Raw genomic sequence first — 123,974 nt, forward strand, 5'->3', positions numbered from 1 at the left:
AATAATATACAGAGATCCAACAGCAGACTAGAGGATCCCAAGAATCAAATCAAAGATTTGAAATAAGAAGAAGCAAAAACATCCATCTGGAAAAGCAAAAAGAAAAAAAGAATCCAAAAATATGAAGATAATATAAGGAGCCTCTGGGACAACTTCAAGCATACCAACATCCGAATTATGGGGGTGCCAGAAGAAGAAAGAGAGCAAGATATTGAAAATGTACTTGAAGAAATAATGACAGAAAACTTCCCCTACCTGGTGAAAGGAATAGACTTACAAGTCCAGGAAGCACAGAGAACCCCAAACAAGAGGAACCCAAAGAGGGCCACACCAAAACACATCATAATTAAAATGCCAAGAGCAAAAGACAAAGAGAGAATCTTAAAAGCAGCAAGAGAAAAGCAGTTATTTACCTACAAGGGAGTACCCATACGACTGTCAGCTGATTTCTCAACAGAAACTATGCAGGCCAGAAGGGAGTGGCAAGAAATATACAAAGTTATGAATAGCAAGAACCTACAACCAAGATTACTCTACCTAGCAAAGCTATCATTTAGAATTGAAGGTCAGATAAAGAACTTTACAGACAAGAAAAACTAAGGGAGTTCACCACCACCAAACCAGTATTATATGAAATGCTGATGGGTATTCTCTAAGAAGAGGAAGAAGAAGAAAAAGGTAAAGATAAAAAATTATGAACAACAAAGTGACAACAAATACATATCTATCAACAAGTGAACCCAAAAATCAAATGAATAAACAACCTGATGAACAGAACAGACTGATGAATGTAATAGAATCAGGGGCATGTAAAGGGAGCAAACTGACAATTCTCAGGAGGAAGGGGTTGTGGGGGGTGTGGGAAGAGACTGGACAAAGAGCTTATACCTATGGACAAGGTCAGTAGGGGGGGAAGGCCTGGAGTTGGGGTGGGAACCGGGTGGAGGGGAGCTATGAGGGGAAAAAAGAGGAACATCTGTAATAATCTGAACAATAAAGATTAAAAAAAAAAGCAGGCAGAAAGAAGATAAAAAAAAAACACTCTATATGGTTTGATTGCACATGTAATACCATGACTACATTCTACTTGCATTCAGATAGGAGGATAGAAAATGGGGCAGGATTAAATCTAGATGTTTCTAGTGGATTTGCAATATACTAGAGAAAAATAGCCTCCTGCTCAAAACAATTTTTTTCATAAATCATTACAAAAGAACCTTAAATTCCACCTTCCTTATGAAGAATGTAATGCTTAATGAAAAAGAGTTGGTTAATTTCTCCTAGACCCCAATTTGTTAAAATTTAATTCCCATGGTTATCTCTTTACTTGATATTTAAAAGAATATGTAACTTGCCTATGATTAATATAAATGATTTATATACAAGGTGTTTACTCTTATGCTATCCCTTATATTTTTAATATCACAGCCTGGATTCTTAAAGAAGAAAATCATTGGAAAATAATTCTCCCATAATTTACCATATTCCAGCTTTGACAGAAATAATGCTGCTATCATAGGATTCACTAATGCAAAGTTAGAAAAAAAACATGGGATTAAATAAAAGATCTTTATTCTAGTGAGATGCATGTCAGACATCTAAACTGCAGAACTGTAAGATAAGAATTTATTTTAAGCTACTATGTTTGTGGTAATCTGTTACAACAGCAGTGAAAATGAATATAAGTATCTTCCAGAAACAAGACTCCTTAGTCACAAGGCTGAACACCACCCCTACCATCCCACCCCCAGGAATCAGAGAAGGTGAAGAAGGACCCAGAGGGACCCAGTTGTAGGCCAGCCTGGCTGCTGAGTTATGTCAAGGTGAGTTAGCAGATCAGTGAACCTGTGTGCACTGCAAAATAACTGCTGCTTCCCTTCCTATTCCACATCTTCCCAGAATCTCCTTTGTGGTCCATGCTATACAAGAAAGAGGATTCTGGGAAACTTAGATCAGCCCAGCCAATCGACACATACAAAGCATTACAAAGGCTTTCCTTGCCATCCACGTCACCTCTGACCTCTGATTTTCCTTCCTTTCTTTTGAGGAAATTAATATCAAACTGATTGATTTAGAAATCTAATCTAAAAATGTTAAATGCATGTGGGTATTTTCTTTAGAAATGGTAAAGTAGCAAAGGAAAAATATTCCCTATGACTCTAGGGTATTACACATAAATATAAATATGTGTTTTTATATACAGATTTACTTGTTTAATAACTTACAAAAAGTCATCTTTGCCTAAATTAACATCAGGTTAGTTTAGGCAAACATGGACCCCCTAATGGAGATGCAGTTCCATAATGAGCATTTTATGAAAATTCATGCTCCCTTGCAAATTATCCAGGCCTGGACAATGTGGCTCAGTGGTTGAATGTCCACCTACAAACCAGGAGATCACAGTTCAATTCCAGTCAGGGCCCATGCCTACATTGTGGGCTTGATCCCCAGTAAGGGGTGTGCAGGAGGAAGCCAATCAATAATTCTCATCATTCCCTCTCCCTTCTTCTCTGAAATCAGTAAAATATTTTATTCAAAGATGCAATACATCTGTATTACATGGGAAGATGAGTAAAGTTATAAAGGGTAAAAAGTATATTTAGGTTCTAGCCCCCTTTTCACTCTGTCTGAGCTTGATGGGCTTTTTAAAATTACCTTAATCCTCTGAGCCAAGTCACAGAAAATGCACACACAAATTATTTTCCTCATCTGTAATACAGGAATGATTTCTTTAGCTACCTTCTAAGTTTGAATTGCCTCTGATTTTCTGAAGCCCAAGGGAAGGTAATGGATTATTACTATGAGGAGGTTCTTCTGAACAGGCCTCTTAACTGCTTGATATATAATCAATCTTTTTATCCACGACGAAAGCCATAAGAGTGACTGGATAGACAGTAGCCATCAAACCCTGATATTTGTTTGTCTTTTGTTTTTGTATTTTTGGAGAACTTAACTGGGGGGAAAAAAAACACAATAAAATCCCTAGACATGCTAAGGTGTAGTCGCTCTATTTGCAGCAGTCATAAACCTTTGAAACACATGGAAAGGAAACCGACTTTATCTTACCCTGAGAAATAGCTTACCCTAAAAATGAACCTAGCAGTATTAAAACTAACCTTGCAGTATTAAAACGAACCTAGCAGTATTAAAACTAACCTAGCAGTATTAAAAATAACCTAGCAGTATTAAAACTAACCTAGCAGTATTAAAAATAACCTAGCAGTATTAAAAATAACCTAGCAGTATTAAAAATAACCTAGCAGTATTAAAATGAACCTAGCAGTATTAAAAGAACCATAGGTATGTCGTAGATCAAGAGAGTAAACCCTCTGAATTTCCATTGTTTTACAATGAGTCACAGTGACCTCAATCAGGTATATGCTTTTTTGATTCACAACTTGAAAAAGCAAATTTTGGCTGTAAAATATATTAAGAATTTAACTTATTCGCCATATGTGTTATCTGAAAGAGAGAAGGGGGAAAAAAACCCTGCTGTGAAAACATTAAAACAAAGTCTGACCACATTAAAAGAGTAAGGCACCAAAGGACAAAAGCATAATGATTTTGTTCCTAAACTCCTGGCCTGAACATAAGTCCTCCCAAAGTCCCCCTTACCAGATGGCTAACCCAGAAAGGGAAGACAGCCAAGTTGATTTCAAATGTGAGAGTGATTTTTTATTTAAATGAAAGATAGAAACTGTCTCATTATATCTAAGAGGAGGGAGCTCAAATGTTCAGCATGTGGGTCTGGTTTGAGTAAAAGTTTGTCTTTTTTGAAGAGAAATCATATGTAATCCCAGGCAGTGGCCCGAACCATTTGCTAATACTAATTGTTGTTGGTTGAAAGCAGAGTAGGAGATTGTTAAAGTCTTCCCTGGCAGAAACCTGATCTGTGGAAATGTACTTCACAGGAACTGTGATGAGGTTTGCAGCTGGCAGCAGCATATGACAGTGTGGTCACATGCGTCTCCATCTTCACTTTGGCAACAGAATGGAGACTTTCATGAAACAGCTCTGGGAGTTAGCTGATGGCCCACAATGCAGCGTTGGCATGCTTTTCCTCCCCACCCTCTCCTCTGCCCATGGTCCTACAACAAAAACTTAAGTGGGACAGGTATCATTCTTAAGAACATATACCTTTAAAAAATTGTTATTTAGTGATGTGACTATTTTGAACTATAATTAATATGAGTAATTAAGATATAGCATTGGAAAGATAGAAAACCACCAAGTAAGGCCAGATGTATGAACTGACTTGATATTTTAATTTAAAACATCAGCATCAAGTTGAAAGGTCTTGTATTATATGAGCCAAGTCACAGAGAATTCACACATAAATGATGCTTACCTGTTATTCCCGGCAGCTAGAAACAATTGCCTTAAAATTATTAACTAATGTGTATACCATCAAGATAAGTGGGTTTCATCTAATAGAATAATAGCAGAATATGCAAATTAGCCAGGACGCCATAATGTCATGACCAATCTACAAGGGGTGGAGAGCTACAGGAGGGCAGGGCAGTGAGCTACGAGCAGCGGAGGCTACCTGCAGCGGTGGGCAGGGTGGCCATCCGAGGCAAGCGGCAGCGAACTACTTGTACACAGATTCATGTGCAGGGCTACTAGTTGAATTATAAAAATGACCTTTTGAGTTTATGTTAGTCATGACAGTATTTGAGAGCTCAAATGTTCAGCATGTTCTATAAGTTATTATATAAATTATCTTATGTTTTAAGTTGTGTTAAATTTTTGTCAAATTGTCACATTCTTTTATAATTCCGTTTTTGGTCATTAATCCTAGAAAGGTCTATCTTCCCCTGGCTACCACCCCCATGAGCCCTATGGGAACGCTATGAATCTGTCCTTTCACTCTCATTGGACAACGCCATGGCTTCTGGTAATGGAGAAAGGGACCTGAGCAAAACTAGTTAGGGAGAGCCAACACGTAATAGCAAATAAATATTCTAAGCCACTGTGCAGAGCGAAGAGTGACGCGTGTCCCCACTCACAGGGTTACTAGTATTTACTTAATAAGTATAAGAGTCTGCATATGGCTCTTTGACATTTGTTAGAGCTAATACTGTAGCTTTTCAAGCAAACATTTACACTCCAGGAAACACAGTCCCAGGGATACTGAGCAGAACTGGGGCTCAGTGCCCATGCTTTTCCCAGGACATCAACTCATCTAAGAAAGAGAACAGAAAGCACAATTACAGATCCTAGCTTGGGAAAGGTCTAAAGTAGTCCAACCCATGAAGGAAATGTACAATAAAGAAATCAGAATCAGTATGGTTTATCACTCATCCATCAGATATTGGGCAAATGTATCTTCGTATCTTTGTCATACTACAGATCACAAGCCTATGAGAATGTTGCCAGGGCTTATAAAGTAAAAAATCTTGTCCTACTGCCTGGCAAGAGCTCTTTAGTTCTAAACATTTAAGAGAAAATGATTGTCTTTCCAAGTTAGCATTCTTCTTTTCAGTATATTTTAAAGAAATTACATTGTGTAAATTTTACCCAGAAATGTATTGTTGTTTTTAAGCATTTTTATTAAAAAGGCTCCTTGATTGTTTTGTTTTTGAATCCTTAGCTGAATCTGGAGTAGATAGGCAAAGATAATGGTCAACTATATACCAGAATGGAAGCCAGTTTCTTTGGCTTCTAATCCCCATCTAATATAAAATTTTTGCTGCAGTGAGTCCATCTAGATTTATACTCCAATTTCTCCAGCTACAAAACACAACTATCAGCAAATATTTACCATGATGTTCAATGAAGCACATCAGAGCCAGTGTTCCACACCCAGGTTATCACTCCTCTCTGTCTCCCCTCCTCCAGCCCCTAGGCTCAGGCTCTGTCCTAGAGCAGGACGCTTTTGAAGGCAGGGCTTGTGTCTTAGCCCTCAGTACCAAGAAGAGTGTCTAGTCCAGCACATGACTTAAATGACTTGATTAACTGAAACTTGCTGTTTCCACAGAACAGGTAACCCTAGCTAATAGACCATTGTTTCTGAAACTGTGCTGTTTGGAATCACTTGGGGAGCTTTGAGAAATGCTGGTGCCTGGGTACCATATCCTGAGATTCTGATTTAATTGGTCTGGGATGTGACCTGATCATCAGAATGTTGTAAGGCTCCCAGGTGATTCGAATGAGGAGACAAGGGAAAGAATCTCTCTAGTAGCCAGAAGCTACACAAATTGAGAAACGCTGAGTCTAGATAATCCCATGCCACAGGGTGACTGCAATGTCTTGGGTTATAATGTACAGATATTTATTTTCCTTCTATGGTCCATTCCCTACTCTTTTGGAATAAAAGCAAAATGACCGTTTCTTAGTTATTGGTTTCGAAACCAGTAGTTAAATCAATGCAATGTGCAAGGCACCCAGATTTTCAATGGGATGCCTTTATATTGCATTTTAAGTTGGTTTGGGGCAACCTTTATTTTAGAAAAAATTGTAAGTCAAGGCCCAGGAGACACAGGGGACATAATTTGCAACTCTCACTTACTGCCTTTGATAGGAGACCTCCATGCCTATAATCTGAAGAATGTTTGTATGCCCTAGAAAACATACACATGCACCTGTGCTAATACAATTTAGTAGAGGAAGACCACACCAAGATGTTTTGTGAAGCCATTTTTATAAATGATTCTTGAATCAATCGATTACATTTCTCTGAACTCACCAGGGCTTGTGCACCAGCGTGAAATTAGCCCCTACTCAGCTACAGGATAAGAGTCCAGCCCTTGAGCTTGTCTTACAAGAGCCTTTGTGTTCTGGCTGCTCCTGCCTACTCTCATCTCTGTTCCTAACCACCACCCTCACTGTCCCTTTCTCCCCCACCCTCCCTCTCAGCACTCCTTCCTCCGCCATTACCCAGGACTGCCCTGGTCCCTTTTTGCTGATGCCACTGTTCACACTCTTCTGTCACTGAACTGTAAGCTTCTAGTGGGGTGATCCCACATCTTAGGGGTCGTTTTATGTCTAACACCTGGAAACCTTTTGATGACTCCAAAATCCGTGCTCTTTCTAAGACCTTTAACAAGGCCAGTCAGAGGAGGTTTCACTGTAGATAATGCTCCTAATCAACCACAGCGCTGGGTGTGACTTGAATATCCAGACATTGAGTCAGCTTGTTACATAATTCAAAGAAAGAAAAGAACACGAACAGTGATTATTTGTGTCTGCAGACAGCACCCTTATAGTAAAATAGCTGAAGTTAATTAACATTATTAAATTTGGCATTGTTTTAAACAATTTCTTGCTGGAGGCATTTTTAAGAGTCATTATCTTTATGTTTTAATATACTTTAGAGCTATTTAATATTGATCTATTTTATCTCTTTCATTTCTTCCAGAGAAAGAAAAGTAGCATACATGTCAAGATTTACTCCCTAAGTACTCCGGGCATCCTCTTACCGTGAATTCTCTGGTATTCTTTCAGCTTGACTTACTTATCTTGAATTGCAGTCAGGTGTGCTTTTACTGAGAGTTACTTGTAAGCAATTTGTACCGTTGAGTAGCTATTTACCATTCTTGCCCCCATCTATGGCAGAGACGCTAGCTGACCACCAAAGTTGGTTTTCTTTGCTTCTTGGCAAGCAGCAAGACTCCACTTTCCAATCCTTTGCAGCCGATGGGCTCATGTGATGCTAGCCAGTGTTACATGTGAATGGCGTGTTGTAGGATGTGCATTGAAATTTTTTACGGGCCTGGCCCACGATGGCACTTTTTCTTCCCTCTGCTGCCAGGTTGATAGTGAAGACGGCAGAACCACAAGATGGAAAGAACATGCATCAGAGGAACACCACCCAGAGGAAAGCCACCTGCAGGGCGTCCTGTAAGCGTAAGTACTTAAAGGTCTACAGCACTGAGTGACTGAGATTTGGGGTATACCAGCTACAGCAAATGCACAACCTGACCCTGCTTCCCCTTCGGATAGAGCTGTGCACAGCATTGATGCAGAAACTTTCACCACAGCTGCCACTGGTGTCTGGGAGAATCCGCACTCTGGGGCCCTCACTGCTCCTGGTCTGGGAACCTACCCACCAGGCACACCTCCACTAGAGCCTCCCACAAGCTCCTGACCCCTTGCCCTGCCCAATGAGCAGAGCTGATTGTTGCAGGACCTTCTCATTACCCATTCCATTTCAGAGTTCGGTGGAGGTGGGCGGGTGGGAAGAGTATAAGGAGAACATTTTTTGAGCATATACTATGTACCAGGCACCATGCTGTGTGTTCCTTCATACATTATCTCATCTGAAACATCACAAAACCCCATGAGGTAGGCATCATGATCTCCACTTCACATAAGGGAGCACACACAAGGTTACCAGCTGGTCGTGGCAGAATCAAGATGGGGACTAACTCTTTGAACTCCAAAACCAGGATGGTGCCCCTCACCACAGAGCTCTCCTGCACCAACACCCACCCACCTCCACTTCCCTGTCTCTGGGTCTCCCTCGGATCCAGCGCCTCTGGGAAGGGCAGTGTGGGAGCCTCTATGTGGAAGCCAAGTCATTTCATAGAGGTCAGAGTGGGTGGAGGATGTGTTACTGGCCTCCTCGTTTAAAACTTGGAACACATTTTCCCATGGAAAAAATATTATGCAGAGACAGTCCATTTTGTAAATGTAATGCAAAAGCACTTTGCAAACCATCAAGATGCATATAATATGCCTATAAGGAATTACTGCTCTACAGTACATTAGCACTATAATTCCGACCCTTTGTGGATTAAATAGCCTTTTGTGAAGTAGTTGGAGAATTTAACCACTGACTGTTAGATTGTCTCAAAGGAAAAATACATTCCAATAGCCAAACAACTGACTTACAACAGACATTTGGAATCTAACCCATTCACAGACTGAGAGCTGCCTGGATTAACATGAAGAGGACACATCATCACCATCTTCATCAAGTATTATTTATTAAGAGCAGTGCATGGGGTTAAGGCTTCAGGGTAAAGGAAAAAAAGAAGGGAGGTGTTAATCTAATTTTTAATGGCTACAGTTTCACATCCCTGGTTGTGAATGAACTCAAGCTGTTCCAAAACAACCTTCTTATCTTTCTCTTGACTTCCTTCCCCTTGTTTTCATACTTATCTTCCACTTTCTTTTATTTTCCTCTTGCTATCCCATTTTTTGTCTATCTTCCACATGTATTCAACATTCATTCTTGTGCTGAACAAATTCTTTTCAAGGGCTGACTGTATTCTCCGACTCTGTGATAGAGTCTAGAAATACCAAGATGAGTAATACACAAAATACAGTTCTCAGAAAACTCAGCAGGGAGGCACGCCTGTAAACAACATTCTGTCCAGTGTGATAAATACAAAGAGACAAGTAGGGAATAAAGAGAGTGTTATTCAGGCAGAAGTTAAAGGAGCCATCCCAGGTCCCACTTGTTCATCTCATACCTGCATGCCTTTGTCCAGCCACCACCAATGAAACCTTCATTACTTCTCTTCTGAACTACTCTACAATGGTCCTAACCCATCTCCTGGCCTCTGCCTCTTCCCACTGTAATCCAATGGACATATGCTGCCAGAGTAATGTTCCTTTGGGACTCCAATTATATAGTGCCCCCTCTATCCATGTCACTGATACTTTTTGCTCTCAGAATTTTATAATCTCTCACGTTGCATTTGGAGGACCTTCATGGTTATATCTGTAGCCCAAATCTACACGGAGCTCCCTTACTAGTCAAACTGATTGCATGTTATTCCCCAAAAATGTTGCCTTTCTTATGAAGAATGTTGTCTTGCCGTACGGTGCTCTCTATAAATCGCTAGTATGAAATTCTACCTGTGCTTCAATTCTCTGTTCAAAGGTAGTAGAGCATTTCCTAATCCCCTCAGCTGTGGGTCCTTTATTGCTTGTTTGGAGGAAGGAACCCAGGGCTTGCTGAGCATTTCTTATGTATCAAGCATAGTGCTGAGCAGTTTTCAGGGACTAGCCTATTTAGCATTCACAACGGCCCTGTGACGTAATGTCAGTTTCTCCACTTCTCAGATAAGGAAGCTAAGGTTCTGGGAGGTAAAGGATGATGCTCTGGCTAAGGAAGTAGCTGAGCCAAAATGTGAACTTTAAAGCCCATGTGGACTTCAAAATCCATTTTGTCTCTTTCCATCAAGCCTCACTGTCCCCTTCATTATTTGTCTTAGAGCAACAGACTCACAAAGTGGTAACTGTACTCATCAATGTCTCTAGACAGTGGTTCTCAACCTTCCTAATGCCGCGACCGTTTAATACAGTTCCTCATGTGGTGGTGACCCCCAACCATAAAATTATTTTCGTTGCTTCTTCATAACTGTAATTTTGCTACTGCTATGAATTGTAATGTAAATATCTGATATGCAGGATGTATTTTCATTGTTCGTGACCCACAGGTTGAGAACCGCTGCTCTGTAGTATTTGGATACTATACTATTCAGGTCAGAAACTTGGTCTTACACATCTTTGCATACCAGAGTGCCTCCTTCTGTGCATGGAGCAGTAGGAACTTAAATAATGTGACAGTGACACAAAAGTGTGCCACTGGCATGACACCGAGGGGGTTAGATCAACAAGCCCCTACCTTGTTGCCATGTGCAACTTAACTCATCAGTAAGCAGCCATGGAATCACGTGATCACAGCCACATTAATACCAAGAATCAGATATGGAGATCTCACCAGTGCACTTCCCTAAGAGATTCTGAAGAGAACGTAAACTAGAGAAACTGGCCCTTCGTGTTTGCATCTGGCAGAGTTTGAGAAGGAAAGGATAATGAGTGTCAGCAAATACTGAAAATGCTTTGTTTATTTGCTTAGATATTCAAAGTGAGCCATTTGCCAAATTTGCAGTCCCAAGTACAAGACTGGGACACAAACAAGTGTTTCTTCTCAGCCAATAATAGCTTCTAATACCATCTGGAAACCTACACCAGTTAAGAAAAAAACAAATAAGCCTTTTTATTTTCCTTCTAAGGCCTCAAAGCTTATAAATCTGGGATATGTAGGCTAGAAAAGAGAGTTTCAAAAATGGGGGCCCTTCATAACACTCGAGCCCCCTGGCAGCCGAAACTTCAGATCGTAGAGGCAGTCAGAGATCATGTTTGTTCTGACCCCAGTGGCTCAGGAACAAAATCGAGGTTTTCTATCTCGGTTCACACTGAAAGAGATTCATTGTGGCCCAGCTTAGAGTTCAGTCCAACCCTGTAAATTACTCTGATATTTTTATTGATACCATGAAAATGTACCCTCATTTCTCTATTGTCACAAAAGCATGTTGTTAAAACACTAAAAACATCTTGGCACACTTTAAAAGTGCTTTTTTTACAGAAGAGACATGAAATTAATGGTGCATTTCAGTCAACACATCCCTCACAGCGCTTTCTTTCCCCTTCCTCAAAGCCACAGAATAAAACAAAGTGGGTCCAAACAAGACCTCGGAACATCTCTCTGAGGGTAGGAACATCTGGGTCGTCAGGAGTGGAAGTCAGTGTCACCGGCTCCTCTCAGACCCTAATGTACACAGGAACAGCATTAGGCCAGTGTTATCATCAGGTTTCACTTTTCAGTGAAGTTTTAATTACCCACCCTCATCGTCATTTCTGTGAGGGCACTCTGTAGCTCACCTCCCGTTTTCTTGCTCCCCAGATCTTTGTCCTGGCGGGCTCCAGCCCACTCCCTTTCATGCCCCCATTCAGAATGCTCCAGATCCCTGCGGGCTGCTCACCACTCCATCAGCATCATTTTTTTTTTCCAACCCTATATAATCCTAACCACACAACAGTTTCCAGCCATCAGGCACATAATCTTAGTTGCACATTAGCCTGGAAATGGGCTTCCTACGCCCCCCGCTTTGGTTATCTTATCCACAACATGTGCAGCTATTACCTCATTCAGCCTTGTGCTGGTTCCAGAGATTAACCCCCAAACTGTCATGATAAATGTACAATTTAAAAAATAGTCAGTTTCCTCAAATTTTATTTTGTCGGTCTTGTTTTAAATTTCATCCCCTGTTATGACGTGGCTACTAGAACTTGTCATCTTTTATACTGTTTCATTTCCAAATGTTAGAGCCAAATATGATGTCATATGTTCTAGTAACCTAGCACTTATCTACAGGAAAAAGCATACCCAGCACTTTTTCTGTTTTTATTTGTTATAATAACACACACACAGTGCACGTTAGAAAACGTACTTTTAAGGGAAACCAATAAGACAGATTTAGTCATTAATGAAAAGGAGTCCTTAAAAATTTCCAAGGAAAGGCACATTTATTCTTTAGATAGACTAGATGTTGGCAGGCAGAGGTTTTATTAACATTTAATGCTAGCAAAATCACTCCATTTATTGGTCAAGCAGCAATGTTTTTCATAAGCACCAGACAGGTGTTATGGAAGATTGTGTTCATGCCCAACGGAATTTAATATTTTATCTTTTTTTAAAAAGGAAAATAGACAACACTATGGCTCTACCATTTTCTAATTAGCACCAGTGGCGTCATACTTAAAGGGCATAAATGGAAGGTGGTGTCATGAGAAACAGAAGACCAGGGCATGGACTCAGTGACATGATTCTGACCAAGTCTATAACTCTTTCTCATTTATTGGAGATGATCTGTTTGATCTCAAAGTGTTTGAGAAAGATCAAACAAATAGTTCATACAATAGTGCTTTGAAACTATAAATACTCTACAAATACATAGTATCATCTCTGCCCATATATAATATCATCTCTGCCCAGTTATATCATGGATATTTTGAATGGAAATCCCTGATATAACTGAATTTATTACAGGACATGGACCCAGTAACATGATCCTGACCAAGTCTCATACTTTTTCTCATTTGTTGGAGATGATCTGTTCGATCTCAGAGTGTTTGAGGAAGATCAGACAAATAATTCATACAAAAGTGCTTTAAAACTATAAAGTACTCTCTGCAAATATATAGTATCATCTCTGCACATTTTTAGGCCCCACTCTTAATTTACAAATTAAGGCCCCACATTATGCCTCCTTGACCACGGGGTAGAGCTGTAATTGTATCTGTGATGGTTCCTCCCACTAGCCTGCAAACTCCTTCAATTCGCCTTTCCAGCTCCAGTATCTAGGACAGTCTTGATACATGTCTGTTGAATGATTTACTTGCTAAGTGAATACTTACATAGGGCCTCCCATTTCTCATTAAATCAGTTCTCATTTTTCTTTTTTTGCATTAAAGCCTAAAACTCTTGTCCTTGCCTTATTACACAGAATAATGTTAATTTTTGTTCTGTCTCCTAAACCTTCCCCTACTATTACTTTTCTGGGGAATTTTCTCTTTGGTCAAGAAGAATCAGTACTATAACTGAAGCCATCACAAGCAAGACATTTCTACGAAGTCCTAGGAATTGTTATTTTAGATTCATGGGTATTTTGAGTGGGAATTCATGACATAACTAAATTTATTTTACTAAAAATAAAAAATTTCTCCTAAATATTTGAGTAAAATTGATACTCCTAAAAAATGGGCCTGTGCATTCAACGACCCAGTAATTCTCATTCTTAGCTGTACAAAGGCACAGGAATAATCTATATTAAACATATTAAGGAGAAGGTTTGACCTCACAAGGAAAGGTAACTTAAGTTTATATTCTGAGCATACCATTCCACCAAATTAACTGAAATATCCAGAGAATGTAAGGAAACTGATTTTTTTAAAATATATTTTATTGATTTTTTACAGAGAGGAAGGGAGAGGGACAGAGAGTTAGAAATATCAATGAGTGAGAAACATTGAACAGCTGCCTCCTGCACACCCCCCACTGGGGATGTGCCCGCAACCAAGGTACATGCCCTTGACCGGAATCGAACCTGGGACCCTTCAGTCCACAGGCCGACGCTCTATCCACTGAGCCAAACCAGTTAGGGCAGGAAACTGATTTTTTAAAATCACATAGGTAGGTGTTGAATAGAATATATCATCTTACTCTTGCATTCTCATTTAGTTGGTCATTAAGCCTCACAAAAGGAACTTTTTTAAGCTTCCATAATGCTTCTACTGGACAGCCAGGGAGAAGAATTTCTGAAATACACTCAGAACCAAGAATCACAAGCAGAGTACAGCTTAAGAACCTAAGAATAAGGGACAAACATCTTTTAGAAGTTAAAGTCCAAAATAGGAATCGGAAGTTGCAAAGTACAGATAGATCCTCAAGTTTCTCACTAGTAAAATAAGGATAACAAAGAAGGGTTTGGGGTGGATTAAATAAAGCCATAAATAGAAAATACTTTCTAAACTGCAAAGCAGTGTTAGGTGTTGTTTATTCAATGAATTTGAAATGTTTATTGGGTGTTTTGTACGTCAGTCACTGCTCTAGGCATTGAGCAGTAAATGAAGCAGAGCCCTTGCCCTCACTCTGATGGGAAGAGAAAAATAATAAAGATATAAATAGCTCATTGCAGTGTGATGATAAAAGTGCTGTGAAGAAAAATGAAGCAAGTTAAGGGGGATATAGAGTGATGGATCCAGAAGGCCCACTCATGAGATCATCTGATCAGACCTGGAAGGAGTGAGAGAGGGAGCCAAGCAGATAACAGACAGATAAAAGGGGCAAGGGAAAGACAAGTGCAAATGCCCTGGGGCGGCAGGAGTGTGTGGGGGTGTCAGCATTCCTGTTAACTAAGGATCTTTCTACAAGAAGACTTAAGCAAGCTTCACCTATATTCCAGAGAAAAAATGTCATCTTGAGAGCAGGAAAAGGACTGAGATGCTGGTAAGGGCACTCATGGGCTGAGGCTTTGACTGACTACACCACGCACTGCTTCCTGGGAAGCAGCCATAGTTGGGAGAGAGATGTACATGGGGCAAAGGAATAAGGTTTTCCTAATGCCTCTTCCCCTTTACATCAGTGCCTCCCTGTCTCGGAGACCATGGATGCTAGTCCTGAGAAGTAAAATCGGAGTGTCAGGAGAGAGGTGACAGTGATCTCAAGCAAAAGGGGGAGTGCAAAAGGAAGGAAATGCCAGCTGACTGTCTCAGAGAAAAAAGGGATTCTTGGCCAGTGAGCTGCAGGGTTGCTGCTCCTGAGTGGAGAGGGGAATGTCTTACAAATTAATATTTTATTCTGTCTTGGTATATGTGTGTGTTTTTTATCTCTGAAGATAACAAACAGCATGTTCTTATTCCAATATGGAAGATCACTCACAAAATTTTATTTCATTTTGTGACCTTCAATGGCTATTTATGAATAATGTATTGATCATTCAAAATATTTTTTCTAAAAATGTAATTGCATATGATTCATTTCAGTTAAGAAACAGATGAAGCATTCTACACATATAACATACTAATTTTATGTTTACTCACAGAATTTTATGTTAACCTTCAGACATCAAAAGGAAGTGCACATCTCCATGTTGATCCATAACACCCCCTGCATGCAAAAAGAATGATAACATTATCCATGAAGAAACATTGTTTTAAAAAGGAAGTTGCCTATATGTGTGTGTTTTTTATTGTTGTTTTGATCATGTTTGATCTGGCTGAGAGAAAGAAGGTACTGCTAATGGAATTCCCATGTATCTCTCAGTCATCCCTTTTGTGGGTCATAGGCCCTTTACAGATTCCAATGAATGCTACGGCTTCTTTGTCCAACAATTAAGAGACACAAAATTCTGCATTCAGTGTCAGGGGTTTATGGACCCCCTACAGTCTATCTATGTCCTACAGACCCAAGGGCAATCACTTCTGCTCTAAAAGATTTCACAATCTGGCCATGGTGGGCTCATGGTCTCTACCATAGAGGAGCCAGATTCGTATGACTTAACTGATTTGCTGGATTCAATTCGTAGATGAAATTACATTAATCTCTCCTTTGTAGAAGAGTTTAGGCTACGCACTTCATACATGAGCTGAGAAAGACAGTTGGAAGCACAAACTTTCTGGTGCTCATGAATTTGGAAGATACTATAAATAAGAAGGAACCACATTGACATTTGTAGTCACAAAAAAATATGAAGAGTAGTTCTAATGTGTATATTTTATTATATTTTATTATTGTAATCCTGAAAATTGATAGGAAGCACCATAATATAAAAATAGTACGTTATACGGGCAGTTGTTGAAATTTTATTTCTACTGGACTTGAACATGCAGAGCCCAGAATATGCTGCCTTTCCCCTTTAACGCAGTTCCATGGGAACACTGGGATGCTTTCTGCATTGGTCTCTGCTTACAACTTCTTATAAGTAGCTGGATCTGAACAGATATAGTTAGAACTAAAGAAAAGAATATTCCTGAGAGTATGGATTTTTACTTCCTGCCAAGCATTCTATTCTCATACACCCTGTGACCCTATGGAAATGGGAACCATGAAAATATTTTCTGGCTTGGAGGTTAATCTATAGTTCACTTTCTGCAATGTGCTCCACCAAAGACCAGATGGGATACTAAAATGAACTAGGTTCTAACTACAAAGCACCCTTGTAGCCTGAGGCAGGGGAAGGCATTACAAATATGTGTGCTATGTGGAAGTCCCAGCGGGATTTCCTCAAAGAGCCCCTCTGAAGGCGCATGTCCACTCTGGGAAGCACACCACCCTGAAATTCCCAACTCACTCTGAGCACTGACCCTGCAGCATGGGTAAGGAGGCCAATTGGAACCATGTGTATGGGCTGCAGCTCTGGGCAAACGGCAGTGCCCTTGCCACACTGCCCATAGTCGCGATCCCGGAGCCCTCCCAGATACAACCTGGTAGAACAAGCTCTCTGAAAACATTGACTTGGTCTTCTTGAAAAAGCATACTTCTTGTGACAGTGAAACACATACTTGGGCCTCACTCAGTCCTGGGTTGAATTCTGGCTCTACTACTTTCTAGCTATATGATTTAGACAAGTGATTCAATCTTTGCGCTTCTAGTATATATATATGATAATTATACATACATATGTGTAATAACCTGATAATTATGCCTTTTCCAGGCTATTTCACATACTGGCTAAGAGAATAGAGGAGTACGGAGAAGCAAGCTAGAAAAATGGTCAAGAGCTCTGGCAGCTTCTGTTTCCTTATCTGCAAAGTGCAAATAGCAAATACCCAGCAGGATTCATAGTAAGGATTCGTGAGTTAATATACTTAGAGGGCTTCAGCTAGAGTTTGACAGATATTAAATGCTCAGTAAATGTTCATGTTATTGGATAAGGCGCATAAAATATTTAGCAGAATGCTATGGTAAAGTGGGAGCTCAAATGGCATAAGTATTATCCTCGTATTTTCTCCCTAAACATAGTCTGAAGGGAAACTGTAATGTGTATGTCTGTTGTCCTACAGACAAATTTAGTATGTTCAGTGTCCTCAAAACCAGCTCTTTTAAAACACCTTAAAACTTTGTATGCCATATCCAGAATGTCTCTACTGAACTCAGTCTGTGTCAATTCCCAAAATTTTCTGAGACTATAAAGCATAAGCTGAATCAGATAGAGTCCATGAAAACTAAAGGAAAATGCACAAAGAAAATAATGTTGGTCTGGGATCAAATATGTGTGACAGAAGAATTTGTTAATCTCTACCAAGAATGCTCTGGTACTTCTTGAAAATCTCAACAAGAAAAAAAAAAATGTTTAAAAAAATATTTTTCTAGTGGCCAAATGAAAGATTTGTATAGCATTTTACTCAAAACAGCAATTTTCATTCTGCAGCCAGGATACTTTAAAGAGGAGAAAGCCCAATTGTGTGCACTGCCACGAAAATGATTCCAGGTGCAACGAGCCCTTAAGATTTATATAACTCAGCTCTTAATTTATTTCCTTTAATCCACACGATATTTCCCGGCTTCTCAATTGTCAGCCACATGTTTCTCAATAAAGACCAAGGTGGCACCAAACGTTTAGGTTAGATGCTATGTGTGTTCCTGAATGCCCGATATTAAAAGCAGTTAATATTTTTTAATAAACATTTCTCATGTTATTTTCATAGGAAAAAGTTTGTACTTAATGCTGAACCAGTCAGTGTGTGCATAGTTACTAGAAGGATGGATTTTCAAACTCTGATGTTAAGGTCACTCCCTGTGTTTCAGACCCCAGCAAGGAGCAGCACTGAGTTGATAAGCAGCCATTTCCTGGGTGTAGTGCAGGAAGCATGGAGAGAAGGTAACTACTTGAAATCAAAATCCATTGCAATCTCAACATAGAAGCATTCTTTGAAAAAATTATAGAACTGTTCCCCAATGAGCAATACGGTCTTATTATCTGTGTAACAAGGAAAAACAGTATACATCTGTATAGATAACCTCAAAGAGAAGGTCTATAATATAAAAGAGTTGTAGTGAACAAAAGTTCAAACTCAGTTATTAAAAATCAATGTTTTGGCAGATGGAAATAAGCTTTTATCTATCAGAAGGTCTATTTTTACACCTGCCTGCTTGTACTTCTTTGCATGCATGAACAATTTCTTGCAGCCAATTAGGTAAGATGATTAAGATAATTACTCAAACTGATAGAAAAAAATGTCTATTACATTTGTTTTTAATTGTATCCATGAAAGATAAACTGTGAAAAATTAAAATTTCGATCAGATTGACACTATGAATGCTTTCCTCTAAGAGGCCTGAGTAAGAATTCTTTTGATTGGAAAGGTAATTTGTGAAGGTTTTAGGTGAAAAACGACATAAAGTCCTCCCCCTTTTAAACTTAAACATGAATTTATAACATCCTCTCTTCAAATAGGGAAATCTATTCTGTGCCATCAGTTACCATTAAAAATTCCAGAGGAGGCCACGTTGTTACCTTTGTGATATTTCAGAGTCTCTGGAAATATAAGCCACAATCATTTCTCATTGTGCAACTTATGATGATAATTTATTTTTGAGGATGAAGCAGCCATCTGAGCAACTTTTCACACGCTGTGTATGCAGTGTCCGTGTCAACATCAGGCAGAACAAACACGGCTGATGAGCAGAGGTTAAATGATAGATAAATCATTTCATGAGCAACATACGTAAAACTTTCTACTCCCCATGTATATTAGTGCCTCGGTGCCGTCTTTATCTTTGCTGCAGCCTGCATTCTTTCCTTTTTTCTTTTTAATACGATTCCCAGCATTTTGATGTCATATGTTTTGCCTTATTCCAGCATTTGGAGTACAGGTGTGCCACTGTGTTTTTGATGGAGTGTTGCTATTCCAGAAAGCTCCATCCAAAACACAGCCCCACACATGTAACCCAAACCCGAAGATGAGTCAGCCATTGTGCTTTCACTCCAGTGCTTAAGAGAACGCCTCACACAGCTCAACAGAATTCAGAATTAGTAACACACACCACTGTTAAGGAATGGTCCAGTACTTCAAAAGACCTCCATCTTCCTCTATGAGTTTCCAAGGAAAAAAAATTGTTTTTAAATCCTGTGTGCGCCCTATTAGAAATACAGTCGATGTTTTGAGGTTGCTGAAGTCTTTCCTTAGTGAGTAAGCCCCCATGCTTGCTCTATACCACCTCAAAAATGGGAGCAGTCCACAACACTGATGCAATTATTTTCCGAATTAGAACGAGAAGCTTGAGAGAATTTCGTGCCATGGCGATATTCCCTCAAGTGCTGGTTAAGGCTCCATTGATCCTGGCAAACACGTAACCAAATTCTTATTTCTTTGAAAATGTTTCACTTTCTTATCACATTAAGGAAATGACCACTTTCAAAAAGCTTGCAACAACAAAGAGGCTTAATCCGGGTATTATTTTCAAGACACACTTTGGAGAGAGACTGGGTGCCCCGCTGGAGGCTTGTCTCTGCCAGTGTTTATTTCTCGCTCTGATGCAGTTCAGAGGTGATTAGTGAGAGAAATGCTGAGATGGGAGGACAGGTGCCGTATCCTTTGTGCCCTCATTCAGAGCCTGGGCAGCGATGCCAGGGTGGCAAGTTTGGCGCTCTGTGGGTGGCTGCCCAGCTTCAAATGCTCAGCTGCTGTGGCTCCCAGGGCACTGACAGACTGTCTCCCCACGTCAGAACCCCCGGATGATGAGTCTCTGGCCCGTTAGACAAAAAGCCTGGGCACCAGATGGTGATTTTTGAAGTGCCCTCCAAAGATACAAGAACTTTATGAAGAGCATGCAGAACCCCTCCACTGCATGGGGCCTGCTCATCCTACTGTTTTGTTGTTAGAAACCAGGCTGTATCCTTTCGTAGGAGTATAGCCACAGACTAATAGAAATTTAGAGCCAGAGGAGACTTATGCACCATCTAGCCCAGACCCTTAGAGGATCAAAAAGGCAACATGAGCAAAAACACCTTGTAAACTGAAAAATTCTCCCTCAGAGCAAGGTACTTTATTTTGAAGGTTGGGAAACCAATGGCTAGAAAATGATGACCTATCTACTACATATGCCTGAGACTGATAGGTAACTGCAGAATCAATTTTAACATTTTCATACAAATTCTTCCTTATGAAGTTTAAAATTAGATCACGAGTTCCATGACTTCTTTGTGGAATGTATATTTTGAAGGAGGAATTCAGGACTTTTTAGTACAAATCGTCTACCTGGCAAGCAATACATAAAACATCAAACAAAGAAGACGCCAACTACAGCCGTAGAGGTGACCTCAGGCTGGCCTCATGCAAGTGCAAGTGAGGAGCAACATCCTCTATTTCAGAGGATAAATCGACACACCTTGTCAAGGTCTCTTCTTCGGCTAAAAATGAGAGTCTGATAGAAAATGTTGTGTGGTCATTTAACACCAGAAGTCTCCCAATGCCTTTGTCTAGGAGTATTTGCAATCCAAAGGCAGAAAGGTGTAGGTGGCTGCCCAGAGTGGGGTCATCAGATTTCCAAGTCGGACTCCAAGGAGCCCTGAGCTAACAGAGAAGCAAGTGGAACTGAGAAGCGCGTTCCAGGTCCCCTCCACAGTGGCATTGTACAAGGAGGCACAGGAAAGAGACAGAACTGCCAAATGGGCTCAGACCAGCCAAGCCAGGGACCAAACGGGTGATCTCAGACCAAGCGCACGGCGCCACAATGGCAGTGGGCCAGGAGCTCCAGGACCCCTACACTTCGGGCCTCTCAGTGGTGCTGTCAGGTTTGAAGGACTGGAGGTGAATAATTGTTTGTTTACTTGTGGATACCCCGTAGCACCTACAGCTGTCACAGAACTGGGACTGTACAGGAAAACCCTGTGTGTGTGCAGGGAAGAGCTCAGAGGCTAATCTGGAATCTTGCTGACCCACCACCCTGTTAGCTCGTTCTCCTAAAGGCCCTGAATGCCTCCCAGCCTCTGCACAGACTGTGGGATTCCCTGGCCCGAGCATGCTCCGGTTCCTCCACTAAACCCCTCTCCCACATCTGCCAGGGTGCCTCTCCGGCCGCTCCTGTGAGTTAAAGAACCACGGCATTGACACGTGAGGACAGAAATTGAGAAACTTGGAGAGAAAAAAGGAAGTGTTGCAGGGTTGACTTTACGCATACCTAAGAAACAAATTAAATGCCTCATTGTAATTGGACTGCTTTTAGCTTCCCCACAGCTTTAACCGTGGACATCAGCAATGTATGAAGAAATAGGTACAGATTTGCAGAGATTTTCAGGCTATGAGATGAATGTGACATGTAAGACAGTCATACCTTCTTAAACAGTGAGGCTGAAACACAGGGCACTTCAGTGCCTTCCCGAGCCCAGCACATGCCAGATGTCCCCTCGCTTGTATTTCAGTACCCGGCCCCCTGGTGTTTGCTTTCTTTTACCAAGTGGGGATGCTGGGGACGGGCGCACACAACGTTGCTTATTCAGTAGGCCTGTCAAAGCTACTGATGACAACTGTCAGCACATCAGCCACCCCCTCCTCCCTGGTTGGACTCTGCCTCCTACTCGCCAGGCTGAAATATGGCAAAGCCAGGAATCTAGTGTCAGAACGGGAGGGGGGGGGGGGGGGGGGGGACTTCTAGCTACCCTGATTCCCATGATTCTCTCCCATCTTAATAACCGAGGGAAAGAGCCTCATCAAATTACTTCAATATTATATCAGGGAGTTTAAAATAAAGTTCCACTTTTATAACGTAAAGTGGGCCCTGATTTAGCTCCTAAGCTAATGAGAGGGTTGAAAAACAGTTAATAGAGAGCATACACATTACTGCAGAGCGACTGTCTCTCTCTCAGTGGGGTGCTTAGGATAAACATACATTCACATACTGTTTATTATACTTCAAAAATTAAATAAAAAAAAACGTTCAGTGTGGGGAAAATTTTTCTAGCTGTATTTAGAGAGTGACCTGAGATGTGGGAAAGTTGTCTGTTGCTTATGTTATTTTTTTCACCCACTTTTGAATTCTTTGAGGCTACATTTCCCCCGAGTTAAGCAGAGATTGCCACCCACCTTGGCTCTTCCTGCCTCTGCCCCGACAGAACCTCTTTGTTGTTTTATCTAATCAGATTCAGAGGCCCTGCTATGGTTGGCTCGCTTGGATTTTTCAAGGAGGTTATATTTCTTATTTCCCAGGCTTCAGAAGGACTAAAAATAACTGGGTGCAAATCTGAAAGGCAAAGCTGCTCTATCTGCCAGCATTTTATAAGGAGATAGGATCAGGCTTAACCAAAAGACAGCGTATCTTTGTCCTTCTGTGACGATTAAAGCAAATTTGTATCTGATGGCAGTTGTGTGGCTAGAGCCGCTGGTTTGTTTTATGTCTGAACTTAATAAGCTTGTTTTTCCTTATTTGTTCATTCAAAACATCCTTTTGAGCACCTATGCTTCCATGATCATCTTAAAAATGAAACTGCCCTTAAGTCATGCTTGGCTTTCCACTTTGTGCATCTACTATTTGAAACAAAGCAAAACAGGAAAGTAACTTTAAAATGGCACCGATAGAATGCGTTCTCTCTGAATGGCTACTGTGACACCGGTTTGTATACTTATGGCCACTTTCTAGATTTTAGTGTCATGCTAATTCTTTTCCCATTCAATGTAGACTCTCATCCAGAAACCTGAAGAGTGTGGGCCCTAAGACTCCTTCTGAAGGGTTTGTTAATCAAGACAAGCAGGCTTCTTTTCATGAGGCTTTGCAGGCAGAAACATCCATCTCTATGTTTTCTAAAGACGGATTATGCCCATGAAACATGGGTGAGGGAACATCTGTCATACATGAAAGATAAAATATATCTGGCCTTGCCTTTTCATGTTTTATTTTTTAGAGCCATAAAAAATTAAGAGGACTAAGTCAGGGGAAAAAGTTCAAAAAAGGAATTTGTGCCATTAACTCTGCTAGGGCGTCAGAGGAGATATAGGATTTCAGTTCTGAACTTACAAATATGTGAAACTAGAGATTATGAAAATAAATATTTAGCCATATTCCTCGTCTTTTTGTAAAGGTTAATAGTTTCATACTGAATTAAAAGCAAACAAACAGTGGTGAGTTAAGAACTTCGTTCAAACTGCTTTCTTTGTTGTGTTCACAGTGATAATCTCTCCTTACGGAAACTAAGCAATAAAGATAAAGACTCTTCAAGATAACACTAAGAAATAGCACTGTTATCAGAAAGCATTTACATGCAACATGGAAATTTTAATAAGTAATTCATCATAAGCATAATATATGATTACATATAACACTTATGAATAGCTGAGTTCAATCATCAGGTTTGCAGACAAATTATTTCACATTATCAGAGCTAAGTCCCAATTGATACGTCAGAATAATAAAACTGACTTAAGTGGCAGAGAGGCGAGTGATGAGTAAGACTGTCAGCTTATGAGAACAGGAAGTATATTGTTCCCACTGTCTTGAGTTTTCCATCCTAGATCATGAAAATGATTGATGGAGATTCTAGGTTCTCTGTGACTTTTGCCAAAATCTTTCCAATTCTGACTATTTTTAAGCCCTGTTCAAAGCAAGGACCATCTCTATCCACAGCCTATCAGTCACGGGTACTCACAAAATATTTGTTGAATAGATGAATGAAGGAATAAATGTATGAACAGCTTGAATATAGACAGTCTCAATTCCAGTAATAATATTTTAAATGGAAAAATATGAGAAACACACAAAACTTTTTGTTAACTTTGATGGTAACATTTTACTTTCCTTCTCACTCTAACGTATTTTTCCAATCTAAAACTTTGCAAACAATGCAATAGAAAAGTTAAGCCATTATCTGTAAAACCGAGGCCTTGGTTACTAAATAGTTATTCCATGTGATGTAAGAGGGGGAAAAGGATGACTAGATTAATAAGGAGTAGGAAATCTCTATGAGCAACATTCTGTGTCTGATATATAGGGGGACAAAGGAAGAGTATATGGTACAAAAAAGACCATAAGCAACTGACAAAATACTATTTTACCAAAGTGAAAATGGTCAACATCTGCTTTATTTTGCCTTGTCCAATATCCCTTGTGTTTATTTTCATTCCAAAAGCTATTTTTGCTGAAAAATGCTTTTAAAGCATACAAGTTTGTTCCAGCCATGCTAGGTGTTTGGAAGCAAAAGGCACAAATGCTTTTGCACAATATTTCCGTAGGTCCCACTCGCTCACAGATTTCTAGTTAGGAATATCTTTAAAATATGTATACAGTTCAAGTCATTTTGAAATGGGATCTTGCTCACACACAGTTTTTAAAAATACTATTCCATACATATTAAATTATTTCATATATTCAATATCTCTCTCATCTGTGTATAAGTACATATCTCTTCTGTAATACATATGTGCACACATACAGGAGAAGTCAATTTTGAATGAAAAACACACGAAACAAAGTGGAAGCCCACTTCAAAGGACATGTGCTAAGCATATCCATTGTTAGTGTCTAGGAAAATAGATTAGACCCATTTTCTTAATTATTTGCCCAGCACCTACCAGTGCCAAGTACATTACCAACACTATCTTGTACCTTAACAATCTTGAGAGAGAAATATTATTATTATTCCCATCTTACTTGTAAAGAAATTAATACCCAAAGAGGTGAAATAACTTAAAACCCAAGCCACACAGCACTAAATAGCATAAATAAGATTTTGGCCGTGTTCTGGTGAAAAAGCCATTATTCTTTCCAAAACAGTCCAGTGAGTTTTAAGCTGTATTCCATGTGTAGCAGGGCATTTTTGACTGGATGTTGATGGTTTAGACACACCCCACACTTTCCCTGCACAGATACACTCACACATATGCATATATCCACAAGCACTCCTTTACAAACCTTTCTATTTGACTTCACTTACTAGCTTTTGTTTTTTTAATCAAGGCGAGGGACAGTGAAACAGATATGGATGGAAAGATGGGTTGGGATTTTTTCCCATCTGGACCAGTGGATGGGATTGACTGGATTTATTTAAAAGGCAATGGCTAATGGCAGATGAAAATGTTGATAATTACTTTGGGCTGCCAAGAAAGGTACTCTTATGTTAGAGCATGGGAGAAAAGGCCCTTATGCCCACCTGTGTTGGGTACCCAGCATTGCTCTGGCATCTGGTTAGGTAGCTTTGAGAGTAGCCTGAGACAGTACCCTTGTTGTGGGCACTGGTATTTCCATGGTAGCAGTGGCAGCGGGGAGCTCCTCCACATGGCACTGCAAACACCTACCAGAGACAAACAAGAGCCAGGGCAGCACAGGTAAGGAATTAAGGGACACTGCAGAAGGAGAGGCTGATCTACTGTTAGAGACCCACACGTGTATATGTATGGACCAACACACATTACCCCTGGAGCCTGAGGAGTCTGAGGAGGTGCCTCAAAGGTCATGTTAGAAATTGGGGAGGCGACCCAGCAGATGGGACTCCTGGCCTCTGTGCCTGCGTCAGCCACAGCTTCTCTATTTTCAAATATCTCATGCATTGGGGTTCCATGCCATAGCTTTTTAAAAATTCGACTGCTTTAAAAACAAAGTACAAAACTGAACAATAATACCATTTCCCAATTAAAATTGAATTTAAATACCCTTTTACAAATTATGCAACACAATAACTGGTAATGGATGAAAGCTCTTTAAAGTAGCACTGAGAGTGGTTGCTTTTGATATTCCTGAGGGGTTTCCTTTAGCCAGCTGTCTATAACTCTCAAAGGTGCTTCATGTACTCTGGACCACCTACAAGGTCGTTCATATTTTTCATCCCTCACTTCCCTGCTCAAATTCAGTTCTACATACGTACCTGCCTACTGGATATTTCCAACTGCATCTTAAATTCAACATATTCAAGACTTCTTTAGCTTACTTAGTCAATGCAATGGCCCCATTACCCATGTGTCCATCAGTTAATCTAAGCTAAAAGCCTCAAAATTATCATCAACACTTCTTCCTCTAACCCACTTCATAAGTCACTCAAACCATTATATTTAGTTTCTGGAAAAAGATTTCAAATCCTCTTTCTCTCTTCTTCACTGCCCCTTTCTGTTAAAGCCATTGTTACTCTTGCCTGACCATCACAATAGTCTCCAATCTGGACTCTTTGTCTTCATTCTCCTCCTTACCAATCTCAAAATAGACTACAGAAATATCTTTTTAAAACACAAATATGAACATATCATTTCCCTATTTTAAGACTTCACTGTGAAAAAAAACCAAAAAAAACCAACCACTTACCATGGCATAGGAGACCGTTAACACTCCACCCTCGCCTTTCTAACTCAGATGTGAACACTTTTAACCTAAAAGGATCGTTAGTTGCAAGAATTATGGCTGATAAAACAGGAAAGGAATTTATGTCAGCATATATTGAGTAGCTCACAGACATCTTAGGAAGGTTGAAGAACCAGATGCAGAAAAGGCAGGAAGAAAGAGAGGCCACGCAGAAAGACCGCAGCCACAAGCAGATTGTAGAACCGAGACAGTTGAGACCACCACTACGGCCCCCACAACATCGGTCCTGTGCTTTGTACCACCAATACCACCCTCTCTGGACACTGCTTCTGGATGCTGAGTGTGGCTCGGGCCCCACGGCCAGGCCCCTGGAAACTGCAACCCCACTGATGCTGTTAAGACCAGAAAGACTCGCCACTCAATGTGTTTTTCTGTTTCCCTTGCTCCAGCCGACTGGCAGAGCCTGTTAGACATCCATTCCTTGCCAAGAAAGAGGGAGGTGGTATGGGTTACAAAAATAGCGGGCAGACCTTTTAGCTTCATAGGGAGAGTCTGGCAATAAAAAAAAAAAATGGAATCAGATGCTGGACAACAAAAAATCAACACAGGTGCAATCTATGCTTCAGCTACTCAGGCTATACAGCATTCTCCAAAGGAGACCTGCTCCATTTGCCTCTTTAAAAATGCCTTTCTCAAGACTGACTGACTCCTTCCTTCCTTCCTTCCTTCCTTCCTTCCTTCCTTCCTTCCTTCCTTCCTTCCTTCCTTCCTTCCTTCCTTCCTTCCTTCCTTCCTTCTGTTAATCTTTTCCATTGATTTTTAGAGAGAGTGGAAGGGAGGGGAAGAGACAGAGAGAGAGAAACATTGATGTGAGAGAGACACATAGATTGGTTGCCTCCCACATGCATCCTGACCAGGGGTGGGGATTGAGCCTCCATCCAAGGTATGTGCTCTTGACTGGAATCGAACCTGGGACCCTTCCCGCCCCAGGCCGATGCTCTATGGCTGAGCCAAGGGCAAGACTTCTTATTTTCTAATAAAGGAGCATCTATCTACCCCTGGTCTAAAGTCACCTCCTCTGGGAAGCACTGGCTGGTGCTTCTTTTGTTTGTGGTCACCACACTTTATTGTAGCGCTTCTCACAGGGTGTTGTAATTATGAGGTCATTTCACAGTTCATTTCCTATTTCAACAGTGAGTTCCTCTAGGCAGGGACTCTCTTTTATCTTTGTGCCGTCAGAGCCAGGCATTGTGCCTGGGACAAAATATGTCCTCAGTAAAGTTTGTTGAATAAATTTGTGGTTCCCCAAGGGGGAATGTTTTGGAGTCTGTGAGTGACCCCTAGAAGACACTGGCCCCTACTGTCAGCAGTAGAAGCACCATCTTCCTCTTGCCCAGGGGCAGGAGCTGTCTGTTCCCAGAACTTCACAAGACAATTGGAAGCTGCAAGGCACTCCTGGCCTCAACACTGACCATCAGCCTTGTAGTTGGCACCTCTCAATGCCATTCTGGATTCTAACATGTTGTGGTCTTTGGCATTCTGCTAAAGTTACACCTATAGCAAAGCTTCCGTGTGGTTGTTTTATTGCCTAAACTAGTGATAAGCTGGGAAGTATAGCAATCTTTTGAAAACTTTTTCATCATTTTTTAGTAAAAGCTAACGAAATTTCAAAATTATTCAAATCCTCATGGGTAATACTCATACACACTAAGATTTAGATGGGCCTCTCTGTGCTGGGAAGACAGTTGAGAGCCCACTGTCTCTAACTAGATTTCAAATTACAAATGAGATAAAATTCTTGACACTTTTTAATATTGCACAGAATGTCAGTATAACAATAACACATTTGACAATTTTTATCATTTATTATAGTTATTCAATTTATAAAGACAATTCCATGCTAAATATTAAAATTTTGATCAATAACACAATAGAAGATAACATATTCTTTATACTATTAACTGAAAAGTAACAGAAAGCATTGGTGAATAATGTTTATTTGTTTTAGGGGTGAGACTTCTTTTACTTGGTATTCACTTAAATTCTGGCAAAAAAGAAAAACACACACAATATGCTTCTTCAACAAACACCATTGTCAGTTGTCAGCTGGGTGCCTATTGGAGGCACTGAAAACTATCATTCTCCAGGCATTTGAGAGAAAGTGATAAAAACAAAACAAAACATGGTAATCATTCCAACATGAACCAAATCAAACTGAAATAGCTAACTTTGGAAAGAGAAATGATACAATAGTTGAAATGGAAAATTGTGTGAGGGATAAATATGCATCAATTCGGGGGGAGTGTAATTATTGTAAGAGGCAGGGATAGATTGTTTTTACACGTATGGAAACTTACTATTTCATTGCACAAGTTACGGCTTTCATCAGAGCTCTGGGAGGCTTTGGCACTCCAGCAGTCCTCAGAAATTTATGTTGATAAAGTTTTTATTCTGGGTTTTGGGGAACCTTTCAATTCCATATAGTCCTGCTTGGGTTTGTCATTACATGTTTGTCATTACAAATTGTAGGTGTGTACAGTATTTTTATGAAACTATTAAAGTGTATCATCTGTTCTTTCCCTACTTCCGTTTCTAAATTGCATTATCGTCTTCACCCCGGGCCCCTGCATTTGGTGCAGTCTGCCAAGAAATAAAATAAGACGAGTTTCCAGCCTCGGGACACAATATTTTGACTCACCATGACCTCGATAAAGAAACAACAATGGAAAAAGAGGATTTTGTTGCAAGTTTCAACTTGCATATCTTAATCCTACTCTGACTTCTATTTGTTTTATTATTAGAGCATTATTAGACTTTATTTTATTATTGGAACATTTTTACTTTGGGCCCCTTCCACAATATAAAATTTTTACTACAAATATACAATAACTTCCTTTATTTCCATTTAAGCTGTAAGTATCCTTAAACATTTTCTGATGGTTCTGTATTCTATGGATTTCTTTTTATTATTATTATTTTATTTATTAAATAGATTGGGGCGACATTGGTCAGCATGAACACGTAGGTTTCAGGTGTGGGTTTCTATGTTACAAGATCCGTATATTGCACCCAGAGTCGAATCTTCTCTTGCCACCTTATATTAGGACCCCTTTCTCCCTCCACCCCTTTCCCTCTGTTTGTGTTCATGAGTTTTAGTTTTATCTCCTACATGTGAGTGAAATCACATGGTTCTTAGCTTTTTCTGATGGATTTATTTCACTTAGCAGGCTCTTGGGGCTCCTAGAGGCCTCCTCCAGTGTCTACAGCCATACCACCCTGAATGAACGCACCCAATCTCCTCTGGATTTCTTAAAATGCAAAGCTCTCACATTAGGAATTGCCCGTGGAATAGGCCTAAACATGTGAAATGCAATCATTTTAACAAAGCTTTATTGCTTTTTTCTTATTATAAATGTATTTGTAAATTGAAATGAAACAGATAACTTTAATTTTACCTCTAATTTATTTCAGAGTAGATGAACAGCCTAAATGTATTTCTTGTTATGAGAAGAAGGAAATGAAACTGCCGAAGAAAGTTCCTTTAAGTTACGTTAACTTAGGAGATAAATGTGGTAAAAATAGCAAGGCTTCTTCATGCTCCTCCAAGACTTTAGGACAGGTACCTTATCCCGACGGTCATCAGCAGTGGTCATCCCAATTCCGATGACTCTGAGGAACCCTGTTCTGGAACAGTAAGCAATTAGTGAAGATTTTTTATTTGTTGTGAGCCCTTTGGAATGAAAACACAAAGTGAAAGAATTTTCTCAATGATGCAGTATTTATCCAGATTAAAGAAAGCAACTTATTCATCCATTGACTAGGCACTGGAAGGGTAGAGGGTTAGTCTGAGCAATGGCTGAGCTGATAAGAGGAGATTCTACAACTCCCACATCTCTCATTGTACTATCCCTAGTCATGCTTGTCATTGCTATCATTAAAATTAGAGAAACAAATCATGGCTCACCACATTCCTATTGTAATTGTAATTAGCTCTGCTAGAAATAATGTGCTGATCTGTGCTCAGACCAAAGGGTAATGTGTCAATGCACAGAGGAGGGCTAGAAGGTTGGGGGGGAGGTTGGAGGGTGGTAAGCTTTACTCCCATACATATGACAACCATTTAGGAAGTATTAACACTAAGAAAAGTGCTATTATAACTTAAACCATCTACTATATATATCCCACGTTCAAAGGCTGTTAAATTGCATTGTTTACCCATATCTTCAGAAAAAAATCACTTCTGTCGTGGTAAACAACCTGCTTCCCTATTTATAATGGTCTGGCCCTCTAGCAACTTCAGCGTGAAATTATAGCTAATTTGCCTACAAACGTCAGGTGGTCATAATAATCTGGCCACTCAGTGTATACTAATAAAAGCCTAGGGGGTCCTCGCACCATCTCGCGATGCCCTCACATCATCACAAGATTGCCACCACAAGATGGCTGGCAGGGGAGAGCAGTTGTGAGCAGAGGAGGGCAGTTAGGCATAAACAGGCCAGCAGGGGAGGGCAGTTGTGAGCGATCAGGCTGGCAGGGGAAGGCAGTTGGAGGCAATCAGGCCAGCAGGGGAGCAGTTAGGGGGCAATCAGGGTGGCAGGTAGAAGCAGTTAGGAGCAATCAGGCAGGCAGGCAGGCAGGCGGGCAGTTAGGAGCCAGTGGTCCCTGATCGTAAAAGGGATGTCGACTGCCGGTTTAGACCCTATCCCTGCAGGGTCCGGCTTAAACCAGCGGTCGTACATCCCCCGAGGGGTCCCAGGTTGGAAGGGGGTGGGGGTGGTGTCTCCGTGCACAAATTTTGTGCACCGGGCCTCTAGTTAGGTAATAAAATGGGACCAAGGGAAAATGAAGCCAATAATTTCAACAACTATTTATTGAACACCTACTTTGTGCAAAACATTGATATAATATAAATATTAATAACACAACAAATCCTCAAAAAGTTTATGATATGGTAGGAGAAAAGAGGGAAAGAACAAGCATCCAATCGATTAATATTTTAAAACAAAAGTAACTTTTCTACTAGAGATATAAGCAAAGAACTGTCTTGTCCAATTGAAGTATCAGGAAGACACTGAAGGCTTGGGTGTGAGCATGAAATAAATCTGAATTCGACATGCACTTTTCTCTAAGATAAATGGATTCCATTAATAATGCAGTGGTGCTAGAGAACTAATGCTACTCTCAATATCCATGATTGTTGAATGTGGAATAATGCAGATGGTGGATTACTCAGGATTTTTCTTCCTTTGTCTTTCTCCATGAGAACCAGTTCATTGCTCGTTAAAACCTCCTGCAGAGGTCAAACAAGTGAGGGGATGGAGATGAAATTCATTTTGGAACTTGTTAGACGCATTGGTGAAAGGTTTGGTGGAATTGTAGAAAGAGCCTCTTTATATTTTCTTTTTCTTTCAAAGAAAGCTTGTTTTCCATCAATGAGATTTATATGGTGACTAGAAAATGCTTTGACTTTCTAAATAAAATTTAAAAAGTTCTTCAAAGAAGGACTTCAAGAAAAATAAAATATTTTCCCATTTCATAACAAATATTAATTTATATTTTTCCTTTTGAAATTGATTAACCAAAACAAACAAAAAATGAGTAAAATTTTTAACTAACAAAGAACACATCAGTATTTGCACAGGTAGTAGGTCTGTTTTCATGTCTAAATGCCATGTTTTCCTATTAAAATTGATGAACCCTAAATTTACCAATTTACTAAGCAGGTGTGAGCAACTAAAAGTTCAAAAATAATTTCTGAAAAACCCAAAGAATGACTTTAGAAGAGCTATTATTACCAAGAAAGGAGTATGATTAAGATAATAAAGCCTGTAGTGAAGCTCCAGAATTGGACCTGTGCTTATCAGTCCCCTGCCAACAACCACATATGGGCATTGCATGTAAAGAGAGGGATTTCAGATAGGAGCAGGCTGCACACATGAACAGTGTGGAGGCTTCCAGAACTTGAGAGCCACTGGAAGATTAGAGAGTAAACCCATTAAGATAGAACTGACTTCACCCCCAGGGGTGGGCAAACTTTTTGACTCCAGGGCCACAATGGGTTCTTAAACTGGACCGGAGGGCCAGAACAAAAGCATGGATGGAGTGTTTGTGTGAACTAATATAAATTCAAAGTAAACATCATTACATAAAAGGGTACGGTCTTTTTTTTTTTTTTTTTTTTTTTTTTTTTTTTTTAGTTTTATTCATTTCAAACGGGCAGGATCCGGCCCACGGGCGTAGTTTGCCCACGGCTGTGGCCTAACCTGTTTGGCTCCATGGATAGAGGGTTGGCCTGCGGACTCAAGAGTACCAGGTTTGATTCCGGTCAAGGGCATGTACCTTGGTTGTGGGCATATACCCAGCAGGGGGTGTGCAGGAGGCAGCTGATCGATGTTTCTAACTCTCTATCCCTCTCCCTTCCTCTCTGTAAAAAAATCAATAAAATATATTTTTTAAAAAAGATAGAACTGACTCCAAAAAGAGGATAGAAGTGAGGGGAGAAACAATTGTATGGATATTAGTGAAGATTAAAGTTTGGCTGTTTAAATAGCCCACAAGAATGGATACCTCTACTCAGCCACAGGGTGTGCTTTTATTGTTTTTAACGCTTTTTGGTAGCTGGATGCCTCTGGGGCTCAAAAGAGACAAACAAAAAAAAAAATGTCTTTTTATACACAAGATTGGAAAAATGGAACAAAAACTAATGATAATAATTGGTATCAAACCGTTTAACCACGTACACTATATGACAAGCTTCACAAGTAACAATGCAATAGGTAACACCTCTTGAGCACTATGATGTACAAGTCCCCATTCAAAATGTGTACATATTTTAACTCATTCATTTCTTGAAACACTGTGGTGTAGATGCCATTGTTGTACCTCTTGAATCAATGAGGAATCTGGAGTGCGCGGTGGCACATTCTCATCTAAACTTATTGTGTAAGTCAACTATGGCTTCTCTCAGGCAGCCCTCACCCTGCAGGGGTTCCTTTGCCCACTGGCGGCTCCTTGGCTAGCCAGACCCAGAGCTGCGGAGAGGCCCCACAGGTGATTAGACTCCAGCTTCAGTGGAAAGGATTTGGATTGTCCAACGTCAACTATGTACCACAGTATTTTCTAAATCCCCATTGAATTTTTAAATTGTGGTAAAATATATATCTAATATATACCATCTTAACCATACAGTTGAATACTGTTAAGTTCATTCACATTGTTGTGCAGCCAATCTGCAAACTCCTTTCAAGTCTTGTAAAACTGAAACTCTATATAACCCTTTAAGAACCCACAGAATCACATTTTTTTTCTATCTCTAGGAATTTGACTATTCTAGATACCTTATACATTGGGAATCACATAGTATTTATCTTTTTGTGACTCACTTATTTCATGTAGTACAGAATTTCTGAAAACATAAAAAACTATGCTAATGCAAAAATATTAACAATCAGTTTTATAAGGAGATTTTATATTATTATTCCTAAAAAGGGCAATGACAACTAATAACTTGTGTGTTTTAAAACCCAAATGCAAATTATTTTAACTTCTTAGTTTTTTGCATTTATAATAATTTACCTAAAGCAAAAAAAGTTTTAAAACAACATAGGTTACCTATAACAATCAAAATATGTATCAATAGTAGATATTTCTATTGAAATGTATTCCTATCATTATGATACTTGACACATTTTTCATTGTCAGTTTTTTCAGATGCAAAGTTTATGAGACACACTTTACTATGCTTTATGAAGTATATGCTATGTTTACTAAGAAATGTATTCCTAAACACTTTTAAGTTTAATTCTATTTATTTCCTTTCTTTATTTTTGCCAATTATAGACCTCACAAACCCAGCTGAAATTAAACATTATCTATTTCCAAGACAAGCAGTCATTGGTACTTTGCATTTTAAATGTTATTCTTAAACTAAGAATTGACAGCACCAAAGTCAAATACTAGCCTGATGTTTTTGTAACCCACCAGATAATTTTATTCTTAAAAATTATTTTTATTTCATTACAAGTGACATTAAGTAGACTATGATTTTTCTTTTTCAAAACACCTTCTCAGAAAGTGACAGTTCGAATTTCAAACTTCATTTTTAACAAAGCTCAAATTTTCGGTTCTAAATTGTCCTTTCATGACCTCTGATGGTGAAAGTGTAAACTGACATTACAAATACCAACAGAACTAAAGCCTCAAATTACATTGACCTCTTATTGAAGAACCTTTCCCTTATTTTTATATTTATTTACCATGAGAACGTAATAGTACCAATTTGTCAACAATATAGAAAAATTGTTGGACAATTTCATTCCACTTTACAGCACAAAAAAGCCCTTTTACTCACAATCTGCAACTCTTTAAATATGTGCATTTTATATAGCAGAATGAACATTTTAATTAGATAGCAACTTACTACTGCGACTACTAGCTCTCAAATGTTAATTGAATAAAAATAAAGTTTGACAAAGTTGAAATAATTATTTTAATTTTAAAAATCATCACTTCCTAAATTTCTGTACATATGAATAATGGAGCATAATTGTACATTAAGACCTGATTATCTGTGTTTATTATTTCAACTTAGCTGATGAGATTCTGTCTCAGCCTGGGTTCCTCCAATAAAGGCTTCTTCACAGGTAATTTAACTGGGAATATGACCCCAGAGAGCAGGAATAATGAACAGAGGAGTAAAAACGGGGAAGAAAAGTTGAAAATAAGGATGCATTATCAAAATGACCATGGCTATGGCCAACTTGTGCTGGTGCCATAGGTCTTCTGAGAAGCCTTAATGAAATCCATGAAATAGAAAGGAGAAGAAATTTCCATGGCCTTCCATCCCCTGTGGTTGAAGGTGGCCCCTTGGACTATGACTACTGCATAACCACTTGTAGGTTGCACGTGTGTGGCAATTCGATGGGCATTTCACATTTCTATGTCAGAAAAGCTGCAGGGAAGGAAGCAAGAAGCTCACACCCTGGCCAGAGGTGAGGCACTCTCCACCTGCACTTGCAAGAAGCTGGTCAAAGTCTATCAAAGCTGGCTGTAGCCCTAACCGGTTTGGCTCAGTGTCTAGAGCGTCGGTCTGCGGACTCCAGGCTCCCAGGTTTGATTCCGGCCAAGGGCATGTACCTTGGTTGCGGGCACATACCCAGTAGGGAGTGTGCAGGAGGCAGCTGATGGATGTTTCTCTCTCATCGATGTTTCTAACTCTTTATCCCTCTCCCTCTCTGTAAAAAATCAATAAAATATATTATTTTAAAAAACTGGCTGTAGAAACAGTAACTTCAGTAAGATGTGGATGAGGGGATTTAAAGTGATGTGCAAGTAGTATCTGATACTGCAGAACTTTGCACTACTCAGGTTCATCCTTTCTCTTCATTAACTCCAGTCTGTCACCAAGTCTCCTTCAAGGTGCTAGCCAGCCACAACCTCTGCAAGTGGGCTTATGGAATAGCTGCAGCCCCTGCTACTGCAGCTGGTCCCAAAGCTTTATTGATAGTCATCATCTTTCTCCTCCACTATCCATTCCAAATTTCTCTCAGCCTTGCCAGCATCTCAGCTGGTCTAAGGCTGCTTGCCTAAGGGTTATCCAGACCTTCTTTCCTTAGGTTTCACCATTATCACCTGGCACAAAATACCAGGAGATGCACCAATCAAGTTCCGGAACATTCTCCCTGCCTCTATTATATAGCAGCTACTCAGGACCTTTATGTTAATAAGGGTAGATTAATCTTTCAAATACATTATTCCCCTTTGCTTTATGTCCTAGGAATGAGGAGTCCGAAGTGATCAGGTGACAGTCATGCTCCGTGGGACTCTTTTACTTTGTCTTCTGGTGGAGGTGTTCTTCCTGGGACCCAGGACCTCTAATCCATCAGAGCTTAAGGTTTCAGGAACAGGAAGCATACACTTTGAAAATGGGTTATTAGGAGTAATGGTGAAAGCAACTGGTTGCATTTACACCCTTTGGTTCCTGTAGGGACATAGCACCATATTTCAGCAATCAATACAGCACATATAGCTCATCTTTTCTCTAATCCAGAACTTTAGCTGAGCTTTCAACAGGTCGTCTGCTTCTGGGTGACGAGATATACTGGAATCTCAGTGGAATGGTCATGCACCCATTCTTACACCACCTTTGTGGTAAATTAATCCCTTGAGCAAAAGCAATGTGTGGGGGATGTCATGCCAATGGATAAGGCACTCAGTAAGCCCTCAATTAGTGGTGTTGGTTTGGTGGAGACTCTGTTGCCAGAGAATGCAAATTCATTGCCATAGTAGGTTTTTATTTCAGTACAGATGAATTGTTACCATCTCCAGGGCGGAAGGGCCACAGACCCATTGTACCTTCTGTGAAACTCTCAAGCTAGAACTTTAAATTTCACCTGGCCTCCATTTGCCCCTACTCTAACCGGATAACCACGATGTCATTTCAGGTCCCCTGGCTCATCCCCTTCATCCAACAGTCCTTGACAAGTCTAAGTACCATTTGTCCCCATTTCCACCTGGCCTCCATATGCCCCCATTGTAACTAGAGGACCATGGTGGCTCTTCTGGTCCTCTGGCATTAGTGTTAGTTCATACCCCTTATCCAAAGTCCCCCAAAACACTAACTATTCTTCTTTTTTAATGTAGTGTTACTCTGGTAAATGGCCATAGGGCCCATTGTGAAAGGACAGGGAGAATGTTTATAATCATTCTTGTGATAGATAGGGTCTTTCCTCAAGGGCACTCAGCCTCCCTTTTATTTTTATTTTACTTTTTTTAATATATTTTTATTGATTTTTTACAGAGAGGAAGGGAAAGAGATAGAGAGTTAGAAACATTGATGAGAGAGAAACATCGATCAGCTGCCTCCTGCACATCCCCCACTGGGGATGTGCCCGCAACCCAGGTTCATGCCCTTGACCGGAATCAAACCAGGGGCCCTTCAGTCCGCAGGCTGACGCCCTATCCACTGAGCCAAACCGGTTTGGGCAGCTTCCCTTTTAACCAATAAGATCTGGGTCTGTGAAGTTAAATAAATCTACAAATGTGGTAAAGGACCCAGATTTTCCACTGGGATAACTGATAGGATTTTGCTCTCCAGATCTCTTTGTCTGTTACACACACAAACAGGTAATCACCCGGTCAGCTGTTCATTAGTCTCATCTCTAAAAACACTATGATTAGCCCTTGCCGCGGATTCCTGCAGATCAAGGCAACCTGCTGGCTACTACAGACTTCCGCCTGTGTCAGTATTTACACCAGCTTGCCTCTGAGCAAGTATTGTTACATGGGTTCTTCCCATCCAGAAATCCTCTAATCCCACTGATATCAGGGGGGCTGGTTCCATAGCAGCATCTCCTCTTAATAACGCTCACCTGCGGAGGACAGGCATCACCAAATTTGTTAAAAAATGTTGATGTCCCTCTCACCAGTGAATTCCTCCTTGCCTTGCTGAAGGGAATGTGCTAGGTTCTAGATATCACGTAACAAATTCAGTCTGACATGAGCCTTTGGATGTCATCCTTTATATTAAGCCAAAGCAATTTCAGCATCTCTGCCTCATTTTCCTGTTGGCCATCATCACATCCAGTCTTCAAGGAAACATCCCCGCAACATATTAGGACCACCTCCACATGTTATTAGGATATTGAACAACACGTCATGAGTGAGTATTCCCATGTCATAAATTCCCTATGCAGCCAGCCTTGTTTTATTCCTCCTACTAGTTCAACTCCTGCATGATTTTCCCTGGTTCCTTTTAGTATCTAATGTGGGACCTGCAATTACTGTAAATCATTTCCTCCTGAAGTAAGGCTATTTCCCTGCTCAGGTGTCTGAGATCTGATCCCAGGTACTGGCATACAGAGGATTTGTGGCATCCTGTATCCTTTTGTGAGTTATGTTCTTCACACGAGGGCTCCAAATCTTCACCGGGTCTCAAGGCAATAGGAGGATGCTCTCTTTTAGCAAGGAGAATTAGACTGCTCCTACCAATGTGGGGAGTTCAGGGAAATCTGAGAGTGATTCCCAGTGATCTATTCAAATGCCTGTATTCCAGGTTTCAGCATTACATTGTTTTCTACCAGGGCCTGAACTCAGTACACCCGAAGAGGCTGTGCCTTCCGTCTCCTTTGCAGCTATGTTGTCCTGATTATTTGATCCTGGGCCTGATTTTCAACACAGACTTTCCTGCAGGTGCAGGAAATGATGATTTCCTATAATAGTGAGTGTGGGTCAACCCTTCACCTTCCACCTGTATCTCTGCCCAACCAACCTCATATAAGCTTCTGAGTAGCTGCATGTCACTGGCTATCACCACCTCATATCCCATTACCAGTGGGGTCTTCATTGCCATTTGACTGGTGGGTTACACAGTTCCCAAATCCCATTCTAATTATCTGCTTTCCAGGGCTAATCCTCATACTGGCCACCTTTCCCACAGTACCCCTGAAAGCAGAATGTGAGACATCAAGCTGCATGAGAGTAATTTATTCGAGAATGTGTTGCAAGTAGCAGAAGTGATTAACAGGAGAATGACATAGAGAAGGATGAAAAGGCAATATAAGAATGTATTATCAAATGGGCCATTGCTGTGAACTGGTTCTGATCACATAGGACATTCTGGGAAATCTTATGAAATGTGTATCAATACTGTCCATCCTGGGATTGAAGGGGAGAGTCATTTATTCACCAGTTCCTTTGATCAATGATGGGCCCACAAAGGTTAAGACCCCACACTTCCAAGTTTAAGTGTTGGGTGCTGAATGGATTCCCTCAAGGATCAGAGAAGCCTCAGGGATCAGAATGTAAGAGGTCTCCATTGCAGGTTCAGGGCCAGCACACAGTTGAGTTACACCTGAGTGAAGCTAGTGAAAGCCTGAGTGCAACGGTCCTAAGCAGCAGAGGCTGGAGTCAAAGATGAGGCTGAGAAGATCTGCATAATATAAATTAATGTGAAAGAGGCCTGATTTGCAAGAGGCTTACTAGTAGGTATGGGTGGGCCATAGAATTGGTACCTACCATCATCATGTATCTACACCGAACAAAATATAAAGGGAATTGAAATGATTTGTAGATTGCGAGGATTGAGTGAAATAATGCAGGTGAAGCTCCTATCAACTTCAGTGTGCAATAAATAGCAGCTTTTAAAAAATCTGTATTATTCAAATTTTGATCATAGGGCACAGCTCTTGGCAGGATACATTTGTATCACAATAAACACATGCTGAATCAGGCTGAAGATGTTGAGGTCCATAACTTGTGTCTGCCAGCAGCACCCCTTGTCGATTTTACTTTCACTACCATAAATGCTGTCCTCTGAAACTCCAAATTGTTGGTTTGGGAGTTTATTTTTAGAGAAATAGCAAAACAAACAAACAACACACACACACACACACACACACAAATAAATAATTATAGATGCCGCTACAATGGGGAAAAGGAGGTGTAGCAGGTGGGTGTGTTAGGGTGTACTTTAAATTTCTTGCCCACTAGATGGTGGAACAGAGTCCCTATCCTGACAACAGGATGCTTTCTCACAGGTTTGAGTCTCTCTCACAACGCCACAGAAGACTTTGCACGTAGAAGAAACCCAATCCATTAAATGTTTTCAAAAACTTTCGCTTGTTAAGCAGCGAGCTGAAACGACAAAGGTGGGGAAGGTTAGAAAGAGATGAGAAGCAAGGCAATACAAGGACTAGGGGAGCTAAACTACATTTCCCAGAAGCCCACGGGTTGGACCTACAACACCCATCATGCACGTGTTCCCGCTCTCGTAACCGGTCGGTGCCTCCACGTTTCCGACGAGCGCAGAGAGAGACGCGGGGTCCCTACGGTGCGGCAGCGACGGCTCTTACCGCCACAGGATCCTAAGCCGGGGCTATTCCCGCCTTCACTCTGAGGCAAAAAGACGCTAACCGCCGTCCGGGCGGACCCACGAGCCACGTGACGAGCCCGGGTCATGTGACTCCGAGCCAGGAGGCTGACGTCTGTTACCCAGACAACTGCTGGGCCCCCAGCAGACTTCCCGGCAAAGCGCGGAATTCGGAGGCGAAGGTGGGTGAGGCGGCGACACTGCTTCCCCGGGGCCGAGAGTGTCCTCGGAGCTTTCGTTTTGGGTCCCTCCCCACCTCCGCCCGGACTCCAGCTGCAAGTGCGCCTTTGTCTTCCCGCCGCCACCGGAACCCGCGCTTTCTGGAGCTGGGACCCCTGCCGAGTGGGGTCCCTGTGGGTGGGATCCCCTGCGCGCCTCCCCTCTCCCGCCTCCGGGAGAGGAGGCTGCCGTGCGGGGCGCGCCGGGGAGGTGAGCTCCTAGGGTGCGGGGAGAGCTCTATGCTGCAAGGCACTGCTGCATCGTTTTTGTTGACTTTCCCTCGCGACAAAAGGAACAACTTGATTCTGGTTGATGTGTATATTTCATTAATTTTATTTTAGGTAGATTTTGAGACTTAATCGGCTCCATTTGATTCCATTTGTCTGTAGTATTTGGAATCATCCCCGTGCCTGGAAAGTCTGTTTTGCAAAGCTCTTAATAATGGATTGATAATGAGCTGAGTGATGAGTCAGCCCAAATTGTCCTGTGCTTTGCCAAAAAGAAACGGTGTTTTTGGATTTCCTAATTTTTAATTTTTAAAAGATTCCTTGAGAGGACCAGGTTTGTTTAAGGGATGTTAAATTTTAACACACGCGCGCGCATACACACATGATAGAATTAGGAAATATTGTGGAGGCCTTGAACAATAGGATGTTAACAATAAAAATGTATTTCTGGACTCTAAGTAAAAGGCAGACTGTGACAGCTGCTTTTCCAAATCAGTTTTGTGAATGAATTAGGACTCTTGCCCAGCTTACTGGTCCATAAGTGTGCATATATACTAAAATCAGAAAAAAAATGAGGTTTAAGTCTGGTTGTTTTCATGATGTGATATAAATTTCCTCAAAAGATGTTTATTGTTTCTTGTTACTTAGTGTTCCAATGTTGAAATACTTTGGAATGTTTATCTTGGCAAGTGAAAATTATTGATTATGGCTCACTATTCCAAAGAAGAACTGGATAAAGAGTTTGAACAGTTCATGAAAGAGGTAAGTGTTTATTTTTAAAAGGTGTATTGTAAATTGGTCTCGTAAGAAATTCACCCTTCAGTTTTCTCTTTCACCTCTAAGATCCAGTCCATCGTCAAGCTTTGTCTCCAGATTATACCTATTATCCTTCTATTCCCTTCCTTTTCACTACCACTATCCTAGTCCAGGACACCAACAGCTCAGCTGGGCTACTGCAGCAGCTCCCAAGTACTGTCCCAGCATTCCTTCACCATTCTGCAGCCTGCATGATGTGTTATATAAATCAGACTCTGTTGGCCTGCTGTTATCTATACTAATAAAAGGGTAATATGCTAGACAGGACGTCTTCAAGGCGTCCTTCCAGACGTCCTCCTGGACAAAGCCACGGTGGCGGGGGCTGAGGCAGAGGTGGTTAGGGGTGATCAGGCTGGTAGGGGAGAGCGGTTAGGGGCGATCAGGCAGGCAGACAAGTGAGCAGTTAGGAGCCAGCAGTCCTGAATTGCGAGAGGGATGTCCCACTGCCGGACATCCCCCGAAGGGTCTGGGCTTGGAGAGGGTGCAAGCTCGGCTGAGGGACACTCCCTCCCTCAAACCCCCATGCACAAATTTCTTGCACTGGGCCTCTAGTATAGAATAAAAGTCCAAACTCATTCCCAGGGTTTATAAAGCCCTGGATGATTTTACTCATGCCTATTTCACTGACTTTATATCACTCTTACTTATTACCCACTTATGTTACAGTGGCCTTTTCCACTCTAGACATGTCAAGCTCAACTCATAGTAGGAGCTTTGCACTGGCTGTTCCCTCTGCCAATAATGTTGTTCCCCTATTCTTCACTGGGCTGGCGAAAATCTCATCTTAAATATTACTACCTCAGAAAAGGTTTTTTCTGTTCATCCAGTAAGAAAGGAACCACCAAGTCACTTAGTATACCATGTATTTATACTATACAAAAGCATAATAATACTATGCAAGTATTATTTTACTTATATAGGTCTATTTTCTGTTTCCCATCATAAGAATGCTCAATCTATGACAAGTTGTAGCATATGTCAATGTCTCATTCTTTTTTATAGCTTAATAATATTTTATTGTATGGGTTTACCACATGTTTACCCACTTACTAGTTTATAGACATTTGAGTTCTTTCCACTTTTTGGCAATTATGAATAATTATGGTATGAACAGTCATGCACATGTTTTTGAGTGGATGTACGTTTTCATTTCTCTTGTGTATATACCTAGTAGTAGGAATGCTGGGTCATATGGTAACTCTGTTTAACCTTTTGGGGAACTGCCAGACTGTTTTCTAAGTGGCTGTGCCGTTTTCCATTCCCAGCAACAGTGTATTAGTGTATTAGGGTTCCAATTTCTTCATATCCTTGCAGCACGGTTAATTACTTGGGGACCAGCTTTTTTTCTTTTGTTTTTTGTTGTTTTTGTCACCGTTTTTGTTAATCCTAACCTGAGGATATTTTTCCCATTGATTTTTGGAAAGAGTGGAAAGGAAGGGGAGAGACAAAGAGAGAGAAACATTGATGTGGGAGAGAGACACATTGATTGGTTGCCTTCCACATGCACCCCGATGGGCACTGGGAAATCGAATCTACAACCAAAGTACATGCCCTTGACTGGAATCAAACCTGGGACCCTTCAGTCCATGGGCCGATGTTTTAACCACTGAGTCAAACCAACTAGAGCTTTTGTTTTGTTTTAAATATGTTTTTATTGATTTGAGAGAGAGAGACATCAATTGGGGATCAAGCCTGCAATCCAGGCATGTGCCCTGACCAGAATCGAACCAGCGACCTTTTGGTGCATGGGCTAAGACTCCAACCAGCTGAGCCATACCAGTCAGGGCTGTTTTGTTTTTAATTATTGTAATCTGGAAAGCAGTGCAATATTGTCAAAAGTGGAAATACCTACTATGTATTAGACAATAGGGTGGGCATTCTGCATTTTTATTTGTTTTTTGATTTTTTGCCCCAAGCATGCAAGGTCAGTGCTATTATGACTATTTTTAACAGATGAATTAAGTAAAAAGAGGTGGAATATTCCCTAAGCAATAGAGCTAGCATATTTTGAAGTTGAAGTTTCAACTCAGATCTGTCAGGCCCCCATACCTTTATACTCCTTCCACACTCTTATGTGGCCATGGAGTTTAGAAGGAGTAGACTGAGTCTGAGACAGATTCTCAGAATTTGGTAAACAGGAGGATGTAGGGAGGAGAGAGAAATGGGGCATTTTGAGGTGATAGTGAAGTTTAGAGACTGAGTGGAAGGTGATGCAACTAAAATTCAGGTGGGATAAATAACATATTTTCTTCCCTCCTCTCTTCCTGCCTGGCTGTCAGGGAAGACAATTAGTTGTTTTGAACGTTTAAAAATTGACAGTCTTACTTATCATTGAGCTAGAGTTGCTTGGTTGGCAGGTGGAAATGTGTGTTGTCATCTTGGAAGTTCAAAAGGTCACTCTGGTAGCAATGTCCTTGTTGGGAGACTAAACAGTGTCGTAGAAAGTGGAAAGGTTTTAGTCACAAAGATCTCAGTTTGAAACCCAGCTCTGTAACACCAGCAGTAGCCTCTTTAAGCCTCGTTTAACCTCTTTAAACTGTTTCCCTGTCTGTAAATCTCTTCTAGATTACTTCAAGATTGAGATAATTTGAGAATAGATCCTGACATAGAACAGGTATAGGATCAATGTTGATTGCTTCTTTGGGAAGAGTGCGTAGAATGAGAATAAAAGGAACCAAGAGCAGAGTCCTGGGGAAGTCTAGTGTTAAAGAAACAGACATTGCCAAGAGCTATTAAAGTAGGTGGGTGAGGAAGGTTACTGAGCTTTTCCCACCAGATCACCAAGTTTTCCACAGAGCTTGAAGGGCATGAATGCTGTGAAGTCAGAGGTAGGGAGTTTCACGAAGTGTCAGAGTTGGTCACCGGTATCAAGTTCCATGACGTGATCAGGGAAGGGGGCTGACCGTGGTCCTTTGTTGGTGGTATTAGGAGGTCTTTGGTACCTGGAGGAGAGCTGTTTTGGATGAGAACCAGGTTTTAAGGATTGTTTGGCTTGGTTTAGTGTTGTTGGTTTTTAAACAGAGTAGCCCAGAGTGTTCATTCTTCCAGTCCACAATTGTGCCTGGGGATGCAGTGATGAGCAGGTTTTTCATCTGAAGGAAGGGTGAGAGGAGGGGGAGGAGGGATTAAGATACAAAGATAAAATGGGGTAACCAAGGAAGTAACAACTTGGAGAGGTGGGAAGTGACCCCTCTGCAGGTTCTCCAGAAAGTGGAAGAAACAATTTCTCTTCCGAGAGAGAAAAGCAATGTTTTAACAGGTGAGTTTAGTGATGGAGTGAGCGGGAAGGGGGTGGGTTTTGATTGAAGGTCTTCTATTTTCTCAGTGCGGAGAGAGGCCAAGTTACTGGCTAAGTCAGGGGGCTAGGTTGGGGTTAGAGTACGGAGTTTAGGGTTGTAGTAAAATTTGGGTCTGAAGAGTTGAAAAGGACAAATAAATATTTGTTAAATCCTATCAATTACTGTGACAAAATGCTAATTTCTCTGGTAAACACCTAAAACTCAGCTCTCCCTGGTCTTAGAATTCTGCGTTCTAGAGTGATGTTAGGTAATTTTGCTCAATCATTATTTATTCTTAGACCCTCAAAAATGTCTAAAAGAGGATTGTATTTTTCTTTTTTTCCTTTCCTGATTTTCTTGATCAAATTTTCTTTATTTCTTTGTTGTTATTGTTCTCCCTAGTTAGTTTACGTGTTTAATTCTGTGTATGAAATTGGTGTTCAGAGATATGTGCTTGATTTTTAACTTATTTTGGTCATATATGTTTAGAAATATGAATTCATACATTAATGCTGAGAATATTGCTTATGTATGGAATAGTTGAACTGTGAGAGAAGGAAGAAACATTTTAGTGATGAATCTGGAATTCTCAAATTTAAAATTTAGTAGCTTATATCTGATTCAGCTTTCAGATGATTCTTTTGAAAATTCAAACAAAACACCTAGACAACCTAAAAGAGAAGTGAAAAAGAAAGACACACTGCCATGGTGGATAACAGAAGGTGATTTCGAAGATGGTGGTAAATATTGCTGATTTTTCATTTCACATTATTTGACCACAAGGGGTCAGTCAAAACTTTTAATTCTGGATTTTGTTACTGTACTATAAATATATAAAGACAGTAATTTGAATTTACTTTCTTCACTTTATTATATACAGTATTATATACTTGAGAGTCTATGTTTCTGCATTATTAGGTTATTTTACATTGAGGTCATTTTTATTTACTCAAATTAAGATGATGAATAATATCAGTATGTTTATATATAATTATATTTAATGGTAAATTGATTTAAGGTGATTTAATAAAATATCCTGACAACATATTAATGTCATTGCATGGGCAGAATTTAACAAATCTATAGATTTTTGGTATCACAGTTTCTTATAACATTAGTAAAATAAATTATCACAGAACTATTCCTCATTGCATTGTTACAAATAGAAAATTACTCTCTGGAGCAGCAGTCGCCAACCTTTCGGACCTCACGGACCACCAGTGGTCCGTGGACCACCACTTGGCGACCGCTGTTCTGGAGTGTTTTCTTCAGTGTACTGTGTATGGTGATCGTTGTATCTCTAAGGAACTGAGACTACCATGAAATACCTATGTTCACACTGCTTGCGGGTCATTAAGCACCATTTTATAAACTGATAAGATTTAGTATCTCTTCTCTTGGGGGAAAATTTACCCATGGCTTTTTTCCCCATACAACAGCCCAAATGCCCTAATGTGATAGTTACGGCTCTATCTAATCTGACTGGAACCCTCCTTTCTAGCCTTATGCACTCCAGCCATATTCAGTTTTTCCTTCTCTGCTGGAAGCATCATTGGCTCCATGCCTGTGTGCGTTAGCTCATGCTTTCTTGCTCTAGAATGCCTTTCCTCTCATCCTTCTTGTCCAGTCAAGTTTGGTATCACCTCTTTTGTAATCCTTCCCTAACTCTTCTAACTCCCTTACCAACACAATTATTTCCTCCTTTGTTTCAGTGTCAAAACACCATAATAGCATTTATGCATTGTGGTTATACTTGTAACCTACTGCTGAGATCGGCAGCTTTGTGAGGGCAGGAAACACTTATTTTCCTTGTATCCCCTGACCCTTAATGTGTTTAACAAATGAATGTAAGAGTGAATTTGATAGTCATTTATCTGTTCTTAATAATGTAAATAAGGAATTGATTAATTGAAAAATTCAGTGCATTTTTTTTTTCATAAATCCCCAAACTATACAACAGCGTTAAAGTTTGCATGTGAAGAATTCTTTTTTAGAATCTTTCCGTCCGTTGTAAAGGATATAATATGATGAAGTGCTATTGGAATTGTTGACAAAGATTTGAGAGTTAATTAGCATTAAAGTCTCTTTTTTAGAAAATAATCAGATGGAATGATGTGTAAATTCACTTCAAAGGGAAAGAATAGGTCCTGGACCAACACTCGAAGGTAGTCTGACTAAAGGTATTACTAATTTTTAAAAGGATTTATCAATCAGTGATGGATTTGACTAGTAAAGGATGCAAGGAAGGATACTTAAGAAATAAACTTTGCCCAGCTGGTGTGGCTCAGTGGTTGAGCATTGACTCTTGAACCATGAGGTTAAGGTTCAATTCTGGTCAGGGCACATGCCCAGGTTTTGGGCTCAATCCCCAGTAGGGGGCATGAGGCAGCCAGTCAATGTTTCTCAGCATTGATATTTCTAACACTCTCTCCCTCTTCTTTCCTCTTTCTGAAATAAATAAAATCATATTTAATAAATAAACACATAAATAGAAACAAACTTTGACATTGTCCTTTTACACACAAGGGAGAGAGTTTCTCCACCCAAGGGCATAACCTGATCCCTGTTCAGTCACAAACTGTAATAGAGTTTATGGTATGTTCTGAGTACCAGGTGACTCTTAGTACTAGATGATTCCTCTCATCCAGGTGTAGAAGCTTCTGAGGGAGATGGCAACACCCTCTTGAGGAGAGGAACCCATTACCCACCCTAGATAGATGCCATTAAACGTCAGCATTGAGAACTCCAGCCTTATAATTTTGCTTTCTCTTTGAGTTACCAGAAGGACAAAATGTTCTGCCTAGAGCAGCGTTCTCAACCTGTGGGTCGCGACCCCTTTGGCGGTCGAACGACCCTTTCACAGGGGTCGCCTAAGACCATCCTGCAGATCAGATATTTACATTATGATTCATAACAGTAGCAACATTACAGTTATGAAGTAGCAACGAAAATAATTTTATGGTTGGGTCACAACATGAGGAACTGTATTTAAAGGGCCAGAAGGTTGAGAACCACTGGCCTAGAGGGTAAAACCATCTAATCCTCCTGCTGGGTGTCCTCTTCATTACCAGTAACTCAGTTGCACCTTGGTTTCGGTTATAGTAGTCTCTTGTGAGCTCGGTTAGCATGGGTCACATCCCTGCGTCAGCATTGGAACCAGGTGAAACCCAGACAGACAGCACCCCAGCCTTGGCATGCACTTTCTCCTTTGACGTGTCTCTTGATTTTCTGCAGCTGTGGAAGTTATTTGAGTTATGGAACCATTATGCACACCTAAAGCCATAAAATAAATAGATTCTAAACCCTTTCCAAGAGGACACTAATTAGGAAATTGCATACAAAATTTGTGACTTCTTAAGGCTTCCTGCAAAGCAAAAGTTATATTTTCCTAATCTTAATACGTATTTCTATCATGTAATATAATCTATTTTCTCTATCAGTTTTTTACAACAAACGTGTAGCATTGGGATAAAGAAATTTTGATGTTACATAACTTTTTCATTGTTTTCTGTTGCTTTTGGAATAAAGAGAAAATTTCACTCCTGGCCTTTGAGGATGAGAATGGTCTAACCATCAGCTCCTGCTCTGGGCTTATTTCTCCCCTGACTTACCTTTACTCTCTAGTCTAGACCCACCTTCACTGGCTTTTTTGCATCCTCTGATATGGCTGTTCCCTCACATTGTTGACCCTTTGTACCTCTTCCCTCTACCTGCAATTGTCTCCTTTTCCATTTCAGCTGGTTATTTACTACTCTTCCTTCACATAGGGCAGACACTGTTCTTTAAAATAGCATGGTGCACTGTATAAAAGTGCTGTGCTCTTTTCACCCTCATAATGCAAAATTTTAAAATATTCTTAAGATACACTGCAAACAAATGTAATTTTTCTTTTGTGAATTTTAGGTTTGATGGATTTTTATTTAATAGCATAGATTTATTTTATAGCTACTGTCCACAAAATTAGTATAATAGTATGGTGTTGGCATAGTTGTCAAAACAATGTCCTGAATATAAATATCCAGTTATATTAAATCCCATCCCTAGGACGGCTTGGAACAAATGTAAGCTATCTGAAAACAAAGGTGACTTCTCAGCCTATTATGGAAATAGAAGAGGAGTCTGCTGAGAGGATTCAGTTTCTCAAGAGCAGTGGGACCTCTATCCTAAGTATTGACAGCTTAGAAACAAATGGTAAGAAATGTGAGACGTATGAGTTGATAGGTTAGTTACTATGCTTATAATCAGAATTTTTACAAAAATTACAATCTTGAAGCACTTAGATTTAATATCTTTCTAAAAAGTTTACAATTACACTTATAGAGAAGCCTTATAATCTTGCTTATTGATTATGAATATACATCTGCTTATTGATTATGAATATACTATATTGGGTGAAAGATTAAGTAAAGTATGTTTTATATTTTTTAAAATTTTACTATATAATGTTAAATGCATCACTAAAATTAATTTTATCAAAATTCTGTATGTTAATAAAATGTATTTGTGCCTTCACTTAGAAAGAGTAGTTTCTGAGCTCAATCATAGTGTTCTCGGATTGGGACTGGACACATTCGAAGAAAAAGAAGAAAAAGAGCAATTTTTTGCCAGACTTGAGAAAGGGTTAACATCTTCCATTGATTATTCAAGATTAAATAAGGAATTGGATTCTAATGACTCCACACATTTTAAAGCTTTACATAGGTAATGTAACTATATTATAAACTAATCGTTAGATGATTTTTTTGTGTGTGTTTTTCTAACTTTTTGGAAGACTGGTATATACTTGGACTAAAATGGGTAAGTATTATAACAGGCAAAAGTAGAATCTTATTTTTAACTCTATTCTCTGTTTATTATGTTGGTCAGAGTTTTTCTTTTATGTGAACAGAATACATTGATTTGTATTCGAGAGCCCACTCTCCCTCCAGATATCTGAATGTCATGCCTGAGATATTACTCAGACTAACAGCACATTGCCAGAAAGACCTTACTAGGAAGATAACTTACCAAGTGATTTTCCACAGATAAGGTAAATAACTGAGTTCAGGTAGCTGTTAGATACTCAGAGGGGAAAGGAACAGAAACGGGTTGGGGAACCAGGGAGCAAAGACACAAACCAGGGTTTGTGTCCTACCTTTGTGTATATTTGACCCTAATGATTATTTGAACACCTCGTTTATTCTGGAAATCCTGCTAGTTGACTGAGCTTGTCCTCTGTAAGTAAGGTAGACTTTTGACATTTTCAAGATCTTTGTGAAACCTGAATCTTTCATTTCCTCAGTTTTATATATCATTTAATATTTTAATTTTAAGTGAAAGATTATAATTCTAAGATTTTGAAGAACATCAAACTATAATTATTAGTACCTGCTTTCCTCACGGGGCTTAGTTTCTTACAGATGGTGGACAAAGCAGTGACTACCATGGACTGTGTGGGCTCTGAGATTGTTACCCTACTTGGACGTTAACAAGTTAGCCTGCCAGTTTTATGAATGCTGACAAGATTCCTGGGTCAGAAACAAAGGGCTTTATTTCTCAAAAATAAAGGCTTTATTTCAACAGAATCAGTTCAGTACCTGAGTGCCAAATTCATTTGCCTCAGTTCCCTATGCCCCACACGGCCCACAGGGCAACACAAAGAGTCCATGATGGCTGTCGGCACACATGGTGGGTTACTTTACAGGAGAGGACCTGTCACTGAGCATAGAGAATCTACTGCTTTATAGTAAAGTGCAAACAAGCCTTCTCTTTGGGCAGAAACATTGCTTCATCTCTCAAGGTTGCTCACGGCCAACACAACCCTGAGAAATGACTAGGAAAGGGGGGGTTCATTCCTTGCATTCTTGGCATACCCATCAGGAACATGCAGACCCATGGTGATTGCCTTAGTGACAACATAGATTAAGCCTGTATAGGTTTATTAGTCACAGGATTTTGCCCCTTTGCAATATTTAACTTTTTTTCTGATTTCTTAACAAAATTCTTAACTACTGATATTTTTGCTCTAAAACAGACTAGTCAGAGTGCAGCACAGTATTGAAATGCAAAATTATTTTTCGCTATTACTAATATCTCTAATAATAAAAGAGTTAAATGCTAATTAGACCAGATGTCCTTTGAGACAAAGCCACAGCAGGCGGGGCCACCGCAGTAGAGGCCCTTGCAGAATTTTATGCATTGGGCCTCTAGTAGTTTTACAATTTTTTGGACCTTTTAATCTCACTGGCAACAGGATTGATGGACTGAAAAAGGTGGAACTGATTCCTGGGTTTGAAAAAAAGCATATCTGAACTAATATATCCAGTGCAATTCAGACTTGCTCCAGCTTCTCTGTTACCTTGCTGAGTTTTTCTTGCAAGCATGTCAAACTCGTGGCTGGCGGGTTTAAATGAGGCATGAGGCCCACTGGCCATGGGTTTGACTGGCCATGAGCTTGGTAAGACTCCTGTTTAGCTCCTATTTCAGGAGTAAGTTGCTTGTTAGCATGTAAATGACTGTGGTATTTTTTTCCTGGCCTCCTTGTAGACTTCAGTGGTTCTCATAACTTGTCAAGTCCTAATCTTTAGTGTAAAAAGGACATCTGGAGTCTGAGACATGTAAATGCACAAATTTATGTATAGAGTTAAAAATTATGGCATGTTTTCCTTTGTATTATTTTGTCAGCTACAATTAAGCTGTAAGGAAATGTTATTTTCAAAATGTTTTGCTTATAGCTCCCAAGTTTTTTGCTTTTGATAGAACTTGAGAAGAAATACATAATATTAGAGGTTTTAAAAAATATACACGAAGGATTTCATGGAAATGTATTATTAACATGTAATACTAAATTAAATAAATATTTTTTTCTAGTAATCAAGCTAATATAGAACTAACTGAAGATAAACATGAGAATGAGTCAAAACTTGAACTGGCAGGTAATTTCATTGGTTTAAAATTTACAGTATTTGAAAAGATAATATAGCTTTTAATAAAGATATTGGTAAGAAAAAAATAATTAAAGAGAAATCATATTGTCTTGGAAAGAGCTTCAAACAGGTAGAGCGAATTGCTTGTGTTGTAACCTGAGCCACCAGGAAGTTGTTAAAAGTCCACCACTGCCTTATTTGTTGGGAGTGGGCTGTGGACCAGTTGGGAAGACAGAAAAAAGGAGTTTTGTGCTAGTAGCAGGGAAACCTGTGGAGCCAAGACAAATACCTTTAAAGCTTGATTGTGGCAGTACATCTTTTTCCATCTACTGACTTTTAATGTATCTGTGTTTTAAAATGATTTTCTTATAGATACCATATAGCTGGGTTTTGCTTTTTTTATCCAATCTGACAATCTCTGACTTTTAATTCAAGTGTTTTTACACTTTATAAAAATATATTTCTTGGATTGATTATTTACTGTATTGCTATTTGTTTTTGTATCTTTCCATCTTTTTTTTTATTTGGTTTATTTGTGTTTTTTTTGTCTTGCATTTTGTTGGATTGAGTATTTATAGTATTCCATTATCCCTTCTTTTGGCTGGTTATACCTCTTTTTGCTGTATTTTTTGTCTTAATTGCCCTAAGATTCACAATATGCAGCTTTATCTTATTAGAGTCTACTTTCAAACAATATTTTACAATTGCTGACAGTTCTATAGCTGATAGTAGTAGAACTAGGTAGTGAGTCCAAGACTACTGGCTCCTGGTTGCGCTCTTAAGTGTTATATTACTTGCACTGTTTCTTATACTACCTGTTTGTAATCCCATAAATACTACATTCCCTTCCATTGATTGGAAGTAGTTCCCAAATCCCAAGTAGTTGTCTAAGTTCATTGTCTCCCCCCTCCTTGTACATCATCTCTTTTTAAACAAGTTTAATCTCTTAGGCTACTTAAAATTTAGTGCTTCCTACCTAGAATATTAGAATCTTCATCATTTTCATATTGGTCCTAGAACCTAGAACAATGTCTAATACAAAGTAATTTCTCAATAACTGAATTTAATTGTGTCTACTGATATTTAAAAATCCCACTGTTTTTTCTCAAATGGTGGAGAAACAAAGGTGAGCTTCTCAACTTCGAAATATAGATGCTAACCAGGTAACCTAGCTTATCTGTCTAGGTTATAATACCATGCTGTTCCAACCTCATATTCCTTATGAACTAAAGTAGAAATGTTTCTGTAGGCAGATCTCAGTGGAAGCATCTCTATTTAATTTCCAAGCCCTCTCAAGTTTATTCCCACACTTCTATTTATAGCTACATTTAAGTTGTCTCCTCCTTTCTAAAAGAAGACTGAAGGACAGTCTTTCCAAAAGCAGATTCTAGTACCTCATGCAGTCTTTCTCCCATCAGGCCATCCTGTTTCTGAATGTGATCTATCTTTTGAACTACAAGTAAGATTGCATTTTCTTCTAGAATGGTTGATTCTACCCTGTAAAGGTTATTACGCTTTACAGCCTGTAGGTCTCAGTCAATTCTTCATAAGAGCTATAAACAAGTTACAAATTGTTGAATAGATCCTGGCCAAATCATCCCTGCCTTGTCTTCTCAATAAATAGTCTGATGGAATCATGTTAACATGGACACACCCTTCCCATCTGCTGCAAAGTCATTGAGATATAATTTGGACTTTTAGCTGAGAAGTGCCCAGTCTTGGGAAACAGTGAAGGTCATATAGGCCAATATTTCCTCAGGGAAGTATCAGAGATAGACCTCTCATGAGTAGCATTTAAAGCTTATAGTAGAGATACCTACAGATACCAAAAAAATCAATCAACTTAAAAAATGAATAGCCCTAGCCTGTGTGGCTTAGTTGGTTGCACATAGTCCCATGCACCAATCCAAGCAGGGCACATGCCTGGGTTGTGGGTTCGATCCCTGGTAGGGGGCACATAGTTGCCAGCTGATCGATGTTTCTCATATCGATGTTTCGCTTTCTCCCCCTTCCTCTCTCGAAAATCAATTTAAAAGACACTTTTTTTAAAAAAAAGCAAAAGCCATGCTTTTATGAGTCAACATTTTACAAAAGTGCTGGCTTTTATAAGTAAGCAATTTGAGATTTTTGTCTTTAAAAAACAAATATTAAAATTTGTTTTAAAGATGATATAAAATCTTGGGTAGCTCTACATACTTTTAGTCAGTTAACACTATCAAAGATTAAAAATTAAAGTACTTGAAAGGACAAAAAATGGAATAAAATTAAGACAGTCTTAAAAATTGAATTATTAAATCTTTGCAAAAAAAATCTGTTAATTTATATTTATGTCAATATTTCAATAAATTATTCTTATGTGGAATTCTTCCTTTTGAAATCAGTCATTTCCTGGAAATTGATTTTTTTTATGTGATCCTTATATTTTTTAAAATTTTTTTCTTCAGAAAATTACAGTGATGATTTTGAAGATGAGGAGGATATTGATGGACCTTTGACTACTAAAGATGAAGAGACAAATTCCAAAGAAAATTCCAAATCAGAAAAAATAAGTGCACCCAAACAGGTACATATCAATTATCTATTTGACAATTTTGAAACTTCAAAATTTATAACTTCATAATTTATCACTTTAGCTGTTATTATTTGGAGAGTTCGAAATATGGAGTTCTTTATAGTCTTTTTTGTTTGTTTGTTTTTTGTTTCTTTGTTATTACATGATTCTACCAGTTAAATCTTTAATAAAATTCCATCAAAGATTATGTCATATTATATGCCATGATTAGCTTTCTACAAACAACTTTGCTTTCTGTGTATGAATCAGTGTCAATGAAATAAAAAATAAAACTATACTAGGCAAAGAACTTTATTAACCTGTTTCAAACTTTATTCCCAAGCTTCTTCAGCTTAATTAGCTGCAAAGAATGATTTATGTATAAGCAAAAACTGAAAAGAGCTGCAATATCCAGGGGCGTTGGGCTAAAAAATATTAGAGATCTAGATTTTATCAGATCCATAAACAAAATTTGAAAAAGCAGTCATAATAGAAAATACCAGCTCCCAGAAACTTCTTTAAGTTTATCTTCTTCAGAAGTTGACTCAATTCAGTTTGCTTCATTCTTGGAAGCCTCGTCAAAATTCTCCACAAGATCTGGAACTTCATCATCCTCATCCTCTCCAGTAGCAATGGCGCGTTTCCATCCACAGATTGTTTGGGCAGAGCTTCAGCCAGTCTCCTTAAACTAGTCAGACTGCCTGCACCGAGCTGGTTTGAGAGGCTAATAGCACTTCTGTCAGCGGCTTTGTCTCAGCACGGCCTGTAATGGTGAGAGTGTTCGCTGCCGGAGATGCCTGAACTTTCGGGTTGTTAAAGTGGATCACTGTTCCTTGGTTTGTAAACATATTTACCTCTTCAGTATCAGAGATACTGCTTACCCCTAACTTCTTTAAGGAGAACTGGAGTTTTTTTTTTATCATCTGCTGTATCGTGTGCTGTGAACCACCTTCTTTCTACGAGCAGTTCCTTTCCCACCAATGTGCACTTGTGCCTGCAGTTTGGCAAGTTTCTCTTGGTTCATGATAGTTTCTTTCATCTTGTTGGAGAGGAAACGGGCTGAGTGGGGGACTAAGGCTGAGTGGGGGCTTTAGGGCAGACCAGCTGAGAAGAAGCACACACACGCAGGGATGCAAGATCAGTTCTTTATAGTCTTTGCTTATTGTTGTAAAGTTATAGGTCTCTTAACATACAGACATTTCCTTAACTCAGGATGTCAGTGTGGTGTAAATCTTAATGAAATATCATGGCAGTTGGTAATATTCTTAAGGGTATCTTTTGGAAAGTAATTTCCTTAACTTAAGCTTTAGAAGTTGAAAACTTAATTAAAATCTCAAGTCAAATTTTAAGCAGACATAATAAATTACACTTTTCTTTGGTAGGTCTTGTCCTTGTGAATACAATAAATACCCCTCCTTAGGATTTATGCTAGTAGTAACATTAGTGTCTGCGATCATAAATTATTCTCTTCACATTCAACATTGCTGTACTCTGTCTCATTTTTCAGTTTTTAACCTAGTTAAGGGTACTGCAGCATATTGCCTATCTGATACAACTTATCCTTGAACTATCTAATAGTAACCAGTAGGACAATTATTATTATGTTGGTCTTACACAGTCTCTTTTGGGACTACGTGTTAGGACTAGATGTTTTGAACATGTGTGAAGCCATAAACTATCTAAAAAGAAGTAAGGAACACTTTTAGGTATTAATAAATATTATTTTCTTAAGAAAATTATCTTACTCTAACCTAGTAATTTGCCTTTGAGTGTCTGTATCATGTAACTTGGGTGGAAAAACCCAGGTGACCTTAGAAATACCCCCAAATTAAAGAGATCTGATGAGTATCCTTAGAAATGTAATGGGGTTTATACTTGGAATATGGCAATTATAATATTTTATGAAAAATAAATAGATCAGTAGAAGGCACATCAGTAGTGGTGTGCTATATTAAGGAAGGATAGCCTGCATTAAAATGTGTTAACCTAAATGTGGAAACCTAGGAGAGAGTTGCCTGGGTAAGGATCAAAATAGGAAGGTGCCCTAACCAGTTTGGCTCAGTGGATAGAGCGTCGTCGGCCTGCGGACTCAAGGGTCCCAGGTTCAATTCCGGTCAGGGACATGTACCTTGGTTGTGGGCACATACCCAGTGGGGAGTGTACAGGAGGCAGCTGATCAATGTTTCTCTTATCGATGTTTTGAACACTCTGTCCCTCTCCCTTCATCTCTGTAAAAAATCAATAAAATGTATTTTAAAAAAATAGGAAGGTAATAAAGCTCTGTTATAATAAGACTAGAGGCCCAGTGCACAAATTCATACACTGGTGGGGTTTGGCCAGCCCGCCCTGAGGGGGGCTGATTGGGGCGGGCCTGTGGGGGGTAGAGGCTGTGAGCGGTTGGCTGGCAGGCCCTGTCCACAATGGGGGTGGGGGGGGCGGAGCAGGCCAGGGGGAGGGGCTGTGAGAGGTTAGGGGGGCCCATAAGGCCCCAATGGGGCTGGTTGGTTGCTGCAGTGCCCATCATAGTGACTGGTTGTTCTGGTTGTTCCATCATTGCAGTTGCTTGGCTTTTATCTATACTAATAAAAGCGTAATATGCTAATAAGACCAGACGTCCTTCTGGACAGCCTTCTGGATGAAGCCGGGGCTGCAAGGGAAGCCCCAGTCCTGGGTGCCTGTCGGCTGCCAGAGGAAAGCCTGGATCCCGGGTTTCTGCTGGTGGCTGGAAGGAAGCCTGGGTTCTAGGTGCCAGAGAGAAGCCGGTGCCGGCAGCCCGGGGGAAGGACGGCCTACTCTTGCATGAATTTTGTGCATCAGGCCTCTAGTATATATAGATAATCCTACATACTGCCTATCTAAGTGGAGAATATAGGTGACACTAATTAGAAAACTTATTCTAAGGGATCCTATAATATTGATGAATTTCAATTATGTTACCATTTGGTGGCCTACCTTTTTGAAAATTTTCTCTCAAAATGTAGATGAAACCATGAGTACAAGTTATATTTAATCATTAATTCTTAACAATAAGGGGGAAATGCTGATGTTATATTAGAAAGAATCTTATATGAGGTATTCATGTTATCCTGGAGTTAAAAAAAGAATTTCTGAGCAAAGTGGATGAGCAGAGGGCATCTCGATACTTTAAACAAGGCTTTTATAAATTAACTAGAGGCCCGGTGCACAAAAATTTGTGCACTGGCGGGGGAGGGGGAGTGGGGGGGGTGACCCTCAGCTCCACTTGTGCTCTCTCACAGTCTGGGAAACCTCAGGAGATAACCACCTGCTGGCTTAGGCCCACTCCCCAGGTGGCAGATGGCAGTCCCAATCCCTCGGTGCCTGCCCCGCCTCCCCAGGTCGCGCACATGGAAGGGCCGATCCAGGGCTTGGGGCGCCACCCCGGGTCGGGTCGCGCACGGGACGCCCCGGGCAGGTCGTACACGGGATGTCCAGGTGGGCTGGCTGATCGCTACTGCCCTGCCCCGCCGCCCTGGGTCGGGTCGCACACAGGATGCCTGGGCGGGCCGGCCAATTGCTGCTGCCCTGCCCGGCTGCCCCGGGATGGTGCTGTCCCGCCCTGCCTGCAGTATGCAAATTAGCTGCCGTTTTTGTTGGTGGTTAATTTGCATATTGTGCTGATTAGCCAATGGGAGGCGTAGTGAAGGTACAGTCAATTACCATGTTTATCTATTAGATAGGATTACTGGTAATTGCCAAGATTCTGAAGAAACTTCTGTAAGTTCTCGAATAGCTACACTCCCTAGAATTATCATTTGACTGAAGGTGATAAACCTAGAAAGAATATTTCCTGATCTTTTCATAATGGAGTAGAGCGCTGGCTTTCAAATTTTGTTACTATTTCCATTATCATTTTACATAACGCTGGTTTTAAATGATACAATTCTTTTCTACCTTTAATTTAGGAAGAAGAGAAAACTGGCATGCTGGCCAATGGTAAATATTGTGTATACTTACATTTTAGTCGGCAAAAAATTGTTCAGCATTTCATCTAAATAATTCTGAATAAACCACTATTTGTACTTATGTTTTTTTTAAATATATTTTATTGATTTTTTACAGAGAGGAAGGGAGAGGGATAGAGAGTTAGAAATATCGATAAGAGAGAAACATCGATCAGCTGCCTCCTGCACACTCCCCAATGGGGATGTGCCCGCAACCAAGGTACATGCCCTTCACTGGAATTGAACCCGGGACCCTTGAGTCCACAGGCCGTCGCTCTATCCACTGAGCCAAACCAGTCATGGCTGTACTTGTTTTTTAATATCTCCAATGAATTAACGTTCACAGATTGTCTCAATAATATGTCTCTTCTCCCTATCTTGAATCCTTGTTATATTTAAGAAAATTTCTTTTTTATAAAAGCCCAGGACTGGATAGCTTCATTGCTATATTCTACCAAATGTTCAAAGAATCAATACCAATTTTTTTAAAATCTTTCAAAGAACAGGAAGGAATACGTTGAAATTCATTTTATGACACCGAGATCACCTTGATACCAAAATCAGAGAAACATCATGAAAAGAAAATATTTCCATTTAAAATTACATTCAAAAGAATAAAACACTTAAGAATAAATTTAACCAAGGAAGTAACAAATATGTACACTGAAAACTACAAAATATCGAAGAACTTGAAGCAGACACAGTAAATGGAAATTTATTACATGTACATGATTAGAAGAATTCGTATTGTTTTAATGTCCACACTACCCAAAATAAACTACAAATAGAGTACATTCCCTATCAAAATTCCAATGACATTTTTCAAAAACAATCTTAAAATTCATATGGGACCACAAAAGATCCAAATAGCCAACTCAGTCTTGCGAAAGAACAAAAGTGGAGGAATCACATGTCCTTCTATTTAACATTTCAGACTGTTAAAGAGCTGTAGTAATCAGAACAGCATGCTATTAGTATTAAAAACACACATAAGTCAATTGAACAGGATAGAGTGTCCAGAAATAGACCTAAGTATAAATGGTCAATTTTTGACCAAGAATACACAGGAAAGAATAGTCGCTCCAATAAATGGCATTTGGAAAACGGCCACATACAGAAGATAAAACTGGACCCCTATCCACAACATGTACAAAAATCAATGTGAAATGGATTAAATACTTAAATAATAATACATATTTAGCCTTGTAAAAAAAAAGTAAATTCTGCCATTTGAATAACATGGATGAACATGGAGGACATTTAGTTAAGTGAAGTAAGGCAGACACAGAAACACAAATACTACATGATCTCATATGTGGAATCTAAAAATGCCAAAATCATAGGGAGGATAGAATAATGGTTACCAGGTGCTGGAAGAGCAGGATATAGGAAGATGTTGGATAAGGGGTGCAAAGTTTTAGTTAATGCAAGATAAAAAGTTCAAGAGATTAGTGTGTAACTGTAGTTAACAGTAGTGTATTATGTACTTGAAATTTGCTAAGAGGGGAGATCTCAAGTGTTCTCACCACATATAACAGCTAAATAGCTATTCAAGGTGGTGGATGTTAATTTGCTTCCTTGCGGTAAATATTTCATAAAGTATAAATATATCACATTGTCAAGTGTCAGGTATACCTCAACAAAGTTGGGGTATTTTATTTTTCTCAGGCCCTTTACCTTCCTCATATAAATGTACATTAGGCCTGTATGTAAGCATAGGTATGTATGTTAATGTAAACTTACTCTTTTATACATAAGGAGAAAACCATGCTTGCTTATAATAGATACCTGATTATATATATTCTTTATGTGTAAATATCTTTGTTTTTATATGGACTGCCTATGATTAAAATACTTTCTTAAAGGCACCATGCAAATTTCTTTATTTTCCTAATAACTTTTTTTGTATATTGTTCCAGTGGTGCTGCTTGATTCATTCGATTCTGTTGCAGAGGTCAACCTTGATGAACAAGATAAAGCAACTACTATGCCAAAGGTTCTGCCCGAAATAACTGACAATGAAATGACAGGAACAGGTAAAAATGTTTGAAAACTCAGTATTTTCTAAATGTGTAATATTTTATGACTAATTGACTTCATTTATACATAATACATAATAACTATATAATAACTGTCTATATATATAAAAGCATAAGTGACCATTACGACCGAATGACCAGAACGACCAGTCGACCAGTCGCTATAACGTGCACGACCACCAGGGGACAGACGCTCAATGCAGGAGCGGCCCCCTGGTGGTCAGGGCACTCCCACAGCCAACCTTCCCTGGCCCCTCACCCCCCAACTGGACAACTTCCCAGGGTCTGTCTACCTCTCCCCTGGCTGGCTGGCCTGCTGATAGGCCTCTATCACCAGCCAGTTCGAGGGACCCCTACCCATGCATGAATTCGTGCACCAAGCCTCTACTATTGACAATAAAATTTTAAATCTCATATTTTCTACCATATTTAACAACTTCAGTAATCTGAACTTGTTAATGGTGACACCTAATGCTAGACAGCCAAATAAAATATGTTTTTAAGTAAATGCTTATTAATAAGTGAGTGCTGTTCATACAATGTGTAGCACAGTGAGTAAATACTAACTTTTTTGTCCCTGTCCAGGGTATTCAGTTAAATTTGCCATGTATAGGAGAAATAAAACTTCAGTGTTATTGTGATTTTCTATAGTTGCCTTTGTGTAGGAAAAAGCTGGATCACATCCCAAAATTTTGAGATGCCTAGGACCATCTAGACTTAAGTTTGGAAAGATCTTTAGGACATTGTCTTTGTAAACTTGTTTAAAGCAGTGGAATCCTATCTATCTCCAAATGAAATCTTATGTATACTCTATGTAGATAAAAATGGTATTTTGTCAGTATAAACATAAATGTTTACATTTATAACATTTACAAGTAAAGATAAAACAAAATGCTCCTTTGAAACTTTTGAAATCGTAAGTTTATAGATATTTGTTATATTTTCATATCACCATCAGACTTAATATGTTAGTATATTTTGTTTTTGTTGTATAATGCAAAAATATTCTTGACTTACTATATAAATAGTTACAAATGGGAACTTTTTAATCAGCTTGCTTTTCAAGACTCAGTTGACCAGTATGGTCAAGTAAACCAATCTAAACACTTGGAAAACAAGAGCAATAGAATTGATAAATCACTAACCCAACTCCAAATATCTACTTGAATTTTATTTTTAATTCTTTTCTTCCTTAATAGAAATATAGTACATCTATAAGAAAGTATAATATACCTACTAGTATAACATCCTATATAATAAAAGCCTAATATGCTAAGTGTCCTGTTGACTGGTTGGCCATTCAACCAATCAAAGCGTAATACGCTAATGATATGCTAAGGCTGCTCAACCGCTCGCTATGATGTACACTGACCACCAGGGAGCAGACACTCCGTCCAGTAGGTTAGCTTGCTGCTGGGGTCTAGCCAATTGGGACTGAGTGAGATGGGCCAGACATGCCGTGGAGCCCTCCCACGGTCCCTCCCCGGCCCCAGTCATGCGTCAGTGGGGTCCCGCGGCCTGGCCTGCATTCCCTCGCAATCCGGCACCCCTCAGGGGAATGTTAGAGAGCCAGTTTTGGCCCGATCCCACAGGGCAGGCTGAGGGACCCCACTGGTGCATGAATTCGTGCACTGGGCCTCTAGTGTGTCATAATAGTGCAACTTAATGAATTTTCAAATACTGAAACACCCATGTAATCAGCAACCAGATCATGACCCAAACTACAAAGTCTACTCAGACTTCTTTTTTTCTAGTCACTGTTAAGAGTCACCACTATTTTACTTGTTTCAACCATTTCCATTTTAAAATATATAAAAGTCAAAAACTACAATAGAATTTTCCCATCAAGACAAGTTACTCATTTACTTGTTAATACCTGAGTATTCTGCTATGACAAAAGCATGTTCCTCAGTCTTACTGCTGTTTATTTAAGTTCATTTCACTTATGTGTTGTGATAGTAGATCCACTTGCAGAGTTTTCAGTAAGAAGACATGAATTCTTTTAAAAGACCAGTGTAGAGCTATAGTTTTTCTAATCAGTGATACATTATAGGGCAGTGATGGCGAAACTTTTGAGCTCGGCATGTCAGCATTTTGAAAAACCCTAACTTAACTCTGGTGCCATGTCACATATAGAAATTTTTTTGATATTTGCAACCATAGTAAAACAAAGATTTATATTTTTGATATTTATTTTATATATTTAAATGCCATTTAACAAAAATCAACCAAAAAAATGAGTTCGCGCGTCACCTCTGACACGCGTGTCATAGGTTCGCCATCACTGTTATAGGGTCATGTATGTACAGTATGGCCAGAAAAACTTTGTTCTAAGATATGCATGAAAACAAAGCAAGAGGCAAAGTTCTGACTCTGATGGTCTTCAAAGTACTACAGTTACATAAGTGGCACATTTGAGTGTTTAGATTAGCTTCCTGTACAATTTTTTAAGTTTTAAAGCACATTTAAAAATGAAATTTCAACCAAACATCTGTGGAACATATGATTTTCCCTGAAATACCATGATTTTATAAAATACAGTATGAAAACCACTGCTGTAGGTTATTAAAAAAAAAACCTCAAAAATAAAAAAAATGTATTGCTAAAAGTAAAAATTCTTTTGAGATGATCCAAGCAGTTATATAAAGCTGTAGTTTTTTGGTATTATTTCTCTTTTTTAAAAATATATTTTATTGATATTTTACAGTAAGAAAGGGAGAGGGATAGAGAGTTAGAAACATCGATGAGAGAGAAACATCGATCAGCTGCCTCCTGCACACCCCCTGTGGGGGATGTGCCTGCAACCAAGGTGCATGCCCTTGACTGGAATCAAACCTGGGACCCTTCAGTCCGCAGGCTGACACTCTATCCACTGAGCCAAACCAGTTAGGGCTTTGGTATTATTTCTTAAGTATTCTAGTCTCTGAAATATTTTGATGAGTCAGTTTCTGAAATATAGTAGAGTATGACTTTATTGTCATGTACCCTTTGATTCTTATTCTCATCCTTGCCAATTATCTCCTGGTTGACACTGGACAATTAATGCTTCTAAGCCTGTTTTTCTTTAAAATTAGGCCTTGTGATGGTCAGCTGTAATAACGTATGTTGCATAGTACATTGTTAAGATTCAACAAGTAATAGCAACTCAGTGGTTGTTATCATTATTATAATTTATATCCACTGTTGGTTAATAGTACAAGTTATAATAAAGAACCTGAAAGCATTATAGTATAAATCGGATTAGCTGTGAGATATTGAATTTACCTGGTACTTCAGAAATACACTTGAAATCTTCAAATCAGTATCTGAACTTGGGTTAAGAACTGAAAAGATCAGTGGAGTTTCTGTTTTTGTTTGTTTGTTTTTACCATGATTCTTTTAGGATTAAGCAGGCTCAGATTAGGTGCAGCATTGTCAAAGATCATCTTTTTAAAATAACATTGATGTAATTCTTGTGCTTTATTGAAAAAAATGTTGATATCTATAAAAATGAGTTTTTCCTAACACCAGGCCAGTTCTAGCCTTCCATTTGTTTTCATTTGTCCCTCAGGCAGTACCGTTTTGTGCTATGGCTGCATGACCGGAGCAGTCACAAGGTGACAGTATTGCTCCACAATCTGACGCTTGCCTCTGTAACTCAGCGTTTAACCTGTCTCAACTTTCTTAAGTGGAAAAATACAAGCTTTTTGTGTAAAAATATATAATAATAATAATATTTAAAATAAGCGACATAGAATACTCTCTTTTTAATGTAAAAGGCAGACTGGTCATGCCTTTTTTCATAAAGGGCATGAAAAAAGTTAACTTGTATGACTCAGATATTTTAATATCACTTGGGTAAAGTTAGAGGAGAAAAGTATCCCTCCCTGCTGTTTCCTGAGCAGCACCTTATACCTCTCTATCCTCTACTTTTAATTTGTAACTTTTAGGTCATTTGTTTTTCTGCATGTTTGCTCTACTGTTGCTTTAAAGCCTTGAACTTCTTTCTGACACCTCCCACCTGATAAATTAGGTATAAGCATTCAGTACTGCCGTGCTACTTACCATTGGGGTCATTTCTTTTACATATATCAGCAGATACTTAACTACTCAGGATATTTTTGTAGAGGAGAAAAGAAGCACCTGTGCCTTTTTTCCTTTCTTCATAAAGATTAATTTTCTCCTTCAGTCATGCTACTCAGTGTAACATGGTTAGGGGAAGAGTTAGGTTTACTTAACAGGCAAGATCTTTTTCCTCAAGTCCTATTTAAAAATCTCTGCCTCTTGCCACTTAACTGTTCACAGTTCTGCTCTAAGTATCTCTCCTTTTTGTTTTTAATTTTTAAAAATATATTTTTATTGATTTCAGAGAGGAAGGGTGAGGGAGAGAGAGAGAGAGAGAAATATCAATGATGAGAGAGAATCATTGATCGGCTGCCTCCTGCACGTCCCCTACTGGGGATGAAGCCTGCAACCCAGGCATGTGCCCTAGATTGGAATCGAACCCAGGACTCTTTAGTTCGCAGGATTCACTGAGCCAAGCCAGCTAGGGCTGTTTTTAATTTCTTAAAGCAAATCTATTACTTATTGGGGGCATGCTTCATCCGAACAGCAGTTGTGACCTGAAGCATTAGAAAGATACCCACAGTAAGGCATTCTTACAGTCTTTTGTGTGGCATTTGGATGCCTCTTACATTTAAAGTTAAAAATAGCCCCTTAGAGTTGTATACTATGCAAATTAAAGTTTATATTGAGGAAGATGAGGTTGCATATACCGTTGTATTTTTTTTTTTAAGCACTAATTAATTAATCACGGGTATCAAAAGAAAAGGAGGTGGGTCATCCCATGTCTCTCCTCTTTTTCCACTTTTCTATGATTCTTATTCTTTTCTCTAATTTTTAAAATTCCACTGTTAATAATGAAAGTTACAAAATGTAAGAGAATACTCATAGAAATATTAGACCATTGTTCTCATTAGGTTCTTGGAATTCTTTTTTTCAGAATTTATCAGTTGGGAGAAGGAGGAGAATGGTAACAAGGAAGGAAGAGTGAACAATGACATCATGTTCTATTTCAGATGACTAGGTGATTAGTGATGCCCTTAGCTAAAATAGGAAATACTGGTAGCAAAACAAATTTTACTTGGGAATATATTAAATTCAGTTGGGGATATGTTAGATGTGACTTACTTACAGAACAATCTAAATGTCTTTATTCAGTAAAAAAAATAGGGACAGCACTGGCTGGTGTGGCTCAGTTGGTTGGGTGTCATCCTGTGCACCAAAAGGTTGCCAGTTGGATTACAAGTCAGATTACATGCCTGTGTTGCAGGCTCAATCCCCAGTCAGGGAATGCAGGAGGCAGCTGATCAGTGTTTCACTCTCACATTGATGTTTCTCTCTCCCTCTCCTTTTCTCTCTTTCTGAAAATCAAAAAAACCTTTTTTAAAAAAGGATAACACAGATATGAGCATCATGAGCGTATATGTAATAGATGAAGCTAAGGGTTTTGATGAAAGTTAGGCATAAAGGAAGGAGAGAAGGAAGGTAGTTTGAAAAAGAAGGCTAAAGATAGAGCCCTGAGATGAGCCATCTATAATCTAATCTAATAAAAGACAAACATGCAAATTGACTGTACCTTAAGCCATGCCCATCAGCCAATCAGAGCGACTATATGCAAATTAACCCAACCAAGATGGCGGCCAGCAGCCATGGAGTTGGAGCAAGCAGGAGGCTTGGTTGCTCCAGTGATGGAGGAAGCTAAGCTTCCCGCCTGCCGCAGCCGGCTCTGAGCTCCACTGAAGGCAGCAAAGTTTCAATTATAGAAGGTAAACAAATCCCAGAATAAAAAAAAAAAAGGAGAGGCTGGGAGCTTCCATTGCCAGGGGACTTGGCCATCCTGAAAACAGCACTCAGCCCCTCGCCCAGACTGGCCAGGCACCCCAGTGGGGACCCCCCACCCTAAAGGGGGTATGACCAGCCTGCAAACAGCCATCAGCCCCTCACCCAGACTGGCCAGGCACCCCAGTGGGGACCCCCAACCTGAAGGGGGTGTGACCAGCCTGCAAACAGCCATCAGCCCCTCACCAGGCTGGCCAGGCACCCCAGCAGGACCACCACCCTGATCCAGGACACCCTTCAGGGCAAACCAGCTGGCCCCCACCTGTGCACCAGGCCTCTTTCCTATATAATAAAAGGGTAATATGCAAACTGACCCTAACAGCAGAAAGACTGGGAATGACTGGTCACTATGACACACACTGACCACCAGGGGGCAGACACTCAATGCAGGAGCTGCCCCCTGGTGGTCAGTGTGCTCCCACAGGGGGAGCTCTGCTCAGCCACAAGCCAGGCTGATGGCTGCCAGCACAGCAGTGGTGGTGGGAACCTCTCCCGCCTCCTCAGCAGCACTAAGGATGTCAGACTGCAGCTTAGGCCTGGTCCCTGCTGGCAAGTGGACATCCCCCAAGGGCTCCCGGGCTGCCAGAGGGATGTCTGATTGCCAGCTTAGGCCCAGTCCCCCCAGGGAGCGAGCCTAAGCCAGCAGGTGGTCATCCCCCAAGTGGTCCCAGACTGCAAGAGGGCACAGCCTGGGCTGAGGGACCCCCCACCCCCGAGTGCACAAATTTTTGTGCACCAGGCCTCTAGTAATCTATAATAATAAAAGGGGTTATTTGCTAATTCGACCGGATTTCATTCCGGACATCCTTCTGGACGAAGCCAGGGCCGAGGGAAGCTGCCCAGGTTCCGGGTGCCTGCTGGCGGGGCTGGAGCAAAGCCACCTGGGTCGCGGTGCCTGCCGGCGGCTGGAGGAGGGAATCCCGGGTCCCAGGTGCTGGAGGGAACCTGGTGCCTGCAGTTGGGGGAGAAGGAAGGCCTACTCTTACATGAATTTTTGTGTATCGGGCCTCTAATTTTACCTTAAAAGATGGAAAAGTAGCCATTAAAGTGATGGGATGAACAAGGAGAAGGGATGCAGGACAGATCCCAGGAAAAGGACAGTGTCAGATGTCTCACGGAGTTGAGAACTAAAGATGACCGGATTTGGCCATTAGGAAATTGTTTTTCATTATAGCAGCTTTTGCAGGAAGTTGGCACACACTGAATTGCAAACACCCATGTAATTGCAAAGTTAGAAGAGTGAATTTCAGTTGAAGAAATGCAGACTACTGCTTGGTGACACAGGAAAGCTAAAAGAGTGGTATTGATAAGGGAGAGACAAAATCCTGAGATGATTGGACCACTTTAGGAAATTTAGGAATAGTTTTATTCAACTATTTTGAATTAAGGGTAGTGGGAAGAGAGGGCAGTTAACTAGTGGAGTCAGATTTTATAGTTACCATGTCAGGACACATCTCAACTTTCTGAAGAGTTATTGAGCCTGCTGTGATTTATACTGGTAGGCCATTACCTATATATTACCTAATTTTGTACTTACTAGTAACTCTGTAATGTCATTGTTGTCCTATGCCTTGTTCACCATTCTTCACAGATTAAGGGATGACATTAGTATTACATATTTCTCATGTTTTGTGGATTATACTGGAGATTACATTCATTTTAACAGGTGTTTCTTATGGACAAAGCAATAGTGATATTGAAGCTCTTCATCAGGCTTATTGTCATATAGCCCATTCCTTGGGAAATTCTGATGAACAAAGAATTGAGATTGCCGCCATGGAAAATGTCAAGAACTCAGAGAAAGGTCATCCTCAAGAAAGTGAAGAGTCCTCCAAAAACATTTCTACTACGGAATCTGGTAAAAGCTTATTTAAGATCCTCTCTGAACAGTTTCCAATTTAGTGTAATTTAGACACAATTTGCTGTAATGATTATTTCTCAATCTCTGGATTTATTTAAAGGGTTTGTTCAAATGAAATCTGGAAATCAGTGATTTAACTGTAAAGTTAGAGCTGAACATGGGATAAAATTTCAGTTTCCTTTCTAATCTGCTTTGACCAAATTACAAAATTACTGAATTGTTTTCACATTTTTTAATCTTTTCCATGAACATATACTAAAGTTATTTTTTAAATAGAGAACAGTAGGGGTCAACTAAATACATATTTAGCAAATAAAAGTGTTTGTGGCTCTACCCAGATACATATATTTGAGACTTGTATGCCTATGCATTAAATATATAGTTATATATATTTCAAATAATAACTATCAACGGAAGTTGTCTTGGTACAAGGAAGTTTACAATGGGTTTCTTGTATGAGTCATTTTGTTAACTATATCAATCAGAGAAAAAGTAATTTTGTTGGTATGATACATAAAATGAAGCAAATGACCTAACATTTTTGGTTGCTATTTTAACTTTTTTCCCCTCTTAGATCTGCCCACAGTAGAGGAGCTGATGAAAACTATCAAAATAGATTCCTTTGGGATCAGTGGTTTGGATTTACAACCTATAAGGTATGTGTTTTTTTCATTGGATTGTGCAAGTTATTTGATTGGTTATTGTTTTGTCCCTGGAAAATTGTGGAATCATTTGTTCTACATTATCATTCCTAGTGAATGATTAAAGTGTAACTTGGATGTATCTACCTATGAGCCACTACTCTCTTCTTTTTACTCAATTAGGTCATCAAAATTCTCCTAGTGCTAAAATAAGAAAATAATAGATAAATGCCATTATGTAGTCTTAAAGCTTTTTACTGAAAAATATAATCTCTTCAGCTTTAAATAGCTCAGGGACAGTTGATTTTGAATGAAGGGATGGAAAATGAATGTTATTCTGTATACTAGAGGCCCGGTGCACGAAATTCGTGCAGGGTGGGGGTTCCCCTCAGCCCAGTCTGCACCCTCTCCAGTCCGATACTGCTGGCTCCTAACTGCTCACTTGCCTACCTGGTTGCCCCTAACTGCCCCTCCCTGCCAGCTTGATCACCCCTCACTGCCTCTGTGTGCCGGCCTGATTGCCCCTAACTGCCCCCCCTGCCGGCCTGGTCATCCCCAAATGCACCCCCTCACACTGGCCTGGTCGTCTCTTACTGCCCCCACTGCTGGCCTCGTCACCCCCAACTGCGCCCCTCTGCTGTCCTGGTCGCCCCTAACTGCCCCCCCACCCCTGCTGGCCTAGTTGCCCCATGCAGCCTACTTGTTTAGTCGTTTGTTTGTCCCTCACTAACCCCCCTGCCAGCCTGGTCACCCCACGCAGCCTGCTTGTGAGGGCATGAGGGTCAATTTGCATATTACCTCTTTATTATATAGGATGAGTTATAGATTTTTCTTGTTTATAAGCCAGTTAGTTTTGTAATTAGGACTGGTCATCCTTCCAGAGGATGAGTTTGGGCACAAGAGAAGTGGACTTGGAGAAAATGCTCCAGCTCTGATACAGAATAGCACATCACAATAACCTCATCATGAAACAGCTTTGCATTTGTGTATCACTTGCAGTGGTTCTCAACCTGTGGGTCGTGACCCTTTTGGTGGTCGAACGACCCTTTCACAGGGGTCACCTAAGACCATCCTGCATATCAGATATTTACATTACGATTCATAACAGTAACAATATTACAGTTATGAAGTAGCAATGAAAATAATTTTATGGTTGGGTCACAACATGAGGAACTGTATTTAAAGGGCCAGAAGGTTGAGAACCACTGACTTAGAGTGTCAGATTCATTATCTCATGTGGTTTTAATTTTTTTTAAATATATTTTTATTGATTTCAGAGAGGAAAGAAGAGAGAGAGAGATAGAAACATCAATGATGAGAGAGAATCATTGATTGGCTGCCTCCTGCACGACCCCCACCGGGGATTGAGCCACAACCTGAGCATGTGCCCTTGACCAGAATCGAACCTGGGACCCTTCAGTCCGCAGGCCAACGCTCTATCCACCAAGCCAAACTGGTTAGGGCCTCATGGGGTTTTATAAGAAGTAGGACAGGCATCCTTAATCCCCATCATTCAAGTGATGAGACTACAATAAAGTCACTTCAGTCATGGAGCTCTCACAACAACTGGATGATGATGATGATGATGATGATGATGATGATGATAACAATAACATCCAGCATTTTTGTCATATATTCACTGTGGACCAAGTACTATGCAAAATTCTTTACATACACTATTTTATTTAATCTTAGAGCAACTCCATGAAGTTTATTCCATTATTATCTTCATTTCACAAGTAAGAACAATAAGCCTTAAAGGATACACAGGAAGTCCACGTGTTTAACCACTTACATGATCAGATCTGTGATGTCCACGAAATATGTCTGAAAAGTCTGTCATCCATTCATTCATGTTTTAATAGACACATTTGGAGCCCCTTGTAATGGAAATCCACTTGCAGTGATTTCTTGGCCTTGTTTCTACATTTATACTAGTTGAGCAAAAATGATACAGTGAAACTTACACTAAAACCCATCTACTTGCATGCTAAGTCTAGTATTCTTCCACTGATTTTCAGTGCTACTTATTTTTATAAGACATATTGTGCTTACTCACCAGTACCGTTTGGGGATATGTTAGTGTTACTGAAGAGATTTTCTGTATCTTGTGTCTTTGTTGGCATTTTAGTAATGTGAATTCTAAAATATAGGTTATTACATTTGTGTTTAAAAGTCAAAGACAAGTATATTTACCTTAAAGGCATAATAATGGTAGAAATGTTAGTAGTATAAACTTTAGTACACATATCCAAAAATTCTTTAGTAAACTCTAGGGTACATAATCCTAGTTGCTATAACAGATAATCCTTGAAATTTTTTAGCTTAGCATCATCAGAGTTTATTTCTCGCTCACATCATAATCTCATGAGTGTCAGTGGGAGTGGGGTCAGAGTGGGACTCTGCTACACACAGTCATTTAGGGACTCAGGCCTCTTCTGTCATAAACACATGGTTTTACAGTTATCATGGCCTCATCCAACCAGTTGATAAGGAAAGAAAAAGAATGGTGTCGCATACTTTTATGCCTCAACACAAAAGTATTCCACTGCTTTCGCTCACATTCTATTGATAAGACCTAGCATATTTAGCTAACAAGATCCAAGAGGGCTGGGAAATGCGATTTGCTTGTATACCCAGAGAGAAAAATAAATGAGCTTGATAGGCATCTAGGCAGAATCAACCAGAATATATCCTTCCAATAGCCAAATTTCTATTTCACTCTTCTTCATACACAGACCCACTTAACTCTCTCCCATAGCAGGCAGCTCAGAGTCCCATTCAGGACTGTATCCCTCAAAAAGGCCAGGATTTCCAGGTAAAGTGTAGTCCTTTCCATCAAGTTTGAATGTGGCTCCTGATTGTCTAATAACCAGTGATTTAAAAAGGCAAGTTATAACTGCCTCACTCCTACCATTGATATATATAATGGTGAATTGCAACAAGTACTCCCATTCAGAAAGGAAAATACAGTAATCATTAGCAAATTGAAATCCACTGGAGAGACCTTTTGAAGACACCACCCCCAACCCTGCACGTATGCACGCACACACACCTTTCAAATGGGGATTTTCCTTAATTAGGCCATTTTCCATCATTCTGCTCTTAATGAAGAACTACCATCTATACTATTAAAAGGGTAATATGCTAATTAGGGCAGACGTCTTCTGGATGACCTTCCGGACAAAGCCGCAGTGGCTGTGAGGGCTGAGGCTCAGGAAGCCTCAGGTGACTGCGAAGGGCCCAGGCTCAGGCCGACAGTGGCTGCAGCAGTGGGGTAATGGGGGCAGCGCCTTCCCCTGATCCACCAGGTCACCTCCTGCAGAGGGAGGCCAGACTGTGGCTTAGGCCTGGAGCCAAGACAGAGGTGGTTAGGGGTGATCAGGCTGTCTGGGGAGCAAGTTAGGGTTGATCAGGCCAGTAGGGGGGCAAGGTAGGGGCAATCAGGACCGCAGGCAGAGGCAGTTAGGGGTAATCAGGCAGGCAGGCAGAGGGGTTAGGAGCTAGCAGTCCCTAAGCCAGACGGTGGTCATCCTCCGAGGGGTCCCACACTGCAAGAGGGCATAGGCCGGGCTGAGGGACCCCCCCTGAGTGCACAAATTTTTGTGCACCGGGCCTCTAGTCTATAATAATAAAAGTGTAATATGCTAATTAGACCAGACAGCCGAACGACCTTCTGGACGACCTTCCAGGTGAAGCTGGGGCTGGGAGGGCTGAGGCAGCCACAGCGGTTGTGAAGGCCAAGGCAAGCCGTCGTGGCTGTGAGGGCTGAGAGGCAAGCTGCCGCGATTGCAAGGGCCAAGCCCCTTGCACAGATTTTGTGCATCCGGCCTCTAGTCCTATATTATAAAAGCATAATATGCAAATTGGCCAAACAGTGGAATGACTGGTTGCTATGACGTGCACTGACCACCAGAGTGCAAATGCTCAACGCAGGAGCTGCCCCCTGGTGGTCAGTGTGCTCCCACAGGGGGAGCGCTGCTCAGCCAGAAGCTAAGCTCACAATATCCATATTCTTGGAGTCCCCATAATATGCTGATCTTTAACAACATTTAGAAATTTCAAGGGATATTTTCCGTATTTTTTAAATCTAATGGTCTGAAATATCAGATTGCATTTAACTGTTTTAAACCACAGAAATGACTTTATTTCAAAATCCTCGTGACTTTGTTTTACTTTAAAAATTTTCCTATACTGTGATGAAATGTATGCCTTTAAATATTTATATTCTATATCTCATTGGCATAAATTATGATTACTTCTTTAGTTTCTTCTAGACATATATAAAATGCTTTTTCTGCCACAAATTCATGTTGAAATTATAAGGTATAGGTAAACGATATATTATAAAAAGTTCATATTTTATTTTTTCTTATACAAAAGCAATCTTAGTCTTGTTTGGCTTTGCTTTCCTTTGAAATAGGCCTCAGAGTCATTCATGTATTCCCTTATACTGCCTTAACATTATTATTTGAAATTCAAAACTATTATACGATACTATGTGAGTATGCCCTATTGACCAGAATTGTAAATAATGTATTTAATATTAATTATCTAATTTGAATAATTATGCATATTAAATGTGTGTGTATATAAATATATAAATAGTGTGTGTGTATTAATAAAACTGATATTTGAGGAGTCATAGAGTATGTGTGCTCTGTGTCCTGTTTTGTTTTACAGCTATAAAAAACAGGCTGACAGTAAAGAAACTGAAGTCATAAGTCCCTTACCCTTTAAGATGAAGCCAAATGTGTCTCAAGAGCCACAAAATGTGAACCAATTATTTAACAAAAATGAAGAGAATGTGGTTTTACAAAAGACAACAAATGAAAGTATAGAAAATTGCTGCCCAAGAGTAAATACTACAGAAGAATGTATAGATAAAATGTACCTTGACATTTTGCGGAAAAAAATATCTGTTGCTCCTTCAGTGTTACCTCAGGAAGACAAAATAAAGAAAGTAAGTGTTTATAATTTAAATTAATTTGACATATTGATAAATGAAGTTATATAAAATTATATAAGTGTTCTTGATACATAAGTACTTATTAAGTTTGTGGGATTGATTACTTACCAACCTCCACATAGATCCTGGATATTTGTGAGCAATATTTATTACAACAGCCTGCAGTCCCCAAATTCAAAGTACCTCTAAGGCATTAGCTTTCTTTTAAAGGCCATCCTTTGATTAATTTTTTGTGTGTTTTTTTTGTTTGTTTTTTTTTTTTTTTTTTTTTTTTAGTAAGCATAGTTCAGTATTTGAGTAGCATAATAAAATAAAGTTTATTCATCATTTTAGTGCTTTTCATTCAATCTTTCCAGTAGTCTGTTCTGCAAAAGTAGGTTAAGTTGGCATTTCATATCAATGCTATCAGAAACCTTTGAGAAACTTGTATATCATTGTTCCTTTTTCCTGTGTCCTTGATTTACTCTGATTTACAGTTTCATGATCCCAGTATTTTATTTTGTAATTTGGAATTATGTGTTTATCATAAACTATCTCCCATTTTGTGTGTAGAATTAGGCAGTGTATTAAATTTTTTTTTTTTATCTTGAGAAATCTGGAGGAAAAAGTAAATAAAATTTGCCATTTCAAAATATCTTCTTCTCATCCCCCTCTGTGTTAATTCTCATAATTACACATATTGCTTTCTGGCAGGCTTATTTCGTATTATTTTGCTTTGTTTTACTCCCAACTTTAAAGATGTGCTGCAAAATACTAAAATTCTGATGACCTGGACTTAGGGAATTTTAATATAGTGGTTTGCCTTCAGCAAACTATGTTATTTAGTAATCACTATGATTTTGCCATCTGTTAACTCTTCATTTTCAACTATAGTTGAAATTCATTTAAGTACTAAAGAATTTGTACTTGTTATATGCAGACTTTTAGACCTCAACTCAGTTCTGGAGAAGGGGCTGTAATTGGTAAAGAGGTACCATACAAGAAGGCCAGAAGTGCACCTCCTTTAGCTAAAAGAAAACCCCAGAGTGGTGTATACGCGTCAGTTAGGAGCTCGGGCTATGGAAAACCCAGTTCACCATGCAAGACTTCTACTCTTGAAAAGAAAACTTCAAAGGACATGATGAAAAGCAAAAACTTGAGATCCATGCTCACCTCAAATCAAGCCAGGAAAAAAGGTAATCATCATATACTCTTTTCATAATAAAGTTCTGTGTTTATACAGTTGACCCTTGAATGTGAGTGTGAACTTCGCAGGTCCACTTACATGTGAAATTTTTTCACTGTAAATGTATTTTCCTTATGATTTTTTAAAAAAATATACATATATTTTTATTGATTTCAGAGAGGAAGGAAGAGGGAGAGGAGATAGAAACATTGATGAGAGAGAATCATTGATTGGCTGCCTCTTGCAAGTACCCAACTGGGGATCGAGCCCACAACCCGGGCATGTGCCCTTGACCGGAATCGAACCTGGGACCTTTTAGTTCACAGGCCGACACTCTATCCACTGGCCAAACCGGCTAGGGCCATTATGATTTTCTTAATAACATTTTCTTCTCTATAGTTTATTGTAAGAATACAGTATGTATTATATATAACATAAAAAATATGTGTTAATTGTTTATGTTATCAGTAAGGCTTCCAGTCAGTAATAGTCTACTTGTACTTAAGCTTTTGGGGAGTAAAGTCATGTGAATTTTCGACTGCATAGAAGGTTGGCACCTCTCACCCCTGAATTGTTCAAGGGTCACCGGTAGTGTATTATTTTACCTTCCTTGTTCTTTACTTTTCCTGTTCCCTTCTATGAACTTTCCTTATTCATAGGAAAGAATTAACTTTAAGATACACATTCCATTTCTGAAAGATTGAATTTATAGAAGGTTTTTCATCATTACTTCTGGGTTTTCCTGAATGATACCCAGAAAATATGGGATGTGACTATAAGATAGGAAAGTCAAACCTCCTGATCTGGTTGACTCTGTAATAGTCAGTGTTTACCAGAGCTATAAATTCAAAATGCGAATGGCTACCTACAAATAAAGGTTGATAGATTGTCTCGACATTAGTTCAGTATAGACTTGGAGAGGCAGGATGTTTTATTTATCACATATTGCATATTTTATACATCATAATGCTTCTTTATTTCCTAATGTAGTCTTTTATATTGACAGTTGGAAAGGGTAATTTTTAACTTGGAGCCCATGCAACTATTAAAATAAAGAGAAATGTTCAGGTCACACCAATATTTCTGCTGCCTTTAGACTCCAGTGGGAAAGGTAGAACAATAATAGAGCCGGAAACATTTTGACATTTTCTTTGTTGTTAAATTAAGTAAGTGACTGATTTCATCATTGTAATATGGTGATAGTTGTCAGAGAACTGTCCTCATTGGAAAAATCATTTCTAGCTTAAAGTATCTTCCCCTGCCTTTCCTTACAACTATCCATTTCAGGACCACTTTGTACAGGCATATCTCGTTTTATTGCGCTTTGCTTTATTGAGCTTCACAGGAGGTATGTTTTTTACAGATGGAGGGCAAGACCCTCCACAACACACAGATTACAACTCACTTTGTTTTAATACTCGCTTTATTACAGTGGTCTGGAGCCAAACCCACAATATCTCCAAGGAATTCCCATATTTAAATGTTTTTATGCATCAAAGACTCTTCTGTCTTCATGAAAGGAATAGTTGTTCATTATTTAAGTAAAAAATACAGAAAAGTAAAAAGAAGAAAGCAGTAATTTAGTCAGAAACAACTGGCCCATGCTTCTCACTATGTATGTACTTACAGAGATAGAAGCAAGCTTGAATAGTTGGAAGGCAGGAGAGAGGCAGACTTATGGATAAATGGACAAAACATTTTATAAAAATAAGATCACACTTTACAAGTTCTTTTTAAATAAAATATTAGATTTGGTTTTACTTAAATCTATAAAAAGAAAAAAAAACTTCATTCTAAGAAATACTATATCCTGGAAGATCCCTTTAAGACAGCGGTTCTCAACCTGTGGGTCGCGACCCCTTTGGCGGTCGAACGACCCTTTCACAGGGGTCGCCTAAAACCATCCTGCATATCAGATATTTACATTACAATGCATAACAGTAGCAACATTACAGTTACAAAGTAGCAACGAAAATAACTTTATGGTTGGGTCACAACATGAGGAACTGTATTTAAAGGGCCAGAAGGTTGAAAACCACTGCTTTAAGAAAATAGGTTATGCAAACCCCTCAAAGGTTGTCGAAACTGTGTTCTTTTTAACTGCATTTTTAAATTTTATACATTACTAGTTTTCCCTTCTATAAAGTGTAACTCTTAACATCCCCCATTCACACCCTCGTACCCATTTTTTTGTTGGTTTAATTTTTCTTGTTGAAGATATATTTATTCTCTCCTACATCTATAATTTCCCTCAGCTTTTAAATTTAGATCTTGGTTTTGATTCTTAAAGAGATTGAATGCTTTTCACCAGCCATAGCTTCTCCATTTTGGAATTATTTTGATTGGTTTCTTATTTGACTGAATTTTCGTAATCATTATTTTTTTTTCAAGAAGGGCTCATGGGTTCCAAATTGTTTTCATGCTTGAATTTTATATCTAGATACTTTTATTTTATGTATAAAGAGAGAAAATACTGTCTGCATATCATTGGAGAATAATTACTTAGTGAAATCAAAATTAAGAACTTAGGGAGAATTCTGGTGTAAAAGCAATGACTGACTACAGCTTGAACAAGATCCACCTGTCACTCTTGGCTGCCCTGTCCTAGGGAGAATCACCATGCCAGCAAACCACAACCTATTCATTTGCCACATTAATGAGCCTTCAGTGATTTGGAAGGATTAATGTCTACTTTTCTAATGAATCAAACCATTTTTTACTAAATGCTTTAAGAAATTTCTCCAGAAAACCTAAATCAAACAGTCCAGTTAAACATGATTACTGTTCTGTAAGGAAATCTCTGTATGCCTGGAAAAAAGATTGAAATCTTTGGGTGAGGTACTATTGGTAACTTGTTTCTTCTTTAGACTTTTCTTTATTTTTCACATCTTTAATAACCATGTATTTCACTTTTAATGGAAAAGTAAACTTTAGACTTAAAAATTTAGCATCTTGAAGATATAAATTTCAAATTCTTCATTCTTAGAGAAGGCAGCAATTTTCAACCACTATGCCGTAAGAATTTCAAAATTTGTAATACATATTTATCAGGGGCCACTGACCTCTTGTCCCTTAGATTGTCAAATTAAAAAATGACAACAGCCAACACAATAATAGCTACCCAGTGTCAGTCAAAATATACTTATTTGTGTCAGATAGGCAAAAAACATATTTGTGTGTGTGCACAGAAATTTAGTTTGTGTGCCATGAGATGATAAAGGTTGAAAATCACTGCTTTGCAATCAGGTAATGTTTACCTGAGTATCAGCTCACAACTTGTAGTATTTGAATATGGACCTCAAGATCTCTTGTAGGTATTTCCCCTAATTTTTTTATTATTAACTGAATTTATTGGCTTTAGAATTATTTCTACTGTTTGGGGTTTACAAGGTATCTTACAAGCTGAAAATTTGACCAGATTATACAGTCATCACATTTTTTCTAATTGAATATATATTATCAGGGTATTAGAGCAGTATTGTATCTTTTAAAATCAGTTTTGACTAGCTGTTATAAAGTTTCCATGCAATTTATATTATTTCACTGATACTATAATATGTTGATACACACTACTTATAAAAAGTATGTTTTGAAAGCACACTTAATTTCAACTAAAGTGTTTCATAAAGTTATTAGCCGCTCTTTGCTTAATTGTTTAGATATTCTTACTTAGTGCTGTGAACTTTAAAAAAAAAAATTTTATTCAAAAGTAGCAAAACTTGTATTATCCCAATCCACATTCTCACATTTATTTAGCTCCATTTGTCATGTGACATGAATCCTAGGTCCATTAACCTTCTGTGTCAAATTGAGTAGAATGTTGATTATGGACAACAGTTCTGAGTTTAGTGTTTTATACATCAGCCTTTTTAAGATCCTCATTTATCTTATTGTTATGTAATTGTTCAATTTGACTGAATTTTCATAATCCATTGTTTTTGGATTACACATTCAACATTGTTTGCATTTGTGGTGTTTTTATCTACTGTCTTCAATATTTAGAAATCTTATCTGAAACAAAACTCAAGCCTGCTGCATTGGGTAAACCAGCTCCCAAAACTGAAAGTTGCCTGGCTACTCCTAAGAAGTCTGAAGACGCTACAGAAACTGGTTCCTGTATTCATTTTCAAAATGTAGGTATTAAATTTCAAAACAATATTCATTGTGTCTTTATGTTCTAAAATCACATTAAAACCAAATTATAAGTAATTAAATATATGAAACTTCTTTTGCTTCAAGTGTTCACTTATTGAACAGGTATTGCTTTTCTTATTTAGCAGAACATTATTAACCTTGTCATTTTATTCTTTGTGGGTTTTTTTTTTTTTTTCAAATCACCTGTCTTTGAATCTTATATGTAAATCTATAACAAAGTAATGCTTTTATTTAAAAGGATTCTTCAGGATACCGTGATGGGAACATGGATACAGAATTAATTTTGTTTAAAAGAGTTCAAGAAGCAGAGGAAAAATGGAGGGGTGCACAAGCCGTAATTGAGCAAATTAAAGTCACATTCTCAGAAAAAGAGAGAGAGTTAGAAAATAAGATGGAAGAACTAAAAAGGCAACAGGAAAAGGAACTCTTCAAATTGAGTCAGGACAATTATATTCTTCAAACCAAGGTACTAGACACATTGTTCTATTCTTTTTTATTGATTAAAAAAGAACTTGTACTCTCTGCTAAATGCATTGGCACCTTTTGTTCCCTCGGGCTGTTTGCTTGATGTATTTGCTGTATAAAACATGAGCATAGTTCCTGAGAGTGCTGATTTACACAAGAGTCTAATTCCAACTCCATTGCGGGGGAATCAAAATACATATACTAGCTCATTCTGATATTTTTCTTCTTTTAGCAGTCCTTTTTAAACTAAATCCCTTAGTTCAGCGGTTGCCAACCTTTCAGACCTCACGGACCACCGGTTGGCGACCGCTGCCTTAGTTCACTGTGACCTTCAAAGAAGACAGTTCAGAAGGAACTGCTCTAGAAGGTCAGAATGAAGAGAATGGCACTCTGTAGCATTTCTGAGTTACTTCCATTTCAGAACCATTAGCACAAAACGATACTAATGGTTTAACTGTAGTTGGTGTTATGTTTATTCCACCGTGGTTATAAAACTGTTATTCCTTCCTTCCTCACTTCTCACTTCATCATTTCTTTCCCCAAATAAAACAATTTCCGCATTTTCTCAAGGTAAACAGCTTTGGAGAAACAAACAAAAAACAAAGGTGGTTACATGTTGGAGAAACAACTGATCCTGTCACTGAAGAAAAATTGAAGCAAATCCAAAAAGAAATACAAGAACAAGAGACACTTCTTCAAGGATACCAACAGGTATGGTGGTTCTTCGGCACATAGTGAGGTTGTTCTTGTGATCCTCTGATTATAAAAACAAGGAATATTAAAATGTGTGTGTGCTCATTTAACAGGTAATGGGAATTCTGGCAAATATGAGGTAGTGATAATTTGACTAGTCTGCCCATTTCTCATGGACAGAATTAGAGTGGTTAAGAGCACAGGTTCTAAATTCGAAGAACCTGGTTTTAGACTTAGCTCTACCATCTGCTGTGCAGTCTTGGACAAATGACTTTACTTCTCTAACCCAATTTTCTCATCTATGAAATGGGGATGATGATAATAGTACCTGTCTCATAAGGCAGCTATAAAATTAAAACAGCACAAACTAACCTCTTAGTGCCTGGCACAGACTAACCAATCAATGAATGTTGCCTGTCATTATTTTTAATAGTCATGTTCCTTAAAAACTTTCCTATTTTCTATAAAGCTTTTCAGTAGATAATATTGAATAGTTTATTCAATTGAAAAATGTGAATCAGTTGAGAGTGAAAAAATTTTGAATTAAATGAGAGAAAATGTGTCCTACAGAAGGCAAATATCCATGATATGTGATGGAATCTTGGTGATGTTGACCTGACAGTCAACCAGGATAGGTTTAGTAATCTCCAGCATGAGATTTCATCTTAGTCTCTTCCCTCCCCTTCTCCTTCTATCTTACTACCATTTTCTCTTTTTACAACCATAACTTAAACATTGAGCCTACCAATAACAAGCATTATCATCCAGGGACATCCCAAAAAAACATTACCACATCGGAGAGTACAACAGTTACTATAAATGAAATAAGTTTGATTTTTAATATATTTTTATTGATTCAAAGAGAGGAAAGGAGAGGGAGAGAGGATAGAAACATCATTGATGAGAGAGAATCATTGATTGGCTGCCTCCTGCATGCCTCCCGCTGGGGATTGAGCCTGCAACCCGGGCATGTACCCTGACAGGAATCGGACCATGACCTCCTGGTTCATAGGTTAATGTTCAACCACTGAGCCACACCAGCTGAGCAAAATAGGACTGATTTTGTAGGACATATTACCCTTGAATAAGACGTTTCTGAACGCTTGGCCTGCCATTCTGATCTTGCTGTACAGAGCATGGGTTTTTAGGAGGATTTCACAGACCTAAAAGTTTGCCAACCATCCCCTCCCACAATGATAACACAAAATTTATGTTCCTATATATTTATGTACTTTCCTCTGGAACCCAGTATTGGAATGCGATTATTCCTGCAGTCACTCACCCATTTACTCTTGTGAAATGCAGTATCTCATTCTGACCTTAGGCGCTTTGGCTTTGGGAATCACTGCAACTTTTTTTAAAAAAATAAGCATTTTGGAAAGAACTGTTTTCAGATAGATTATCCTTCTATGATAATAAAGAATTTTTAAAAGATTTTGCTTACTCAAAAACTGAAGAAATTTTTTAAAACCTTAAAAATGGTTAAAGTGTATCTGTTATGAGCATATACTTATGTAAGTACTACTTTCAACTAAAATGTAATTTTCTATTTATAAAAAGGAAAATGAAAGATTGTATAATCAAGTGAAAGATCTCCAAGAACAAAACAAGAAAAATGAGGAACGAATGTTCAAGGAAAACCAGAGTTTATTCAGTGAGTTAGCTTCCTTAAAGTAAGTCCCTTTTAAGTTCTTAAAATAAAATACTTATATTACTTCTAAGCACTTTATTGTTATATTAAAAAATACATTTAGTTATACTTAGAAATGAAAAACTTTTATACACTGATTTACAGTTTCATAACTTAGATATTTTGAATATTTAACAGATTTTTCTTTTGGTATTAGATGAGAAATACATACTATAAGTATTCAGCATATTTATATTTGAGTTTGGGATCACCTTCAGAAAACTGAACATATAATATTCCTCTTGATCGATCATGAAGCCTGAGATGCTTATGTAATGATAGTAGTAATAATGCCTTTCATAATAATGCAAAACAAAAATCATACAATATCACTTACTGTCCTAGATCAGGTTCCATACAAGTAGAGTCTCAGATGGAGGTCTTTGTGGAGGTGATTCCTAGGGATAACTCAGGAGAAAAGGAGCAAGAGAAGCAAGATGAGGGATGGGCAGGGGGAGGGAAGGTAAGTAAGAGTGTGTTCTCAGCTGAGAGTGCCTTCATTCTGCTCTCGCCAGGAAGCTTGGGAGAACAGGTTGCACCACATAGTTGGTCCCCATTGAAGCAAGAGAGGGCAGCCTTTTGTATCCCAAGCAAGTCTGTCACTGGCCATGAGGAGCCCAGGAAGCGGTTGAGGGCTATCCTCTGGACCAGCGGTCGCCAACCTTTCAGACCTCATGGACCACTGGTTGGCCACCACTGCTCTGGACCAAGGGGAGGAGTTGCTGTTTACCTGAGGCATTTCTCCAGAGAAGGAGAACCTTGAGTTATCGACCAATACTAACCATAGTGAGCAGATGGAGCATGAGCACCTACTTAGGAAGATATTTCAGGTCTTTGGGATGTTACTACATCCAGCTTTCACATACTAAGTGAAAAAGCTGAATCCATAAACATGGGCATGCTAGGACACTTCTGCCTTTAGGAGATGACTACCAGTTGTGCATCATTTCACATAAACACGTAACTCTTAGGACTGCTCAGAAGAAGCTTCTGTGGCTGTGAATGTCATGAATGCTGTATTTATTCATACTTCCTGCTCTTTTTTTGTTGCTGTGAGATAACCTAGGGCAGTGGTCGGCAAACCGCGGCTTGTGAGCCACATGCAGCTCTTTGGCCCCGTGGCATGGGCCACGAAGTTTCAATCACACTGTACGTGCGCACCTGCACGTGGTATTTTGTGGAAGAACCACACTCAAGGGGCCAGTTTGCCAACCACTGGCCTAGGACAAGCACGTCAAACTTAAAGGCTAACACAGGCCAAATAAACGAGGTAGGCAGCCCGTGAGTTTGACATGCTTGATCTAGGGCAGTGGTTCTCAACCTTCCTAATGCCGCAACCCTTTAATACATTCCTCATGTTGTGGTGACCCCCAACCACAAAATTATTTTCGTTGCTACTTCATAACTGTAATTTTGCTACTGTTATAAATTGTAAATATCTGATATGCAGGATGTATTTAGGCGACCCCTGTGAAAGGGTCGTTCGACCCCCAAAGGGATTGCAACCCACAGGTTGAGAACCGCTGATCTAGGGTTTAAGAGGCAGGGCTGCTGTTAGCTTATACCCGTGGTCGGCAAACTGCAGCTCACGAGCCACATGCAGCTCTTTGGCCCCTTGAGTGTGGCCACGAAGTTTCAATCACACTGTGCGTGCGCGCCCGCATGTGGTATTTTGTGGAAGAGCCACACTCAAGGGGCCACAGTTTGCCGACCACTGGCTTATACTGATCTTTCATGGGAAATAGAAAAAGTGCACCTTCTAATAGACAGACAAAGCTAGAAGGTATAGAGGTTGGCAAGCAAGGCCACTTTTTTGTAAGTTAGAAAAACAACAACTCTCCTTTTCACAGGTAAGTGCGACCCCATCCCAAGGGTAATAATCTGCACAGTTCTGATGCATGAAAGCTTTACATCTGCTTTCTTCACAGATATTTCAATAAAGTATTTAAAAATATTAGATCATATACTACCTGGCTATTAAAAGAGAGCTATTCCAGGGTCCAAAACTGAAACTCTAAATGAACTTTCATAATGAAATAAACGGTTTATTTTGTACATTAGGGTTAGATCATCATATATGGATTCTTAAACTTCTTATATAATGTCTCTGGGGAAAAAAAGCAGACAGAAAAATTGAGCCTAAGGTAAAAATAGTAGACTGTTTGGGTTTGTGAGTTGCCATGTGTATGATTGGCAATTTGTGTTTCTCAGAAAGGAGTCTAGAATGATGTGACAGGGAGTACACAGCACCACAGGAAATATGCAACACATCTTTCTGTGACATTGATTTCTTCTTCTCTGGGAATTGAGAGGAAAGAATTTTATAGTTCTATTTTTAGTTAGCTTCAGTGACTCACATAGAGTTTTTAATTTTTAAAAATTGAAAATTTTGCATTGAAAAGAATACCTTGTAAAAAAACATTTTTACTTTCAAAATAAATCAGAGAACAGATGCAAAGAAATCGTTTCCTGTCTCAGGTAGTTGAAGATTCAGAGCCCACCAGAAACCAGAATTTTACAGATCTGTTAACAGAACTACGAGTGGCACAGGTAAGTGGAATAAGGATTTTGACTATTAACAATAGTAAAGATTATTATTTTAAAAATTAGCATATGTATAAAAATCTTTGTAATTTATGAATGAATAAGATCCTTTTATAAATTTCATACCACTTAAAAATTAAAAAATATCAAAGATTAGCATTTAGCACATACATGTAACCTTAATGTAGAGGAAACAATGTAATTCTGGCTTTATAGATGGCATCCTCTTTATAACAGCCTCTCTTCAGGCATTTATTATATGGATCCATGTTAGAGGCTTAAACTTATTTAGTGTATGCATACATTATTTCGAACAGATTCCTCATGGAAAATGTACAGCTTAAATAGGAAAATAATTTGAAGATCATTGTTCACCTTAAAAACATAGTTGGCTTTTTAAGTGGACTACACACTTATAGGGGGCAGAGACTATATCTATAAAGATTTGTGTCTGACATACATACCACAAAGGTAAAATGGATTAGTTACTCCCTATTTTTTCTTTATTTTTATTAATTATATTGTAGTATTATAAAGAAAATGGCCTAGAATTTTATGGAGCAGTATTTATCAATAGGAGACACTTGGGGCAGGTTAATTCTATTTTAAGTAGAACAATGTCATGTATTACATAATTTTTATAAGCTCTGTCTGCAATGCACCTACCAATCATTGTAAGAATCAAAACCACTGCCATGTTTTCAAACACTCCCTGTGGGAGGGCAGTTAATTCTCCCCATAAGAACCATAGCACTAAACTAAAAAGCCCTTCCACTCTATTTGAAGGATTATGAAAACTAGAAAAATTCCAATTACATATCACATTTTAATCAGAAATTTATTATGTAAACTGAGGTTATGGTTATATAGAAATTTAAACATATACCATCTATAATAATAATAAAAGCATCATATGCTAACTAGACCAGATGACCTTCCAGACGAAGCCGGGGCTGTGAGGGAAGCCAGTGCTGGCAGCCGGGGGAAAGAAGGCCTACTCTTGCACGAGTTTCATGCATCAGGCCTCTAGTAGTTTAATAATTGATGTTTAACAGGTTTTTGTAGTATATAAAATGCAACTGCAAATATGAATCCATTAGAGAACTTTCTTCAGATGCGAGTATGTACAGAATAACTATTAGATAGAGACAAGATACCAGGACATCAGGCGGCTATATCCTTCAGTGAAACAGTGCACTAGGAGAAAATCCACCCACCTTCATAAGGTGGCTGAGATGTCGAGTAAGCTTTTACTTGATCTCTAGATAGAGAAGGTGGAAAAGTCTCATCTGCTTGATGCCTGTGCTTTCCTGGTTCTTCAGTGTAAATATCATTTCTTCTGCCGTCATTTGTGTTTTAGTTTATGAATTGACATTACCTGCAGGGGATAGTCATGCTCAAACAGCAGAAAAATAAACTGTGGTCCAGAATCAGTGATGATCCCTAATGTGTTAGAAGAAACAAAGCAAAACAACTCTTAGAGGTATACAGCCTTACTGAGCTCACAGCATTCCTACAGGTAAAATCCCGCTGGCAGTATGCTCACCGTGCAAAATGACACAACCCAAAGAAGCAATCCACAGTGAGCAGGCATGGGACGATTTAATAAACAGTAGGATTAGCACCCCAAAAGAATTACTGAATAGACTATAAAATAAATAGCCTTAAAATTATTAAATATACTAAATAAATAAACTATGAGCAAAAGAAGGAAACAGACTAGGCAAATTCAGAGTAAAATAAACAACTTTTGAAATAAAATATATTCCTGAAAACTAAAAAATAAGTGAGAAGTTAAATAATCATATACAACTGTGGAAAAAATAGTAAACTAGACGATATATCTAAAGAACTTAGAATGAGACACAGAAAAATAGAGAAATGGAGATTATCAGAAATATGAGATGTTAGAGTAGTTAGTATTTTTAAAAGGTAATGGCTGAACATTTTCTAGAAATTACAAGAGATGAATTCTCAAATTCAGGAAGCACAGTGAGTCCTACTTAGGATAAATAAGTTAAAAATCTATATCTAGGCCCATTATGGTGAAACTACCAAAGGCAGAGAAAACCTTAAAAGAAATTTTAAGAAAAGAAAAAGTGTTAGTTTAAGGTAAAAATTCTTTGGGGATTTATTTGTACAAATACCAAAAGGTGGGATGTAAATACCTTTATTTTTATTCCCTTTGGTATTCTGTGTTTAAATAGTTTTAGAGCAAACATTATTCCTACTGGGATAAATCTGTAATATAATGATATTCACATCAAGTATACTTGTGTACAGTCTAATTTGTATCTTAAAAATATTAATTGGTTTAGTCTTAACATGTGAGTTGGTTCTTTATAAACTATGGATGGATACATACTAATAACAAAGGTCTTGAGCCCTTTCCTTTTAGTAACCAGGGTGGGGAGGAGAATGAGGCTGACCACAGGTCATTCATTCCATCAGTCTTTATCAAGCACCTGCCAGGTGCCAGGCACTCACACTGGCCTTGGGAAAACAGTAGATAAAACAGGGTAGGCATGGATCTTGCTCATTAGGAACATATATTCTAGTGGGAAAGACAGTAAGTAAACCAATGAAATACTGCACATAGTGGTCAATTCTTTGAAGAAAGTAAATCTATATATGTAAAAGCCTAAGTGACCATCCAACCATCTGACTGGTAGATATGCCGCATCCTGACCACCAGGGGGCAGACGCTTAGTGCAGAAGCTGCCGAGCAACAGCAACTTTGCAGAGTGCCCTCTCGTACTCCGGGACCCCTCGGGAGGATGTTGGACTGTCGGTTTTGAGCCGAGGGACCTCCCCTGCCAAAGGGACCCCGCTCACTCCACAGTCGCCTTTCGAGCCCTGGTGCTGCCCCGGGTGCGGCTGTCTGGGGAGGGACCAAGGGAGGTTGGCTTGAGGGCATGTCCGGCCCATCTTGCCCAGTCCCACCCTGCCAGCCCTTCTAATTAATTTCCTTTCAATGTGCACGAATCCATGCACCAGGCCTCCAGTGTAGAGAATAATGGTGGGTGGGGTGGGGGAAGGCAGTATCCAATTGGGTGGTTGAGGAGGCACTCTCTGAGAAAGGGATGTCTGAGTTGAGAGCTAAAGAGAAGCAGCAGCTAACTGCAAAGATCAATCCTTCTAGCCATGGGGAAAGCACAAGCCCTAAATAAAAAATGGCTTACCTTCCAGAAGCAGAGGCCTCTGAGGCAGAAGTGGGTGAGTCAGGACGAGAGTGATGGAAGGTAAGACCAGAGAGGCAGGCAGAGGCCCTATCTGGATGTCTCCCAGTACAAGGGAGGGGAAGTACTTGGATTGACGTGGGCATACAGGCCTTCTTACTGGTGGGAAGTCTCAGTCCCTGGACAGATGCAAGCATAAAATGGACATCCATTTAAGCAGTGATTGCATGTTTGAACTCAAGATGTTTAAAGTTCCTTTGAATTCTAAAATTCTATAATGCTATGAAGTAGACACTACGAGAGAACATTTCTAAATTGGCTGAATTAATTAAACAAAACAAAGGGTATTTGTAGAAAGATACTTGAGCATTCAAAAACTCATTGCTCTCCTGAAAAGACATCTGCAGAAGATGAAACAGTGAAATGATTCAGTTTAAGTCTGTGATGCAGATAGAAACCAAGATCATAAAAAGACTAGATTTTAAATTGTAAGGAAATATAATTTGTAAGAATTTTTATTTTGGAACTTAACTATATCAAGTTTACTGCCGTGAGCCCAAGAATTCAATTCAGTGTACATTTATTATCTGCCATGTGCTTAGCCCCATAATGTAAACAGGTAGTAATAAATCAGTCTGGATCCCCAGAGAGCTTTCAGCCTAATAAAGAGAAAGGGCATGTACACAAACAGAAAGTAACAAGTGCTCTACTAGAGGTAGAGTGAAAGTTTGTGGGGGCGCAAGGGAGGGAATAATCAGGAATAGCCCCATCTGAACTAAGCTTTGAAGGAGAGGTATGATTTTGTCAAGCAGCAGGATGGGGGCCATTGAAAGGAGTGTGGAACATAGGGCATATTCAGAATTCACTCCACGTTTTTTTTGATGTGCCAAGCATATATCAGGTGGTGATGAGTGTTGTTAGAAGAAAATAAAGCATTATACCTGGGAGCCAGGATAGGGGTTGCTATTTTAGAGAGTGATCAGGGAAGGTCTTCCTGAGGCTTCATTTGAACAGAATTCCTGAAAAGTGAAGGAGCAAGCCACCTGCTATCTGGGGGCACAGGAAATAGTAAGTGCAGACACATTGGAGTAGGAGTGTGCTGGGCGTGTTCAAAGAACTAGGAGGTCTCGGGGGAGTGGAGTGGGAGGGGGCAGATTGTAGTAGGTGCAGTCAGAAATGTGAGCAAGGCTGCTGTATGTGACATTGAAGGTCATGGTAAGGACTTTGGGTCCTTGGAGGATGGCAGCCAGAGAGTTTCAAGCAAAGGAGTGATATTAACGGACTCTAAAGCAATCCTCTGGCTGCTGATAGAATAGACTATGGATGCTGAGAGTGGAAGAGGCAGGTTATTGCAGTATCCAGAAGTGAGAACAGTAGATGAGAAGGTCTTTCAGGTTGTACTGAGTTAGATGATTAGAGCTAATTCTAATAGGCTGTGGGGAGCTATTAATAATTTGGGGTGTGTGTGTGATAAAATCAGAGCTAAAATTTAGGAAAGATAATTAGGATTTGTAATAGATTGTGTGAAAGAGACTATGCTACAATTTATGTTGGTTTAAAAAAATTTGCTTTGGTATTTCTATGAATATCAAGAAAGAAAAAAACAGTTTATTGGAAGACATCAAAAGACTGAAACAAGACAAACAAGCTCTTGAAGTAGACTTGGAAAAAATGAAGAAAGACAGAGACCATGCCAGAGATCAGGTTGCTTATGTCACAGGTAACACACTGAGCTAAAACAGTTCACCTTTATACTCATAGCTGTTTAATCGGGAATTTAAGTAATAGCATATGGACAGTATAATCAAATGCTATTCCTTGAAATATGTGTAATGTTAGAAACTTTTTAATTAGTAATAGGTATGTGTATTTGATTGGCTTTATCAGGGATAATGATAAGATCAAAGAAAATCAAGGTCTATTTTTAATTTGCAGCATTAGTTGTTTACATCTGTCATCCCAGCTAGATTGTGACCTTTCTGAGGGTCTGGTCTGCCTTTTTATCCCGGGGTCTAAAATGTAGGCTCTCAGGTATTTGCCAAAGAACAAATAACACTGCACTGTGTTTGTAGAAAACACAAGGATAAATATGGCATTTTCTACCAGGGAAAAGAAGAGAAAGTAAGAGAAGAATGAAAAAGTTTAATATGAAACAATTACAAATAAATATGAGTCAGGGTGCTAAGCAAGAGTTTCAGGGAGGTGTGGCATTTGAGCTGGGTCCTGGCAGAGGGTAAGATTCAGAAGTGAATTACAGGCTGCTGTTCTAGTGTTTCATGAGCATGATGCTGAGTGCACTGTGGGTTGGATGGCAGAACATAGGGCCAGAAAGGTAGATCAGAAGTTCTTGTTTGCCAAAGTAAAGATATTTCCTCTGCAATATTATGATCTCAGTACAAGATATGTACAATAAAAGTCACTTACCTGTTTGTAAGGAAATTATACTTATTTTCCTCATCTGTAAGAAGAGAATAAGAATGAAAGCCATCATATAAGTTGTGTTAAAATCATGCATGGTAAGCATCTACTAATGTTTGCTATTGTTACTTTTTAAATAATTGTAGGAATGCTCTATTTTTATTATATCTTGAATCCAATATTTATTTTTCCATGGAAACAGGTTTACTTTTTTAAAAATATATTTTATTGATTTTTTACAGAGAGGAAGGGAGAAGGAAAGGGATAGAAAGTTAATAACATCGATGAGAGAGAAACATCGATCAGCTGCCTCCTGCACACTCCCTACTGGGGATGTGCCCGCAACCAAGGTATACATGCCCTTGGCCGGAATCGAACCTGGGACCCTTCAGTCCCCAGGCCGACGCTCTATCCACTGAGCCAAACCGGTCAGGGCACAAGTTTACTTTTATAATGAAAGTCAGTGGGAAGATAATTGATGTATCGAAAATGTCTACATAGCTAACTTTGCTAAGTTTGAGGATTTAAGATTAAGAACACAGTTTTCATCTCCCTTTATTAATAAGTTAAATTAGACACTACCTTGCATCTCATCAGTGGTTTTTGCCTCTTATTTTTTCATAATGCTTTTATTAGTTAGGCATTGTTTTTCATTTAAAATCTTTAATTTTCATATTTTGAAAAATTAGTTGTTATTGAGTTATTTTATCCTATAGGTGAAAAATTATATGAAATAAAAATTTTAGAAGAAACACATAAACAAGAAATTAGTCGTTTGCAAAAAAGAATACAGTGGTATGCAGAAAATCAGGAACTTCTGGATAAAGATGCAGTTCGACTTAAAGAAGCAAATGAAGAAATTGAGAGGCTCAAACTTGAGGTAATAGATCATTTAGAGTGTATTTCTGTGGGTCCACCCTATTGCATTCAACAGTTTTTCTTAGCCTTATGTCATTAATACTCTAAATTCTTGAATTAAAATAGCTGGTTTGGGTTTGCTTTTAGATGTGTAGTCTAGTTTAGATTATTCTGCAAATAGATCCAAGCTCCTTATCATGACCTGTCAAGTTCCCACGTGGTCTGCACTCTGCCTGCTCTTCAGCCTCATCCAAACCACACTTCCACAAACCACTCTCCCTCAGCCACACCACAGCACTCACTGATTCTTGAACATGCCAAGCTCACACCACTTGTTGCCTTCACCTAGATTACTCTGTCCTTGGTTTTCCTTTGTCTCTCCTTGTTCAGGTCGCAGCTCAAATTTCTACTCCCCAGAAAGACCTTTCCTGACCACCTTATCTAATGTAGCTGCCAACTTTGTCCTCTCTGACCCTTTCTTCCCATTCCTTCACTCTTTTTTTTTTCTTCAAGGCACTCTCTGAGGTTATTTTGTTATTAATTTATTAGCTTATCAACTCTCTCCTTCCACTAGAGCATAAGCACCAAGAAAGCAGGGACCTGGTTTGGCTTGTGCACCCCCACCTTGCCAGCACAGTGCCATGTCTGTAAATTAATAAACGAATGAATAAACTCCATTGTGCTTTCCTCCTTGTGTTTCCCGGGTGTGTTTTAAATATGCTTCTTTACACGTTTTTACTTATTGATAGGCTGAGAAACTGAAAGCTGAATTTGGAAATCCATCTCTTCAGAGGAAGACACATTTAAAAGATAAAGCAGCTGATGCCAAAAAAATTCAGGACCTAGAGCGACAAGTATGTGTTCAGGGTAAATTTTCATTAAGGTATACGTAGAGTCTATTGTGTTTTTTCTTGTTTCAGTTTCTATAAGATGTGGTAATATAAAACTGCCCCTACTTGACATACGTATTTAAAATAATATTAATAAAAGTAGTAAACAATATCATTTTATATAATCTATAGTTTATGCATAAAGAGTTAAACTTGTGTGCCTCATTGGCTGGTAGACCTATTGAGGACAGGTTATTTTACATCAGCTCTATTAGACATGAAGGAAGAGGAAGCAGAATTTAGAAACTCGGTGTAGAGCTGGGAACATGTTGGCAATGCTGGGAAGCATTACCAGACTCCCTGGGAACAGAACATTCAGCACCCAAAGAGCTGGCGATAATTTTGAGCTCTTACTCATTATTTAGGCTTAAAAATAATCATTTCCTAGTTAGTGTAACTGGGGGACCTTTGTCAAAAATCATATAGTGATTTTTATTATGATATTTTTTTTCATTGAAGTAGTTTTGTGAGGTGGAATATTTATTAGTTAATGTTTTCCTTCTGTTTTTAAACTTTCTATAATTAGTTTTTTCTATTCATAACTAAATATTAAAATAAGGTATTCCAGCCCTGTTGATGGAGAGCATGAGTTTTCAGTCAAGTAATGACACTTAAGTGTATGGCTATTATTCCATCACAAACCCCAAACTGTGAGGTCATCACCAAGCTGAATATTATTTCAGTTTTATGAGAAGAAGGAAGACAAAGCAAAAAGTTACCTCTGTTACTTTTATAGGCTCTGTTCTTATATTAAAAGGTATGACTTGGAGTGTGATTCAGTTCCCGGAAAGGAACCACAAGATGATCTGAAGAGCTAGAAATATTCTGAAGTAACCAGGATTGCTGGGCTCTTTTTCAGTGGTTAGATTTAGATTAGCCATCCAGATTTGTGAAACAAAACCAAAGAAAATACCTCTCTAATAGATACATTTATTTTAAAAGAAATAATATAGAACTGAATGTGTGAGAAAAATATTAAGCATGCTTAATAGCAAAATTAAGATGTGAAATGGTGATAATGACCAGAAATATGCTTTACAAAAGTAACCTCCCTCTTTTTTAAAAATCTTTGTTGTTGAAAGTATCACATATGTCCATTCCCCCCTCATAACCTTCCTCTTTTATTAACACTTCCATTAAAAATGTATTAGTATCATCTTCGATTATATCTTTCTAAAATATTATCATTAGTAGTATTTTGTATAGTTGGCTGCATGTACATTTTAGATATTATTAACTCTATTCCCATGAACATTTCTATCTTAATGATGTTAAACCTTAATACTTATTTTATAATCAAGATATATTATATATATTCAGGCTCATTTTGGAGCCATATATTCTGAAATAGCTTAATTACAGAATAATATATCTCCTTTTCTAAATAGCACATAAGTAAAAATGGAGCTAATTAAATGCATATTATAGTGAAAATCAAATTATATGCATTTGTTCATACTTTTATTTAATAGATATTCCAGTGAGAATTTTTAAAAAATTTTTTACTTTGTATGGCAGCGACACTAGTATCAGTGATTAAAGAATAATATTAAAAAGCAAAATTAAAGAAGGTAAAAATATACATTTCAAGATATCAAAATCAGATTGAAAATATTTCTTAAAATTTTAAAGGAATGCATTGTTAAATATATTAAGAGTTAGATCTTTTCTTTTTAATACATTTGGTGTATATGTATATACCCTTATATGCTTACATCTAATGGAAATAACTAGGTTTTAAATACCAGAGGAAGGAAAGCTTTGACAATTTTGTAGACAAATAAGTTATCAATATTTATATCTGAATACATCCCAGTTTATGGTACATCTGTGACTGTGCAAGCAGTTTTTATGAACGGAAATATCTGCTGTTAACTTTGCAAATGATGTGACCCTTCAATACCTAACATGAACGATGTTCAATTTATAAACAGGATGCTGAACACCAGCAACCCATCTTACCTTAAGGGAGGTAGTTTCTGAGACCAGCTCAAAATAAAAGACAGTAATATCAAGCCTCCCTAGATGGTGGGCACTCTGCTAAGCCCTTTACCAAAATAAACGTCATTTGTTCCTCACTTAATTGTATCAATGCCATGAAACTGGTATTATCATCCCCATTTTGCCAATGAAGCAGCAGAGATTTTGAGGAGTTGACGCAGGTCATAAAGCTACAGGCACAGTCTTAACAGCAAATGTGCTCTAGCTGCACAGACTGTCTCTTAGGTGCTATTTATTTATTTGATTGCATACTCAGAGACTAGAAACTGTTAAAAGAATATTGTTTTAGTATATGTTTTCCAAAGATATCTTAACCATAATACCGTTAACAAAAGAAGGAATACACACATATGAATATATAAAATCAAACTCTAATTTCTGTGGGCCCTGGTGCCATTCTCTTCTCCAGGAAGACCATATAATATGTTGTTGTTTTTATACGCTAAATGGACATTTTTGTCATCTAATCCTTCTTCCTAATTGAAGTCATTTTAAAATAGGTTATACTTCATTTGGAGGGGGTTAGGGTAGGATGGAGATTCTTGCAGGAAGGGGTATGCTTATTGCAATAAGTTTGCACATTCATGTGCATATAAGTAATATTTCAGTCAATAGCCAGCATAACTACCATTAGAAGAGATCTGTAGAAAAAAGGCGGGAAAAGAGCTTTGTCCTCAAAAAGACTGATTATTAATAGTAAAATAGTCCCAAGATCTGTTTCAAATGAATATAAGATGATTTCTATAAATTCACCAGTAATTAATTAGATATTATACTGTAAGATTTTTTAATCAGACAATCTAAGGTTGTAAAATTTGAAATTAATTTGTGCTTTTGTGCATTCAGTTCAGTCGTGAGATACAATATAAGTATCTCTGACATAACTGATATAGCGTAATCTATATTAAACTGCTTAATTATATATTTGCAAACTTACATATATACAAAAATGTTTTACTAGGTTAAGGAAATGGAAGGAATTCTAAAGAGAAGATATCCTAATTCTTTACCTGCTTTAATATTGGCTGCATCAGCAGCCGGTGATACAGTAGATAGAAACACAGTGGAATTTATGGAAAAAAGAATTAAAAAACTAGAAGCCGATCTGGAGGGCAAAGATGAAGAAGCAAAGAGAAGCCTTCGTACCATGGAACAAGAGTTTCAGAAAATGAAGGTAAGTGCCGTAAAGATGGGACTCAGAGATGGACCATGGGACAGACACTTCTTAGGTCTCATCTTAACAAATAGCTCTAAACATCCTTTCTCACAAAACCTTTACCTTGAGTGTCAGCTGCAAAAGCAACCTAGATTCATCCTACCTTTTTGTCCCCCTTCAGTAACTTCTTTCAAACGTGAAATAATCAAGCACAGGATAATCTTTACATGAGCCCCTCTCAGTGATACTAGAGTCAGTATAAATTAAGTCATGAAAAGGCAGAATAAAGCATCTCTGATATATATTCAGTATAAAATATTTTAATTGCTATGCTTGAAAATATTTCCACTGAAATTTGCATGTTCAAAGGCCCATTACTACAGGAGGTCATAGGACATCGGAACTGTTGCCATGTCACTCTCCTCACCAGGCTGTGAACTTTTTGAAGTCAAGAACTGAGTTTCTCTATCCCTAGAATCTGGCCCAGTGCCTGGAAAGCAGTGATAGCAAAATAAATAAATATTCATTGAATGAATGAGCTAACACTATCAGTGTCTCTTTCCACAGAGTAAACTATTGAGGTTATTTCATTTATAATAAAAATCTCCAGGATACAAATTTTAACCTAACTTACTTAACTCCATATGAGATTTCTAAATTGCTATTAGGGAGCTGAAAATGTTCTATACCTTAAAGACTTCAGTATCCCCAATCGCTTTTCCTGTTTATCCTCAAAGAGTATATAGTTTGTCAATTTGCATAGAGAAGGGTATACAATAATAGCTTTGATTGTAAGGTTTAAAATAAGCACTGGGGATACAAAAACATGTGTAAGTTAATGTTTATGAAGCAACATTAATTCTGAAATTGTGTAACATATATTGAGACTATATAATGTTATGCCCTTCAAAGATTAGGACTTTGATACATTTGGCTCAAGGAACACTGAGTTGAAGGCATCACAGTGTGTAATGAGTGCCTGTAAAAAGGAATTGGTAGGTCCTGGTAAGATACAGGGCTTCAGTAACTAATGAAATATTTAGCAGTGGTTTGACATTACATGGATTCTTTTCTTCAGATTCAGTATGAACAGAGACTAGAGGAACAGGAGCAGCTGCTTGCTCACAAATTGAAGGCAGCATCCCAGAACCAACATGACAACTCCAGGGTTAAAGCACTGGAGAAAGAACTTCACGACATTAAGGAAGCCCATGAAATCACTGTAAGAAACCTTGAAGCTGAAATAGACACATTTAAACAACAGAATGCTGAGTTAGAACTCAAGAAAAATAGAGATGATAATGATTTCCAGTCTATCGAATTCCAGGTGGAACAGGCTCATGCTAAAGCTAAACTGGCAAGACTCAATGAGGAGCTGGCGGCAAAGGGGAGAGAAATACAAGACCTTTCGAAAACTGTGGAGAAGCTTCAGAAGGAGAGAAGAATGATGCTATCCAGTCAGCACTCCAAGGGGAGGGAGGAAATGACTGCAAAAAGGGTAAAGAAGGAGGTTTCGCACGCAGGTAAAGGAAGTGCCAACTCCTTCCCTGGAACCCTGGATGGCAAGCTTTACCAGCCACATACCTTCACTGATTCCCACATTTCAGAGGTTTTGCAAGAAAACTGCAGATTGAAAAATGAACTGGAGAAAGTAATTGTGGAGAGGAATGAGTTGAAGATGAAATCTGACATAGCTATGAACCAGTTTGAGAATTCCATGAAAAGGTAAAATGTAAATTTGTTAATATGTGGAGACAAAAGATAAGTTTTTAAATTATAAGATGTATTTCCTCTAGATAATTAGTTATACCCTGAACTGAATTTTAAGAAGTAGTATTACATTGCTAAGCATAGATCTCTTTCATTTTGGAACCAGATTCTGATGAACCTGAATCTCCATGTGAACCCACACCATGTCCTGGGCTGACCAGTCTTTTCTACAAGAATTCAAATGGTGCTAGTGGGCCTTCTTGCAAATGAATGTCATTATTTGTAATTGCCATAGGCAGATTCCTGTCAAAAACAGCTATTAGGAAAAAGGGGTGACATTCGAAGAGGACAGGGTCCTTTTTTCCAGATTAACTCTTCTAAATTAATCTTGTGGTCACATTCATTCATCTTTCCTCCTCAGAATCTCCAAGTACTATCGCTGTCTTTCCTCTGAGGTTTCCAACATGCTCAGTTTTTTCGCCTGATCACACCAAGTTCTGGTCCCCTTTCTCTGTCTTTCTGTACCAATTTCCCACAAGTAGCTGCTTCTTTTTTCCCCATGTGGCTCTCCTCCACATTCTTTCAAACCTGGTCTCTCAGTAATGACTTTTCCCAGCCCAGTGGGGTTGTCTCCATCCTCGTTGTCCTTGACATTGTCCACTGTGCTGCTTTCTTGAGTGGTTCCCTCCCTAACCTCCATGATTTGGCCACTCTGACTAAAACTTTTTTTTCTGTTCATTTTAATTGACTCATGACTTCTCTTTATTCTCCCTCCTCAAAAATCAGATTTTCTAAGCCTGACATGCTGAATTTCTTCACTGCCTTATGCTTGTTCATGTTTCAAGTCCTGCCTCTTCCACAAAATATTTCCTAGACCTTCCCAGGAAATTGCCTGCCTCTGCCTTTGAGCTCTTATGTAATTTATATACCACGAAACACTAATCATAACTCTATCTTGTAGCTCCTTGAGAACTGATTTAGGATTATACTTCTTTTACAACCTGTAAACACAATAGCTTTGAGTGTGTGAGTTAAATCTTTAGGTGTACAAAAATGTAATTTAATTTTTTAAAAATATATTTTTACTGATTTTTACAGAGAAGAAGGGGGAGGGATAGAGGATCAGAAACATCGATGGGAGAGAAACATCGATCAGCTGCCTCCTGCACACACCCCAACTGGGGATGTGCCCGCAACCAAGGTACATGCCTTTGACCGGAATCGAACCTGGGACCCTTCAGGCCGACGCTCTATCCACTGAGCCACACCGGTTAGGGCTAATTTAATGTTTATAAAGCAATATATAAATTACATATTGAATATACAGTAACGCACTTCGAAGATTAGGATGTCAATACATTTGACTACTCAGGGAACACAGAGTTAGAGGCATCACAGTGTGTAATGAGTTCTTGAATTAAGGAAGAGGTAGGTCCTGGTAGAATACAGGCAAAATGAGCATAGGAAGCAGAATGAGAACAGATAATACCTAACATGTTGAGGTTTATTGATTGATTGGTGGTGACCTCTCATTGAGTCATCATGGTAACCATATTGCTTCCACATTGAAACTTTTTCTATAGTCCCGAATGTGATAGTATCAATGAAGCTATTTGTAAATAATCACATTCTTTCCTAGAAATAATTTAAAATTCAGGGTTTGTTTTCTGTAAATTTTTGTATACACATTTATAATTTTTGAGTATTGTTAATCTGTTTCTCAGACAGCTCTGGGTCTGAGAATTGAGATATAACCTTCCATGGTTCCAGATTCAGGCAGTTTTTTATTATGAGCACTATACCATGGGTGCTTCAGATTTTTATGCTTTTCTTAGGACCCTAATCACATAGTTTCCATTTAAGAGATTTTCATATAATCAAATGAGCAACTGATATATATTTGTTTGTAGTTTTGGAATTGTTATGTTAATAGGTATCAACAGTGATTTACTAAATATCTGCTTTGATTAAAATCCTGTCATTTTCAAATAATATTTCCAATAAGAGAGGAAATACTTAGCTATAAGTAATGTATCAGCTCTTTAGTTGTAACTTCACCATTTACTAAACTGCCTCTGAATGCATAAATTTTGTCACAGAGACAAATGAATAGTCTCTCATACTTAACAGTACAAATTAATTAGGTTCAGTTATCCTGTGTCCTGAGAATTACTGTAAAAATAATTTTATTCTCGCAACATGCAACTAGCCCAGAGTCATACGCATAGGTCAGAAACTGGAGAATGTTGGCTAGACAAAGCATTGGAGTTTTTCAAGGGAACAGTTGTGATTATCCAAATAACAATCTGGTCAAGAAATCTTAGTCTTTCTGAAAAGACAAGACAGACCCTCTGCTTTAAATCCACACAGAACATTTAGAACGTTCAATTCCCTCAGAAAGTGCAGCCCACACTGGGGATAGAGTGGAAGGCCTGCCCTGGATTCTAAGGTTCAGATGTGCTGGCTCGAACCACAGGTCTGCAGCTTACTGATCTGGATCCTAGATACATTCTTCTCTCCTAAACTCAGTCAGTAATTGTGAGCTCGTGGTGTGGTTCTAGGCAGTAAGTAATGTGTGAGTCCCCTAGCACAATGCAGTGGATACTGGTGCCCTCTCTTCCTTTGCTTCTTACACTGCTGTTGTGCTAGCTTCTGAATTAACGGTTGAAGAGCTGCTTTTATGTGTGGTTTTCTTTCATTTGCTCTAAAGGGTCAAGGAAGACACTGCAGCACACATCACATCTCTCAAAGCATCTCATCAGAGGGAAATAGAGAAACTCCTTTGCCAAAACGCAGTAGAAAATTCCTCTTCCAAAGTAGCTGAATTAAATCGTAAAATAGCAACTCAAGAGGTAGGTGACTTTAACAAACTTTCTTAGACTTCAATGTGATTTTTTTTTTTTCAGTGCTGTTAACAGAGCATTAATTTGGAAATACTTTAACTTCACTTCGGTATGTTGGTGATAGAAATGGTGTTGTTGGCTTGATTTTATGTTTATGAGGATGCCATTGCCATATGTTAAACTATTCTAAAGTTATACTCTAAATAAGTGTTTTACTGGTACAGTTTCATCCCTACATTTCTCAAGTAGATCTTCTAAGTAGGTGTTAATGGATGGGTGAGGGCTGTGTCTAATGTGATTGTAACCTTAGTACCTGAACTTGAATGTTTAAAAAACCTCCCTTTACCCCAAGTCCCAACTGACAAGTAATTGTCCTGGTTATTCTTGCCCCATTACCTTTTATTCATTAAACAAATAATGATTCTGGGTCTATAGATAGGCACCTGGGATAAAATAATGAACAGAGAGATCTAAATTAGTCTTTTTAAAATTATGACAGGGTATGCTGACAGGGTATACATTTCCTCAAAAGTGTCTTACTGTGTATATCTACTCAGATACCTATGAATATCTACCCTGTGGCCCTTCTTTTATGGTGTTAGTAAGTTGAAAAAACAAAACAAAACACATAGCATTAGGAAGGTAAGGGATGGTGGGGGTAAGGGAGAGAGATCAACCAAAGGACTTGTATGCATGCATATAAGCCTAACCAGTGGACAGAGACACCAGGGAGGTTGGGGGCCATTTGGGGGATAAGGACACATATGTAATAACTTAATCAAGAAAAAAAAAACAGCATTAAAATAGAATGGGCAGCTTACTTTCAAATGGTGTATCCAAAAAAAAAAAAATGTAGCAGAATGTTAACAGTTGGTAATTCAAGTTGAAGAATACGGGAATGTTCATTTTGCTCGTCATCTGTTTTGTAGGTTTTAATTTTAACAAACAAGCTGAGGGGGAAAACTTCAAGAAATAATTATATCTTGCCCTGGGTTAGGTCAGTTGGTTGTTGCATCGTCCCATACACCAAAAAGGTTTCAGGTTAAATTTCTGGTCAGAGCAGATAACTAGGTTGTGGTTTCAATCCCTAGTCGGGGTAGGTATGGGAGGCAGCTATTCGTGGTTCTCTCTCTCCCTAATATCAATAAAAAACATCCTCGGGTTAGGATTAAAAATAAAAGAAATAATTATTTCACCACCACCTTTCCTACCCATAATTATTTAGTAGAATCTTAATTAAAAAACAAATCCTCCAGTTGAGGAAGTTTGAATATTGGCTATATGTTAGATGTTATGAAATTATTGTCAATTTTTTTGGTGTAAAAATGTTACTGTGTTTTTTAGAGAAAAATACCCTTTAAGGAAATGCATGTTGAAGTATTTGGGGTACTTAAAGGTGAAATGTAATGAGGTCTATAATTTAGTCTCAGCTCAGAAATAACTGTGACTGTTTTTAATACTTAAATGAAAGAGATTTAAAGTACTTTTCAAAAGTAACCCTTATATAGACTTGTAGATAAGCTCTGTGGTCTTTTTCCTCATAAGAGTGGGTGTTAGTGTGCAGTGTAAACATTATATCAAGTGATTATATAGTAAGGAGCGGTCTAAGAGGTGGGAAAAGTAGTATTATGCCCTAGAGCCATAAATACATTGTTTTCCCAGAATTCTAAATATAATATTGCAAATTTTGAGTTAATGGAAATCATCATAGTCTGATCATAAAAACAATAAAAGTAAAACATTAGAGATAAGAGATGAATTTTTCCTGTTTTTTCAGTTTCTTGATAGAAGTATTGTGTTATTTCCATTTATTTGTCTAAAAGTATGAGACTAACATTTATTTCACAGATATTAAGCTTGTGTTATCTTTATTTAGTCAATAGCTCTTTAATAAAAGCTAATATTCTACTTAATCACAAAGTATAAAGATAATATTGGCCACTTTCTTCAGAATGCTTAGACTTTTTAAAAATCATTATTGATTTTTAGAATGAGAGGAACACTGATCGGTTGCCTCCCACAGGTGCACTTGCCCTAACCAGGGATCTAACCTGCAACCTAGGTATGTGGCCCTGACTGGGAATCAAACCCACTACCTGTGGTGTATGGGATGACGCTCCAACCAACTGAGCCACACCAGCCAGAGAAGAATGCTTACACTTTTTAGAGGTTTATCTTAAAGCCTTCAGGAGAAAAATACTAGAGATAAAAAGCCATGTAGTTACATAGTCATTAATTTGTAATATGTGATGCTTTATATTAAATGTTGAAAGAAACAAAATAATGAATTTATTCAATGAGTTTAATTAATTCAATGAACTTAATTCCTATGGCAACCTATTCCTATGTTAGAACTTTGTAATTTTAAAATATTAGGGTCTTTATGTTTTTAGCATAAACAAAAGTCATTAATTGGCTTTCTTATATTTTTTCAAATAATGTTCAAGGAAGAACTTTCTTAACTCAGAACTTCTACCATAATTTTCTAGGTACTTATAAAACATTTCCAAAATCAAGTTAATGAGCTACAAGATAAACAAGAATCTCTTATAGTTTCTCAAGTTCGAGAAGAAATCCTACAGAAAGAGGTAAGAAATCACGAAAATATTGGGCTAACATAAATTTATCTTAGCCATTTCAATCATATTAATATTTCTGCATTAATTTTTAACTTAAATGTACAAATAGACATAACCTAAAAATACCACAGTCAAGATAATATTAATATCTTGTTTCTGGAAACCTGCTTTCCCCAGATATTGATATTTTTGGGGTAGATTTTTAGTAGGTAAAATTAGATGGTTAAAGCCATTTCTGCATTAAGTACTAAGCTAATTTAGTTAGTAAATAGGTAAAGTAATCATCACAGTGGTGTTAGATCATCAATAATATAACTACAAGAAATAGATTTTTTTCAAAAACTCATAACAATAAGAGTTATCAATTTTTAAGTATTTAAGTATATACTAGGCACTGTGATATGAGCTCTATGTGGTTCTTCACAATAACCCCAAAGCTTAGGCACTATTATTCCCATTTTATAAAGACATTGATGCTAAGAAAAATTAAATAACTTGCCTGAGGTAACCAAGCCCTTTCGTTGAACATTTTGAGGTCGTTACCAGTTTTTTTTGTTGTTTTTTTAATGTATTTTTTTTATTGATTTTTCACAGAGAGGAAGGGAGATAGATAGAAAGTTAGAAACATCGATGAGAGAGAATCATCGATCAGCTGCCTCCTGCATGTTCCCCACTGGGGATGTGCCCGCAACCAAGGTACATGCCCTTGACCGGAATCGAACCTGGGACCTTTCAGTCCACAGGCCGACACTCTATCCACTGAGCCAAACCGGTTTCGGCACCAGTTTTTTCTAAGTAACAGGAAGCATTTTTGATCAGTCTTTGCTTATGTATCCAGTTATCAACATATATTCACCAAAATGCAAGAATTTTATAAAAATAAGTATTCAACTTTAATTATACCCTTAAAGGTGCATTTAAGTAGATACAAATGAAGAGAAATTTTCTGTATTTTTATTTTGAACTAAATTTCTGCTGATCTTTCTGCAGATCATCCAATTAAAGTCTACATATCTATTTAAAAATATTTTGATTCGCCTTTGACTCAATTTGCTTGTATTTTCACATTTTTAAAACTAATTTAGGAAGTGTGTATGTTTAGTATTGTCAATGTTATTAGGTAGTGGGTGTTTCCATGTAAAACAATTGAATTTGTTAATTTTATCTGTTTTCATTTGTTAATTATTTTGTCTTTTGATATTAGCAAATTATAATTATGTGATATAAAGAAAATAGAATTGTTCCATCAAACCCAATATAAAGATCCTTCAGATCCCCTCCATTTAACTCCCTGTTGACATAAAATATTACCGTTTTCTCTGTGTGCTATAATCAGAAAAAAGAGGTACTGGACTAAACTGCAATTCCCCATGTGTCTTTCATCTTTGCAACCTAAGACAGCAAGCACAGAAAGTTTATTACTTCATTATCTCTATTTCATGTGCATACATTTATTTGTGGGATGAATTATAAAATGATAAAAGCCAGAAGAGAAGTACAAATAGGATTATAGGGAGTTGACAAAAGAAGGATCCATATTTACTGAACTGTTTCTATATTACTTAATCTTAAAATTAATCACTCTATTAACAAATACTTTATAACAAAGATAAGTGCCCAGCTTAATTTTGAATGACATAAACCAGCCTGGCATACATGGGAGGGAAAGCTGGGCCAATTATCTGAAACTTTTTGGATTGTGAGGTTAGTTCAGATCTAGGATGACCCTTTTACTTCCTGGACTAGGAAAGGAAAGCTATTAATTATCCTAACAACTTAAAAAACCCTTGTTGACAAGAAACCTCTTATCTAGTGAAATTTTACACAAAAAATATGTGGTTAATATTCTTCCTTCTTAAGACTACCTGTTAAAAATTAATTACTCCCTTATCATAGTTTTTCATTTACTTCATACTTCAATTTTAGATTACAAAACTCTTAGAAGAATTGAGAGAGGCCAAAGAAAACCATACACCAGAGATGAAACATTTCATGGGCTTAGAAAAGAAAATTAAACAGATGGAAATGAGACATAAACAAAGAGAGCAAGAACTTCAACAGGTAAAGTAGTAAATCACATGTACATATTTGTATAGTTCTTTCACTTTGAAGTACCTCCAGTTTGCTGTAGTTTTGTCATCCCTAGCAAAACTTACTTTGTAAAGTGTTTCCATTATATATTGATCTTATTTAATAAATATATAGCTTTTCAGAGAAAAATGACTTTAAATCTCAAATACCTGAAGATTGGTTTGCCTTATATGTGAAGAAATAGAGAAACAACTTGTATCATGTTCTTATGTGCCTAGCACTAGTAATATCATTACTGTTCTTAATCACAAACAGATGAATTAATGGAAATTGAAAATGGCAGAAGGGCATGATGATGTAGTTTGGGGACTAGCCTTGGTGCTGATATTTAACTTTGCTTGAAAAAAGTTATGAATTTGTTATTATTTGGTTTGGTCTGACAAAGCAAAATATCAAACTGGGAGGCTTAAAAAACAAATTTTCTCATATTTTGGAGGCTAGGATTCCAAGATCGAAGTTCCAGCTGATTCATTTTCTAGTGAAAGTTCTCATCCTGGCTTGTAAAGGGCCTTTCCTCAGAGTGTGCACTGCAGGGTGGAAAAGGGAAAATAGAGAGAGAGAAAGCTCTCTGGTGCCTCTTTTAAGAACACTAATCCAACCATCATCTAATTATGTTTGGGGTCTCACCCTTGGGACCTCATATTGGCTTAACTAGTTCCTTACCCTAAATACAGCCTCACTTTGAGTTAGGGCTTTAACATATGAAGGGGTAGGAGGGTGGCACATATTCAGTCTAAATCAGTGTAAGTTAAATATTCTTTGCAAATAAAAATTACCACATCCATGCAAGCTTTATGATTGACCCGAGTTCCACAGAGAAACCCTAGGTCTATTTAATCATGTCAAGATGAATGAAATTCATTTCTCATTCTTACTCTTATTTGTGGACTTCTCTTAAAAACACATTGCATACCGAGAAATAATCATCCACAATAGAGTTAAAGCATCATAGGGCATCACTATTTATCCAGAACCCATCCTTGTGTGTCACTTTTTAATGCCTATTTAGAAAATGGTTGTAAGTTGTTGATAAATATGTAGAAAATTTTCTTTCTTGTTATAAATACTGTATTACATATAGCCTAATGACAATTATTTTGTAGTGCTATAAATGTGATTAATGTTACATATGTATTTATTGAAAAATTACATATACTAGTAAGGTGTCACAAAATTGTGTACACACAGTTTGAATAATTATAAAGGTAGTGTTTATTAAAATACATTTCATTTTCAAAATTGAGCTATTAGCTGTTAAGGTGTGTAGACACCTTTTGGGACAATTATTGCAATATGTTTTCTAATTTTGACTGTTTTATTTGCTAAAGCAATAAAGTGCAGTAGGATTTTAAAAATATCTTTGATTCATAGAGAAGGTGATGGATTTCAGTTTCATAGTAAAATGCTAAATTAAGATGTTATCTAAATGGCAACATTGGTTGTTCTGACTTGAGTTTCCCTCACAAAAAGACCAATTAGCAACCAACAATTCATAAACAAGGCAACTGTGAAAAATATCAAAACACAGGTGAGTCTGAAGTACTCTTTTGTCCCACAGAGACCAAGAAGCACTGCATTAAAAGGGTAAGAGGAGCAGCCACACTCTGACAGCATCGCCTCCCACAGGCTGGCGTAGCGCTGCACCAAAGGGTACCCTGCGGCCTACATTTTCTCCAGTGGGAAAAAGAGCCCAAGGTGAACATCCAGCTTGCCCACCACTGTGGGTTGCTTCCCAGGAGGCCCACTTAGTCTCACTTGTTGGAGATTTCAGGGCAGAATCTATGGGGCTCAACCACTGGCAATCAGATTGTGACTACAAAGTTCACCTCCTGCCATGGACACACTAAATCTTTAGCTACGAATAGAACAATTTCCTCTGGGGGTAGGAGGGGTGGCAGAGAAACAAAACAAAAAAGCAACTAGCTGAACAACAACTACACATCAAAGCAAGCTGAGACAAAATCTCACTAAAAACCTCCACCTCCAGCTAGTGACCTACAATATAACTAATAATTTCTTCAGGATAAAAAGATAGAAATTGTGACATCAAAAACAAAACAGGGAAGAAAAATGTAGGGCTTTAGAATGTGTTAAAACTTAAGTTGTCTTATGTAAATAATCCTCATGGCACCACAAAGATAAGCTTATAGTAGATACACAAAAGATACAAAGTACTCTAAGCATACCGCTAAGAAATTATGAAACCACACAGGAGGAGCACTGTCAAATATGTGAATTAAACCATGCGCTCCTAAACATTAATCATCAAAGAACAAATAAAATGAGATATTAAAGTATATATTGAGACAACTAAAAATGAAAATATACCAAACCTTATGATATGCAGCAAAATCAGTTTTAAGAGATAACTGTAGCAATAAATGCCTACATCAAGAGACAAGATCTCAAACAAACAACTTTATACCCCAAAAGAAGTAGAAAGAGAAGAACAAACAAAGCACAAAGTTAATTAGAGGAAGGAAATAAAGATCAGAGTGGAAATAAATGAGATAGAAACTAAAAGACAGTAGAAAAGGTCAATAAAACAATGTTGGGTTTTTAAAAAGATAAAGGCAAACCTAAAAGAGGAGGACTAAAATACATGAAATCAGAGATGAAAGAGGAGATGTTACAACTGATACCATATAGAAAGGATCATAAGACACTACTATGAACAATCAATGATAGGCCAATAAACTGAACAACCTAGAAGAAATGGACAAATTCCTAGAAACATTCGAACTACCAAGACAGAATCATAAAGAAATTCAAAATTTGAACAGACCAATCACTAGAACAGAGATTAAATCAATGAACAAAAATCCCTTAAAATTCCAATGGCTTCACTAGCCAGTTCTACAAATCATTTAAAGAAGAATGAATACCAGTCCCAAACTTTTGCAAATAGTATAAGAGGAGGGAACTCTCTCAAACTTGTTTTACAAGAGCAGCAATGCCAAAACTGGGCAAGGGTACTGTGGAGAAAAGAAAATGCAGAACAACATCTCCCATTGAGCATAGATGCAAAAGCCTCAACCAAATATTAGGAAACCAAATTCAACACTACATTGAAAGGATCACATATCATGATTATTCAAGAGATGCAAGAATGGTTCACCACCCACAAATCATTGATGTGATGTGTCACAATAAAATGAGAGATAAAAATTGCATGATTATTTTAATACATCCAGAAAATTTGACAAAATTCAAGTTATTTTCATGGTAAAACTCAAAAAATGGAGTATGGGGGGAATGTACCCCAATACAATATGGTCCCCACAGGTGGGAGGTGAGGATGGGTAAAATGATTAGGGGGTCAGATGTGCCAACTTCCAGTTAAAATAAGTCATGGATATGTAATGTACAGCATGTTGACTACAATTAATAATACTATTCTATATAATAAAGAGCTAATATGCTAACGAAGGTCTGGATGAAGCTGGGGCTGCAGCCGCCTCTGCTGCGATGGATCAAGGCAGGCCGTCGCGGCTGCGAAGGCCTAACCTCACAGGAATTTTGTGCATTGGGCCTCTAGTATTGTATATTTGAACTTTGTTAAATAGTATATTTTAAAATCTGATGTCAAGAAGCAGAGTAGGTAACCACTATGCTTGCCTCCTCTCACAACTGCGAACCACATAAAGACTAGCTGAACAAAAGTCGTATAACTAATGATATAATAAAGAAGCCACACAAGACTATAGGGATGGAGACACAGAATGGGCCGGTCCCACACCTACAGTGTGGTGATTCTTTAAGAATCAGGAGAGAGATCTCAGCTGTGGTACTAGAGGTGCCACCCAGATCAGACTCCCCATCCTAGGACACCACTGTAAGGAAGAGGAGGTTCCATAACTTCTTGCTGTGAAAACCAACAGGAATTGCACCTGAGTGCGACGGAGTGCTGCTGAAGAGCCAGGTGATCCTCTTGAGGAGCTGTGCACAAACTCACTTGCTCACAGACTCAGTCCCTTTGGACCTGAGCACAGGCAGAACAGCTCAAAAAAGCGCCAGGGAAATATGAGGGAGGAACTGAGCTGACTAGCTTCAGAGCAAGGGCAGCTCTCTCCAGGGACCAAAGCACTGGCAGGCAACAATGTTCTTCTGTTGAGCCCTTTTCCCACCCAGCTGGGAGATGCAGGCTGGGGCCAAATGGTAGCTCTCCATTAACCTGGCTGACACCATTCACCCCATCCTGGTGACTCCTAGAGACAATGCCCTTCCCAACTCATGCACCCAGCCTGAACATACCTCAACCTATTAAAGGCCTTGCATGGCAAACCCACAGCTAACATTCTCAATGGTGAAAAGCTAAAAAAAAATTTTTTTTGAAGATCAGGAACAAAACAGGGTTGTCCACTTTCACCACTTTTATTCAACACTGGAGGCCCGGTGTATGGGTGGGGTCCCTTGGCTTGTCCAGCCATCGGGGCCGGGGGGAGGGACCACGGGAGGTTGGCCGGCCATGGGAGTTTGGCTGTGGGAGCGCACTGACCTGTACTTGGAAAACTAAAGGCACTGAAAAGGAAACTAAAGTAGATACAAATAAATGGAAGCGTATACCATGCTCATGGATAGGGAGAATTGACCATTAAAATGTCCATGCTATTCAAAGCAATCTACAGATTCAGTGCAACCCCATCAGAATATAAATGGCATTTTTCACAGAGCTAGAACAAATAATACTAAAAATTACATGGAACCACAAAAGGCTTCGAATAGCCAAAGCACTTCTGAGAAAGTAGAACAAAGTTGGAAATGTCACTCTACCTGCTATCAAACATGCTACAAGGCTATAGTAATAAAAAGAGCATGATACTGGCATAAAAATAGACACATAGGTCAATGGAATAGAATAGAGAGCCCATAAATAAACCCATGCCTATATGATCAATTATTCTCTGACAAAGGGGGCATAATTTACAATGGGGTAAAGACAGTCTCTTCAACCAATGGTATTGTGAAAACTGGACAGATATATGCAAAAGAATTAAATTGTGTCACTTTCTTGCACTGTATATAAAAAGAAATCCCAAATGAATTGAAGACTTAAGCAAGATCCCAAATCATAGAAGAAAACAGAGAGTAAACTCTTTGACATCACCCTTATTAATAGTTTTGAATATTCCCTTAGACCAGCGGTTCTCAACCTGTGGGTCATGACCCCTTTGGCAGTCGAATGACCCTTTCACAGGGGTCCCCTAAGACCATCCTGCATATCAGATATAAACATTTACGATTCCTAACAGTAGCAACATTACAGTTATGAAGTAGCAACGAAAATAATTTTATGGTTGGGTCACAACATGAGGAACTGTATTTAAAGGGCCAGAAGGTTGAGAACCACTGCCTTAGACAAAAGAAAAAATTAAGCAATGGGAATACATCAAACTAAAAAGCTTTTGCACAGCAAAGAAAACCAACAAAATGGAAATACAACTTACTGAATGGGAGAAGTCATTCACCAATGATACATCCAAGAAGGGGTTAATCTCCAAAATATATAAGGAATTCATACAACACCCCCCCCCCCCCCAAAATAAATCAGATTAGAAATGGGCAGAGGATCATGAGTAGGAAGCGGCAGATTCCCTACTGTGTGTCTGAGGTTTGTTGAGCTGCAACCTGCGGGATTGGGGCTTCTGTGCCTCCCAGACTCCTTTCTGCTTACAGAGTTCAACTCAACTTCACCCAATTTAACCCTCCAGCTTCAGGTGTGGGTGCCTCTCAGGTCCTGCAGCCCAGGTCTCAGGGTCCAGAACAGATAGGAACTTTGAGGACGTGGCCATTGCCTTCTCTGAGGAAGAGTGGGGGCTCCCTGATGAGGCTCAGAGATTTCTGTACTGCAATGTGATGCTGGAAGTCTTTGCACTTGTAGCATCTGTAGGTTGGCATAAAACAGATGATGCAGAGGCCTTTTCTGAGAGAGTGCATATGTATAAGGAGAGTCATAGATCAGGCCTTCTAAGACAGCTCCAGCAACCCAGAAGACTCATGTGTAAGTGGTGTGTCTCGGTGTTAAAAGATATTTTACACCTGACGGAGTCACAAGCAGCATTATTTGAGCAGAAAAGCTTCTTTAGTGACGCATGTTTGAGAAACTTCTATTTCATTGCAAACCCTCACTAGCAACAGAGGGATGCCAGTGGAGAGAAGTCTTGGAAAGACGCTACGGACAAGGCCTCGTTTGTGAGCAGATGCAACTTCTACTTATCTTGGGTGCCTTCAATCAGTAGGGAGGTTGGGAAAGTCTTCGCAGGCATCATATGGCTTCTCCAGCACCAGACCACTCTCAACAGTGGAGAGCCACACAGTGGCAGTGAGATTTCACAGGAATTTCTCAGTGGAAAAACTTATCAGTGGGGTGAATATGAAAAAGCTGCAGAAAGTTGTTCAGCGTCAGGGTATATGCTCTGCAGAAGTGAATTATGAGGGTAACAAATGTAGGAAAGTTTTTAGACGTGTTGTTAACTTCTATCGACATGGAATTCACACTGGAGAAAAGCCCCATGAGTGTACTGATTGTGGGAAGTTCTTCAGTGAAAGCACTGCTCTCATAAAACACCAAAGAGTTCACACTGGAGAAAAGCCATCTGAGTAGAGTGATTGTGGAAAGTCCTTTAGACAAAAGTTTACCCTCGTTCTACATACAGAGTTCATACTGGAGAAAAGCCATATGAGTGTCCTGATTGTGGGAAGTCCTTCAGTCGAAGCTCTACCCTTATTCACCACCACAGAGTTCACACTGGAGAAAAGATATATTGAGTGTAGTGATTGGAAAGTCCTTCAGTCCTAGATCTACCCTCATCCAACACCACAGAGTTCATACTGGTGAAAAGCCATATGAATGTACTGATTTTGGGAAGTCCTTCAGTGAAAAGTCTAATTTCAGTAAACACCACAAAGTTCACACTAGAACAGTGATGGCGAACCTATGACACGCGTGTCACGTGACACGCAAACTCTTTTTTTTGGTTGATTTTTCTTTGTTAAATGGCATTTAAATATATAAAATAAATATCAAAAATATAAGTCTTTGTTTTACTATGGTTGCAGATATCAAAAAATTTCTATATGGGACACAGCACCAGAGTTAAGTTAGGGTTTTTCAAAATGCTGACACACCGAGCTCAAAAGGTTCGCCATCACTGCACTAGAGAAAAGTCATATGAGTGTCCTGATTGTGGGAATTCCTTCAGTCAAAGCTATAACCTCACTCAGCACCAGAGAATTCACACTGGTGCTAAGCTTTATGACTGTAGTGAATATGGGAAATTTTTTAGCCAAAAACCTAGCTTCCTTAGACACCTGACTGTTCACAAAGGAAAAAAGCCTTAAATGTGCAGGGAATGCTTTCTTTTTCTCACTGAGAATATCAACACTGAAGGAGACTCTGACACACATTTAACTGAATATAAACTCCTTTTATGGCAACATACACTGCTAAATTCCTCATAAGTATTAGGTACCAGTGAGGCTTTAAGGAGCTGCATTGCACTTGCTAACCTGCCTAGGCCTACTACGCAGTGATTGTCACTGCAAGTATTTGTGGATGAAGCGACTTTACCTTTACAACCTGGCTCACCTGCATCAGTCACAACCCCTGTGTGCTCAAGGAAAATGAATTCTGTGTTCTCCCTTGTGCTTGAGGAAATTATTAGTCCAAGCTCTTGGCTATACCACCTACGTTTGTATAAGTGTACTCTATTATGTGTGCACAATGACAAAATTCCCTCACAACACACTTGTCAGAATGTATCCCCACTTGTTAAGTAGCTCATGACTATAATTAGAAAAGAAAAGAGTTCTAAAATTCATATGGAATCACAAAGGACCCTAAATAGCCCAACCAATCCTAACAAAGAACAAAGCTGGAGGCATCACACTTACTAATTTCAAACTATATTACACAGCTATAGTACTACAGTACTCAAAATAGTATGGTACTTGCAATAAAAAGAGGCACATAGACCAGTGAAATAGAATCAGGAGCCCAGAAATAAATCTATGCATATACAGTTAACTAGTATTTGATAAGGGAGTAAAGAATACTCAGTGGAAAAATGATAGTCCCTTTGATATATGATTCTAGGTAAATTGAATATCCACATGCAAAAGAATGAAACTAGATCCCTGTCTTACATCACTCATAATGAATTAAAGACTTCAAGTAAGACTTGAAACCATAAAACTCCTAGAAGAAAACAGGGAAAGAACTCCTTGATAAGTACCTTAATAATTTTTGGATATGAGACTTAGAGTACAAGCATCAAAACAAGTAAACTAGTGGGACTACACTAAGCTAGAAAGTGCACAGATAAAGAAATAATCAACAAAACGAAAAGGCAGCAAACCAAAATAAAATAAGGCAACATGAAGTAGGAGAAAGTATTTGGAAACCACACATCTTATAAGGAGTTAATATCCAAAATATACAGGGAACTCACATAACTCAATACCAAAAAAAAGTAATAATGTGATTTAAAATGAGTAAAGGGCCTGGATAGACATTTTTCCAAAGAAAATATTTAAATGGTCAACAAGGTACATGAAAAAGTGCTCAAGTTCACTAATTATTAGGGAAATGCAAGTCAAATCCACAATGAGATACCACCTCAGCCGTTTAGAATGGTTGTCATCAGAAAGATAAATAACCAGTACTGGTAAGGATGTGGAGAAAGAGGAGCCCTTCTGCACTGTTGGTGAGCATGTAAATTGGTGCAGCCACTATTGAAAACGGTATGGAGGTTCCTTAAAATACTGAAAACAGTTCTAAGTGATCCAGCAGTTCCACTTTACATATCTGAGGGAAACAAAAATCACTACACCAAAGAGCTGAACCCCCATGTTCAGTGCAGCATTGTTTAGGACAGAAACAATGTAAATGTCCACTGATGGATGAATGGATAAAGAAAATGTGGGTGTATACATACAATGCAGCAATACTCAGCCATAGAAAATGAAATTCTGCCATTTGCAGCAATGTGGATGGACCTTGAGGGCATTATGCTAAGTGAAACAAGTCAGAGAAAGACAAATACTATTTGACCTCATGTGTAATCTTAAAAACAAAACAAAAAAAACCTCATAGATAAAATTGGGGGTGAGACTTGATAAAGACAGAAGGCACAAACATCCAGTATAAGTTCTGGGGCTGTAATGTACAGCATGGTGACTATAGTTAACAATACTGTATTGTGTTTTTGAAAATTGCTAGGAAAGTGAATCAAATTTTCATCACAAGGAAACAATTTTGAAACTACATGAGGTGATGGTGTTAGCTTAGAATGGAACATTTATGCAGCATTTTGTGTTCCCCTTAACTCAAGCACCTGTTTACACAATGTTTATGAAGTGCTTTTATTTTAGAATCATGAAGTTATTCTATAGCAAGGCAGGATTATAGATTAAAAAAAAATTATATTGAAGATGTTTAGCATGTTTAACATTTAGAAACATTATTGGTTTTGTTGCCCTAACTAGTCTTTGTATGTCTAGCTTTCTGTGGTTTGCAATCCTTGTGCCTAATGATTCTCTTAAGGTACTTGACAGGGTACCCTCACTTCATCATTGAAAAAATTGACCCCCAAAAGCAAGACAGCCTAGTGTGATAGTTAACAGCAGGGACTCTGGGGCCAGGCTGCCTCCCACAGGCTGGGTGTGCACCTTGACCAAATTGGATTTGTTTGGATTCATACCAAGGTATTAGAAATAATTTCTGATGCTTTAAATGGTACTCTTATTCACAGCTTTAAAAAAAATACTGTAAAACTCCCTAGCAGAATTAGATACTAAATTTCCCTCTTCTTACCACCTTCCCTGCAATCCTGTTTGTTACACAGTGAAACCTGTGCAGGCCACAGCTTCACTGTTGTCGCGTTGTCCCACGTTAGCTCTTCGGAATTGTTAAATGTCCTTCACCCCCACTGTGAACTCTAACACTGAGATGAAATTTTTTTTTTTATTTACAGATAATACAGCAGACACACCAAGTAGTAGAAACTGAGCAAAACAAAGAAATTGAGAAATGGAAAAGACTCGCACAGTTGAAGAATCGTGAGCTGGACAAGTTCCGCACAGAATTAGACTCGATATTGGATGTTCTCCGAGAGCTGCAGCGGCAGGGGGTGGTTGTGCCCGTTGCCTTTGAGGAGGAAGTGAATGCTCCACAGTATTAGCTAGAACTTCAGACGTCAAGGGACCTCCCGGAAGGGCCTGATGCGTGGTGGCTGGGATCGGGCCTCGTCAGAGAAGGCTGTTGAAAACAAGTGTTCCAGGATGTTCCCAGGAAACAACACAAAAGCAACATTTCAAAATAAATTGCTCTTAACCAATAAGAAAAAAAAAGCATTGTAGCATATTTTACTGAAAATCTTTAACCAGTCATGTTTTAAATAATTTACGGACAAGTCTCTTTATGTCAGGTGATTAGAATTAGTGAATTTCATAGTAAAAGTTCTCACTTATATGCTAGATGTGAAAAAAAAAGAAAATTGCACCTACTCTGCCATCGTTAAGTGCCAGAAAAGCAGGTTCTCTTTCTCGTGGAGATGCAGGGAGGATGTGAGCACAGTGGCTTGCACAGCCACATCGCCAGTCACCGAGCAGGAGTTTCCGCAATAACTTGAACAAGGATTATAATTTCCGTGTAGTAGATAGTGAACTGTGTCACCCAGATTTCCACTCCCACCTCTATGTGCCTCATTTTTGTCACCTGCTATAAGTGCAAAATATATAAACAAGTACTAGGGAGATGTGGTTTAATTGTTCTATGCCACATTTTTTGTAAATCTAAGATTGTAGACAGAACATAACATTTTTACTTTTTCTATTTAAAAGGTAATATATGTTCATTAGAAAAAAAACTAAAAGCTTGCACAAAAGCAGCCAGATTGTTATTTTACTTTGCAATTCCCATTTCCAGAAGCAGATAGTATATAAGATATTGGTCAGTTAAAGCTATAGCCACTTTGTTTTCAGATGTTCTAGCCCAGCGCTGTCCAACGGAAGTATAATTAATGTGAGCCACATATAATTTTTATTTTATTGTAGCCACATTTAAAAATATTTTTTAAATGAAACTGATTTTGGAAATTTATATAATATATTCAAAATGTGAATATAAAAGTTGGGTTTTTACATTATTTTTTCATACGAACTCTCCAAATTCTGGTATATTTTACATTTATAAACACATCTCATCTTGGACTAGCCACATTCCAAGTGCTCAATAACCACAGGCTAATAAATGCAATTCTAGAATAATAATCACAATGTGAAGCACTGTATAAAGGACTCGTGAAATAGGTCTTGGTGGAATTATGGATAGCAAATGTGAAATGTGGAAATTAATGTCAATGTTCAGCATTTTTTAATGTCCTTTTCCTAAGAGGGTAGAAAAAGCATTATAGCTTGCTATTTTTTTTCATGTGAAAGAATCCTAATTTAAGTTATAATATAAACTGTTTTGGTTATTATTTGCTCTATGTGTTTTTTATCTTCAAACCTATTAATTTATGGCTACACCCATTCCTCACTTTGTCTTTTTGACTGACTGACTATTCATGGGCTCTTCACTCCAGGCACAAGCACAAGAAGCGCAAGCATCGAACAGATGATTACTTACAGCAAAAGTGCGTCCTATTTTGATGAGGATTTTATATTCTGTTTTGGAGTAAGCTGGCACATGTCAGATCTTCAATTCTATTTACAGATTAAAGATCCATAAGTACTTTCAGAACTTTTAGTTACAACTAAAACCAGCAGGAACCATATTCCATCCCTTAGTCAATACACTAAAGGTCCAGGATGAGAACATGGAAGATAGACAACTTTAGACACTTGTATGAAGATTTAAGCTCCAGAAAATATCAGTCCTCTCCTACCAGTCCCACCTCCTCACAATGTCATAAGGCATCCACAGGCCTTCCCTTCAGGAACCTCATCAGAATGCATGGCTTACCCCTGAAACACACTTGTGCAGAGAGATTTCTGAGTGAGCCCATAGCGTCCTACAACTACTAGCTACCCTGGGAAATCCGGGCTTTAGTACTAAGATCTCATTCCATATTGCAAGAATCCTAAATTTATGACTAAAGGTCTAGAAGGTGAAAGCATTCCCTTTCCCACCCATACCAGCGAGGACTCTAAGTAGTCCAAGATCTGCACGCACATGAAATAAGAGGTAACCTTACTCAGAATAAGGTTTTTTTCCTATTTGTAGTTACAACAGCCATCCTGTTTCAAAGAGCTCCTCAGTGGTGAAAAGAGTGTAGTTTGAATATCCTTCCAAGTTATGAGTAATCCTGTTGTAGTATTTGAACCATTTATGGCCTTTCTTCAGTTTCTATAGAAGTCTTTAATAAAAAGCACATGTAGAAGATTTTTTTTAAAAAAAGCACATGTATTTTTTTTAAATATATTTTTATTGATTTCAGAGAGGAAGAGAGAAACATCAATGATGAGAGTCATTGATCGGCTGCCTCCTGCACGCCCCTCCTGGGGGTCAAACCTGCAACCCGGGCATATCCCCTTGACTAGAATTGAACCCAAGACCCTTCAGTCCACAGGCTGACGCTCTATCCACTGAGCCAAACCAGCTAGGGCCACGTGTTTCTTCTCAATACCTGTCCAGCTTGGTAAGAGTAGACCTAGTGCTAGTGAACCATTTCCTCCCTCCATAGATCCGTTTTTAAACCACAGATCCATTTTTCTCTCCAGGTTTGCTGAAAGCGTCAATCACGACCACCTAAAGAGTACAAACAGGAAGAAAGATATTCTTTGCCACCTACACCTACTTTATAAGATTGTTGTAAGTAATAGGGCAGCATCAATAAAAGGAACTCTCCAGAGGAGGAAGAGAAGCACCAAGTTTCATTAGAATAAAATGAGTTCTTAGTAAATTATAGAACGAGAAATGGACTAGACCTTATGAGAAGACAAAAACAATAGGACAATTGTACCAAGTATGCATTGTTGGAGCACAAAAGTGAAGAGGCCAGCGCACATCAGGAGCTTGGCCCAGTAGAGCTAGTCTCAGCCTGCTCTGCACTTGAACCCCTCCAGGTCGCCTGCTGATGGGGGTCCTACCTCAGGGTATTTATGTCACAGTGAAGTAGTTCTGCTTCAGAGGACAGATGAGGACAACGGCACATGGCCTGTGTAACTCCTTAGGGAAAAGTCTGGAAGGGGCTTGGGGAAGGATTTGTGAGGAAGGTAAAGTGAAATCATGAGGGAAAGAATTCGTATAAAAGGGTGGAACTGAGCCTGCTTATTAGAGAAGGCAGTGAAATGAAGCAGCTTTTATTTTACCTCCCACCAGCTCCAGGCAGGCAGTGTAAATAACCACACACCTGCATGCCCTTGTCTTCTTACCTGTTTTGCTCATTATGGCCACATGCAAGGAGCCTATTGAGAACAGCCAGGTGCTCACTCCCCTGACCTGAGGCCAGAGCCCTCACAGCAGCCCAGTCCCTCACACATAGGAGCGTAGTAAACAAATCGCCTTCTTTTGTCCCTTGACCTCCACCTACAAATACACCCCAGAGACCATAGCTATTCTCATATTCATAGCACAACTCTGCTCCCAGCAGGACAGCGGGATCACATTGGGTCTGCCTGTCCTCTCCTCAGGGCCAGCCCCTATTCCGAATTCCTGCCCCAATTACTCACCGTTCTCATAAAAGTCAACATGTTTGAAACCAGCTAATTTCTCTCCCTGAAACCAGCTGCCCGCTCCCCTGGATTTCAACATTGTTTAGTCGGTCCTAAACTTTGAGGCATCCTTGACCTCCTTAGTGAATTCGGTGTGCTCTGACAAATTGCCATAGAAGAAACAACAAGCATTTCTTTCAGTTCTGGAGACTGGGAAGTCCAAGATGGAGAGTCTGGGTGAGGGTTCGCTTCCTGGTTTGAAGACGGCTCTCTCTCCTGAATCCTCATGTGGTGGGAAACAGCAAGCCCTTTTGAGACTCTCCCAAAGGCACTAATCCCGTTCATATGAGCTCTGCCCTCCCGACCTCATAATCCTAATCTCCTCCCAAAAGCCCCAAGTACGAGGTTTCACTGTGAATTCCGAGGGCGCAAACCTTCAGGCCACACATTAGCTAACTCTCCCGCATGGAGTCATCAAACCTGTAGCCAATTCCTTCAAAATAACGCATCTCCCTGTCCATACCCACCTCCACTGAAGCCCAGTCACCATTTTACTGCTTGCTTTTTTGATTGAGGTTTACTTGCTTTCTCTACCCAATGCTCTTCTCATTCCAAACAGTCAGCAAAACAGCATTGCCAGGTAGTTCTTCCTAAAACTCTACACCACCACCCCATTTCACCCTGCTGTTTTCTAGGTGTAAATATCAGAATTTTTACCTTAGCTTCAACGTACTCCTCCGTCTGATCCCAGCCTTCCTTTCCACACTCCAAGACCTCTAATCTAAACAAATCCTCCGTCAGTTTTCTATTACTGCTGTAACAAATCACCACACATTTCACAGCTTAAAACAGCTTAACCGTCATCTTACAGTTCTGTAGGTCGGAGATCCAATGCAGTTCTCGTTGGGCTGAAATCAGGGAAGCAGCAGGAGGCTCTAGGACAGAATGTTTCCTTGCCTTTTCCAGCTTCGAGAGGGCACCCACATTCCTTGGCGGTTGCCCCCTTTCTCCACCTTCACAGCCAGCAACCTTTCACTTCGCTGAGCATTCCTCCTCGGTCCCATCTCCCTCTGACTCTCAACTCAGCTTGCAAAAGTTTCTCTGCTTTTAAGGACCCACGTGATTAGATTGGGCCCACCTGGATAATGCAGGCCTCTTCCCATCTCAGGCGCCTTAACCACATCTGCAAAGCCCCTTTCGCCATGAACAGTAATATTTTCACAGGTGGCTACCTTGGTTTGGTGGGGGGGGGGGGGGGGATTCTGTCTTTCACACTCCCCTCATTCAAACCAAACTACTAATCTTCTAACCATGACATCTATTCTATCTTCTCTGCTGTGTCCTCATGCTCCCATTGGACCAAATCACTCCCACCACTTCCTCTGTCCACCACACCAGGTTTTCATGATCACATTCTTCTCTGAATGGAACATATTTTCTGCATCCTATGTCTAATTATCGTTCTTTGTTTACACGTGCGCGCGTGCACACACACACAACACACACACACACACACACACACACACACATGCATCCCCTGTCCATCTCTTTATTTTCCTAATGCCTAGAGGCATCAATTCCATAATGACAATGACATGGACAATGATGGCACAGGCCTCTCACACTCTTATAAAGAAGGAATCATTGCTACACTGCCACAGAAATGGGCTTATAACTGCTACAGTGTTTGTCTTTTTATTTTATGTCACTGTAGTTAAGACTTTTTAGGCCATGGATTTTTTAATAATGTCTTTAATTTTTAAATTACACTTGCCATACAATATTATATTAATTTCAGGTGTACACCATAGTGATTAGACACTTACTTAACTTACAAAGTGATCACCTTGATAAGTCTAGTACCTCTCTGACATTATAGATAATTTTTTAAGATTTTAATGTGAGTTTTCTTTAATCACTAATCAAGATTCTAGTTTAGGACAAAAATCTAAGATTTTTACCTTCTAACAAATTGTCTACTAGCCCTTAAACACAGGATGCTTTAATAAAGATTAGAGCTGTGCTACACAAATACACAGGATCCATACAATCTTAGAGGATGCAATTACTAAGGAAGAAAAACAAAATCCATTCATCAGTGCCTTAAACTTCAAACTGCTCACAGGAGAAATCGTTACCCACAGTGAGTGTCACATTGACATGGCGCCTTGGTGATGAGAAAGCTGATTTTCCTACTCATAGAGTTATGCTGCTAATTTGTTGGATGATAAAACAGTTTTCCCATTTTATCTGTTCCTAATAAGTAAACATACTCCTTGCTACCAAATCAATGGGCTGAATTTCTCCCATAAGAAGGACATGATTAACAACAAGAAAGCCCACTGCATGGGAGAACATATTTGCCAATGTAATCACCGGTAAGAGTTTAATCTCCAACATTTATAGGGAACTCATACAACTTAACAAAAGGAAGATAAAAAATCCAATCAAAAAATGGGCAAAGGACCTAAATAGGCACTTTTCAAAAGAGGACATTCAGAAAGCCAAGAGACATATGAAAACATGCTCAAAGTCATTAATCATCCGAGAGATGCAAATCAAAACAACAATGAAGTACCATCTCACACCTGTCAGAAAGGCTATCATCAACAAATCAACAAAGTGCTGGAGAGGATTCAGAGAAAATTCCCACTCGTGCACTGCTGGTGGGAATGCAGACTGGTTGCACCAGTCTGCATTCCCACCAGCAGTGCACGAGTGGGAATTCAGACTGGTGCAACCACTATGGAAGACAGTATGGAGTTTCCTCAAAAAGTTAAAAATAGAACTCCCATTTGACCCAGTGATCCCACTGCTAGGAATATATACCAAGAAACCAGAAACACCAATCAGAAAGGATATATGCACCCCTATGTTCATAGCAGCACAATTCACCATAGCTAAGATTTGGAAACAGCCTAAGTGCCCATCAGCAGATGAATGGATTAGAAAACTGTGGAATTCTATGGAATACTATGCTGCTGTAAAAAAGAAGGAATTCTTACCATTTGCAACAGCATGGATGGAACTGGAGAGCATTATGCTCAGTGAAAAGCCAGTCAGTGAAAGAAAAATACCAAATGATCTCACTCATTTATGGATAATAAAGACCATTATAAACTGATGAACAAAAATAGATACAGAGGCAGAGCAGCATTAAACAGACTGTAAAACTACAGCAGGAAGGCTGGGGAGGGTTGGGGGGGGGGGGCGGGAAGAGATCAACCAAAGGACTTGTATGCATGCATATAAGCATAACCAATGGACACAAGTCACTGGGGGGTAGGGGAGGCTGGGGGAAGGTCAAGGGGGGAGAAAAAGGAGACAAATGTACTACTCTTTGTAATATTTTAAGCAATAAAAAAAGACAAAAAAATATTCAAAAAAAAGGACATGATTAGCCCAGCCAGTGTTGCTCAGTGGTTGAGCATTGACCTATGAACCAGGAGGCTCGATTCCTGGTCAGAGCATATGCCCTGGCTGCAAACTCAATCCCCAGTGAGGGTTGAGCAGGAGGCAGCAGATCAATTCAATTATTCTCTCTAATCATTGATGTTTCTATCCCTCTCTCCTCCCTTCCTCTCTCTGAAATCAATAAAACATAGATGATAGATAGATAGATAGATAGATAGATAGATAGATAGATAGATAGATGATAGATAGATAGATGATAGATAGATAGATGATAGATAGATAGATAGATAGATAGATAGATGATAGATAGATAGATAGATGATAGATAGAAGGACATGATGATACTCCATGCAAAATTTTTTCCTGAGAATAATAGGCTTTTTAAAGGCAAACCTGTAACTGTCATTGAGGGCTAGTACAGAGCTGGAAGGAACCAATGGAAATACAGCAGGTCTGAGTTGAGGTACTACTACTGCCCTGGAACCAAAGAGATCATTGATAGCTTTAAAGATATGACACTCTCCCAGGAGCTCAATGTTGAAGGAGTATCTGAACAATAAATAGATTGACACGGCTGCATATGATTATCACAAGTCAATGAGAGTGTTTTGACATGTGGAAAATAATTGTCCCATTATTCTTTGAAGGTACAGTAATAGCAACAGAAATAATAAAGGTTGAGAGATCTTGGAGATAAAAAATAAAATAAATCATTCTAAATCTGCTGGGTTCCTTAACAATATGCAGGAAATGAACAGATGTCTTCTGCAGCCCTCTCTGAATGCAAGGCTCACTCCTGCAAATCGAGGCTTTTTAGCACACAGAGGGGACAAGTCAGGTTTTCTGATTTTGGGAGGTTTACAGTATGGCAGGAAAGATCAGACAAGCACATAAAGCCAACTGTGAATAAATGCAATAGGAGTGTTATGAAGTGTGAATGGAGTACAGAAGAAAAAAAAAAAAACATGTTTTGGAATATATGGCTTTGGAGATTAGTCTTAAGAAATGGGTGGAATTTTGGCAGAACAGTATCTAAAAAAGAGAATTTAAAAACTGATTCTATCAGGGACATAGAAAGGGAATGGACTGACTATTCTTGGGGGGGAAAGGAGTGTGGGAGATGCGGGAAGAGACTGGACAAAAATCGTGCACCTATGGATGAGGACAGTGGGTGGGGAGTGAGGGCGGATGGTGGGGCGGGAACTGGGAGGAGGGGAGTTATGGGGGGCAAAAAGAGGAACAAATGTAATAATCTGAACAATAAAGATTTAATTAAGAATCTAAAAAAAAACCCAAAAAACTGATTCTAGCCCTGACTGGTTTGGCTCAGTGGATAGAGTGTCAGCCTGCGGACTGAGGGGTCCCGAGTTTGATTCCAGTCAAGGGCATGTACCTTGGTTGTGGGCACATCCCCAGTGGGGGGTGTGCAGGAGGCAGCTGATCGATGTTTCTCTCTCATCGATGTTTCTAATTCTCTATCTCTCTCCCTTCCTCTCTGTAAAAAAATCAATAAAATATATTTAAAAGATAAATAAATAAATAAATAAATAAATAAAAAATAAAAACTGATTCTAAAATTCCTACATAAAGGCAAAGGACCCCCAAATAGCCCAAAACAACTTCAAAAAAAAAAAAAAAAAGGAACAAAATTAAAGAACGTATACTATCTTATTTCAAGTCTTACTATAAAGCTACAGTAATCAAGAGGTCTGATACTGGCACAAAATAGACAAATAGGCCAGTGCAACAGAACAGAATATTCAGAAATAAACCAATACATAGATTGAAAACTGATTTTCAATAAAGGCACAAAGGCAATTGATCCTTTCAAGGATCCTTTCAAGAAATGGTGCTGGAACGATTACATATCCATTTACAAAGAAGTGAACAATATACTCAAAAATTAATTCCAAATGGATAATAGAGCTTCATAGAAAACCTAAACTATAAAACTTCTAGAAAGAAAACATAAGATTAAACCTTTATAACCTCCAGTTTGGCACAGATTTCTTTGATATAACACTAAAAGTGTAAGCCATTTTAGTAGTACAATAAAGCTTAATTTATTTTGTCAAAGTGAATGTTTTTTTAAAAAAAACTGACAAATTGGACTTTACCACTCTTCAAAGACACTACTAAGCACATGAAAAAAACAAGCCATAGACAAAAATAAACTATTTGCAGATTATACATCTGATGAAGTATTCATATACAGAATAAAGAACTCTCAAAACTCAATAATAATACAAAACAAAAAAACAATGAGCCAAAGACTTGAAAAGCTGAAAGGACAGAACAGGACTGATAGCTGTGTCCCTAACCCCTCTTCTAAGAAAAAGCCGCAGAATGTATCAGTTACTCAGCCTGCCCTTATCTCGGCCAATGGGAAAGCGGGGGAAACTAGCCCAAAGCCAAAAGTATGCTAGCCACCCTCCTCCTTCCCCCCTCCCCCCCCCCACCCAATCTTTGTGTAACCAGACCCTAGCTGCACCCTGCCCTTGCGTCACTAGCCCCCGGCCCTCACTCAACCAACCGGAATCGGCCAAATCAGTGGTCAGAGTGTGCCCCCACCCCCCGACCCCAAGCCCTATAAATTCTTTGTTCTCTTGGAACTCGGGGCCCTCTCGCACCCTATCGCTGTGTTGGTAGGGGAGGCAGAGGGACCAAGTCCCGGGATTGAATAAAGACTCTATGCTTTTGCATTGGACTCCATGCTCCCTGGTGATGTCCTTTG

General features: G+C 38.8%; 1 protein-coding gene and 1 pseudogene across 10 annotated transcripts; one reads left to right on the forward strand and one right to left on the reverse strand.

Moving 5' to 3' along the window:
* Positions 1–40,334: 40,334 nt before the first annotated feature.
* On the forward strand, positions 40,335–114,520 carry CEP162 (centrosomal protein 162). 10 transcript variants are annotated; one of them, XR_004968835.1, is made up of 28 exons: positions 40,339–40,567; positions 41,480–41,593; positions 45,551–45,665; positions 48,970–49,116; positions 49,443–49,626; positions 51,775–51,839; positions 54,275–54,393; positions 58,305–58,335; positions 60,263–60,379; positions 67,929–68,120; positions 68,698–68,779; positions 73,448–73,727; positions 74,653–74,908; positions 78,901–79,031; positions 79,292–79,519; positions 80,089–80,229; positions 81,772–81,884; positions 84,346–84,451; positions 89,218–89,344; positions 90,759–90,922; positions 91,650–91,754; positions 94,753–94,965; positions 96,026–96,672; positions 99,368–99,509; positions 101,990–102,088; positions 104,006–104,140; positions 105,729–105,865; positions 114,145–114,282. XR_004968835.1 is itself a non-coding variant. In XM_036317325.1 (28 exons), the coding sequence occupies exons 2-28, from the start codon at positions 41,537–41,539 to the stop codon at positions 114,349–114,351; spliced, it is 4,098 nt and encodes a 1,365-aa protein (XP_036173218.1). In that variant the 5' UTR covers positions 40,339–40,567; positions 41,480–41,536; the 3' UTR covers positions 114,352–114,520. The 10 variants fall into 10 exon arrangements, 9 of the variants coding, with proteins under 9 accessions (XP_036173217.1, XP_036173218.1, XP_036173215.1 ...); XM_036317325.1 differs by lacking the exon at positions 105,729–105,865 and having other exon boundaries at positions 96,026–96,169; positions 96,275–96,672; positions 114,145–114,520; XM_036317324.1 differs by lacking the exon at positions 105,729–105,865 and having other exon boundaries at positions 40,335–40,567; positions 60,296–60,379; positions 114,145–114,520.
* LOC118660187 lies at positions 54,692–55,434 on the reverse strand (annotated as a pseudogene).
* Positions 114,521–123,974: the final 9,454 nt, after the last annotated feature.

Source organism: Myotis myotis, unplaced genomic scaffold (genome assembly GCF_014108235.1).
Source record: "Myotis myotis isolate mMyoMyo1 unplaced genomic scaffold, mMyoMyo1.p scaffold_m19_p_7, whole genome shotgun sequence".
NCBI classification, from domain to species: Eukaryota; Metazoa; Chordata; class Mammalia; order Chiroptera; family Vespertilionidae; genus Myotis; species Myotis myotis.

Excerpts from the sequence above, each read along its gene's own strand:
- CEP162 (XM_036317322.1), top strand. The coding sequence starts at position 41,537 with ATGGCTCACTATTCCAAAGAAGAACTGGATAAAGAGTTTGAACAGTTC. Across the intron at positions 68,780-73,447 it reads TTGGATTTACAACCTATAAG|CTATAAAAAACAGGCTGACA; the intron begins GTATGTGTTTTT and ends TTTGTTTTACAG. Across the intron at positions 94,966-96,025 it reads AAGAGTTTCAGAAAATGAAG|ATTCAGTATGAACAGAGACT; the intron begins GTAAGTGCCGTA and ends TCTTTTCTTCAG.